This window comes from Dermochelys coriacea, chromosome 4 (assembly GCF_009764565.3).
Source record: "Dermochelys coriacea isolate rDerCor1 chromosome 4, rDerCor1.pri.v4, whole genome shotgun sequence".
Lineage (NCBI taxonomy): Eukaryota > Metazoa > Chordata > Testudines > Dermochelyidae > Dermochelys > Dermochelys coriacea.
In genome coordinates, this window is record NC_050071.1 from 71,951,173 (window position 1) to 72,068,431 (window position 117,259).

The window sequence follows — 117,259 nt, forward strand, 5'->3', positions numbered from 1 at the left end:
ATACCTGAAGAAACCCTTCTTGTTACTCTTGACATCTCTTGCTAGCTGCAGCTCCAGGTGCGATTTGGCCCTCCTGATATCTTTCCTACATGCCCGAGCAATATTTTTATACTCTTCCCTGGTCATATGTCCAACCTTCCACTTCTTGTAAGCTTCTTTTTTATGTTTAAGATCCGCTAGGATTTCACCATTAAGCCAAGCTGGTCGCCTGCCATATTTACTATTCTTTCGACTCATCGGGATGGTTTGTCCCTGTAACCTCAACAGGGATTCCTTGAAATACAGCCAGCTCTCCTGGACTCCCTTCCCTTTCATGTTAGTCCCCCAGGGGATCCTGGCCATCTGTTCCCTGAGGGAGTCAAAGTCTGCTTTCCTGAAGTCCAGGGTCCGTATCCTGCTGCTTACCTTTCTTCCCTGCGTCAGGATCCTGAACTCAACCAACTCATGGTCACTGCCTCCCAGATTCCCATCCACTTTTGCTTCCCCCACTAATTCTACCTGGTTTGTGAGCAGCAGGTCAAGAAAAGCGCTCCCCCTAGTTGGCTCCCCTAGCACTTGCACCAGGAAATTGTCCCCTACGCTTTCCAAAAACTTCCTGGATTGTCTATGCACCGCTGTATTGCTCTCCCAGCAGATATCAGGAAAATTAAAGTCACCCATGAGAATCAGGGCATGCGATCTAGTAGCTTCCGTGAGTTGCCGGAAGAAAGCCTCATCCACCTCATCCCCCTGGTCCGGTGGTCTATAGCAGACTCCCACCATGACATCACTCTTGTTGCACACACTTCTAAACTTAATCCAGAGACACTCAGGTTTTTCCACAGTTTCGTACCGGAGCTCTGAGCAGTCATACTGCTCCCTTACATACAGTGCTACTCCCCCACCTTTTCTGCCCTGCCTGTCCTTCCTGAACAGTTTATAACCATCCATGACTGTACTCCAGTCATGTGAGTTATCCCACCAAGTCTCTGTTATTCCAATCACGTCATAATTCCTTGACATCACCAGGACCTCCAGTTCTCCCTGCTTGTTTCCAAGGCTTTGTGCATTTGTATATAAGCACTTGAGATAACCTGTTGATCGCCCCTCATTCCCAGTATGAGGCAGGAGCCCTCCCCTCACAGACCTTCCTGCCTGTGCTTCCTCCCGGTATCCCGCTTTCCCACTTACCTCAGGGCTTTGGTCTCCTTCCCCCGGTGAACCTAGTTTAAAGCCCTCCTCACTAGGTTAGCCAGCCTGCTGGCAAAGATGTTCTTCCCTCTCTTCGTAAGATGGAGCCCGTCTCTGCCCAGCACTCCTCCTTCATGGAACACCATCCCATGGTCAAAGAATCCAAAGCCTTCTCTCCGACACCACCTGCGTAGCCATTCGTTGACCTCCACGATTCGACGGTCCCTACCCAGGCCTTTTCCTTCCACGGGGAGGATGGACGAGAACACCACTTGCGCCTCCAACTCCTTTATCCTTCTTCCCAGAGCCACGTAGTCCGCAGTGATCCGCTCAAGGTCATTCTTGGCAGTATCATTGGTGCCCACGTGGAGAAGCAGGAAGGGGTAGCGATCCGAGGGCTTGATGAGTCTCGGCAGTCTCTCCGTCACATCACGAATCTTAGCCCCTGGCAAGCAGCAGACTTCTCGGTTTTCCCGGTCAGGGCGGCAGATAGATGACTGAGTCCCCCGGAGGAGAGAGTCCCCGACCACCACCACCCGCCTTCTCCTCTTGGGAGTGGTGGTCGTGGAACCCCCAACCTCAGGACATCGCATCTCATGCCTCCCAACCAGCGGAGTCTCCTTCCGCTTTCTCCCCCCAGACATTCATCTGGTCCACTCTCCGCATTGGTACCTGTGGAGAGAACATGAAAGCGGTTAGTTACCTGTGTCTGTGTTACTGGAACCCGGACATTCCGCTTACCTCTTCTGGAGGTCACATGTTGCCAAGCTTCTTCACTGGCCTCTTGGCTCCTCTGTGCAGCCTGCTCTATATCTTTAGAGCTTTGTGCCCCTAGAAGGCTATCCTTTGGTCCAGAAAATCCTCAGTCTCTCGTATACAACGCAGGGTCGTTACCTGTTGCTCCAGACCTTCAATCTTCTCTTCCAATATGGAGACCAGCTTGCACTTTGTACAGACAAAGTCGCTTCTGTCCTGTGGAAGAAAGACAAACATGGCACATCCAGTGCAGGTCACAACAGCTGAATCCCCCCCTTCCATATCACCTACCTACTATGGAGTTTCCTCAGAGACGTTGGCAAGATGTAAGCCTCACTGGGCTCACTCCAGGCGAACTCCCAGGCAAACTCCTGCTGTGAGCTGCTCTGCTGTCCCCGCTGCTCTGCTGGTTCGCGAGGCTCTGGCTATTTTTAAACAGCCAGGCTTCCCTGACGCAAACACACAGACACCCTAATGCCCGCCCCCTGCAGGCTAGCAGCCAATCAGACACTCACTCAGGCTCCCTCCCAGCAAACACACGCTCGGATACTTCCTCAGCAAGCAAACACACACACTTGGATACTTACCAGTCCCAGGCAAACTCCTGCTGTGAGCTGCTCTGCTGTCCCCGCTGCTCCGCTGGTTCGCTGCCGCTCAATCAGTGACAGAACTCACATTCATCTTACAGGGATTGTGTGCTAAAATCAAGGACATTGTAAGATTGGAGAGTTTCTTTTAGTGCAGAGACATAAACCCTAAGTATCATGATGGTCCTTATGGCTTATAGACTATGAGTCTATGGGACTATCTACACGTACAGCGCAGTAGTGGCACAGCTGCACTATAGTGCTTAATGAAGACACTACCTATGCTGATGGGAGAGCTTCTCCCATCAGTGTAGGTACTCCACCTCCCCGAGAGGTGGTAGCTATGTTGACAAGAGAGTCCGTCCTGTTGACATAACTATCTACACTGGGAGTTAGGTAAGTATAACTGCACCACACATAGCCCTGAATGATGTAGTTATACTGACATAAGTTTGTAGCGTAGACAACGGCTGTGGCTGGAGGGGTGTTAACGGGCCACTTCACTTTGACTGGTCCCTTGAAATATATGTTAACTTCTTATGCTAAACAATCTGTTCCACCTTGTATTTAGCTGTGATATGCTGAATAAGTTTCCCAGACCTGAAGAAGAGTTGTATGTAAGCTTCAAAGCTTGTCTCTCTCTCCAACAGAAGTTGGTCCAATAAAAGATATTCTTCTTTGAGTGCTTGCTCATGTCTGATCAACTTAGGTGTGTGTGCTTGCCACATGCACCGGTGCCAGAAGTTTTTTCCCTCAGCAGTATACGTAGGGGACCGGCTCTGGCAGGGGACATCCTGCTAGTGCTGGCCCTCCCGGACCTTGGGCAGAGGCAGAGAGGTTCGAGCTGCAACTTGCCAGTGACTGGGCGCAGACCTCTGGAGGCACATGCCCCCTGGCAGAAGTACCGGTCTCAGCACCTGGTATCTATGAGACCCCAGTACTGCTCCAGAAACCGGTCGAGGGATCGATGCTACCATTCCTTGGACCGTCACCGATCCCCTAGAAAGGCATCACCACGTGTGGGCGCACCTTCCTGGCACTGGGCCCGCTCTGATTCCTGGGCCCGCTCCACATCCTGGTACTGTTCGTCAAGCACGAGACACAGATTGCTGGCTCCAGGCCGTTGTGAATCTGCCGAGTGCCACCAGTCCCCACGGCCCCATTCCAGATCAGACCCCAGGCGGAGTGACCGGCACCGGTCAGGACAGAGCCACTGCTCTGCCCTGTCTTGGTCACCTGGGAGCGACCACTCAGGCTCCAGCTCTGGTTTGGAGCAAGGTTATCTGACAGCAGGGCAAGCTTTGGTACCAGCAGTGCCAGCTATTGTCAGCTATGTCGTCAGCATTGAAACCAGCCCCGTGGCCTCAAACTCATGGCTGGTGCCATGGTACCCATGGAACCCCTGGGGGTTCACCCAGCCCTCCCAGGTCATCCGCTTGGTGTCTGGAGCCTCAGAGAGATCCGCTGCCTCTCTCTCTCCCACCCTCCTCTGATGTGTGAAGTCTTGGGGGCAAGGACCCTGCAGGTCCAGGAGGGAGTAGGGGAGCAAGGCACTGGGACACCAATGGTTGTGGAGGACCCTACAGCACTAGCATCTTCCTCTTCATCACCAGATGAGGCTATAAGGGGGCACCCTCTCCTGTTCCTCAAGATGACGCTAAGGTGCACGAGGAATTACTGAAGATGGTCACTGCCAACCTGGGCCTTCAGGCGGAGGAGTTAGAGGAGCCCTCAAACTCACTATTCAATGTTCTCTGCTCCACAGCACCTACCAGGCTGGCTCTGCCCCTTCATGAAGGGGTCTTAAACATCACCAGTGCCCTGTGGCAAACTCCTTCCTCCTTGCCCACGATCTCCAAGAGGACTGAGCGCAAGTACTTTGTGCCATCCAAGGGCAACGAGTACCAGTACACCCACTCTGCCTCCAATTCCCTGTTGGTAGAAGCGGTTAACCACAGGGAATAACAGGGTCAACCCGGAGTTACCCCTAAGAATAAAGATTCCAAGAGACTAGACTTGTTTGGGCATAAAGTTTATTTGTCCTCTAGTCTCCAGTTGAGGGTGGCCAACCATCAGGCCCTCCTGGGATGCTATGACTTCAACATGTGGCAAGCAATGGCCACGTTTGAGGGCTCCCTTCCTGAGGCTTCTAGGAAGGAGTTCCAGGAGATCATAGAGGAGGGCAAGACTGCGGCCAGGGCGACCTCCCAGGCGGTGTCGGTTGCGGCGGATGCTGCCGCCTGAACCATGGCCTCGGCTGTCGCTATCTGCCAGGCATCCTGACTGCTTCTCTCTGGTTTGTCCATGGAGGCTCAGCAGTCAATGCAAGATCTCCCCTTTGACTGGCAAGCCCTGATCATAGAACAGACAGACAATAAGCTCCATGGCCTCAAAGACTTCTGCACGACCCTGAAAACGTTGGACTTGTATGTTCCCGGCCCTGCCCACGAGCAGTTCAAACCACAGCAGCCTCAGGACCAAGGGAGCCACCGTTGCCAGGAGCCTCCCCATAAGAAATCCAGAGGCTACAAGTGGCATCCTAGCTACCAGCCTCATCAGGCTTCTCAGTCTAGCTCAACCCATAATAAGCAGGCGGGCAAGAGCTCATTTTGAGGATACGTCCGAGGGCGACCTACCAGACTCTTCCCAAGATCCTTCCTCCCCTATTTTTGCCAGCCACCTTTCTCCCTTCCTCCCAGGAACACTGGCCTGTATAGAAATATGGTGGCACGGGGTTACACCCTTCAGTTGCTTTCTACCCCTCCTTTCTACTCCCCTTCCCCATCTCTCTTCAGGGACCCTTCTTAAGAAAGTATCCTCATGCAGGAAGTAAAGGAGTTACTGCAGCTAGGTGTAGTGGAGGTCATTCCTCTAGAGTACAGAAACAAGAGTTTCTATTCCCATTACTTTTTAATCCCAAAGGTCAAGGGTGGTCTGCAACCTATCCTGGACCTGAAAGACTTGAACCGCTTCCTAGCAAAGCTGAAGTTCCGTATGGTCTCCCTGGCCTACATCATCCCTTCCCTGGATCTGGGAGACTGGTACACCACCCTCAATCTGAAAGATGCGTACTTTCACATCACCATCTTCGAGGGACACAGACGCTTCCTCCGGTTTACGATAGGTCCCAACCACTATCAGTTTGCGGTCCTCCCATTTAGTGTAGCAACAGCACCGCAGGTATATACCAAGTACTTGTCAGTAGTGGCTGCTTACCTCAGATGTCGGGGTGTCCAGATCTATCCGTACCTCGATGACTGGCTAGTCAAAGGCATCTCTAGGTCTTGGGTCCAAAGGGATGTCGTGATGCTTTTAGCCACATGCCGTTGCCTCAGCCTATTGGTAAATGACAAAAAATCCACGTTAATTCTGGTACAGAGGATAGAGTTAATCGGAGTGGTGCTGGACTCGACCTGCACTAGGGCATTCCTGCCGCTGGAGAGATTCAGGGCATTGGCGGACCTCATTGCGGAAGTCTCCACGTTTCCCGTGACCACGGCCAGGGTTTGCCTGCACGTCCTAGGTCACATGGCAGCGTGTACATGAGTGGTGCACAGTGCCAGGCTCTGGATACGACCCCTGCAGCAATGGGTGGTGATGGTCTACTCCCAATCCAGGGACCACCTGGAAAAGGTCATTACCATCCCCATGATGATATTTACCTCACTGTGATGGTGGACCGACCCCTGGAAGGAGTCCCCTTCGACAGCACTCCTTCACTCAGTCAAGTTGGTTTTGGACGCCTCGAACCTCGGCTGGGGGTCGCACCTCAGCAATATTCAGAAAAATTTCTGGCAAGAAGGAACTGAGTGTGGGGGGAGCCGGAAGCGCCCTATATACTATGGCATATGCGCACCACTCCAGGGTGTACCAGAGCCAGTCCCCCATGGATACTGCTGAGGGAAAAAATGTCCGGCACCAGTGCATGTGGTGAGCACGCACACCTAAGTTGAATGGACATGAGCAACACATCTCGAAGAACACCAGTTATGGAAAAAGTTATCCTTTTACCTCATCCACCTTGTCTTTATACGAGTGTATAAGTCACATGAAATGGAGAGTTTTGCATGTGAGTTCAAATAACTCAGAGGTAAAGTGGTTAAAGAGTGGATTTTTTTTTCCAGCATGGAACACAGGGATTTAACCATATGACTCCTATTAATGTTAATAGGAGCTAAGCAGCAAAGTCTTTGTGGTATTAACCCCTGAGTATGAACTGAGTATTAACCCCTTATATTCTAATCTTGTCTTCTGGAGAAGCAGAACAGTCAAGGCTGTTAGTGCACTATCTGGCAATGTTTTGGATTAAATAAGTTGGTCTAGAAAAGTTTGGTAAATAAATATCTAACAGTGATTCCTCCATCAGTCAATTACCCTGAGATTAATTGGTTTCCTCCACAGAAGTGCTTTATTCTTTGGTAATACTATTGGCAATTTTTAGCTTCTTGTTAACGCCATGTATTTCTTAGAAATTATTCTCTGAAATCACTTTTGATGCCGTATGGATCAATAACAGAGCCTAGCACACTGACAAATGTTATCTCATTGTTTCCTTGTAGCCCCCATCTGTCTGTCTCTATCCATCTGTTGTTTCTTGCCTTTAAATAGATTGTTTGGGGGGAAGTGATCATCTTTCTGTTCTCTGTACAGTGCCTAGCATAAAGGGGTCCTGATCCATGACTAGGGCTCCTGGCACAATGGCAATATTACTAACAATAATGGGTTTCCAGTGGGATGTAGTGTAGCTGATTGTGTGTGTGGCAAAGTGGTACTTTTTATAGAGATAGTCAATTAATGCAATTTTATTTCTGCAAATAAAATTTATTTTTTGCTTCCATTTATTAGTCCATAGCTTTTTGAACACAGAATTGCCTTTCATTTTGTTGCTCTACACGTGAAAGGAAAATTAGTTAGAATTTGTTAACGTCTTAACTCACTGGGGGCTACCACCTGTGGCAAAGAAGTTTGGGTCCCTCTTCAGTGGAATCAACAGTCAGAGTAGTTAGGAAATGTAGAATGTGTACTGAAAGATACAGAAATCTAGTTTTGAAATTGGGCTGTAATGTATCCCATCACTTTAAATGGCCTGCTCTACTTGGGGTCTATCCTGAGCAAAGAAAGTTTATAAAATATAAACTTTTATATGAATGTTGATGATCTTTGCTAACTGGACATTAGGGGGGTCTGATTCTCCACAGCTTCACACCTTGTGTAGTTCTTCACGCCTGTGCAAAGTGAATCACTAACTATGTAGAATTCTCCACTCATTTACACTGCTGTTATGTTTTACACCCACATTGCACAGACATAAATGACTACACAAGGTGCAAAATACTGGTGAATCAGACACTAGATTGGATCACTAGGGTTGGTAAATGGAAATTTACCCTATCTCCTGGTGAGCTTCAAAATTGCTGGCTGTTGCTTTGGAAGATGCTATATGAACTCTCCCTGTCGAGCAAAGAGGAAGTGGAATGGCAAAAATTCCTGGAGCTTTAAAGGGGGAGGGGCACATGCCCGTGTAACTGGCTGCAGAGCAGTGGCATTGAAACTGCTGACCAGAGTGGTCATGATGGGCATTGTGGGACAACTTCTGGAGGCCACTTAGGGTAACGTAAGCAAACACAGTGTCTACATTGACACTGTGTTGCTCTAACTTTGTCGCAAAAAAGCTCTATGCTGCTTATTGAGGTGGTTTTATTATGCTGGCATAGCAGGAGAGTTAAATCGGTGTGAGGAGCATTGCAGTGTGTACACCTCCATTGTTTGGCGATGAAAGCTGACTTTTGTTGACAAAAGTGTGTAGTGTAGACAAGACCACAGTCTAGTGCTCTAACCTCTGGGCAGGGCAGAGCAAGGAGCAGTCTTTAGTCCAAAGCCTGCTGGCTATGGCAGATAGCAAATATAATTTGGTGCTCTGGCCCTCCGGTTGGGGCAGAACAAGGAGCAGCTTTTAGCCCAAACCTTTTGGCTCAGGCAGACTGCTCACAATATAGTCTAGGGCCCACAGCCCTCTGGCTGGGGCAAGCCGCAGGTAAGGAGCAGGTCTTCCTGTCTATGGTGAGTAGGCTGCCATCCCAGGGATGGAGTCCATGGCAGGGGGACCCGGGCCCACCCTATTCCACCAGGTCCCAGCCCAGGGCCCTGACAGTGGTGGGTAGTCCCGCCACTGGGTCAGCAGGGATCCTACCGAAACATGGTGACTCATCTCTCAGCAATATAAATGGACTAATGTCTGGTTCCCCTGGGCTACTTCCTACCACCCCTCCTTAGCATGGCTCTATAGTCTGTGGGTCCTCAGTCTCATTGGGGTAAACAGCAGATGGCAGTCCGAGCAACTCTTCACTGCAGTCAGTCTCCGTTGGGGGCAAGGTGCTGCACAGCTTGGTCCCTGGTCCAGAGTTCCTCAGTGAGGCAGAGATATCTGACTTCTGGTGTGGGGGGTGAGCAGGCTTGACTCTACCCACTTAGGGCCATAAGGTGGTTCCTTCCAATTAGGCTTGGAGGGAGGCCGCTCTGCTTCACTATAACTATCCATTAGACCACATGGTCCTCTGAGGACTTTATTACACCTGCTCTCCCCAGCAGCCTTCTGCTCCTCCCTGGCCTGGCCTATCTTGTCCTGTAAACACAAATAGCCTTTAAGAACTAATGAGACAGCAACATTACTGTTCCGGAGGCTAATATTTTTTGAAATGAGACTTGAATTGATGCAAGTTTTATCCTGGGTACTAGACTCAGCTAGGTTTGTCCACTAAGTACATGTGCTTTCTCTCTCTCTCCTTTCCATTTGTATGCTACAAAGTGGTAAAAAAGCTAGATATTTTGTGACTTTGGTGAATGCCTCTATTTTTATGATGCACAATTCATTAATTCCTTCAATTTGATTTATTTCAAATTACAGGGCTGGAAAAATTCTCCCTCAACTCTAGACCTCACCTACCAATTTCAAGGCCAATGGAACTTTATTGTGCATTTTAGGGAGGTGTTGGGAAGTAGTGGAAGGAAAGGGTGCAGAATAATTGAGTTTATAATGGAATCTGAATTGCAATCATATGGTATAAAGCTACTATCACCAAGCCATAATTCTGTATACCTCAACACAACTTCCTAAAAAAGCTCTCCAATTTCCATTAATTTATTATTTAAGCAACTTCTGTGTGTAACCATTCTGCCAGGCAAAGCCAGCCGCAACCAGGGGCAGGTTCAATATCTAGGGGTTCCTTTCCATTGATACAACACAGAACCAGCTTGAGCCCCCAACCAGTAACCTGGGAAAATTATACACAACCCCTGGGCGCCTCTGAGAGGCAATGCTTTGTGCTTGCGAGTGGGGAAGTGAGTAAAAGGAGTGAAGTAACTCAGTGTTAATTTGGGAAAAACACTGCAAACAGGATTCATAAACACAAACCATGAGCAAAAGACCCACCTCCCAGGTAAGTTGGGCAGTGTCCTCCTCCGCAGCCCCTCTCTGCCAGCTGCCCCGCCGACTGCTCAATCCGTCTCTCTGCCAGTTGCTCGCTCGCTATGCCACCTGTCCGCCTCGCCAGCCGCTCCTCCTGCTCGCCACCTCACCAGCTGCTCATTTGCCAACAGACTGTCAATCACCTTCTGCAGCCATCTGCCTCTCTGCTGTGACCTCTGCACATCAGTCTCTTAATGATTTTCAGCTCTTTGCAGACTGGACACAAACACTGCCCCATCTCAAGTGATTTCAGCTCTCAGTGATTGTCTGCTCTGAGCAGAACACATTCCCACACAGAACTGATTTTTAGCTCTGATTACCTGACTATCTGATTATCTGATGAATCATCCGATGAAGTGAGCTGTAGCTCATGAAAGCTTATGCTCAAATAAATTTGTTAGTCTCTAAGGTGCCACAAGTACTCCTTTTCTTTTTTGCAAATACAGACTAACACGGCTGCTACTCTGAAACCTGTTAGCTCTGACTGAGCATTTAAAATAACGAAGAAGTTCCTAATGAAGCCCATTTAGCTCTTTCTTTAAATAGTGGAGAGGAACTGGTTAAACCAGTCCAGGGAGGACCCTTGGTGAGGGTGTACAGCCTCCTACACCTGTCCCCATCCCTCTTACTTTCACAGGGCCCTGGCTTAATGAGGTCCTTTCAGCTGAAGATGAGCCCCCTCCTTTGGGACAGGTTAAGCACAGTCAAATTACAACATTTTGGTAACAGTATTTCACTACCCCTGCATTCACTACTAAAGTGATTTGTACCCAACACCAGCCAAAATTGATTACTTTGATGCTCTCTATGTACGGAATATCTAAGCAGCGTGGGAGAAAACTGCATTTACATAAACATACCCAAAGTCTCTCCCCCTCCTAGTTAGCAGCCAGGGAAGCCTTCATTCAGACCCTATTTACATCCTTCCCCAAGCCGAGAATTTGTTGACCCAGCAAATCACACTCCAGATTATACCAACTACATGAGTTCTCCTCAAAGGGTCTGAGGAAACCCACTCTGGCTGCCACAAGCCTGTGAGCTAAGTGTATCACTTCCTCATTAACCACTCCAGGTGCATCATCGGTTAGCCTGTTTACTGGCCTTATAACCCTGTCACACCTATTGAGAGTGGGCAGTGGGGACTTCTTCTGAGGCTGGGGGTGATGACAGTTCCCTTGAGAGTACCCCCTCTATTGGCACAGGCCCCTGCATCTCTTGCTCTAGTACTGGGATGTCCAGGGCGCCAGGGACACCTTCCATTTGTATGTCCCCTCTGTCCAACAACCTAGATATGTCAGCACAGGCCTGTTTTTCTTCCAGGAGTTTTGGGAATGTTGGTGGGACAAGTTCATTATCACAGGCTGATCTCATTGTTGACTGGGGCTTGCCAGTAACAGGCCTAAATGCTTCAGCCATGGGGTTTAGAGCTGAAGAAGTGGAGCTCTCCCCAAGCTCAGCTGATGGAGTCTGGAATCTGCTCTCCATTCTAGGATACTCCATGGTAGTGTCCTCCTCTTCAGACTCACTCTCAGATGTGCTAAATAAGGGTGGATTAGCCCCACTGGGCCCACTGCACGTGCTGGGTTGTGGATTTGGTCCAGCACCAGCCAAAATTGATTACTTTGACACTGATCTATATGCTCAGTATCTAAGCAGAGCAGGAGCAAACTGTATTTACATAAACACACCCAAAGTCTCTCCCCCTCCCAACTAACTGTCAGGGAAGCCTTCATCCAGACCCTACTTACACGGGCATGAACCTAGAATACGTACATGGTTTCAACACCTGAAATAAATGTCTTCATATCCAGGAACAAGAACCCATATAGCTCTGTGGACAGAGATGACCAACCGACTCACTTTTTGGACACATACCTCACTCTCTTAAATAGTCTGGGTCCTATGTATGAACTATATCCTGACACTAGAAAGATTCTTTTGTACTTGAACAATGGACATAGTATTAATTTCCAGAGAAAGAGAATGCAAGTCAGTTTTCCATTTATCCTGAATGGAAAATATGAGTTATTCAGTTCACATTTTTAAGGTAATTGATTTTTGAAACAGCTTTATTATTAGCAATGCCATGGAAAGAATTTCACAGCATTATCTAAAGAGCTGATCAACTCAAGCAACCATAAAACTCTGCCTTCAGTATGGCAGTTAATGAACTAATCTCTATCCTATTGCTTTCCTTTATCTTTCTTAATCTCCTCTTCTCAAAAATCTTCACCACCCCTCTCTCTCTCCCTCCTATTTTTCTGCTATTCTTCACTCATTTTCCATCTTTCTCCTCTGGTTGTTCATCTACTTCTGTGCTTCCTTCTTTTTATTATACTTCAGAATCTCCTTCCCATCTGCTAAGTATTCTTATTTCCCTAAATTTCTAAGAAAGTGGGAGAGAAATTCTTTTGCTGAATTTATATGAGCAATGCTGTAATCTAGTCATCCTGCTGTACTGTTGCTGTTGGGAAGATATTTTTGGACTTGGTTTCACTTGAAATTGGATTAATATTAGTAAATGCAACAGTAAGTCAGTCTTTCAGCAGAAGGCTATAAACCAAGGGTGGGCAAACTTTTTGGCCCGAGGGCCACGTTGGGGTTGCAAAACTGTATGGGGGGGCTGGGTAGGGAAGGCTGTGCCTCCTCAAACAGCCTGTCCCCCCGCCCCCTAGCCACCCCCTCCCATCTCCTATCCAAACCCCCCTGCTTCCCATCCCCTGACTGTCCCCCGGAGTCCCCTGCCCCTTATCCAATCCCCCACCCCCTGCTCACCATGCCACTCAGAGCGGCAGGAGCTTGCAGCCACGCCGCTGTGTGCTGCCCGGCAGGAGCAGAGGTCCAGGCAACTGGCGCTGCGGCGAGCTGAGGCTGCTGGGAGGGGTCGGGGGGAAGGACAGCAGGGGAGTGGCCGGGGGCTAGCCTCTCTGGCTGGGAGCTCAGGGGCTGGACAGTACCGTACCATGGGCCGTAGTTTGCCCACCTCTTCTATAAACAGTACTGCAGAGGATTCAGATCAGAAACACTACTTTCATTTGTTCAGCCAGAAACAATAAACTTCCCTCCTCTAATACCATGCTGAAGTTTAATGCAGCTACCTGGTATGTGATTTGTTTAAAGAAACTATATTCTTAGATTGAAAATACATGGTGCACTATGTTATGTTAAAATATCTTGGTTTCTCCACTCCCAGTTCCAGATCCCAGACACCAGGTTGTTATCTCCCACTGCCTGACTCAAGATATGAGCCCACACTGCTCTGAGTCATCAGAGCCTTTGTTCTGGCTGGGTCTTAAATTTCTAATCAGATTGTATTTTTCTTTTTCTTGTGGTGCACCAAAGAGAATGCATGAGCATCCCTCCAGCAGGAACATTGCTAGTCCTCTCATACATAGCTGCACACCACAGCAATATCTTGCAGCTGGCAAGGTTGCATAAGGCATTCCAGGAATCATACCAGTGCTCCTTATTCTCTTTGGAAGCTCTGTTTGGTGGTGATGCAAGCTTCATCTTCATAGGCGGCAGGTATAATAGGCCAGGGGCTAAGCCTTCCCTGGCGCAGCGACCGCCGACCCACCACCAGACACCTGAGACGCGGTGGCCCTGCCCCTTCTCCAAAGCCCCCACTGTCTGCTGTTGTCTGCCTGCTGCATTTAGTTGCATCCCTCCTCCTCAGGGGCGGAGGAGTGAGAAGGGAAATGTGGTGAACCAGCAGTAGGCGGGAGGATCTGGTGTGGGAGTGAGACCTGGTGACTTGCTCGGCCGTGTGTTGGGGCTGGCCAGGCGTGGGGGGAGGCTGGCTTGGCACACCTGACCGGTAGCTCAGCCCAGCTCAGTGTGGCTTGGCCCAGCGCTCAAGGGGAGGGACGAGGTGGGTGGCGGGTTGGCCTGGCCTTATTGAAAATGTCTGGGAGGTGGCTCAGCTTGGTGTGGCCAGCAACTTGGCTCAGCTCGGTGTGGCCAGGGGGCGGCTCGGCCAGGCGCTCAACCTGTCTGGGGGCAGACAGGGCTGGCCTTACCATGAGGTGGTGAACTGAGGTAGCCGCCTTAGATGCCAGACTGCACGGGGACGCCCCTAGGACCCAGAGTACAGAAAATTGTGTCTGCTGCTAGTCCATATGGATTCTCTCTGCTCTAGGTGCACAGAGATGGTGGAGTGCTGTGCTGGAGGAAGGAGGGCACAAGAGATATAACAGGCAGGCAGGAGAAAAGGTGAGAGGGAATAACAGAAAGCAGCAGGAGAGAGAGGAGGAGGAAGAGGAGGAACCTCTTATGTACCTCTCTAGCACACCCAGGAGCCTGGACAGATTACCACCAGCTTCTCAGGGAGCTTCCTGTTTCCTGCGGCTTCCCTGAACCCACTTGAGGAGAACAGGCAATCAACTGAAGTAGTAGGAGCCAGTTAGGCCCTTAAGATGCTGATATCTTCCCTCACTCAGGCCCTGCTACCAGCCTGCTTATTTGTCCCCTTCAATTGAAAGTATTGAGAGCCACTATAACTGGCACAGAACAGCAGTCATAAGTGAGAGAAGAAAACATCCCTCTGGGGCAGCATTGAGAAAAAGAAAGAAAGCAAAGGAAACTTTTCTATGTAAGCAGGAAGGAGCTCTCCGAGATACATAAACACAAATGTTCACGGTGAGCCTTCCAGCCCCAGTGAGGATGTGAGTGGTGAGGAGATGCCTGATCTTCCAGTCAGAATGCAGGTGACCTGGCAGCTACTGCAGCATCCATATCTCCATCTCAAATGGATGTAATTATGCACATTCCTGAAGAAAAGTGTAGATCAGTGAAGAGTGTGGTGGAGGTGCAAGAAACAGCTGCTGCTGAGTTTAGTTCCTTAAGTCTAGATGATCCAGGACTGTGGACCCACTTGAGCAGTAGCCTGAGGGATTTCTTTGTACTGCATAGGCCACAGCAAGTGAAAAACTTCATGTTCCCCAAAGACAATGAAAATAGAAGTTTCCATCCAACACATTACTGGCATGAAATCCCCAATGGTGACAAAGTGGAGAGGCCATGGCATATGTACTCAAAAACCCAGAATGCTGCATACTGTTTTTGGTGCAAACTCTTCCAGTCTAATGTTCCAGCCACATTGGGTTCTACAGGATCAAAGGACTGGAAAAATCTGGCTAGAAATCTGGCATGCCATGAGAAGGCAGCAAATCACCAGAGAGCAATCCATAGGTGAAAAGAGCTTGAGATGGACTAAGGTTAAAGGCCACCATAGATGATCAGCATCAAGAGAAGATTGCAACTGAGTCTTTTTACTGGCAAAATGTTCTGAAAAGGCTCATGGCCATTGTGAGAATGCTTGCTACCCAAAACCTAGCACTGTGTGGCACTTCAGATCAGTTGTATGTGCCAAACAATGGAAACTTCCTTAAAATTGTGGAGCTGATGGCCAAGTTCGATGCTAGGTTTCAGAGTAGCAGCCGTGTTAGTCTGTATTCACAAAAAGAAAAGGAGTACCCGTGGCACCTTAGAGACTAACAAATTTATTAGTTCGATGCTGTTCTCCAGGAGCATTTAAGAAGAGTCACCACCCAAGAAATGTACACAACCCACTACCATTTTAAAACCATTCAAAATGAGATCATACAGTTACTGGCAACAAAAGTCAAACAGAAGATTGTGGCAGATCTGAAGTCAGCAAGATATTACTCTGTTATTCTGGACGGCACACCTGACATCAACCATACTGCACAAATGACTTTAATGGTGCGTTTTGTACCATTACCAACAACAGAACCTAGTGAAAATGTCCCTGCAATGGTGACTGTCAGAGAACATTTTCTAGAATGTATTGACATTGATGATACTACAGGAGCTGGTATGACAAATGTGCTTCTTAAAAAGCTGGAAGATACGGGAATTGCGATAGCTGATATGAGAGGTCAGGGCTATGATAATGGTGCCAACATGAACGGAAAGAACAGAGGAGTGCAGACACGGATCCAAGACTTAAACCCTCGAGCTTTTTTTGTCCCATGCAGTTCTCATTCATTGAACTTGGTGGTCAGTGATGCAGCATCAGCTTCTAATAAGGCTGCTGAATTTTTTAATGTATTTTTCTCTTCATCAACTCACTGATGGCAAATTTTGAAGCAACATCTGGGAACATCCTCTCTGACACAAAACCACTGAGTGCCATACGATGGGAAAGTCGAGTGGAGGAGATAAAGCCTATCAAACACCAAATTGGGAAGATAGATGCTGCCATAGTTGCCATTATGGAGGATAATGCTATGACAGGAACTGTTTGTGGGAGAACAGTGGCAGAGGGAAATGGAATCACCAGAAACATACATAACTTCAAGTTTCTGTGTGGCTTAGTGTTGTGGCATGACTTATTGTTTGAAATAAATGTTGTAAGTAAGGGACTCCAAGGTGTTGACCTCGATATATCTGGAGCAATGGAACAACTAGGCAAAGCAAAGTCATACCTACAGTCTTACCCGTCAGATGAGGGATTTCAAAATGTTCTGAAGAGTGCACAGAAGTTGACAGAGTAACTTCACATTGAAGCTGTTTTCCCACTCATTCAGGAATACAAGAGTCACTGAAGAAGACAACATTTTGATTACGAGGCACGGGATAATCCCATAAGAGACCCCAAAACAACAATTCAAAATTGAATTATTTAACCAGGTGCTAGACTGTGCAATACAGTCAGTTGAAGAATGTTTCATGCAGCTCAAGGAACACAGCAGTATATTTGGGATGTTTTACGATATTCCCAAACTCCTTCACTATACCTGAAGAAGACCTACACCAACAAGGGCACTAGAGACAGTGTTGACACATGATGACATGCGTGATATAGATGTGAGAGATTTAGGTGAGGAACTGAAAGTCCTTTCAAGATACATTTCAGCAGGATGAACTCCAAAGGCTGTTTTGGAATATATGTGCACAAATAAGATGACCACCCTCTTTCCAAATGCTTTTGTTGCTCTGCGCATACTTCTAACACTTCCTGTAACAGTTGCCAGTGGAGAACGCAGTTTCTCCAAACTGAAGTTAATAAAAACTCATCTATGCTCCACAATGACACAGGAGAGGGTGGTGGGCCTTGCAACCATCTCAATAGAGCATGAGCTGGCCCAGACTGTGGACCTTCAGGAAGCAGTTCAAATCTTTGCAGCCAAGAAGGCACGGAAAGTACCACTTTGATTATTCAAACAGATAAAAATGCCAGTGTTTACTATGCAGACAAGAAAAGTTACATTTGCTGTTCAGGCATTTGAAAGTTACGTGCTACTTAAAATTTTTGAACAAGGCATTTTAAGTTGTTAGTTCTCTTTTATTGGGGTAGGTAGCAGAGCAGTACCATGAGAGGAGTAGAAGAGGAAGAAGGCAGAATTGAGACCTTTCAAGTTTTGGCAGCGAGGGGGCATGGGAGCGTCATTTGAGCTCCCCGTCTCAGGTGCCAAAATGTTGTGGGCCAGCTCTGGGGGCAGGTTGGCCTGGCATGACTGGCTTGAGGGGGGGCAGCTTGGCCCTGCATGGCTGGTACTCTGGAAGGGGGCGCCCTTAGGGCTCCTCCTGTTACGGGGGGGGGCAGGGTTGGGGCTCTGGCATGCAGGGGTGGGCAGTGGCTCAGGCAGAATGGTTGCAGCCAGTGGACTAGCCTCCCCAAAGCAGGGGTTCACCCATTTCCCATGTTCATCTTCCCTTTGTATCTGAGGCATAAGCTGTACTTGAAAGTTTTCCTGCTATAGCTATACTGGAAAAGCCTACCTGTGTAAATGCAAACTGCTTTTGCCAGGATAGTTTATTCTGGTTCCCCAAGGGAAATAAACTCTGTTGGCAAAAGAACTTTTATGCTGGTATAACCATCTACACTAGGGCATTTGCCAGCAACAAAATGTTACAAAAAAAGCAAGAAGTCACACCCCTAATAGATACTGACAAAAGTTTCCAGGGTAGTTTTCACTTGAGAAAATCATTGCCATACTGATCTGCAGTTCCTATTAGAGCAGAAAGCCAAGCTTGCAAAAAGCATCACAAACTGCAAATATTATTAAAGTTTATCCAAAGGCTGTGTCAGCCTGTGTTAAATCCCTTCTGCACACCCCACTGCATCAGACTATGGCCTTGTCTACGCTAGGAAGGGTTTGCTGGTGTAGCTATACTGGCAATCCCTCCTAATGGAGACAGCATATGCTGACAGAAGGAGTTCTTCTGGCAACATAGCTAATAACTTTTGGGGAGGTGGTGTGTTACTAAGATGACAGAAGCACTTTTCAGTCAGCATAGTTGTGGCTACGTAGGGGAAGAGGGGGGTTGGGAGACAGCTATGTCAGTTAAAAGGGTTGATTTTTTTTCCACACTTCTCATAGCTATACCAACAAAACTTTGTAGTGTAGACTAAACCTAAATCTTTCCCTGTTGCTGTCCAGTTGCCCAGTGTATGGTTTCATGAGCCAATGAAGCAGAGGCTAGATGAGGTCTCTGAGAATCATCCCCACCTATGTGACTGTGCAGGTCTGGGGAAAAATTTCCCTGCTTGCATCTTTTCAAAGAGTCTAGTATTCCTAAAGTTGCCAGTGTCATGCACCTTCTCTTACCACCCTACATTAACATCCCCAGTGATTCACAAGTGCCTGAATAACTAGTGCTCCGAGGAGCCCCACCTGGGTCCTTCCTCACCAGGATTTTTGATATCCAGGGAGATCATGGACAACTTGGACCAAAGAAGTGGAGCAGCTTGGCTTGGTCCCTGGTTGATAATTATTCGACTCACTGTGGTCTCAAAAAGGGGAAGCCCTGGGGTCAGGAACAAGGAGGACCCATGGAGAAGGGTCTATCCAGAGGTTGAGGGGAGGTTCTGATGCCAACAACCAGGTGCAAGATGTTTTCTTTTTATGTACCCATTTGTGAAATGCAGTTATGGGCAAGTCTGGACTGCCGATGCTCGAGCATGATGGCCTGGAGCAATTAAACTAACCACTCTAGTCAAAGTAAATGGGATAGAAGTAATGGGCCTTGTGGACTCAAGGTGTAGCCAAACCCATGTAAGAGACTCCATGGTGCCAATTCCAGGACCACCCTGGGGCACCATCTACTTAAAGTTTGGGCAAAAGGATGTAAAGCCATATTCTCCACACCCAAATTCAGCTCACTGTGGGGGAACATACAAGACCCCTTATGGTCAGCCTGGCTGCATCTCTTGCCTACAGAGTCATCATTGACTGAAACTAGGAATATTTTGGGGACCTTCTGAGAGAGTTCTTGTGATTTTCCTAGAACATGAAGCCCCACCACCTGGGTTCTCTTAGCTGACTGCTTGGGAAGTTTCAAGTGTAGGAGACATCACCAAGCTGGAAGAATGGAGTTCTAAGCAGCTAGATGCATCTTTAGAATCCCAGTCCCAACCATTGTTCAGGATCATCCCCACGCCCTAATAGAAAATCTTGGCTAGGTTCTCCAATTGAAGAGAAAAAGAAAGATGAGACTTTGAGCTGGGCCTGTGCACTGTTGTTAATGGGGAGAGAATGGACAGCCATCAAGCTGACGTACTCCCCTATTTTGAAATTCAGGGCAAGTGGTGGTACTATTTAGAGAAAGACTGCCAAACAGGGGAGGTCCAAACCCAACTCCTGGTTCCCTGACCTTACCATAGAGAAATATTGTGTTTGGCCCATACCATACCATTTGCTGGGCACCTGCGCAAGGAACAAAACCCTCGCTTGGATTCTGACCATTTTTTCTGGATGTGATTGAAGGAGGTTTTGAACTTCTGTGCCTCTTGGCTGGAACATCAACTAACAGCACCCTGAAGAGTGCTGAAGGCATCACTGGTTCATCTCCCATGGGGTGACATACCACTTGAGGGTTGGAATGGATGTGGTCAGGCCACTCAAGAAGCGTATGGCCAGGTATTGATATATCTTGGTAATCGTGGATTACACTACCAGATATCCCGAGGCTGTATCATTATGTTCCATAAAAGTCAAAGCTACTGCAACTGAGCTATGAGAACTGTGTTGACTACTCAAGATTAAGTCCCTCTGAATCTCTGTCTACCATCCCCAAGCTGAACAGGTTGGTAGAACATTTCGATCGGACTCTAAAAGTCTTGTTAAAAACAATAGTTGTCACACATACCTGTCACTGGGACCAACTACTTCCCATCTTCGGTGCAGGAGGTGCTGAAGTTATCTACAAGCTTCTCCCTGAAGTGCTGTATTGGAGACAACAATGGGGGATTCTGGACTTAATACAAAAAACATGGAGGAACTGACAGTGTGGTGCAGTACATCCTCACCCTTCAGGAGAGAAGAGGCTTTAGGCACCTTTGACAGGTAGAATCTCCTAAATGCACAGAACACCTAAGAAATTATGTATAATAAAGGGGCCCGCCTTAAGTGTTTCAAGTCTGGAATTAAGTATTCTTGTTGCTTCTTAGCTCATAGTCAAAATCGTTGGGCCACTGGCAGAGTCCTTATGAGATTATCTGCCAGGTGGCGCCAGTGAATCATGAAATCAGGCAGCCAAACAAAAGGAAAGACAAACAAGTTTACCATGTCAATTTTTTAAAGCTGTGGTAGGGCCTGGAGGGTCTATTTATTGCTCTCTGGCCTTTGGAACTGGAGTTAGGGCTACAGATGTCCAACGTCTTGGTCTCCAGGAGACTCTGTGTTGGGGACAATTTCAAGCCAGAGCAGAGGTTTCAAGCCCAACAGCTGATTGTTGCCTTCTAAACACTATTTTCTACCCAGCTTGGGTAGTCATCTTACTTCCCACAATATCCAAACTGAGCCTGGACTCTGGGAAAACCAGTGGCTACTCCCCTGAAGATGACGAAGGTTATGAAGCAAGAATTACAATCTATGCTGGACACTGGGGTAATTGAGGAATCCTATAGTGACTGGTGAAGTCCAATTGTGTTGGTCCCTAAACTGGATAAGACCACCTGATTTTGCATCTGCTTCAGAAAAGTCAATGCCTTATCAAAATTTGACGTGCATCCAGGCTGCACATTGACGAGCTACTGATCAGCTGGGCATGGCCAAATATATTACCACCATAGATTTTAACAAAGGGTACAGGCAAATTCCACTCATGCCAGAGTCAGAGAAAAAATGGCCTTTGCCACCTGTTTCATCCTCTATCAGTTCCATGCCATTTGGATTACACAGGGCTCCAGCAACATTTCAAGCTCTAATGGACCAATAGTAGTTATGCCTCCACTTATAGCATGTCATGTCAAGATCTATAACTGGAACTGAGAGGACCAGCTGAAGCAAGGAGCTGCTATACTTTGGTTGCTTGAAGAGGCGAAACTAACAACAAACCTCACCAAATGCTGCATAAGCAAAGATGAGATGACCTACCTGGGGTATACCTTGGGGAAGAGCCAGGTGCAACCTCTAGTGGACAAAGTCCAGGCTTGAAGGACCTGCCCCACTGCCACTTCACAGAAGCAGATTTGGAGGTTTCTGGGACTGGTAGGATACTATATTTGTTTGTACTGGGATACTCATCTATTGCAGTCCCTCTCATTGATCTGATCAAAGATAGTAGCCCAAAATGATTCACTGGACAGAAGCCTGTGAGAAAACCTTTCAGATCCCGAAGGCTCTTATTTGCAGAGAGCCTGATTTCTCCAAGAAATGTTTCCTGCAGACTGATGCCTCTGATATGAGAGTAGGGACCAGCTTGTCCCAGATGATCAATGGCCAGGAACATGCTGTTCTCTACCTCAGCCAAAAATTGTTCCCAAGTGAAAAGGACTGTTCTGTGATTGAAAAAAAAAAAAAAAAAAAAAAAAGAAGAAGGACTTAGCCAGTATAATGGGCCATGTAGGAATTCAGATGTTACTTCCTTGGTAATAAATTAACCCTGGTTACAGATCATGCCCCACAATGATAGTGCTATGCTATGAAGGATGCCAAGCCCCAAATCATGAGGTGGTACCTGACTCTCCTGTCCTTCTCATTCTGTGTCCAGCATAGGGCTGGAAGGATTCCCCAAACTGCAGATTATTTTTTCTCAGGGTGGAGGGGAAGTGAGCCCCCATACTGGCAACAAGAGGGTGAAGGAAAGCCTGTCTACTCCAGTGACTTCCCTCCCTGCTACACCTGCAGCCAATGTCAGGTGTGGGGAGGAGGGCTAAAAGGAGAAGAACTAGCTCAGTTTGAGGTTGACCAGGAAGAAAGGCTGCTTCTCTTGATAGCAGAGAGGCCTGGTTGCAGCCTGGAGATGGAACTAGGTTGGCTGCTGGATCTGCCCTCCCAAAAGGGATGACCAGACCTTGGGAGGGGAGTCAGCAAAAGCTCAGACTCTTTGGAGACAAGCCCTTAATAGAAGGGTGGGGCTCCACTGCAAGTCCAGTTTTTTTGTTTTTGGTGATCCTTTCACAGTTTTAGCATCAGAGTAATTGGTAGAACATAATGATCTTCTGCACCAGTAGCTCTATAGTTTGCAATGGAAGTAGATTTTTCTTATTTTAGAATATGAAATACCAAGTGAATGATGTATCCAAATATGATAGTTGCACCTTCAGAACTGTCTGGCTAGGGTATGTTTACACTGCAATTAGACACCCCTGGCTGGCCCATGCCTGCTGGCTCAGGCTCAGTCATGGGGCTTGGGATAAAGGGCTGTTTAATTGCAGTGTAGACATTCAGGCTGGGGCTGCAGCCTGAGCTCACAGGCTCCTAGAGCCAGGGTTCCAGCCAGAGCTTGAATGTCTCCACTGCAATTAAATAGCCCCTTAGCATGAGCGTCTACTTGCTGTGTAGACATACCTTTTGGAGCTGCAGCTGTGCTGGCCAAGGTAGGAAAGCTGCCCGTGCATAGGAGAGGAGTGGTGTGCTGGTTGGCAGGTGTGAGGGAGAAGGAAAGGAATGCTGGTGGGAGGAGCTGCAGAACCAGACTGGGGAGCTGCTTCAGTGGAAAGAATGAGTTACAGAAATAGTTTGATCATAGCGGCCTTTGATCTTAAGGAACATGTTGGGAGTAAAGTACAAGTCAATACATTTGTAATTGAAATCAACAGGATTTAAGCATGGGTTTAAGTTAAGCAGTTTGCCAAATCAGGCCTATATTCCAAAGGGTGTAAAATAATTGAAATAAACCACTTTTTAGATCTGGACTTCTCTGTTGGTATTTTAAATTCAACATGTGTGACTTTAGGGCAGCAAGAGACCTAATCTGCATTGTTTCAGGTAGTGCTATAATCCAGTGTGAGGAGTTTACACAGAAACACCAAGATTTAGACAAAGAGGCTTTATTCTGCCCAGCAGAAGGATTTTTGGCCTTAACTCCTCTTTCAGGTATTGGCACATCCACTTTAGTTTATCCCTTGAGGCTGTGCTCCACACAGGGAATACCACCAGGATTCTGGTGATTAAGCAAATCCTTAACATGCTCATACATACCCCTGAAAGTTAACAGCGTCAAACAGAAGGGAGACATGCAAACCTCCACCTGTACAGAGCACCAAGCTCAAACCAGAGAATGGAGAGAGATTTTTAAGATGCTCTAAAGAGATCAACTAATTAGCCCAATCAAATCACACACAGTAACCTGTTGTATAGGCATGCCAAACACAAGCACTTTCTCCTTATTTATTATTGTGGTAACCTCTAGAGGTCCTAGTTGGGAATGAAGGCCACATTGTGCTAGGCACTGTACACACAATGAAAGGACACTCCCTACCACAAAGAGGTTAGACACAGGTTATGTCTACATTGCAAATGAAGGCGACACTGTAGTATGGTTAGGTATATCTGTGCTAGTGTAATCTAGCTGGCACAGATAACAGTGGTAGTGGGGACATAGCAGCATGGCTTAGCTGCCCCAGTGCAAGCCCACAGGTGACTCTGGATACAGACTTGGGGTCTGTTGCTGCGCCTTCACTGCCATAGTTACCCATGCTATGCCTACCTGTACTTCAATCATACTATCATTTGTAGTGTAGATGTACCCATAGAAACAGCATTTTCACTGGACACAGACATAAAACCATGTATTAACTCAGCATTGTACCAGGGCCTGCCTTAGGGCCTATGGGAAGCCAAGCAAGGGCAGGACTCCAACCTGTTGCTGGGTGTGAGAATGGAATTGGGTCATGTGTTTCCTCTCCTCTGAATCTCTAATGCTAGGGCAGTGGGTGGGGATAGCAAGAAATCTGGTGGTGAACTTTGTTGGCAGGGAAGTTGTGCAGGTTAAAAACAACCAACTTGGCAGGACAAACATCCTGACATCCTCTTCTGTTAATTAGCGATGGTTATGGGAACAATTCAAAGGAGCAGGGCAGACTCGTTTACTCTTTCAGGCAGGAGGCTAAAAAGATGCTTTGAAAATGCATTGTAGAGTGTAGTGTTCTGCCCGTTGCATGGTTAAATTGAAAGATGCATATTCATAGCAATCCTTCAAACTCCCCACATTTACAACCCTGTCCATCCTGCTCCTTTGAAAACATCAGCAGCACCATAGCACAACTGATTCCTGCCATTCTCTCTATTTTCCTGATTTAATATAATATATTAATATTTAATATAGTAATTCCTGTATAACTTTAAAAGAGTTATATATATTCCCATTTTAGGCCAGGTGAATCAACTGTAGCTGATGCTCCTGGCTATTCAGATGTTTCCTTCTGTCCAGTAAGATGTTCTCACTCTGGCACAATGCTTTTTTCTATGTACTTCTCTCTGTCTCTATCTCTCCCTACTCTTCTTTTTAAAACCCCTCTCCCTTCTGCCTCCATTCTGTTTTCTTCAGTTTTCTCCCCACTCTACTCCCCCTGCTTCCCCAGTCTCTCTCTTTTCCCCACTTCACGTGGGCCCTGTTGTTACTGTCAGTTCTCTTACTACAATGCATCTTTTACTTTTCCCTGCCCTCCCTCTTCCCTCTGTGTTTCTATTCCCATCACATTTTCTGTCCCTCTGATCCCTGTTGACTTTCCTAGTCAGTCACTTTTTTCTCCTCTTGTCCTCCATAATCTCCCAGCAAACACTTTTACTGTCTCTTTCTGTGTCCCTCCTGCTCTCCATACTTCCCTTGCCTTCCCCACCACAGTAGGTTTACCCATTTTTCCTCTCTCCTATGCTGTTTTTCCTTACTTTAACATCTGTTCTGTTCTCCTTTCTTCACCATTCTCATCCCCTGCTCCTCATTCTCAATCTTTTCCATTAGCTATGCTGTGGCTATCCTTTGGTATAGTGATAGCAGTAAGTATGTTACATGAGTGTTTCCCTATTTCCCTCTCCCCATTCTGATTGTTTTATACTCACATGCTATATCTCTTCTTAGACTGTAAGCTCTTCAGGGACTGTCTCCAACTTGTGTTTGTACATCACTTAGCACAATGGGGACCTAATCCTGTGCAGGTCCTCAAAGGCTCTTTCTTAATATAAATAATGTACAGCATTATTACTTTGAGCAGTCACCAGCTAGCACCATAAATATGAAGCTAATGCAATGCAGGGATATAGACCATCTTTTTGTTTTGTGTCTAGCACTGTAAAATAGGGTCCTGGTCTATGACTAGGGCTCCTAGGGACTACACCAACACAAATATAATTATTTACACACTCTGGTTTACCGCTGTATTATGAGGGTAGGACTGCTTTGTCCCAGACTCTGCACGTACTAGGAAGGGATTCTCAGAACAAGTAATTAAATGGGAAAAAAGCTGTATATAAAACTTTTGTAATGGAACATGTTGGTATGTCTGGGCTGAGTTTCAATTTACCCTGTGTCATGCTTTGGATAAGTTTCAGGTGCTGGTGAGAGATTTATAGATTTGAAGTTTTTCATGATTTTGATGAGTTTGGTGGAGGCCTTTGGAATGGAAAATACTCTGTTTTGCACAACTGAGTTTGTGGTCTTTTAAGAACACAACTGAAAGAAGTTTTAATGTTTAATAGATTATAGGTCTGTTTGTACTAGCTAAAAATATCACACCCTTTTAGACTCTCTCTCTTGATTCCTGCAAGTGTCATGCACCTTCTCTTACCACCCTACATTAACATCCCCACAAGTGCCTGAATAACCATTGAAAAGTAGTTATTGGAAAATTGGTTCACTCTGACTAAAGATCACCAAGCCCTTGCATATCAAGGGACCAACCCAAAGAAGTGGGTTTTAAAATATCAGCTCTTTGGGGCAGGAGCTGTCTCATGTGTCTTGCATAGTGCTCAGCACATTGGTGGCACTTAAATTATAAATAGTAATGCTTAAGGACAATTAGCATTCAGTGTTGTTTTTACAAAAAAACCCACAAAATTACTACCATCCATATTAATTGATTTATCACTAGCCTGAGACTCCATAACACCATGTAAGCCTTAGACTCAAATTTTCAGAGTGAACTACATGCCTAAAATAAGCACGTGGGTGACCAGCCTCACCATTTAGGGATAATTTAATGATACCGGATGTGCAGCTTGTGGTAGTTTGCTCACTTGGGCTAATAGAAAGTTTATTTTTTAAAAAGCATTCAAGATCATTCTGTATGATAAAAATATGGCAGTGAGCTGAGCCATAATACACTGACTCAGTAGCCTGGCAGGGTGCCAGGGTAGCTGTGATATTATGGCAGGCTATATGCTGTTGTCACAGAAGAGCAGAAAGTGGCTGGCAGAACTTCAGTGGAGCTGGAATGAAAACAGTAAAAACTAGCTTAAAATTAGTTATGTAATTAATCTTTTTGTTGTTTGGGCATTCAGCACATTTGTTTAACTCATCTAAACGAGAACAGAAAAGGAGTACTTGTGGCACCTTAGAGACTAACAAATTTATTTGAGCATAAGCTTTTGTGAGCTACAGCTCACTTCATCGGATGCATTCGGTGGAATGTATTTGACATTCTATTTTTAAAATGGCCAAACTGATAATTTAAAAGCAAATTGAAAATAATCCCCATGGCTGGAGCTTGCACACCAATTTGCTTCTAAAAGCAGATTTTATAGTGGAAGTCACAAACTCCCTGAAGATAGGAGTTGCTGACTATACACTAACAGCACAAACTGGTAGTTGAATCAATTGCTATTAACGAAGTGTTATTAGCTACGTTTTTGAATTAAAAGAATTGATTTTCTACTCATACTGGTGTAAATCAAGAGTAACTCTGCTGAAATAAATGTTGCTGGAGAATGGAGAATCAGATCCATCATCTTTGAAAGGAGCTTTTTTGAGGGGGTGAGAGAGGGAGGGCTTAAAAGCCTGCTGATTTTCTAAAGCCATTTATGCTTGATTCACTCAAAGAGAAATTAAATGGTTCGGATTTGCAAGCATAATTGCACAAACAGCAATGAGAGAAGGTAGGCATTAACAGACTAATGAAACAGAACGCTGGGCAAATCTGATTTGATAGCTGAATATTTGTGTAACTAATCTTCTCCTTTTGCTTAGTTTTCTGGTGGGAAATTGACCGAGATCCTCAAAGGTACTTAGGCTCCTAACTTCCATGGAAATAAATGGAATTTCAGGGCCTAAATACCTTTGAGGATCTGGGCCATTGTTTCTAGTCTCATGATCCAGTTCTTATAAATAATCACCAACACCAAGTGTAAATAATGTTACATGGATATACAAAACCCACCAAATCTAGTACAATGGGAACAACAAAAGAGAACCTACAGATGTGGAAAAAGAATGTAGAGCTGATTTCTTAGCTGATTCACAGTTTTAGTCTCTTGTTTTGGTCCTTGGTGACAAGGGCTGGTCCTCCAGATCTAAATATCATCAACTTCTTACATCACCATTTATTTACATAAACAGTGCAAAGGGATTCAGAGATTGGTGGCCTCATCTATTCCTATGAATTTGGAAGAGAAAGATTTTTAAGACCAGATGGGACCATTAGGTCATCTAGTCTGATCTTCTGACTATGACAGGCCATTAAATTTCAACTAGGTACCTTTTTAATTAGCCCAATTTGTCTGACAAAAGTATATCTTCCAGAAAGGCATCCAGTCTTGATTTAGAGACATCAGATATGCAAAAAAAAAAAAAAATATCCACTCATTCCCATGGTAGTTTGTTCCAGTGGTTAATCATTTTCACTGTAAAAAAATGTGTGCCTTATTTCTAGTTTGAATTTGTCTGGTTTCAGCTTCCAGGCATTGGGTTTTGTTAGGCCTGTCTCCACTAGCTAAGATCCTGTTTGTATCCAGTATTTTCTGCGCATGAAGTTACTTATAGTGCACGTTTCTTTTACACGTTAAAGGCAAAGCAGTGGGAAAAGAAACAGTTCTGGACCTAAGTTGTTTCTGAGTTGCTTCACAAGCTATAACAGAAATAGCTCAATAGTAGTCTTGAAGGGTCTGTAAATAAGAGAGTTTCCCCTCTTACAAAGAGCTGCTTATTTTTTTAAGAGGAGACTATCCTCAGGCTTGTCTTATCTCTTTAGTTAAAGTGATTGCTGGGTTCAATTTAGGACAGCAGATAACTAGTGCTTATTTTGTTCCAATGCTTGTGAGGGCTGAGCCCCAGAACCTCTAGGCTTGATAGTTCATAGCCCTGGCACCTCTGGGCATGGCACGTCAGTTATGAAATTTAAAAAATTGCTTAAACCCCAGCATCTCTTTCATTACAAATTAAGCTCTGCAGATAACCTCTATGATCAACAATTCATGGTCAGACAGGAGACAGTTCTTCATTATTCGTCTCAGCAATCAGTAAAGTATATTTGTCATCAGTATCTACCGCTCAAAACAGTCAGTTATGGGTTTTATACAAGGGGCACTGTCAACTTGAAATCTTGTCAGTTTAGAAAAGAAAAGTAGTTTCAGATAGTGCACCTAGCCCTCTATCTTCCTCCCAGTTTTTTGTTTTATAATCACATTTGTCTGTTTTTAAAAAAAAATTGTTAACTCCACCGTTGGTTTGAAACATCACTTTCTCATGAAATACTCCTCTGATCTAAGACTACATTATTTTCTTTGATGAAGTCAATGGAGTCACACTGATTTACAATGGCTATTCAATCTGACCCTGTTCTTTTTTATATTGTGGTAGTACCCAAAAGCACCAATCAGAATCAGGGCCCCATGGCACTAGGTGCTGTACGTAGAAAGATACATTCCCTGCCCCAAGTAGCTTTAACAGATGGTATAGTTTCTTTTGGGTACTCCTCAGTGGGATTGGAGGATAGTGGCCTGTAGAATGTGGTGTTGGAGAGTTGCCTGGCAGCCTCCTGTTCATTATCTGACCTGTTCATCATGACCATCTGCTCAAGAAACAACCTGCTATATCACAGGAACAAATCTACACAGACACACCTTTAGAGCCTCGACCAGGGGTATTCTATCTGCTACACAAGATCCATAAAACTGGAAATCCTGGACGCCCCATCATCTCAGGCATTGGCACTCTTACAGCAGGATTATCTGGCTATTTGGACTCTCTCCTCAGACCCTATGCTACCAGCCCTCTGAGCTATCTTTGAGACACCACCAACTTTCTGAGGAAACTACAATGCATTCGTGATCTTCCTGGAAACACCATCCTGGCCATCATGGATGTAGAAGCTCTTTACACCAATATTCCACATGAGGAGACTTCAAGCTGTCCGGAACAGTATCCCTGATGAGGCCACGGCACACCGGGTGGCTGAGCTTTGTGACTTTGTCCTCACGCACAACCATTTCAGATTTGAGGATGACTTATACTTTCAAGTCAGCAACACTGCTATGGGTCACCCACATGGCCCCACAGTATGCCAACATTTTTATGGCTGACTTAGAACGATGCTTCCTCAGCTCTGATCCCCTAGCGCCCCTCCTCTACTTACGCTACATTGATGACATCTTCAATATGAACCCACGGGAAGGAGGCCCTTGAGGAATTCCACCATGATTTCAACAATTTCCACCCCATCAACCTCAGCCTGAACCAGTCCACACAAGAGATCCACTTTCTGAACACTACAGTGCAAATAAGTGATGGTCATATAAACACCACTCTATACCAGAAACCTACTGACCGCTATACTTATCTACATGCCTCCAGCTTCCATCCAGGACACATCACATGATCCATTGTCTTCTGCCAAGGCCTAAAATACAACCAAATTTACTCCAATCCCTCAGACAAACACCTACAAGATCTTTATCAAGCATTCCTAAAACTACAAAACCCACCTGGGGAAATGAGGAAACAGAATGACAGAATGAGACAGGTACCCAGAAGTCACCTACTACAGGACAGGCCCAACAAGGCAAACAACAACAGAACACCACTGGCCATCATGTACAGCCCCCAGCTAAAACCTCTCCAGCACATCAACGATCTACAGCCTATCTTGGAAAACGATCCCTCACTCTCACAGATCTTGGGAGGCAGGCCAGTCCTTGCTTAAAGACAGCGCCCCCCAACCTGAAGAAAACACTCACCAGCAACTACATACCACATCACAGAAACACTAACCCTGGAGTCCATCCCTGTAACAAACCCTGTTGCTTACTCTGTCCCCATATCTACTCTAGTGACACCAGAGGACCCAACCACATGAGCCACACCATCAGGGGCTCATTCACCTGCACACATACTAATGTTATATATGCCATAATGTGCCAACAATGTCCCTCTGCCAGGTACATTGGCCAAACCGGACAGTCTCTACATTGAAGAATAAATGGACACAAATCAGACATTAGGAATGGTAACATACAAAAGCCAGTAGAACACTTCAATCTCCCTGGACATTGAACAACAGGTTTAAAAGTAGCCATCCTTCAACAAAAAAAAACAAAAACAAAAACAAAAAAACTTCAAAAACAGACTTCAAAGACAAACTGCAGAGCTAGAATTCATTTGCAAATGTAACACCATTAATTTGGGCTTGAATAGGGACTGGGAATGGCTGGCTCACCACAAAAGCAATTTTCCCTGTCTTGGTATTGACACCTCCTCCTCAATTATTGGGAGTGGACCACATCCACCTGACTGAATTGGTCTTGTTAACACTGGTTCTCCACCTGTAGGTAACTCACTTCTCTTCCTGTGTCAGTATATTTATGCCTGCATCTCTAATTTTCACTCTATGCATCTGAAGAATTGGGACTTTTTACCCACGAAAGCTTATGCCCAAATCTGTTAGTCTTTAAGGTGCCACCAGATTTCTTTTTGTTTTTGTGGCTACAGACTAACATGGTTACCCCTCTGATATAAATGTTCAATTGCTCTTTGAATCTTGGTAACTTTTTGGCCTCAATGATATCTTGTGGTAATGAGTGCCCCAGTCTAATTACACATCATGTGAAAGTAATTCCTTACATCATTTTTGACTTCGTTATCTTTTAACTTCATTGTATATACGCTTTTATATTATGAGATAGGGAACTTCTGTGTTCCTTATATAGCTTCTCTAGACCATCCATTTATTTTCTTTTTTATAGATATAAAAATTATGATGTCTCCTCTTCTTCTTCTACTGATGAAAAGTGCTATGTAGGAATTAGACATTATTATTACTTGGAGGTAAACAATTCCAATCTTTTCAACTTCTCTTCACATGGGTTTTGTAGGCCCTTGATCATCATTGCCCTTTTCCAAACCACCTTTAATTCTGCAATATCCTTTTTAAGATGGGGTCACTTGTACTGTACATAATATTTCAGATGAGGCTGCACTATTGATTTATAAAGGCATAACATTCTCTGTATTATTCTCCAGACCATTCCTTATGTAACTTAACATCGTTTTCTGGTTTTGATTGCAATGTATTGACCTGCCTACAATATCATGGTTAATTTAGAACCCTGTGAAGCGTATGATTGGTTTACCCAGCAATGGTTCCCAAACTTGTTCTGCCGCTTGTGCAGGGAAAGCCCCATGCGGGCCGGGCTGGTTTGTTTACCTGCCGTGTCTGCCGGTTCGGTTGATTGGGCTCCCAGTGGCCGCGGTTCACTGCTTCAGGCCAATGGGAGCTGTTGGAAGAGGCGGCCAGTACGTCCCTCAGCATGTGCCACTTCCAGCAGCTCCCATTGGCCTGGAGCAGTGAACCGTGGCCACTGGGAGCTGCGATTGGCCGAACCTGCAGATGCGGCCGGTAAACAAACAGGCCCAGCTCACCAGGGGCTTTTCCTGCACAAGCGGCAGAACAAGTTTGGGAACCACTGGTTTACAGTTTTCCCTCCAGTGTGCATTACTTTGCATTTATCAATATTGAACTTCATTTGGCATTTTTTGCCTATTTACCTAGCTAGTTTAGGTCTTTTCTGAAGCTCCCCACAGTGCACTCTGATCCTGACTAACCTAAATAATTGTGTGATCTGCAAATTTTGGCATTTCACTCACATGCCTTTCCACATAATTAACATGTTAAACATGTTTCAGAGTAGCAGCCGTCTTAGTCTGTATTCGCAAAAAGAAAAGGAGTACTTGTGGCACCTTAGAGACTAACAAATTTATTAGAGCATAAGCTTTCGTGAGCTACAGCTCACTTCATCGGATGCATTCGGTGGAAAATACAGTGGGGAGATTTATATACACACACAGAGAACATGAAACAATGGGTTTTATCATACATACTGTAAGGAGAGTGATCACTTAAGATGAGCTATTACCAGCAGGAAGGAGGGAGGGGGGAGAAGGAAAACCTTTTGTGGTGATAATCAAGGTGGGCCATTTCCAGCAGTTAACAAGAATGTCTGAGGAACAGTGGGGGGTGGGAGAAATAACATGGGGAAATAGTTTTACTTTATGCAATGACTCATCCACTCCAAGTCCCTATTCAAGCCTAAGTTAATTGTATCCAATTTGCAAATTAATTCCAGTTCAGCAGTCTCGTTGGAGTCTGTTTTTGAAGTTTTTTTTGTTGAAGGATAGCCACTCAGGTCTGTAATCGTGTGACCGGAGAGATTGAAGTGTTCTCTGACTGGTTTTTGAATGTTATAATTCTTGACGTCTGATTTGTGTCCATTTATTCTTTTACGTAGAGACTGTCCAGTTTGGCCAATGTACATGGCAGAGGGGCATTGCTGGCATGATGGCATACATCACATTGGTAGAGATTGAACACTTCAATCTTTCCGGTCACACGATTACAGACCTGAGAGTGGCTATACTTCAACAAAAAAGCTTCAAAAACAGACTCCAAGGAGAGACTGCTGAATTGGAATTAATTTGCAAACTGGATACAATTAACTTAGGCTTGAATAGAGACTGGAAGTGGATGAGTCATTACATAAAGTAAAACTATTTCCCCATGTTATTTCTCCCCCCACCCCACCCCCCACTCCTCCTCAGACTTTCTTGTTAACTGCTGGAAATGGCCCACCTGGATTATCACCACAAGAGATTTTCCTCCTTCCCCCTCTCCTTTCTGCTGGTAATAGCTCATCTTAAGTGATCACTCTCCTTACAGTATGTATGATAAAACCCATTGTTTCATGTTCTCTGTGTGTGTATATAAATCTCCCCACTGTATTTTCCACCGAATGCATCCGATGAAGTGAGCTGTAGCTCACGAAAGCTTATGCTCTAATAAATTTGTTAGTCTCTAAGGTGCCACAAGTACTCCTTTTCTTTTTTTATGTTAAACATGAGAAGTAGTACAGAATCTTGATGCACCCTGCTGTTAATATTTTGCCATTTTGAAAACTGACCACTTAATTCTTTGTTTTCTGTCTAGTCAGTTTTCGATTGGTGACACTACTTTCTCTCTTCACCCCCTGACTACTTAACTTCTTCAGTAGCCTCTTGTGTGGGAACTTGTCAAAGGCCTTTTGGAAGACCTAATAAGTTAGGTCAGCCAGTTTTCCTTTAGCCACTATTTTACTGAATTAAATACATGGTCCACCATGTTTAAAGAATTCTAAGAGATCAGTGACACCCAGATTTCTTTTGCAGAAACTGAAAAGCTTTCGTATTATGATCTTCTTGGTGTTTTGTTTATTTTGTTCTTAATTATTCTTTCAACCACTTTGCCAGGTGTGAATGTAAGGCTACAGTCTTTGTTCAATATAGATACAGCACTTGCTACCCTCCCATCATCTGGAACAGTGGCTGTTTTTAATGAGAGATTGTATATTTTTGTTAGAAGCCAGCTTCTTCTTACTTAAGCTCTTTCAGAACTTTTGAATGTACCATCTGGGCCTGTTTACTTATGGTTTTTTAAATGATTAATTTGTTTTGGCACCTCTTCTGACACCTCAGTCTCAGAATATCTCATCTATGTTTCCAGAAAAATCACTGAATCTGTACAAAGGTATTTGGCACCTGCGTGATTCTTATAATTAAGATACATTGGAGTAAATCAGGGGACCCAGGACTCACACTTAAACCCATGTAGTATATTGGTGTTATGTTAGCTCACTAGGCTGACATACAACATGAAGGAATACCATTTGCATCAGGCACTGCTGCTGGATTTTCTGATAATATCTATGCCTCTAATTATATAGGTGTGCCCTTTGCTTTTGAACATATAAAATAAAGCATATTTAAATAGAAGTAGTCAAACAGGTTTTTCAAGGCAATTTTTGATTTGAGGGAGCCTCTCAAACTCAATTTAGCAAAATTGCCAACAGGAAAGAAATGATTCCACAAAGGCGATGAGCAGGACTAGATAAAATGGTGGTAAACTGTGCCCCCCACCCTAAACAATGGATAGTCTATATTAATGCACCCACCATTTCTATCTCCAGAAGTCATGCAACAAGGAGAGATTTCCTGAAAGTCACAGGTGTAAACAAGGCCGTAAAGATCACCCACTCCTAAGACATTCATCTGATCACCACATTGCTTCTCACTGTCAAATGGAGAAAAATCTTGAATGCGATTCTAAAAGCCCTTAAGACTGGAAATTATGTTTTGAAATGGATTTTTTTTTTTTAAAGTTTGGGGTATGTGTTTAGCTTGAGCCTCTGTTATGGTGTTTTTAAAAGCATTTCCATGCAGCTTGCAGGTTTTTCATGTTGTGACTATTCCTTTTAATTTCCATTTAACTAGCTTCCTCATTTTTGAGTAGTTTCCCTTTTTGAAGTTAAACAATACAGTGGTGGGTCTCTTTGGTATTTCACCGCTTCCCACAATCCGGCTGCTAAATTTAATTACATTATGGTCACTATTATGAAGTGCTTAGCTATATTAAACTCTTGGACCAGATCCTGTGCTTCACTTAGGACTAAATCAACAATTGCCTCTTCCCTTGTGGGTTCTAGGACTAGCTACTCCAAGAAGTAGTCATTAATGGGAGTCCAGAAATTTTATCTCTGCGTCCCATCTTGAGGTAATATGTTCCCAGTCAATATGGGAATATTTGAAATCACCATTATTGAGTTCGGTTTTTGTAGCCTCTGTACTCTCACAGAGCATTTCACAGTCACCATCAACATTCTGGTCATGTGGTCCATAGCATGTTCCTATTGTTATACGCTTATTGTTCAAGCATGGAATTTCTATTCATAGAGATTTGTGATACAGTTTGATTCATTTAAGATTTTTACTATATTTGACTATGCTTTCTTTTACTTGTAGCACCACTGCCACACCAGCACAACCCACAGTTACTCCTAAATATTTTGTACCCTGGTATTATCATATGTCATTGATTATTATTGTTCCACCAAGTTTCTGTCATATTTATTATATCAATATCCTCATTTAGTACGAGGCATCCAAGTTCACCCATCTTAGTATTTAAGCTAACAACATTTGTGTATAAACACTTGTGCATTTTGTCAATATGTGGTTGTGTGCTTTCATGTGATGTAATTGAATAGGACTCTTTCATTAGATTGTTTCTCTTCAGTTCCTACCTGTACTTTATCAACTTCTGTCCTCTTCACTTCACTAGGATATTGAGACTCCCCTTTAATAAATCTTCCCATAAGGGATGTTTCTGTCTGAACGGTATGCTCCTCTGCACTGGTCAGCTTTCCCCTAGTCCTTAGTTTAAAGGCTCCTCTATCACCTTTTTCATTTTACATGCCAGCCATCTGGTTCCATTTTGGTTTAGATGGAGCCATCCTGCATGGGCTGCTCCTTTCCCAAAAGGTTCCCCAGTTCCTAAAAAACCTCAGCCCCTCCTACAAACATCATTGTCTCATTCATGAATTGAGCCCCAGGAGTTCTGCCAGTCTAACGGGCTCTGCTCATAGAAATGGAAGTCTTTCAGAGACCACTACCAAAATAGCATACACTTACACCAGCATTGCTCAGCTTCTCATCATGAAGAATGCACTATATTCACAAATATTACAGTATAGTATACTGTAAGACACTATATTCCTATGATTCTCCTTAAACCTGTAAAGGATTGGGACCTACCTTATAGCACCCTCTTAGGGTTGCCAATTTTCTACTCGCACAAAAAGAACACCCATGCCCCGCCCTTCCTCCGAGGCCCCGCCGCCTGCTCACTCCACCCCCTTCCCTCTGTCGCGCAGTCTCTCTACCCTCGCTCACTCATTTTCACTGGGCTGGCTTAGGGGGTTGGGGTGCAGGAGGGGGTGAGGGCTCCAGCTGGGGGTTCAGGCTCCAGGGTGGGGCTGGGGATGAGGGGATTGGGATGCAGGAGGGGACTCTGGGCTGGGGGGGGTGGAGCCAAGGGGTTCAGGGTGCAGGAGGGGGCTCTGGGCTGGTGCAGGGTATTGAGGGGTGTGAGGGCTCTGGCTGTAGGTGCAGGCTCTGGGGTGGGGCTGGGGATGAGGGGTTTGGAGGGTGGAATGGGATCAGGACTCAGGCAGGGGGTTGGGACACAGGAGGGGGTCAGGGGTGCAGGCTCTGGGCAGTGCTTACCTCAGGCAGCTCCTGGAAGCAGTGGTATGTTCCCACTCCAGCTCCTACGTGGAGGCACAGCCAGGCAGTTCTGCAGTTCTGCTCCCCTGTCTGCAGGTGCTGCCCCTGCAGCTCCCATTGGCTGTAGTTCCCAGGCAATGGGAGCTGCAGAGCTGACACTTGTGGTGAGGGCAGCGCGTAGAGCCCCCTGCTGCCCCTATGCGTATGAGCCGGACAGGGGACATGCTGCTGCTTCTGGGAGCTGCGTGGAGCCACAGTAGGCAGGGAGCCTGCCTTAGCCCTGCTGCGCTGCCAACAGGACTTTAAAATGGCCTGGTCAGCAGTGCTGACCAAAGCTGCCAGGGTTCCTTTCAACCTGGCATTTTGGTCAAAACTGGACACCTGGCAACTCTACACCCTCTTCCAGCTAGGCCTGGGCTTCTGACCGTTGAGCCCACTCCCTCCCTGGGGAAATTCTGCCTGGAGTCCTCTCACAGAATCCAGGGTAGTTTCTAGCCATACTAATTGCTGGAGATTTTATTTCAAACCTTCTGAATGAAATCGGGACCAAAGCTTCACAGCTTCTCCCCTCAAAGTTTGTCCAGGTTACATTCTTTTCCCTTAGTCTGTCCCTTACCCCACAAGTTCATCAACCCAAAAGTTCCTGCCTTACTTCCTAGCCTTTGTGATAACACGACTTTCCCCCCAATCTCCCTTCTGGCTATCTGTTTTTTGAAGTCACTCCTCCCATCAGTTGCTCAAGCCACTGGCAGGTATTGCCATCTCCTTCTATTTCCTGCTTCTCCTTTTATGAGGATAAGCCAATTAAGTTTGCAGGTCTTTTCCCAGAAGCAGCAGGTGGGGCTAAATAGCCAGCCAGCTGCAGGCCTCTGACCCCAGAGGAATGGAACCCCTTATGCCTTCACAAAAGCCCATGTGGTTATTGGCAAATGTGATGCTAAGGCATAAAGACACAGCTGAATTTTGTGAGATGGAAAGATGGGTATGGCAAGTGTTTGTTCACTCATAAACAAGTTAGGGATAATTCTCAAAGAGGTGCATGGATGATAATACCCACAAATCATGTTATTATTAATGTGGTGTTCTGAATGCAACTCTTCTTGTACCACTTTTGAAATATACTCTGTAAGGTGTATCTAACAATGAACCAAGCAATGGCTGGTTTACTGTATCCAATGGCTCTGATAGGATCTCTACTCACAGCATGCAGATCAGGTGATGAGAGAGATTCCTTTTCATGAGGGAGTTGCGGCACTTCAGATAATATAAGAAAAAAAGTAGAAAATAATGAAAAAACAGAATCTTTGCTATTTAAAAAGCTGGGCATCTTTTCTTCCTCCTCTGAATAACATCTTTCATTTTTTCTTCTAGACTCGATGAGAATGTCTACACTGCAATGTAAGGCTGGGCTCAGAGTCAAGCTTGAGTCCAACTCCCCCTTCTGTCTACACATAAATCTCTTAGGCTCAGACTTAGGGTGCTAGGACCCTGCAGGTGTGGAGGGTTCAAACCTGATTCAAGCTGGGACCCAGGGTTGGAGCCCTATAGCTTTGCAGTATAGTTGCGGCCTCCCTGGCTCAGGTACAGGGGGTCTGCCAAAAGTATCCCATGGGCCAACTTCCTGTGTCCTCTCTTTCCCAAGAATTGCAACCAACATCAGGGAAATGGAAGCAACACCCTTTGGTGTAGTGCAGCGCTCAGTGAGTCACTGTGACCCCTTCCATTGCCTTCTGACTGCCAAGCTGCAAACGTACCACCACAGAGCCTTCTGTGTTTACAATGGAGGCTGACCAGAAGAAGTCTTTTGCAAAGCATGTCGGTTCATGGTTGCAGGAGCACAGCCTGATTATGGTAAATTTCTGGTACGAAGCCAGCAAACAGTAGATTTTAGTAAGAGCACCAGGAATGATCACGCATACCAGTAAATAGTGACTTAGTGAATAGTGACTAAGTTGAAACTGGTGACCAGTGCAGGGAGCAGTTTAAGCAGCTTCAGGGATCAGAACCGCACCTCAGGCAACGTGCTGATATCATATCTGTTTTAGAAGGAGTTTAACCTGGTGCTGGGTACTATGCTGAGCATGGAGCCAACAGTGGTGCAGGGTGACCTGGTCAGCTGGGGTAGCAACCTGCAGTCTATGTAGGGGGAATCCATAGCTGTAGCAAGTGTCATAAACAGAGTCAGCCATGTCTGTGTCCTCCTGCTCCTCTTCCTCCACTGCCTCCTCCTCCTCCTCTAGCATAAGCTCAGCGTGCCCCTTCAATTGGTCAAAAAATGCCACTGAAATGTCCACCAGCGTCACACAGAAGCTCTGCCCATTTACTGACACAGGAGTGAAAGTGAAAACAAGAGAAGTTCTTCAAAAGGTGCCTCTTCCATGTTGCTGGCTCCAATAGCTGGGAGCATGCAGACCAAAATGACAGCTTGGCTGGCTATGTTGGTGAGCTGTTCAAACTTCTTGTAACATGCAGGGTGGACAGTCAGATTTTCCCACTGTGTAGCATGGTCAAAGAACTAGAGCAGCTGCATTCAGGAAGGTGCTAGGGAGCTTGAGATATGGTTGGCTTGACTCAAGAAAGTTTTAGAAAGTTTTAACAGTCAGTGCAGGTGCTCAAGTCCTGAGTTCTCTAACCCAGGGTCAGCTGACTTGAGTCCCACTAACCATGTGTAGTGGGAGATATATAGAATTGTATATGTACACTGTATAAGTCCTAGATATAAATACAGTCTGTTTTATTATGATCTATTTTTGTGCATTAAAGTCCTGCTTCTGTTGGTCCACCTCAAATCCCAGAAAGCTCCTGACAAGAAAACTTAGCTACTGTAAGAGAAAATATGCATCTGGAGGACTATTCACTGTTATACAAAAGCTCTTGGAAGCGCTAAACTTTATTTTCTTTTTGCATTGTGTTGCTGTTATACCTGTACTAATTTGCATATGAAATACCAGAGGCTGGGCCTGCTATCAAAAGTACAAAGCCAGTAGAATTAATGATTATCTAGGAGTACAGAAAATGTTGGAGGAGGTGTGGCGGCAATCATTAGAAAATAGGAAAGGCATTGCAGGCCAGAGCAGTGCATCACAAACACTTAACCGGTATGGCTTGTTGAAACCTCAGTCATTTTACACCGTTTTCTGTTGTCCTTTTGCAAACATCCCTCAGGCTTTATATGTAATAAAAAATTGGTTTTTAAAATGCTTTGCCATTTTAAAATATGTGTTACTTGCTTGCAGTTACTCTCAAAAGCAGTGCAGTATGTACACATTCTTCTGCTAGGGATGGGCCTGAATGAAAACCCTGGATCTGCAATTCTGCTGAATTCTGGGGAGTTCAGGTCTGGGATTGGATCAAGATCTGAACTTTGCTGAGAGCCATCTCTACTTCTGCCTTGAAGTGAGTGAGCACCTGAAAGGCACCAGCCTGCGGAAACTAAATACTGAAGCTTTGTAAAAATAGCAGTTTGCCCACTCTCCCTTGTGCCTTCTTGTGCTTAAATTATGCCCCTTTGGAGAAATCCAAAGCTGTGTGAAGGATTCTGTAGGATTTTATAGAGAGCAGAGTTAAAATTAACTTGTACACACAATAGAAACACAGGGAAACAATCATAGCTACATTTTGAGAGGCTTTTAAAAAAATGTGAATGCAGAAATTCCATTCCCATTTGGGATTATGTAGGTTATTCATTGTTATTGTTCCCCCTCCCCATATCTTTCTGTGATTTTAGTGATACGCATAGGTAAGATTTTCCTAGATGCGATAGCTGATGGATTCCTTCATCAAGTAGTTGCTGAACCGACTAGAGGGGATGCCATTTTAGATTTAATTTTGGTGAGTAGCGAGGACCTCATAGAAGAAATGGTTGTAGGGGACAATCTTGGCTCAAGTGATCATGAGCTAATTCAGTTCAAACTAAATGGAAGGATTAACAAAAATAAATCTGCAACTAGGGTTTTTGATTTCAAAAGGGCTGACTTTCAAAAATTAAGGAAATTAGTTAGGGAAGTGGATTGGACTGAAGAACTTGTGGATCTAAAGGTAGAGGAGGCTTGGGATTACTTTAAATCAAAGCTGCAGAAGCTATCGGAAGCCTGTATCCCAAGAAAGGGGAAAAAATTCATAGGAAGGAGTTGTAGACCAAGCTGGATGAGCAAGCATCTTAGAGAGGTGACTAAGAAGAAGCAGAAAGCATACAGGGAGTGGAAGATGGGAGGGATCAGCAAGGAAAGCTACCGAATTGAGGTCAGAACATGTAGGGATAAAGTGAGACAGGCTAAAAGTCGAGTAGAGTTGGAGCTTGCAAAGGGAATTAAAACCAATAGTAAAAGGTTCTATAGCCATATAAATAAGAAGAAAACTAAGAAAGAAGAAGTGGGGCCACTAAACACTGAGGATGGAGTGGAGGTTAAAGATAATCTAGGCATGGCCCAATATCTAAACAAATACTTTGCCTCAGTCTTTAATAAGGCTAAAGAGGATCTTAGGGATAATGGTAGCATGACAAATGGGAATGAGGATATGGAGGTAGATATTACCATATCTGAGGTAGAAGCGAAACTGAAACAGCTTAATGGGACTAAATCGGGGGGCCCAGATAATCTTCATCCAAGAATATTAAAGGAATTGGCACCTGAAATTGCAAGCCCATTAGCAAGAATTTTTAATGAATCTGTAAACTCAGGAGTAGTACCGAATGATTGGAGAATTGCTAATATAGTTCCTATTTTTAAGAAAGGAAAAAAATGTGATCCGGGTAACTACAGGCCAGTTAGTTTGACATCTGTGGTATGCAAGGTCCTGGAAAAAATTTTGAAGGAGAAATTAGTTAAGGACATTGAAGTCAATGGTAAATGGGACAAAATACAACATGGTTTTACAAAACCATGCCAAACCAACCTAATCTCCTTTTTTGAAAAAGTAACAGATTTTTTAGAAAAAGGAAATGCAGTGGATCTAATTTACCTAGATTTCAGTAAGGCATTTGATACCGTGCCACATGGGGAATTATTAGTTAAATTGGAGAAGATGGGGATCAATATGAACATCAAAAGGTGGATATGGAATTGGTTAAAGGGGAGACTGCAACGGGTCCTACTGAAAGGCGAACTGTCAGGTTGGAGGGAGGTTACCAGTGGAGTTCCTCAGGGATCGGTTTTGGGACCAATCTTATTTAATCTTTTTATTACTGACCTTGGCACAAAAAGTGGGAGTGTGCTAATAAAGTTTGCAGATGATACAAAGCTGGGAGGTATTGCCAATTCGGAGAAGGATCGGGATATTATACAGGAGGATCTGGATGACCTTGTAAACTGGAGTAATAGTAATAGGATGAAATTTAATAGTGAGAAGTGTAAGGTTATGCATTTAGGGATTAATAACAAGAATTTTAGTTATAAGTTGGGGACGCATCAATTAGAAGTAACAGAAGAGGAGAAGGACCTTGGAGTATTGGTTGATCATAGGATGACTATGAGCTGCCAATGTGATATGGCTGTGAAAAAAGCTAATGCGGTTTTGGGATGCATCAGGAGAGGCATTTCCAGTAGGGATAAGGAGGTTTTAGTACCATTATACAAGGCATTGGTGAGACCTCACCTAGAATACTGTGTGCAGTTCTGGTCTCCCATGTTTAAAAAGGATGAATTCAAGCTGGAGCAGGTACAGAGAAGGGCTACTAGGATGATCCGAGGAATGGAAAACTTGTCTTATGAAAGGAGACTTAAGGAGCTTGGCTTGTTTAGCCTAACTAAAAGAAGGTTGAGGGGAGATATGATTGCTCTCTATAAATATATCAGAGGGATAAATACAGGAAAGGGAGAGGAATTATTTAAGCTCAGCACCAATGTGGACACAAGAACAAATGGGTATAAACTGGCCACCAAGAAGTTTAGATTTGAAATCAGATGAAGGTTTTTAACCATCAGAGGAGTGAAGTTTTGGAATACCCTACCAAGGGAAGCAGTGGGGGCAAAAGATCTATCTGGTTTTAAGATTCTACTTGATAAGTTTATGGAGGAGATGGTATGATGGGATAATGGGATTTTGGTAAGTAATTGATCTTTAAATATTCAGGGTAAATAGGACTAATCCCCTGAGATGGGATATTAGATGGATGGGATCTGAGTTACCCAGGAAAGAATTTTCTGTAGTATCTGGCTGGTGAATCTTGCCCATATGCTCAGGGTTTAGCCGATTGCCATATTTGGGGTCGGGAAGGAATTTTCCTCCAGGGCAGATTGGAGAGGCCCTGGAGGTTTTTCGCCTTCCTCTGTAGCATGGGGCATGGTTGACTTGAGAGAGGCTTCTCTGCTCCTTGAAGTCTTTAAACTATGATTTAAGGACTTCAATAGCTCAGACATAGGTGAGGTTTTTCATAGGAGTGGGTGGGTGAGATTCTGTGGCCTGCGCTGTGCAGGAGGTCGAACTAGATGATCAGAATGGTCCCTTCTGACCTTAGTATCTATGAATCTATGAATCTAAGTGACTGTTTAATGAAATGGCAAAGGTGCTGACTGGTTACCAAAAATATCTAGACAATAAATTGTAACCTGCCCTCAGCAATGCGGAGCAGTAAAGGAGAAAAGAAGGACAGAACATAAACAGGGAACAATGTACAGCATTTACAAAAGCCTACATAGGAAGAATGGTCCATGCAGACTCATTTAAGAGAAAGATTACTAGCTTTATTTAGTTGAGGGAGTTGGAGGCTGCTTGGGCCCTAAGAGAAAGCCCTGTCTGAGATGTGTTGACAAGAACTGATTATTGCCACAGCTGATTAAAATTACCACGTTTGAACGTGAAGGGAAAAGGATATACAAAGGCAAGGAGGAATCCTGAATGTTCTGAAAGCTTTGGATCCCTAATCACATCTATGGAGAGGAACTCCGGGGGGAAAACGGTGAAAAACCAATGTAATCCAGAAACAGTTGTAACTGTAACAGACCAGGCAATACAGGAAAGGATTCTTCATTTGGGGGTGCAGTCCTATGTACCTCTATGGTATGCTGTATTGCAGAGGTTCTCAAACTTCATTGCACTGCAACCTCCTTCTGGCAACAAAGTTACTACATGACCGAGGAGGGGACAGAGCCCCAGCTGCCCCAGATGGGGGGAGAAGGGGCCAGAGCCCGAACCCCACCACCCAGGGTAGGAGGAGAGGGTGCAAGACCCTGAGCTCCACTACCCTGGGTGGGGGTGGAGCTTGGGCTTCAGCTTCAGCCCCAGGTCCCAGCAAGTCTAATGCTGGCCATGGTGACCCCATTAAAATTGGGTCACAACCCACTTTGGGGTCCTGACGCACAGTTTGAGATCCACTGCTGTATTGTATATCAGAAAGATGAAGGTATAGAATACCCTATAATCCTAGTCACCACATAGCAGCATCTCCCATGACCAAATGGCTATATCCACTCAACTGTCCAGCAATCCACTGGCAGACCCAAGAGCCACTCTCTAAAAGCTATTCTCCTGTTAGTGAACTCTGAGCATGCTCACTTGAGTCCATCTTTTGTTACTAGGTGTGAACACCTTCTGTATCTCGTCATGGAGTAGTGTGGTCTCATGCTTTGTAGTATTTTGGGGAATTGTTGGTAAGGTTCTGACACTAAGCACAGTGGGAAGAGTCTGAAAAATGTGCAGTCCAACAGCCCTGACTGCTTTTTATAGTTGATGTGTCTTGGCTGTTTCCGGGCCAACAGATACCTAATTGAACTGTTCTGACTCCATTCAGTAGAGGGTAGTGGTGCATGCATACACACTGGTCAATTCATTTTGTGTGTCATGGGCCACGTGAACCAGTAGTCCCTAGTCAGGTAAATATTCATGTGGGCAAGAATTGGATTAATTGTGACTCTCAACCTGTTTTACAAAAATAGTATCACTTTGCGCCAGTGCTGGGCTTTCTAAAACGAAGAAAAGAAGCAGCAAGTAAGAGCACAACTGTCATGTATGTGAATGGAGGCTTCAGGCAGATTTTCAATAAATAATGAGAACATGAGAGGCAGCAGTATGAAGCCCTGAGGAAGGGCCAGTTTTTGGAGATAAAGAAACATACCAGATAAAACACCAGTAATGATAACAAAGCTAGAGTAGACTTTGGCTTGGTCACACAGCAGTCTGACAGTGCCAAGTAAATTTGTTCATACTAGCCTGCCCATCATGGCATTACTATATGATTAAAAATAATACAAGTAATATTGAATGCTATTCCTTAAGTACATGTGTGGATGCTAAAGCTCTCTACCACCACTAATATCTAGGGGCTTTCACTTTCATCAAGTGTCCCATTCTCCTTTAGAAAGAATCAAAGCCAGAGAAAGAAGGAAATGTCATGAGAACTCCATCTCTGCCATTATTTGCTTTTGATGCTCACCAACTTGGCAAGAATAAGGCTTGTTTAAGGGCCTGATCCAGCTTCCATGGAAAACTTCCATTCTTTCAGTGAGAGTTGGGCTTGGCCTTTAACGTTTCTCTGATTGTTTTATGCTAGGCTGCCCAATGTTCAGGCTCAGTGTAATTTGTTCAATAGCACAGCTGATGTGTTACTAGTAAATGCTACAGAAAGTAAACATACTGTTCCTTCTCTAATATATATCAGCTGCTCTTTCTCTACCAAGCAGATTTAAAGTGTTATAGCTTTTGTACTGGTCATTTTTGGGGCTTTAACATCAACTGAGGTCCTGAATGATTCTCATAATTAAAGATCCCATGCTACTGTTTGCCACATATCTGTGCATATTTTGCATGGGTGTACATCTAGCATAGAGCCTGATTCTGATCTCATTTACAGTGGTTTAAATAAGGAGAAACACCATTTAAATTAATGGATGTAGACAGGTGTAAAACTAGTGAGAACATAATCGGACCTACATACGTCCAGATACACAGGTGGAGTAAGATTATTGGACTACATTTGCTGTGTAACATCTTTGTGTGATCCTTCAACCACTTTTCCTCTCTTGGCAATCACAAAACGAGATACCTGCATGCCAGATACATGTGGGGTGCTGTCATTGATCCAGACTAGGAGCCAACTGCAGTACGTGGCAGCAGCTTCACATAAGGGAAGTTGAGGAAGGTAATCAATAATATTACAAAGACTGGTCACAAACAAAGAAACATTTCTCTCCTTCCTTTAATCTCCTCTTCTCATGTTTCTTTTTTTCCCCAAGTGGTAGTGGTGCTGAATACTAATAAGGTAGTACTTGGTGCAACTCCAGCTGCCATTTGGAGTTCATTCAGGTTCTGAATAGCCTAAGTGAATTTGTGCCAATAAAGTGGAAGTTTTTCTAACCCACTACAACTGGTTAATTTCTTGATACCATCAGGACAAGGAGTTGAAGCAGGAATGTAGGATATTCTAAATAAGCACAGAACATGTGGTAAGAAATGAGCATTTTTTGGTCAGGATAATCTGTTTGCAATGTAGTGCAATTTATCTTCACACACTAAAAGGAAAAGAAGCCAATCACAGAACATTAACACTATAAATTAGGAAACAAGAAACTGTGGTTTGGTGACAGAGCAAGTTGGGTTGCTATTGCAAATGTCATTGTCAAGCATTGAAATAGTGTCTCAAAGATTAGTGTGGAGCAGAGGGAGGGACATTTTAATTGGCACTGCTACAGGAGTATTGCAGAATCTGGATCAAATTAGGCTCTTGTTTATCTCTAGGCAATGCCCATGGAGTCAATAGACTGAATTTTTGAAAGGACAGAATTTCCCCATCTTACAATACCTGTGTGACCTGCTCGATCAGCCTCATTCACTACCAAAATAAAATGCTACATAGTACCAGCTTTAATGCTGCCCCATGCCATTATACAGAAAGTGCTTAGGGATCAGAGATTTATATTAACAAATGAGAAATAAAAAGTTACCTATAGGCAGCAAAATGAGAATGACTTTGTTTGTTTTTTCAGTTCAATATTATAAATCAACTAACATGGCAAGAGCAATGGAAAGGTCATTTCATTTTGACTTCTGACACTGAAAATCTCTGTGGGAGGCTGCAAAATGAAAATTACATCTACATCATGGGCCAATTCCTTTCTTCCTTTCTCAAGGAAATTCCCACTGAAACGAATGGGAGTTTTGCTTGAGTATGGCATGGAGGATTGGGCCCTAACTGATCCATTCTAAAGATCTAGTAACAGCCAGTGTTTCTTGCTTTACAGCTTTATTAATGAAGTGGAGTCAATTGACCAACTTCTACTCTGTTATATCGCTGTATATCTGGAAAAAGAAAAGGAGTACTTGTGGCACCTTAGAGACTAACAAATTTATTAGAGCATAAGCTTTCGTGAGCTACAGCTCACTTCATCGGATGCATCCGATGAAGTGAGCTGTAGCTCACGAAAGCTTATGCTCTAATAAATTTGTTAGTCTCTAAGGTGCCACAAGTACTCCTTTTCTTTTTGCAAATACAGACTAACACGGCTGCTACTCTGAAACCTGTGTATATCTGGAGTCACTCTGCAGGGTGATGGGAAATATAATTTACACCTTGCTTTTTACCGCAGACATCCAGCACAACCCCTGCTTCATGATTGCAAACTACAAAAAAAATACATTCAGTGTTGCCTATTCATAATCTTTTATCATGAGTTTCATAATATTTGGTGTTAAAGTCTTAGCTACTGGAATCAGGTTATTACCTCAGATCCCAGCTTTTTAAAAAAACCTCATTTCTAGCTCTCATGGCTGTGGAGAGCAGCTTGAAAACATGAACCCTAAATAAGCCAGCACTAGAAGGCAAATGAAAAGAACTCCAAATTTAAAAATGTCATTTTTTTTTAGTCTGACTCATAAGTTTTGAACACTAGGGGCTGGCAATACTGTTTGTTTACTTTAATTTTGATTAGAAACAGGTTTTTACTTTTATTTAAGGGTATCATTACATCTCTATCAAAGGTTGTGCCTGCCATAAGGGGAAGCAATTCAGGCATCATGTGAGGCCATCTGGTCAGGAAATACCTGGACTAAGACACACTGGATAAGTCTTTCAGACCCAAGACCTCCCTTTTTGACTCCATGCCACAGAGAGCCTGTGGCATGTTAACTCCATGGCCAAATGAATCCCTCCTGTAATTCCATTAACTTCACCGGAGCTACACTACTGATGAAAATGCCTCCTAGTTATTTGGGGGGGGAGTCCCAAATATGGCATAAATGTTTTCCTTTGTATGAGCTGCCTCTTATCCTGCATACATGGAAGAAGTGTCCTGAATTTGGCCCTAAAACCTTTTGTTGATCTACAAGCCATGTTTCCCACTAGTTTCAAGTGATAGTCTTGATCATTATGGGTTTATGCTGATCCAAACATAATTGCATTACAACAGCTGGTGGAAACATTGCATGTAGTCTGGACACACAGCTCCAGGGACTACCCTTATTCCATTTTGGGGGCTGCTTAAAATGGTCAGTTTACTGCCACCTTTGCTTGAAGCAGTTGCCCTCTTGAAAGCTACTACAGGTTTTATCCGACAGAGTGCTCAGCTGAACATTAAAAGTTCTCCCGCACTGTTGTCTCATGTCAGTTCAATAGTGTAGCTATTCTCCTACTAATCTAGCTACTAGATTAAAAAGACAATTTATATGCTGTGCTACCGTTTAGGGAGCAGTTCTATTATTCTGAAATTATCTATACCCAGTGTTTCCAAATTCATCACTTCCTTCATAATAAGGACATCTTGATACAGAGAAAACTATGAACTCTTTTTTCCATTGTTATAGGATTGTAAAATTTTGTTGTAATGTTCAAAGGTTGTTTATATATAAATCCACACCCTATTTTTCCTATTTGTGACTGTAAAATATAATGTTGCATATATATAAGCCCAGATATTAAAAAAAAAAATTAGTGAAACTGAGTGGTTATAAAAGTGAAAGAGTCATAGTGATTAACACACAGTTCAGCTGATGCACCTCATTCATCTTTAGTGCTTATGCTTACAGGGGGCTAAGTTCTGCAGCGATGAGGTGCAAGTTAAGCATACACTATATGTTACTCAGAAAATGCATGTGAGCACCAGCGTTAAAGCAGGAAACTTGCACTGATTTGCTGTTTATTAAAGGTGCAAGATGGTTAACTTACATACTCAAGTCAAGGGATGTACAAAACTGAGCAAAAAGGTACATTTTAAAAAGAGGGCCTACTCTGCACACCCACCCAATGCCAAATCATTGGCAATTACACAACTTATATCTATGTTATGGCCACTGCTGAATTTGGCCCATGTGATGACTGGTGTGTGAGCTTGTTGCCTTCCTGTTTATTGCTTCCTGTTCCTGTTTGTCTCCTGCTCCATGAACTCAGTGTTCCAGTTCCTGGTGGTGTGTGTGCACGTTTTGTGTTTTTGAGATTATTGTTCTGGGGTGCACCTGAGTGTAACACCCACAAACGTCCATGGGAGTTTTCTTGTTTATCTCTCTTGATTTGGCCCAGAATGTAATTATATTTAAATTGTAAGCTTTTTGCAGGCAGGGACTGTCTTTTTGTTCTCTCTTTGTACAGCACCAAGCACAATTGAGTCCTGGTCCATGATTGAGGCTCCCAGGCACTTCCACAATATAAATAATAATAGCAGAGTCCCTCAAACATCTGAGACTATCACTTAAGGCTTTACTAGCAACTCCCCTGATTGCAGAAGCATTTAAACCCATTTCTAGAAAAAACATTGCTTCTGCCAAATTGCATTGTGGTTTTGTTGTTTATAAAACATCCATTAGGAGATTTGGGTTGAGTCCACTTGAGTAATTTAGTGTGGAGCAAAATCCAAACTTCATTGCACTATACCTCTTCCATTTGTCTGTGTTTTGAGTTGAAGTAAAAAAAAAATGCTCAGTTTGTGAAAATCAATGTACGTTCCAGGTAAATTAGTACATTTTTTTAGGTTTTGTGATTAATTCATAGCCTCTACTCAAATGTTTGCTGCAACCTATTACTCACTTCTAAATGTGATTTAAAAGCATCTTGAGTAAATGACTAAGCTCTAAATGAGGGCAGAGATGCTGAGTGAATTTGTCAACTGTTGAAGACTATTCTTCATTTCTGAGCGCTGCTGTCCTGAGGCACAGTCTAGTTCAACCACTGCTTTGAGAGAATTATTGAAATTCAGTGAATCTCCACCATTAATTTCACTCAGGGGAGTCAGTTCTTGCAGAGATTCTTAGTATTCTCCCCCCCTTTTTTTTTAATTAGTAAGTATGCCTTAAAACCAATGGAAATTCAGAAAGCATGGCTAATACTGATAATGTAATAAACTCTCTACTAGCCCTGCAAGCAAAGATTCCCCACACGGTACAACGGATTCATGACTTCTTCAGCAGGAAAAATAAATTTTTGGTTGAAAGAAGCTCAGCCTTGGGCTTCAAGCTGAGCATCAGTTTGAAACTGCCCCCGTGTTTCTAATGGTGGCAGGGATAACACCACAGTCAATTTGGATTCCATGCAAGAGATGGTTTCTGGGTCCTGTGGGAGCTGCTTGCTAAAACTGTGCCATCAAATTGAATTGAGGGTTGATTGCTTTACCTCTACAGGAGTTAAATCAATCTCTGCTTATTGTCAAATAAACCTGCCAGGGACTGATTTATCTATGCAGTAAGATCCCTGAAACACAAGTTTTTTTGCTTTTGGAATGAAAAATAGCATCAACAGGCAAGTGTTGCCAAAAATGTATAAAGTGAGGATAGTGCCCCCACTACTTTTTCAAATCACAGAAGCCAAACACTGTGTTTATACTATAAATGGGCCAGATAGCCCCTTCCCATGGGAAAACACAAAGGGTAGAAATCTGAGAGATTGCCTTGGCAGAAATTCTCCCACTCATGTCTTTGAGAGAGGGGATGGCTGCCCCTCTGCAGAAAGAGCAAGTCATGGTTTTCCCAAGGGATCAATGAAAGTTCAGAGGCCTTGTATTACCACAGCAGTTCTGGACCCAGCCATCCACACCCAAGCTGAATGACTAATGAAGCCCTGCTAACAAGGATTTCCCTTTCTCTTAGGTAACCCCCTTAAAGAGCTCCTCACACCTGAGGGGGTTATATGGAAAAATAATGCTGTCCCAGATGTAATTCAACGCATTTGGGAGGAGTCCCCAGCTAGAGGGGAGATAGAAGAACAAGAGCACAAACTGAGGTGAGCATTCCTTTATCTGAACACCCATTCATTTCCTTGTATCTGGCTGTTGTGAGGCTCCAATGACACCTCGCTGACACAGGAAAGCCCCAGTCTAAGTTAATTTGCATCTTCTTCCCCTCGGCCGTAAGTCCCTGAGGTTCTGAGAGGTGGGATGTGTCATTTTTAACAAACACAGTGTTGAAACTTACCTCAGAATAAGGTTGCCTGCTTTTCCCACTGACATCTATAGAGAGTGAGTTTTGACTCTGTGATGCAGCATCTGCCCCACACAGGATTGAAAGGGGTTAAGGTAGCCAGGCAGGCCAATTAATTCCACTGGGTGCACCTAGAGGAGCAGCCAGGGAGCATGCCACTAATTAGGAGTAGGTTCAGCTGGGCAGGAACAGGCGGGACCAATATAAAGCCCAGGAGCGGTAGTAACTGAAAAGCAGGCTTCAATAATTCTGAGTAGAGACGCTGGTAATGGGGGAGGGAGGGAAATTAGATGAGACAGAAGAAGCCCAGGGAACAGCAGTAAAGGAGTTGGACTATGTAGAGACTTTGGCTGCTTGTTATAGAGTCCCTAGGTTGGATCCCAGTGTGGTGTATGGGCCTGGGTTCCCCTATTAGCTACTGGGAAATGGCAAGGGTGTTAGAAATACCAGCTAGACAGCAGCTCTAGAAGGATTTTGAGCTCCCCTGAAAGGGGAGGATCTTAGTGACCTGGTTAGAGGGTTGAGTCATGAAGAGAAGACTTAAGATCTGAGAGTGAGCGTGGCTGCAGAGTGAGACCGGATGGGGGAAAATACCCCTGGAGCAGAGCACAAGCCTGGTGGAGCGAATTTCCAGGATAGCCATCAGGAGGCACTGCTAGTAGTGAGCGTAGCCTGTGACAGACCCATCCTAGCCTAGTTGCTTTTACTTACTGGCAATGATAGCCTCCACAGGGTTAGGTTAGAACCATCCACAATTGAACAAATGCTGAAATTGCCACATACATTCCTTCAATAGTACTGATTATATTTCTAACTATATTGCATATCTAAGGATGGATTTTTGTTGATTTGAAATGCTAACTCTAAAACTGATAGAACATTAAAGTTTTCTGGCAGTAGCTAACAGAAGCTTAGTTTAATGCTGTTGACTGTAATTAATATTGTATGTGTTGGACTGGATTCTTGTCCGAATCAAGCCTTTCCTAACTATATATATTTAGGATGGTGCATAAGTGTGGGATTAACATTCACTTCCATTATCCAAACATAATGTATATTAACACCTGGGATGTCTTGCACATAATGGCATGGCACACGTATCTGTTTGCTGATTCTATCCACCATTGTTGAACAAGACTATCTAGCAGGAAGCTAGCCCTAAATGTATACAAAATTGCTTCAGGCCATAAAGTTATGTAGCTATTATATTTTGGTCTGAAGTTTTACTAGCAGCACTGTAGTAAAGTTGAGGAGGCACTATTGATGTTCTACACCCTCATTTTTTGGTATTCAATATTTCAGAAATTTGCCCTTTGGGCAGAATTTTCTCATTCAGAACTGAAAGATGACTTTTTGGGGAGCTGGCCATGTTGCTGTTTGACATCTTGGGCTATGTGAGCATGGAATAAAAGTAAATCCTTAGAGCCCATTAACACAACACTAGCTCAACTAAATCTTTAGATTTCAGACTTTTCATGATGGAGGTGTGACACTTTCTCATGGCTTCCAGGACTGTGAGTGACCTTGTTTCTCTTTCGCAGAGGCAGGAGGGGAACTTTCTGGTGGTAATAGACAGGGAGCTGACACCCAAGTCTATTAGCCACCCAAACAATCTCCTCGGAAGCTCTGCTAGCCTTTACTCTGCTTTGTGGGTAACACTTGGTGTACCTCAGTTCCCAAGCACCTCAGAAGCACCTTCCTGTAGTGTCCAGCTCCTGTCACTGGACACTCACAGTGATTATCAAGTCAGCTATTTCTAAAGACCTTGTGTACACACTTGCTTGATTCAACTGAGGATGCACACTTATTTAATATAAAGGCACTGAGATAAATTCATAATAAATTGTAAATTTATTAATAAAGAACAGAGATTCAAAGATGTAGTGACCAAGGATAATGAGAAGCAAAAGATAACATGTTTCTACAAAACTAGGTCTTAACGCTAGCAAGTTACTCGTATCTAAAGTAGTTTCTCATTTAAAACCTTTTATGTGGTGCTTGCAGGTTTTCACTCATACCATGATCCAGATTTTTTCATGATTCCCCTACACCCTGCAAGAGGATTTCTCAGAAATGGATAACAAAGGGTTTATTTCCCCCTTCTTATAGGCCAGTAAACCTTTGAAATTTATTCTTTTGAAGTGTACTCCTGGATAAGACCCTTTCCCCCCCATACTGCCTTCATGTTTTCCCCTCCCCTGGTTAATTTGTTCTTCCTGTTTACTTCACTTGCAGATGTAACTCCTATTCTATTTGGCTCACAATACTTAATTTACATTAGAGAAAGGGATAACTGAATAGAGGTGATTTTGTCTGCCATAAGACCTGTTTGTCCACTCTGCCTTGTTATAGACTTGAAAGCATAATATCAATAGGTATACATAATTCCTCATATAGTATTAATACTTATATTTCATAGTGATATAATGACCAGTCTGTCACTCGCTTTCATTGATATATCTTCACAGATAAATACTATGACAGCAATGTGTTAGGTGTAGTGAGTTTGTCAGTCCTGATGAGTTGTTGGTGCAGAGTAGTGAACTGCCATTACCCTCTGTGTCACAGGAAGGCATGTGCCTTTGATATATTGGGGGAAATTTAACTTAGAAATAATATCAGTACTGTACTGCAAAGAGTTCAGGCAATAATTTAGAGCCTTTGATCCCTAATGCCCAACCCATCAGACCCAGAGGGACCTGCTTAGGGCACCAATCTCAATTACTTCCTCTCCCATATGGGGAGCAGCAACAGCTGGAAGGGACTTTCATAGTTTGCTGACATCATCCCCCACTCAATTTAAGATTTAGTCTGGATTCTCCTTACCTTTAGTTTCTGTATTGCCATCGGTTATTAGTCTCCCTTCACCCCACCCCTTTTCAACCATTGCAAACCCTCAGCTTCTTTCTTCCTTATCATTATTTTGCTTGCCTCCTTCCCCTATCCATTTCTCTTTGCCCAGTGCCTTCTCTTACTCCTGCAATCCCTTGGTGGTTCCACCCAAGTGCCTTCTAAAACCAAGTTTTCTGTAATATGAATAAAACAGATATATCAGTCACCCCAAAGCAAGCCAAACAATAGAGCCAGCATGTCATGTGCTTGCCATCACCCACATCAGTTTTCCTGAAAGCTGTATCTGTTCCCACTACCCTTCATCTATTTTGTCTTTTTAAAGTCATTGGTGCAGGGATTACATTTTCCTATGTGTTTGTATAAGTGCCTACGATAATGGGGCCCTGAGCCTCATTGGGACCTTTGGGCTCTACCACAATAAATATAAAGGATTATTATGCCTTTGATGAGACACACACCCAAAACCTGAAGAAATCATTATGTGGAATATTATGTTTGTGAAGTTACACACACTTACATGTACAGAACTCCAGCCAAAGTTTCACACCCCAAAGGTAACTTGGTAAAATGTCACCTGCAAACTGAGCATTTGGATCCAAACTTTGTGGTTTAGGATTATCTTTAGCTATTACTAGTATTTCAAAGCACTAATATTAATAATACCTAGCTCTTATGTAGTGTTTCTCATCAGTACATCACCAAGGGCTTTACAAAGGATGGATAAATATATTTATCCCCATTGTACAGATAGAGGAAAGTGAGTCACAGAGAGGTGAGGTCATCCCACAGGGCAGTGGCAGAGTCATAAATAGGGTCCAGGTCTCCTGAGTCATAGCCCAGTGCTGTAGCCGTGATACCTCCTCTCTGACAAGGATGAGATTTTATTTCAGTGTTTACATGTGTTCAACAAACACTAGAAATCCCTGGGTCAGGAATTAAGATTTATTGAGGAATCTCATGGTGGATGGAAATCTGTAGCCTTCCTCCCGAGTAAGTTAGTATATATCAAATGTAAAACTGAAATTGTAATTTCAGGTAAGCTAACTAATAGAGAGGATATTTATAAAACACTACATTTCTGTAGAAATAAATACTAAAGCCTCAGAGCATTGAACATACAGGCAAGGCTGGCAAAACCTTGTCTGCAGGATATGACTCAAGTAAACAGCTTGCTTTCACAGATGGTGCATTGCTAGCAGCTCTAGCCCCAGACATGCCAAAACTACTTGATAGTCCTTGTAGAGAAGAATCTTCAAATAGCACAATTCCATTGTTTGCAGTGGAGCTATGCATGCACCTAAAATTTGCAGTAAGGAGACAATTCCTTTCATTTTAAGCACAATACAACGTAGTATAGGATCACCTCTGTAAAATTGGGATAATAATACTTCCTTTCCCCGATCCATTTACAATTTAGATTGTAAACTCTTTGGAGCAGGGACCACTTCTTATTATTTGTGACGTTTGTACTGTACATTGCTGGCCCTGATCTAGGTTGGACTCTCTACATGCTAATATGATATAAATAATTCTTTTGACTAATTGCTAAAGATTAAGTACAAAAGCTAAAAGAGATACAGGCACACTTGAAAATTGTTTAGTGGCTTAGAACAGCAGTGACTAACACACTTGCTGTATTCAAAGTAGCAGCTGTGTTAGTCTGTATTCGCAAAAAGAAAAGGAGTACTTATGGCACCTTAGAGACTAACAAATTTATTAGAGCATAAGCTTTCATTCGCTACAGCTCACTTCATCGGATACACTTGCTGTAGCTGCTCTTGGAACTGGGAGAGATTTTTTTATGAGACAACACAATTTTTTTCTGGGAGCTGGTAATTAGTGTTAGTTTTTTGCTTCAAGATAAATATAGGATTCTGGTCTTGTATGAATATTTTGACTTAGATTAAGCTTTAGTTTGCAGAACCAATTAGGCTAATCCTGCTCAATTCCCTGCTTTGAGACTACACTCAGTAAAGGCAAGTCATGTTCATGTTTGTGTGATTTCTCTCATAAAAGTTTAACAGTGTATAATTAGAGGAGATTGAGTGCTTCCTTTCTTGCAACAAGGTCTTCCCACCCACAGATTCTGACAGGCCTAACACGTTGCCAACAAAATCAATCTATACCCAATTAAACATGAACACAGAGATTTAAACCATCTCTCCTCTGAACCCCTTTTCTCTTCTTCCCTTCCCTCAAAACATACACACAGAAAGGGAGGCAGAGAAAACAAGGAATTTCAGAAGGGTCACGTAGCTGTTGTCCCTTCAGGGTTTGGGGGGAGAAGGAGCAGCCAGGGAGAACAATAAATGCTGTGGATCCTGGATCTATGGTTAACAGAATCCCCTGATGTGCAGAAGCAGGAAGGTGGCCCCCTAGAGTGGCTGCATCTCTGTGCTTCTGCTGCAAAGCCTTCTTCTTCTAATAGCATAGCTTCCACAGGAGCCACGGGGCTAGTGGGTGACTCCCCTATGGCTGAACAATGGAAGCAGTGGAGAGGACTCTACAACACTTAATGCTGCTTGAAGTATCATTAATTCCCAAAGAGAGATCAGCAGGACCAGAGGGGGACAATGCTGTGGAGACCAGCAGGCCCCTACCGATCTGCCCTGAATTCCCATGAAGCCCAATCCCTACTGTGCACCTGTAATTGGCAAGAGGGATGCTGAAGGTAATATGTATAACTCTATGAAACTCCCCTTTTTTCTACACCTCAGTTTACCTTTCTGCTGAAGCACAGGCCAGAGTTCTGTCTTTTCAGGACTTTTCAGAAAAGTATTAGTATTAGTTAAGCTATGGAATAGGTTTCCAAAGGAGGTTGTGGAATCACTGTCACTGGAGGATTTTAAAAACAGGTTGGACAAACACCTGTCAGGGATGGTCTAGGTTTACTTGGTCCTGTCTCAGCACAGAGAGCTGCACTTGATGACCTCTCAAAGTCCCTTCTAGCCATACAATTCTATGATTCTGCACAGAGGTAAACCTTCAAGCTATGGTATAGAAAACTCTGAATGCAGGTGTTAATTAACAGCTGCCAGTCAGCCTCAAAGAGAGAGTATCATATAATTGCCTAGTGAACAAAGTTTTAATAAATGCACAAACATTTGCAAACAGTATTGGGAATATCTTCTTAAACAACACTAGTAGGCAGTAAATCTGTTGATATTCCTTTTACAGACATCCCCACTTGTGGCTATTACATATATTTCAGTGCAAGGTTTCAGCAGAATATATGCATTTTATACTTTAATACGCACACACATCCCCTCTGAATTTCCCACAGATACGATTTCTCAGTCTCTATAGTGTGGCCTCATAATTTACGTGTATTTGTCATGGCATGCCCCTTCCTGGTCACACACCTTCTTCAACACTGCTCTGGGTTACTAGTATAGCCTTTTTAACATCGAATCTTCCTCTTAGGACACTTGCCTTTAAATATTGTGGGACCCTGGCTGCTTTTCTTAACTCTATTTTGAGGTCCTTGAAGATCTCTTCAAAATCCACTGATTGACTATGCCTCTGACATGAGATTTTTCAGTTGCCCTCTAAACACTTCAGAATCTCCTCAGCAAAACAACAATCCAAAGATTCTTGTATTGAGCCACAATTCCAGTGCCTAAACTAATAGAAGACTGTCTCCTTGGTTTCTAGCAAGATACGGATTCTGTAGCTATATCCAAAGTGGTACAGGCATTGGGATGCAGCATTCACAAGAGATGCATCTCTTGGTCCTGCATTTTTCAGTCTGTGTGCCTGTTTCCAACCCCTGTATTTATAACCTTTTTGTCTTAGGTTCTGATTGACTCAGCTCTTAGGGGTTGAATGTGTGGAACCTGCAACACTGCATGCCCTTAATGGAAACTTTCTGTACAGCTACAGAAACAGCAACTTATCATGTCTTCTAGTAACTACCACAGCACTCCTTCAGATGGCTCTTGGATCTTCCAATTAAGCTGCCCTGCCCTGCCCTGCTGTCTGCATGTGTGCAGAAGCACACAGGGTCCGACTAAAATCCATATATCCTCCCCACTGCTTCTCTCCTTTGATTTGGATATAAAAACATCAAACACTGCAGTTATAAGCATGGGGGTCACACACTTATACAGATCTTCTGCAAGGTCACAGAAGTGAGGGGACAATGGTGCAGAGCCAACACTGTCCTGGAAGGAATAGTTATTAGATGGAGTTAGTTCCTAAAACTAGCAAAAGATAAAACAGAAGCAACTGTCCTTCAGGCTAAAATTATTTTGATTGTATCTATCTATTCAATCTATATAATTAGTATGACCTGAACCCTCAAAGGGACTTTGGGGTTGCCAAACCTGAGTGTCATGGTGCCTAACTTTTAGTCATCCACAAAATCACCAGAACAACACTGCGATACACAAAGACTGAATTAGGTTCCTAGGCTCCCTATACAGTGAACGTAGAAAAAGGCACCTTAGAATGCAATCCACAAAAGCCAGCATGCTATGCAGGGAATTGCTTAAACTTGCGATTGGAGCCAGGGGACTGTACCTGGGTCTCCCATGTGAGTGCCCTAGCCACGAGGCTACAGAGTCATTCCTGCTCTTTTGCTTTGCCTCAGTAACTGCTCCACTGTGGATAAAGACACCCGGATACCTAGAGTGAGTCACATGCTCAGAGGCAGAAACTTAGGGGTTGGGGTAATGTGCTGTACAGGGTGTGATTTCTAAAGCACGGTAATGTGTGCACATTAATCGGTCCATGTAGACCCTGCGGGTGCACACTAACAGTTCTCTAGTGTGTTTTAATGTAATAATGTTTCATACAGCACCGTGTTAAAGCACACCAGCAGATCTTTGCTACATGAGCTAACGGATTAATTACAATATCTGGCAGCAGGAGTAGGCTATTATTTTGTGTGGACTTCCAATAGAGCATATACAATAGAGGATATACAACAGGACTTGACCTGTTTTACAGACAGCATAACCAATTACACAGATTTGGGAGGTTCTTTTTGAGAGACAGTGTGGCTAAATGGATGAGCCTTGGGTCTACCATAGTAGAGATCGGGATTCTGATATCAGCTGGTGTAACTTGTCAGTAGGCCTTACTTAGCTGATGTTAATAACCCATATTATTAATAAAAGTGTAACCTACAACTCATGGACCTTGTCCCTTGCAAAACTGAAATACGTGCAGAAACATTATATAAGTGCTGCACTAAGTTGCAATATGCTATCCAGATTCTATGTTGGCAGCACCACACAAAAGGCCCTAAAAATGCCATATCCAGTCACAGAAGGATCTCCTCAGCATACAGGGATTCTTCAGTGCAGGAGAGCCACACTGGCAGCCATCCAACACTATCTCTCTGCTGCCAATGTAGGAAGTGTGGCTAGGGCTTTTTTATGACCTAGTGCTCCCCAGCTTCTATTTTGTTCGCAGGGAGCAGCAGGAGTGAATTAAAGCAGGGTCTAGTTGCTCTGTTATGCCATGGACTAGCCCAGCACGCAGCTGGCCAGAATTACAAGTGTGCAAAGGACATGTCTGAATAAGCACTCCAGAGCTGTAGTAGGTTCTCCTTGGCCATAGCTGAGAATAAGGGCCAGTATTCCTAAATACCATGGTGCTGAATGTAGAATATAAACGCTGCAGGGGCCTGATGACCATACTGTGACCAGTAAAGGTATGTTCAGCTTTCATCTCTGATTGCTAAAGGGTTTGTATTATTTAATCAGTATGGCATGTGTTCTGGTTCTCACTTCCTGTAGTGGGTCCACATGCTAGAGCATAATGGTATGCTGCAGAACAAAGAGATCCTGAGGTTGGGCCTTTGCACAGTGAATTTTGTGACCAGGGCCACTGGGCTTTGACACACTGGGTTAGTATAAAACTATATTTTATTTTAAATGTTATTTGGTTGGTTTTTTAATTTGTGAACTTTGGGGAGTGAAGGGCTAAGAGAACAAAACTCTCAAAGTTGATCATAACATTGTCTCCACGCAGCAATTAAAAAGAAAATATGTACTTGTCTCTTATTTGCTGTTTGCAAAAAAACTAACACCTTTGAAAATCCAATGTTTTCTCCATTACAGTAAAGCTTGTCTCCAGAGAATGGTGTAAATTGTTTTGATCCCTGTCAATTAGCATTGTTGATAAGTGCCATTAATCCGCTAAATAGCTTTGTTTGAATGACAAATATATCCACTTTGTGGAAGATACCTGTTATCTTGATATTGATGTACCCTACTGTAGTAAATTGCAAATAGTTATTTTTGGGGGTGCAGAATAACCTTACTTAATGCCAGTTTCATGAAAGACTATCACAGAAGAAAAATGTGCAGGATTAAAAGTTTGCTGTACAATGTAATACATAGTAAAGTATTTTTCTAGATTTGGTGATTTACTTTTAGCTTCAGAGCCACACAAGAATCGTAGACTGATGTGCAGTGACAATTAATTCTGAGTTAGTGATATAAGTAAATAAAATTTCCAATCCACTATGGTTTGGACCTGCTCCTATATGCATATGGATGCTCACATACACATACTGAAATTCCATCCCCTGTGTTGTACGGGAAGTCAGACTAGCTGATCCTTTCTGACTGTAGAGACTGAGTCTATGAAGAAAAGGGTACAAAAATACATATGATCACCTTTGAAATGTTTTGAACCTTTCATATATTTATAATTGAAATGATAGAACAGAGAAGGAGAAACACAAGATGGGGTAAATTATAAAGTTTTTATCAGCTTGGGTTTCGAATAGTTGTATCTCTGTTTCATTACAGATAGATCATATATCATTATAGTGGTTTCTGATATATTGTCAGGACCTTAGCCATGCATGTGACCAGAATAGTCTAGCAGAACTTCTATACACATAGTGAATATTAAACAAAGCACCGGCCGTTCATCTTCTCTGTGTACAGCAACTCCTCTAAATTACTTAAGGTCCTCAGCCTTGATCTTGCATTGAGAATTGGGTAAATGCAGGAAGTCAATGAGCTCCTTATGGGCACAGGGGTCTTCCTCTACCCAGGTGGTTCTCATTTCAGGATTGGGACAAACTTCTTTTTTGCTTGGGTGGGTTTTTCTTTTTTCTGAGTCCAAAAAGAAGAAATTATTTTGTAGGAAGGAACCTTAAAAACCATGCCCTGTAAGCTATTAAATAAATAAGATGTATGATTCATTCTAGCTACAATATTAAGTATTTTCTGTTCAAATGGAGGAAAAGAAAACAAGATTTTTTTTATTTCGTTTCTTTGAAAAAGTATTATTGCTTCACTGGAATACTGCAGCCATAGCAACAGAGACAGATGCCAACAACATCTTTGCTCACTTCAGCCTGGATCATCACTGCTGCATTGGATTGTTGAGCATTCCGAGAGTCATGAGACAGTAAAGTACATATTCTCAAGAGACTGAAAGGAAAATGCTCCACAAATGCCAAGCTGGATCTTGGCACTGTGGTTGCTCTTCAAATGAATGGTACTGTATGTAATAAACAAGCAAAGCGAGGGAGCTTAAAAATCTAAATACTCTCTTGAGAGGAGATAGCTTTTGTTCACTGTTCCCAGGAACTGTTATCAGAAAACTAAGATCATTGATTTTTATCATGAATGACTTACAATTATGGATGTGTAGTTAGAATAGGAATGTAGGTTCTGCAGTTCAAAGCACTGCATTCTCTAATGCTTCTTGTGAGGTTTTATTTACACTCATTTAAAGAAGCACCCTGGTATATTAGACAGTGTCACATTTATTAAACTAGTTGGTATTGATCTCTTTTAAAACATATTAATCCAATAGTCTTTCTATTTCATCATATCCTTAGATAACTCTCATGTAGCAGTGACTGATATATGCCATTTCTGCTTCTATGTGTTTGAAAGAGGAAAATTCATACATAAAAAAAGCTATGGATTTTCTACTTGAAATGGATCAAAAGAGATTTTCTTCCTCTTTCTGGCCCCTGGTTGTTATATGAGAGAACATTAAAAATAAATAAATGCAGTGTTCAGTCTACCAACTGGCATCCTGACAATAGAACAAACTAAACAAGGTAGCAGGGTCTCCCATCCTGTGGATGAACTTTGCTGTGTTCTACTTCCTGCATATTATCATAAGTCAGAGACACCATCACAGCCAATAAGCTTCAGCTTTCTACTGCTGGGTAGTCAGGTTGTTTGGATATCTGTAACCAGGCCTTGTGGTCTTGATGTCTTTTGATAGTCCCTGTGTACAAAGTGACCAGCCAGCTTCCTAGCAGCACCATTTTGGGAGGGGATCCCTGTCCCACTTCCTCCTGACCCAAGCATTCACAATATTACTTCACTCCAGAGTTAGGACTCATTTCCTCTGAGATCAGAGTTTAGTTTATTTTTCTATCTCAGCAGTGGCCAAAAAGAAGCTAACCTAGCTTTAGTCATCACATCCAATTCCATTTTTTTAAAGTAAAAGGAAAGGTTATTAGCAGAAGACAGAAAATAAGGTTCAAATCACCAAATAAACAACTTTTAATCCTTACATTGTTAGTACTAACCATAAGCAATGCAAGGTGGGCAAAAACTCTAACTTACAACACATGACATGGAAATATTACCTAAAGCCTACTTGAACAGTGTCTCTTCCAGCCTGAATGCTCTGGGTTCCTTACCAACTCTAGTGCTAATAACTTTGTGATACTGGGGGCCTGAAAAATCCCCTGCCCCCAAAGAACTCTGAGAAAAAGTTTTGTCTTTTTTCCCTTTTCTTACATTTACTTTCCAGTTGAGAGAGATCAGGCTGGATGGATAGGCCCTGATAACAAAGCAGTTAAACTCAGCATTTAAGTTTAAATGTGTGAGTAGTGCCATTTTGCTATACTGCATATGCCTTCCCAGTGTTTACCATTGTTCTTATTTCCTCTGTTTCTTTGTTCCCCCATTACCTTTCTCCATTCTTTATGTAAGGGGACTGTTGCCCCCTTACTAACAGTCAGTGGGACTGTTTTGGTTGGCTAACTCCCAGTACTAAAAGGAGAAGGGTCTATGGGAAATCAGGACCCTGAGACTGACAGCCCCCAGGAACAATGGGGAGAGGCCAATGCTCCAGGTCAGCCTGAATGACAGGGCGGGCAGGCTAATCAGGGAGTCAGGAGGCCAGGGAGTCCCGTCCTGAGTGAGCTGGATTTGCCTGGGTCAGACAGAGTCGGGCAGAGCTAAGGAGAAAGCAGGGGCCCAAGCTGAGCTGGGAAGCAGAGCTGGGCCAGATCCAGAGGGACCAGAAAAGCAGCCCAGAGAGAGCAGACCCTGTCCTGGGAGCAGAGCTGCAGCCCCAAAGCCAGAGGCACGGCCCAGAGAGAAGACTTGCCCTGGGAGCAGAGCTGCAGCAACCAGAGCCAGAGGGGCCAGAAAAGCAGCCCAGGAAGCAGGTCAGTGCTGGGAGCAGAGTCACAGAAGCAGCCTGCAGAGCAGACCTGTCCTGGGAGCAGAGCTGCAGCAACCAGAGCCAGAGGGGCCAAAGAAGCAGCCCAGGGAGCTGGAGGCAGAGCAGCAGCAGCAGTGCAGAGACAGAGTGGTGGAGCTGGGGCTGGAGCAGTCCGGAGCTGGGTGCGGTGAGCAGCTAGGGGGACCCAGTGCAGGGAGACGCCTCAGCCAAGAGGCTCTGCAGGCCAGGCTTGGATCATAACCCCAACAGGGCGGGGGCGACCCTGGAAGAAGGGTCCTACCACTTAGAGCCTGAGAGCGTGTGGCCACCACCAGAGCAAGTGTCCAACCCACAGCATCCCTGCAGCACAGCCAGGGCCCGAGAAGAAGGCCTGGGACTTACAAGGAACAGACTGTGAACTGCCCTGACATTCCAGAGACACTGTTTGTGATGTTCCCTGCCACAGAGCGGGGTGATGTTTCCTTTAACCTTTCCCATTTTTCCTTTATTCTTTTTAAAATTAATTGTTGATTAAATAACTTGCATTTGCTTTAACTTGTATGTAATGGTCAGTGGGTCAGAGAAGTGCCCAGTGCAGAGAGAGTACCCCGGAGTGGGGATGCCCTAGCTCCTGTCCTAGGTGACCACAGCAGAATTGGGGGTTGAGCCCCCCAGGAATCCCGGGCCCAGCCTTGTTGGGGTTATGAGGACTCTGCCAGACAGGAGAGTGGAAGGGGAGTCCTCAAGGGCAGGGAGGCCACTGGATAAAGGAAGTGGGAGCAAGGACTCAGATCCTTTCACTAGCCCACTTCACTGGGGTAGTGCAGAAGCCAGGAAGGTTCCCCACAATAGCAGGACTATTCCCCTGCTTACATTTAGTTTTAAAAAATATAACAACTTCTGCCTTCACTGTCTTCCAAAAACTGTGGCATGTGAATTCAAAATGTGGGACAGGCTATTTATACAATGATCCCTTGCCATCAGAGAATTAAGATTATTAGAGGCCTGGTACAAAATACGCTACCCTGTAAAGAATTACATGCACCTAAATTCTCTGGACTGCTTTGACTCCCAACCAAATAACATATCAAAATATATACATCAGGCACCTGTAACAGAGTGCTGAGCAGTAGCACTTGAGCCATAACTCTGTTCATTTTTAGTACTAATTAGGTTTCCCAGAGAAGGCCTCATTGGACCTGTGGTACCTGATTACCAGGCCAGCTTGGGGCTAGTGAGTCAATGAGTCAAATTAGCTCATTAACAGGGAAGCTGTATAAAAGGGCACAGGAAGGGGGACTGGCTAGAGAGTGTGACAAAGGGAGGCCTCTGAGTAGACACAATTTATCTCCCCCCCCCTTTTTTTTTTGAAGAAGGGGTTAGAAAGTTGAGATACAGTGTAAAGGTGTGGAGACACTGATATATGTTGGTGGAGGAACTGTAAATAAGTCAGGGTGGCGTTTACAAGCAAGAAATGGTCTCTGAGTTGTCTGTGGTCATGGAAGAAGTGGGGATGTGACATGCTGCCCCCATCACAGTACCCTTCTATCAGTAAGCTTGCAGACTTGGATTCTTAAAAATACCATGTTAGCTCATACTGGGTCAGACCTCTGGTTCATCTAGCCCAGTATTCTGTCATCTGAGAATGGCCAATATCAGCTGCTTCAGAGGGAATGAACAGAACAAGGCAATTTTGAATGCTCCATTCCCTGTCGTCCAGTTCCAGCTTCTGGCAGCATAGGTTTAGGGACACTATTTTACTTGTCACCCAGGTGAGAAAAGCACCCCTAGGTAGAGCTTGTTTCTTCTTTTTAAAAAAAAAGTTTTGTGAAAATCAGGTTTTTTTCCTGTTTTGAAATTTCAAAATGTTCAACAATTTTTTAAAAAAAATTAATAAATTTCAACCAAAAATGGACATTTTAGTCAATTCAAAGATGAGCTCTCTGGAGATTCCATGATGGTGGTCTTGGTCGACTGAAATGGGAATCGATTATCTACCAAAGCATTTAAAAGAATTTAGAAAATCCCTTTAGAAGAGAATCCTTTGTTAAAACAACACAAATCAACACTCCATAAGATGCTCTGGGTGTTATTCTGTGAGGTGCTGACTGTTTTCTACTTCCAGTGAAGAGAATGAAAGTTGAAGATGTTCAGCATCTCTCAGAAGGCACTGAGCCCCATAATGGATCAGACTTTAGTTTGGTGTCAGCTTTGCTCATTATTAGTATTCTGTAATTGTTTAGTTTAAGTGTTTTCTTGCTGTTGCCTGGAAACATTTAGTAGGATGTCAGCACTGCAGTCTGGTCTGGTTTAAGATTGGTTTAATTTTGTGCATATTCAGAATTTTAAAAAATTGGATTGATTTATTTGAGATTTCTTACTTTGTTTTCAGCAACTCATAACTAATTTTACCAGGACATCAACATTTAATAAGCTTTTTTAGTAGGATCAACCTTTTGTCCTTGCTCCTGTATGCCTTGCTTCGGCAAAATTTCCTACTGAAATCAATGGCCTGAGTAAACAATGCAGAATTAACTCTGTTGCTTGCCGTACATGGTATTAGTTAGCTAAAGATTTGCTCAGTAGCTGTCTAGGCTCTTGCATTGCTTTAGTCTTACTGGTATATTCATGGAAAGCTATATTTTGCCAACAGATCTATTAAATGCATCCCTGAGAAAATAATACTTGACACACATCTTGACATGGCATATCTCCATTTATGCATTCCAAGGGTCTGATTCTAGAACAGTTTTCAACCTTTTTTCATTTGCAGACCCCTAAAAATTTTCAAATGATGGTGTGGACTCTTTTTTAAATTGTAGACATAAACTGAGGACTTCCAGGGGTCTGCGGTCCACAGGTTGAAAACCACTGTTCTAGAAGATATTGAACACGTCTTCAACTAGAAGGTGCATTGTATCTCTCCATTAAAGTCTAAGGATATTAATGGTGTGCCGTACTTCCCAAAGGGGTGTCAGTGCTGTGTAGTAATTGGGCCCTAAGATCCACCAGCCTTCTGGTCATTCCTGAGCGCTACGGGTTATTCACATCACATGTGAAGATGCACATTTTTTAAAAAGGGGCATGACTAAGTGAAAAAATGGGCACATTATTCCCTTAAAGAAAAGAATCTCAGCTGTATTTCAGACACACAAATGGATTAATACTATCTTATTTATGCACATGTGTGCTTCTAAATGTGTAGAGATTTGTGTGGCTCCATAGCTGGGAATATCAATCAAAGATTCATAAGCCTAAAATAGTACTACAGTACTAAAAATCATTTGACTATATCAAATTCTCTGCTGGATTTCTGCTCCTGGGTATCTGCCAATTATTATTTTACATCTTGGACAGATATAAACATGCCCGCGTCTCTCATCCAAATACTGTACAACGTCATTCATGGATGAAGGAATGACAGAAACCTGTGCAATGGAGAAGGTTCAGCCAGCAATAGGTTACATACCACTCAACAGAGTAACAGCATCATATTCCAACATCACACAAGACAAATATTTTCTACCAAATGTGAGAGTTTCTGTGCTATACTGTGACATATGGCTGATCTGCCAGTGAAGTGATAGGTCTTTCTCAAGCAAGCTAATCCTCAAATTGTGTTAACACATTGAACAACAGTTCAGACTGTCATAGAACTTGTAAACTCCACTGTCTTCACCAGATGCACTGCAGTGGCACAGTTGTATTGGTACAGCTGCACCGTAAGTGTTGGGAGCTTTATGTTGACCTGCTCTCTCTCAAGTCTTTACAAGAAATAAGGGCTGGAATGACAAAAAGAACAAGAAAAGTCATTATCAGTTTCTTAAATTATGAGTGAAATAGACAAGGTTGTGGTTGATTATTTTTAGTAATATTTCTTTGCCTGTAGTGTTTGTAGTCCTTTTAGGAAAGAGTTCTGTGCAGACCAAACTTAATAGCTTAAAGACTTCTATTTCCAAGGTGGAGAAATGTTACAGAATGGCATGTTGATTTGACAAACATGCTTAATCTTGAAAGGCTAAATTTCTATTAGAATGATAAGCAAGTGTTTAAACAGATACCGTCCAATTTATAATGAGATGACTGAGTTTGAGTATTTTCCTTTTCTGTGGTCAGAAAAAGTAATTTTTTCTATTTATTCAGTTTGCATGTACTAAATTTGATATTACATTTTATTGTCATACATTTTGTTTTGGTAAATGGTAAATTAACTTCATTTTTTTTGTTTTAAAGATTGATTAAAGTCTAATGACAATCTACTGACTCCTGCATTATCCAGTGGATTCATGGGTCAGCTTCTAGCATAGCAGTCTGGCTTGGTCTGAATCCTGGAGCCATACAGTTAAATACAGCATACAGGCACTCAAGCCTTGTATTTATGAAAGACAGTTCACTTTGTGAGCTTGTGAAAGGCAGACTTAGGACTGGAGTATTTTGAACATAAGGTTCGCTATAGTCATTAAAGCTCATTTCTTCCCAGGGCTCATCATCCAAGAGGTAAGAGGTAAATGCCTAAAGAAAGTGGAGAGATCTGGTGGAAGATAGAAGAAGAAGAAAAAGACAAGAGTGCAGAAGAAATGAAACCAAAGAGGAATCAGTATTTTTAGCTGACTTAAATATAGAGCAGATTATTATAGACATTAGAGGAGGTAGAGATATAAGAATATCCTCTAGTGTGATAGGAAAACAAAATATGGTTCTTGTCTACAGAGAGAGTGTAAAAATGGCATTAGGGTTTTCCATATTCCACATTCGTAGTCAATCTGGGACTTCCATGTGCATTTTTCTCACTATACAGATCAAATGTGGGTTTTTATCTGCTGGCACTCCAAACCCAACTGAGACTGAAAGTTAACTTAAAAAAAAAGAATGAAAAATTTTCTGATTGAGCACCCTATAAATAAAGTTTAATATTTAAAATATTCTATTTCAAAATACTTCAAAATGTTTTTTCTGCTTCCCTGCTGATGTATGAGGACATACTTGGTCAGACCAATGGTATATTTAGCCTAGTATCCTGTCTCTGATAGTGGCCAGTACCAGAGCTTCAAGGGGAGTATACAGAATTCGGTAGTTCGAGTGACCCATCCCTGGTCTTCCCCTCCTGGGTTCTGAAGTGAGCTGTAGCTCACAAAAGCTTATGCTCTAATAAATTTGTTAGTCTCTAAGGTGCCACTTTTCTTTTTGGGTTCTGATAGTCAGCGATTTATAGTCATCCTGTGCATGGAATTGCATCCCTGACCATTCTGGCTAATAGCCATTGATGACCTATCCTTCATGAACTTATCAGTTCTTTTTTCAACCCCATTGTACTTTTGGCCTTCACAACAACTCATGGCAAAGAGTTCCACAGGTTAATTATGCATTATGTGAAAAAGTATTTCCTCTTGTTTTGTATTAAACCTATTAATATTAATATTAATTTGCCTATTAATGTCATTGGGTGACCCCTTAGTTCTTGTTATGTGAAGGGGTAAATAACATTTACCTATTCACTTTCTCCACACCAGTCCTCTACCATATCTCTCATATAGACCTCTACCATATCTCCCATTAGTCATCTCCTTTCTAAGATGAACAGCCCTAATCTTTTAGGTTCTCATCATATGGAAGCTGTTCTATGCCCTTGGTCAACTTTGCTGCACGTTTCTGAACCTTTTCTCATTCCACCATATCCTTTTTAAAATGAGGTGACCAGATCTGGACTCAGTATTCAAGGTTTGGGTTGACCATGGATTTATATAGTGGCATTAGGATCTTTTCTGTCTTATTTTCTATCTCTCTTTCCTGATAGTTCCTAACATTCAGTTAGCCTTTTTGACCACTACTGTACGTTGAGCTGAAGTTTTCAGAGAACTATCCATGGGGACTCCAAGATCTTTTTTTTGAGTAGTAACAGCTAATTTAAAGCACATATGTGTAGTTGGGATTATTTTTTCTAATGCATTTTACTTTGCACTTATCAATGTTGAATTTCATCTGTCATTTTGTTACCCAGTCACCCAGTTTTGTGAGATTCCTTTGTAACTCTTCAGTCAGTTTTTGGACTTTACTATCTTGAACAATTTTGTATCATCTGCAAACTTTGAAACTTCATTTTTCACTCCCTTTCCCAGATAATTTATGAATATATGGTACAGCACAGGTCCCAGTATTATCCTTGGGGGACTTTGTTGTTTACCTCTCTCCATTGTGAAAACCGACCATTTATTCCTACCCTTAGTTTTAAGCAGTTACTGATCCATATGCTTGGTGAGGGATGACTTCTCTTTATAAAATCTGTGCTGATTCTTCCCCAGCAAATTGTGTTCATCTATGTATCTGATATTTCTGTTTTTTACTATAGTTTCTACCAATTTTCCCAGTACTGAAGTTAGGCTTACTGGCCTCTAATTGCCAGGATCACCTGTAGAACACTCTTAAAAATCGGCGTTACATCCAGTCATCTGGCAGAGAGGTTTGTTTCAGCAGTAGGTTACATACTACAGTTCTTCATTTTCATATTTGTATTCCTTCAGAACTCTTGTGTGAAACCATCTAGTCTGGGTAACATATTACTGTTTAATTTATCCATTTGCTCTAGATCCTCTTCTAGGATCTATTGGCGTGGGACAGTAGTTCAGTTTTGCCACCCCGGAAAGATAGCTCTGATGTGGGTATGTCCTTCACATCATCTGCAGAGAAGACTGATTCAAAGAATTCACTTAGCTTCTCTTCGATGGCCTTATTTTCCTTGAGCGCTTCTTTAACACTTTGGTCATCTAGTGGCTCTACTGCCTGTTTGGCAGGCTTCCTGCGTCTAATGTCCTTAACAAAATTCTTACTGTTAGTTTTTGTATCTTTAGCTGTTTGTTTTGCATCGTTATCAATGAGGGAGAATGGGGAAGCTCAAGAGCAGCACCACCTTATATGTTTGGTTCTGCCACTTCCCCCCGGGAACACTGTCTCTTCAATAGCAGCATTAGGGTTAGGTCTATCTTCTAAACTCCTTTCTGAGTCCTGCAGAGGAATGTTATGGAGTGAAGCATTCCTTTCTTATTTCCTAGCCTAGGCATGCATCTGAAGAATGAAGAAAAAGGGTATTACTGTCTGTCCTCCAGCTTCTGTTTCTCCCTAGCTCTCTACAGGGGTCTTAGGGAAAGGAAGCCTCCATGGAAACAGCATCAGCTCTCTTGCAGGACCTTGGGGATAGCATGCACAGGAGAGCTCCATGGTAAACAAAAGCTGAGACAGGGAGTGAATCTGATTGTACACAAAGTGCTGTCAAATGCTCAGTGAAGAAACGAAATAAAACCCCCTAGAATGCTTAACTTTAGAATCAGACTATTGTTTGTCAAAGTTTTGAATATCTACAACACATTCTGTTGCCCAGGAATTAACATATCACAAAATTCTTGTACATTTTGCCTGTTTCAACCAGATCTGCTTACTTGCTTTTCATCAAAGTTATACCCCAAACTTTATAAATTCAGTGGAAAGGGCAAGGCAATTATGTTTAAAGGTATGGATATTGGGAATAGCGTCTCAGCCTATTTACTGTAATTCAATTAGTATGTACTACAATGCAACTGGGAATTTAAAACAGGATTTTCACATTTTGATTTGTTATGTAGTTAGTTATTTATGGGTATATCCATAATCAAGGAGCCCCAGCTTCAAGAGCACGACTCATGAAGAGAGGTCAGCTTGGAAGAATCAGGCCCATAAGCAACAGCGCAAATATCAAGTAAAGATAAATGTTCAGAAAGCTAGCTACACTGATGTATGCTTCTACTTCACATGCAGACAATGGAAGGCCTTATCTAGAGAATGTACCACTCCCTTCCATTTGGAGAATCAGCCTGTGATGCTGGCAAAGCAGGTGCCAGCTCTTGCCAAGAATGCAGGCATTAGCTAAGAACTAACAAACTCATAGTTGGAGACCAGAACAGTTCACCTGTATGTTAGTTTTGCTCAAAATAGGTATTAGGCATATAAGAACGTATTTAGTGTTTATACTCTATGAAATGCTTGTAAGTGGTTACTTGCATTAATCTCACTTGTAATATCTATATTCCGTGCTAAAAGAAAATATGTACGTTTGGCTTATAACTTGTGAACCTAGGCATGGGAATCCCCCCTTCCTCCCTCCCCGCTCATCCAGAAGAACTATCAAAATTAGATGGGCTGAGATGAAACTTTGCAATACAAAGGATTGTTGAATTGCCCTATTGCACCTTAGAAGTGCTACATGCAAGGAAGCTAGTCCTATGGACCTGAAAGCTGAATGAAGGAAATAAAACAAAGTCACAGGAAAATCTTCCATCTCTTCGTTGTTGGAACTCTGCCTAGGCTAAAGCCAGAGGTTCCAAGGGACTGCCTCAAGGGTCTGCTCTGAAAACACTTTGAATTGACTGATCACTACAACTCAATCACTCTTAGGATTTAGACGTGTGTATGTTTGCTTGCTTAAACCTGTAATCACAGGTTTCAGAGTAGCAGCCGTGTTAGTCTGTATTCGCAAAAAGAAAAGGAGTACCGGTGGCACCTTAGAGACTAACAAATTTATTAGAGCATAAGCTTTCGTGAGCTACAGCATCCGATGAAGTGAGCTGTAGCTCACGAAAGCTTATGCTCTAATAAATTTGTTAGTCTCTAAGGTGCCACCGGTACTCCTTTTCTTTAAACCTGTAAATAACTCTCGTTTCTTTTCCCAAGTCAATAAGCCTTTAGATAGTTTATTATAGGGTTGGCTATAGTCATTGCTTCTGGTTTAAGATCTATGGTATCAATTGATCTGGGGTAAGTAACTGGTTCCTTGGGTCTGGAAACAATCTGAATGTGGTATGATTTTTGGTATAAGCGACCATTTATCACTAAGTCCAGTTTGTCCATGTGATACACTGGAGAGTCTAAGGGGACTTTCTGTCACTCCATGGTAAGACTGTTATAGTGATTCAGGAGTTCACATTTATTACTGGTGAAACCTAATTATAGAATACACTGCCAGTTGGTGGTGTCAGCCCTGCTTTAGAGTCTTGTCTGAGGTAGGCACTCATGGTCATGTGCCACAACAGACAGAGTGACACTGCCTAATAAGGTAATTTACAAATTATTTTGCAAAATTTGCTCATAGCTATTTTGTGTCATGCAGGCCTGTTTTAAAAAAAAAATGATGTGCTTCCTCTTTGGTTAATATAAGCCTTACAAATATTTCAATGGCACAGATCTCATAAAGGCACTACTTGAAGGCAGTTTTTAAAAAACGCTCAGGTCTGCTTATGCTGATGTCAGTTAGAGTTTAACTGTTGACTTCAGTAAGAGATGCAGTTAGGCCAGTACTGGGAGCTTTTGCAAATTGCACCCTGAAGTTTTATTAAGGAAAAATCAACTTTTTCTTCCCTTCAGATGAACAGCTGGTCTACAATACCTACTATCCCAGTTTATGGGTTTCAGATGTTAGCAGGTGTACGGTTAAAGATGTAGGTCTGTAATGTATCAGAAGGGTAGTTGTGTTAGTCTGGATCTGTAAAAGCGGCAAAGAGTCTTGTGGCACCTTATAGACTAACAGACGTATTGGAGCATAAGCTTTTGTGGGTGAATACCCGCTTTGTCAGATGCATGTAGTGGAAATTTCCAGAGGCAGGTACAAATATGCAAGCAAGAATCAGGCGCGGGATAATGAGGTTAGTTCAATCAGGGAGGATGAGATTCTCTTCTAGCAGTTGAGGTGTGAACACCAAGGGAGAAGAAACTGCTTTTGTAGTTGGCTAGCCATTCACAGTCTTTGTTTAATCCTGAGCTGATGGTGTCAAATTTGCAAATGAACTGAAGCTCAGCAGTTTCTCTTTGAAGTCTGGACCTGAAGTTTTTTTTGCTGCAGGATGGCTACCTTTAAACCCTGCTACTGTGTGTCCAGGGAGATTGAAGCATTCTCCTATAAGTTTTTGTATATTGCCATTCCTAATATCTGATTTGTGTCCATTTATCCTTTTACGTAGGGACTGTTCAGTTTGGCCGATGTACACAGCAGAGGGGCGTTGCTGGCATGTGATGGCGTAGATTACATTGGTGGACATGCAGGTGAATGAACTGGTGATGGTGTGGCTGATCTGGTTAGGTCCTGTTATGGTGTCGCTGGTTTAGATATGTGGGCAGAGTTGGCAGCGAGGTTTGTTGCACGGATTGATTCCTGAGTTAGAGTTACTATGGTGTGGTGTGTAGTTGCTAGTGAGAATATGCTTCAGGTTGGTGGGTTGTCTGTGAGTGAGGACTGGCCTGCCTCCCAAGGCCTGTGAAAGTGGGGGAACGTTGTCCAGGATGGGTTGTAGATCACTGATGATGCATTGGAGAGGTTTTAGCTGAGGACTCTGTGATGGCCAGGGGAGTTCTATTGGTTTCTTTCTTGGGCTTGTCTTGCAGCAGGAAGCTTCTGGTACACATCTGGCTCTGTTGATCTTTTCCTTATTTCCTCGTGTGGGTATTGTAGTTTTGAGAAGGCTTGGAGAAGATCTTGTAGGTGTTGGCCTCTGTCTGAGGACCCATGGGAAGGAAACCCTGGAAAAATTCCACCACGATTTCAATAGCTTCCAACCCACCATCAGCCTCAGCCTGGACCAATCTACACGGGAGGTCCACTTCCTAGACACCACAGTGCAAATAAGTGACAGTCACGTTAATACCACCCTAAACTGAAAACCCACCAACCGCTATGCCTACCTTCATGCTTCCAGCTTCAATCCCAGACAGACCACAAGATCCATTGTCTACACCCAAGTGCTGAGGTTCAACCACATTTGCTCCAACCCCTCAGACAGAGACCAACACCTACAAGATCTTTACCAAGCCTTCTCAAAACTACAATAGTAGGGTTTAAAGGTAGCCATCCTGCAGCAAAAAAACTTCAGGTCCAGACTTCAAAGAGAAACTGCTGAACTTCAGTTCATTTGCAAATTTGATGCCATCAGTTCAGGATTAAACAAAGATTGTGAACCAATTACAAAAGCAGTTTCTCCTCCCTTGGTGTTTACACCTCAACGGCTAGAAGAGGGCCTCATCCTCCCTGATTGAACTAACCTCGTTATCCCTAGCCTGATTCTTGCTTGCATATTTATACTTGCCTCTGGAAATTTCCACTACATGCATCCGACGAAGTGGGTATTCACCCATGAAAGCTTATGCTCCAATAGGGTCTGTTTGTCTATAAGGTGCCACAGGACTCTTTGCCGCTTTTACAGGTCTGTAATGGCAAGTTTGCACCTCAAGATTGCCCCTTGTGGTAGGGTGCAATGTTGCAGGGGTTTTCATCTCGAGCTGGCCTCTACGCACCACTCAGCTCTCCATCTGAGAAGCAACTAGCACCAAACTCCTTCCAGGATAACAAAATGTCCAAGTACTGTATAGTCCAAAGTCCCAAAGAATCAGCCTATCTTCTGAGTCCCGGGCTCAACCCTTTCTTGGGGTTCCACTGATGTGCCCAGCTCTGATTATCAAACACTTTCCAACCCAACCTAAGACTTTCTGAAGTTTCTAGACTCCAACAGCTTCTGAAGCTATGGACCTGCACAGGAGTCAAGTAGAGTTTAGTCTGGTTCAGCACTTCTCCCCCAGACTGAACTCTTTTGGCCTATTTATAAGGTCCAGGTTTCTGTTATCACCTGATCCTTCTTTAGTCTTTCCTCTTTGGCTGAGAAGAAATTATCAAATTGTGGCTCAGGCCAGGTGGAGTGAATGTGCTTAATAAGCCTTGAACTCTTTCTTGCCTATGATGGGGGTTCACCCCATCACAGCGTCACTTCAAACTTCAGATACTGCTGTTTTGTAACAGTCCCATAATTTTTCTGAGTAATCACTGCAGCTTTCACATCAGCAAACACAAACTCAATATACTCTGTGAAAATTCTTTATTGAAACAATGATCAATTTACAAGCTAGATCACATTTTTTTGCCACTTTAGCATGAACTTGTTTCTCTTTGTGATTTACGGCTGTGAAAATCTTAGAATTGACAGTTCTTAAAAGCAAAATACAGTAACTATGCTTCTGATCAGCAGAACACATTCATAGGTCTTTTACATTTTGTAACATTAAATAAAAACTTCCAGAATTACTGAAATATAACTTGTAATTTAGAGCAAGCATTTTCTTTGCATCTAAGAAAGTTTCAGCAGTCCCATAAAGTATGATCGATACCAAGGAGACCAACGCCTTAAATAGTGAGTTAGTAACAACTTCCAACTCTCTGAATTCACCACTGGGTATTACTGCTTTTTTAAAAACGAGTTATTTTTAATCAGTATGTAGGTAACTTGCTTTCGCAAAGCTGGTCACGAAACCCTGATTATATGTTACAATACTTTCAGTTCTTGACATATAGGGATGACCATGAAGGGTGTAGCTGCATTAAGAACACAAGATCCCCTTATTTCATTCTAAAATTGGATTAGTCTGCATGATATGTTTAGAACATAATTTTGTCTGAACAGGGACTTGCCGCATTTTGAGTGTTGTACGGTACTAAACACACTGATGCTTAACAAATAATAATAGTGTAAAAAGGTGTGCCTAGGCCAAATTATAGGTAATGTATCGCTCCTATTCCCCTTAAATGCCTAAGGTGTGTGATGAAACCTATCCTGGATATAAATTAAAGTTATGTAAATACTAGAAATATAATTATGATTCCATCGAAACATTTATACTAGCTATTTCCAAATGTTATTCTTTCATCATATTATGAAACAGTTTATTTGAGATAGATTATGATTAAATAGGCTAGGAGGAAGAGGTAGAATGAGATCTTCAGACTTTGTTTGCCACATCACTACTGCAAAATGAGTGCTTAAAAGCATTTACTAAACATTATGCTTATAGGTGTAACGCAATAGATCCAAAAAGATAGTGAAGATTACTCCACCTATATGAAAATAGAGAGAAAATATTTAAAGCAGAACTATTACAAACCTACATTTTTTCCCACATAAAACTATTTTTTCATTCAACCAAGTAACACATTAACTATGACCAAACTATTAGATGCCCCAAAAAGTTTATATTTACCTTTTAAACATTTTTATGCATAGGGAAAGAGAGCCTTCAGATTACATTGATTGAACCAGCATCATCTCTGAACTTTAAGGTTTAATTAGGTGACATCCTAGCTCCAATGTCAAAACTCCTATTGATGTAAATGGGGCCAGAAATTCATTTATTATGCCTGTCTTAGCATCAGATCCAAGCAATTTTAGATAAAAATTGGTTCACTGTGCACTTTAAAGGCTGCACTTCATTATTCACTTTGAATGGTCCAGCCCTTTGAAAAATATATAAATTTCCTTGAAGTATAGATTTTATTTTGAAATTTTGCTGGAAACCATGGGGTTATTTGGCCTCATACTATTATAATTTAGTAATAATTATTATTGAACAGATTGCAGGAGGGAATAGGGGCCTTAATCAGGATCAGAGCTCCACTGTGCTAGACACTGTGGCCTGGATCCTCAAGGGACTTAAGCATCACAATGCCTAACATTAAGGTGCCTAAAAAATCACTGGAATCCACAAAGCGTGAGTCAGGGTCTTGGCTCCCTATATAATGCATGGGGGATATAGGTGCTTGTGAATGGGATCCACAAAAGCCAGCATGCTAGGTGTGAGCTGCCTAAGCTAGCCAATGGGAGATACACCCTTCTAATGGGTGTCTTAGATGTTGAACTTCATGAGTTGGGCATAGGCGCCTCTCTCCAGTCCAAGTTTAAGCTATCTCAGCTCACAAGCCACAACTGGGAACCTCTCAGAGGAAGGTGGCTTAGGTGCCTAAACTGTTTCTTTCAAGAATGTCTGCTGCCTAGCTCCAAACAAAACAACTGGGGGGAGAGGAGGAGGTGGCCTCCATCATAACCGTTAGGCCAGCAGTGGTTAGGGTAAGATGTGGGAGACCAGGGTCAATTCCCACTGCTTTCCAAGAAGGAAAAGGGATTTGAATAGGGGTCTCCTCCCTCTGTCATGAATGCCCTGATAACTGGGCTATAGAGTAATTTCCTCCCCCGGTGGCCTAATTAATATTTAATACAAAGTGGAACAGCATCAACAAGAGATTGAGACTCGCATTGGAATATCCCATAGCCCACTGAGATGGGAAACCCCTGTTCAAACCCCCTCTCCTCATCAGACACAGGGGGGAATTGAAATAGAATAGGCATTGCTCTGCCCATCGCCATCTAGTTTGAGGATTACACTGGGGCTTAGGAGTGAGATGGGTGTCTGGATGCCTGCAGTGCACATGCCCAGAGGCAGAAATTTAGGCCTGGTCTACACTGCTGCTGAAGTCAATGCAAGTTACATTGCGCTTCTCAGGGAGGGTAGAGTATTAAGTCAACAGGAGAGCGCTCTGCCAGCGACTCATCGCATCTTCACCAGACCCACTAAATTGATGCTGCTGCTTTGATCACAGCAGTGCCGATTTAGCATGCAGTATACACAAGCCCTCAGGATCTTAAGGAACTTTTACATTAGGACTTTGGGCGTCTACAGGCAAGGTGGATTGATTTGAATCAAAGTGATTTATATCGCCAATTTTAATCATGGTTTAAATCACCAAGCAGAAAACCTTGATTTAAATAATTAATGTAAATCGTGTTTTGCATTTGTACTTTTTAATTATTTTCCTAAAGAAAGGGTGATTCTCATTATTTAGTACTATTAAAATACGTTATTTGTAATTAAATATAATCTTTTGTGCTTCTTTTTACTAATCAGTAGGATGTATATAGCTATACATATTTATTTAAACAAGTATATAGTTTAGTTTACATATATTCAGATTCTTAATTTTTAAATATTTTATCATGTTAGAAAATGGTGAAAGATTCATCTCTTATTTACCAGATTTTTTTTTTTCAACTTGTGATGTGTATTAAGCTTTCTTTGGATGGAAATGCATTTTTAATTAAATTTGAACTAAAACAGCATTTTAACTTTTTTATTAAATAAAACTACCTTATGATTGCTGAATACACAAGAAATTTTTTTTATCAAAACATGTTTTGCATTTAAAACTGATTTATTAAAGAAAGGATATCTTTAACTACTATCTTATAGTTAATGAACTGAACTGATTGTTTCTAGTCACCATGGCCTTTGAAATTTTAGAACTAGTAGATCTCATTCTCTCACACCTAATTTTTATTCTTCGAGTAGGAGAGGGTAAACAAGCGTTCCAGCTTTTTCAACTCCCAATTGGTTTCTTAACTTTGAATGAACTAGTCATTGAATTTAACTAGCTGAATAAACTGAAATGAGGAAAATATTCTCTCTGCAACTGCAGAAGAGGCTACTGCTGTCAGAAGCTGGTTTAGTATTTTAACAAACTCTGGTTTCAGGGGCTTACCCACGAACTGGTGGAAGTTACTGGCTATGCTTTTCTTGAAAATTTGGCAGCAAACATGTAATACTTAATATTTTTATATTTAAATGGTTTTAATAGCTTATAATAATTTTAGCCCTCAACATAGGTTGTCACTTTCAAATTTATTTTTAAATAGGTTTAGTTTAAAAAAATAAATCTGAATTTAATTTAAATAAAAAATATCTAATTTAAATAAGTTTGATTTTTTTGGTTTCAAAATATTGATTTTTTTTTAATCTCTTTGCCTCCAGGGTTCGGTGGCAGCTGAGAGGGGATTTTGTAGATGGCAGTGGTGCTTAAAACTGGGGGCTTAAGAACCTAAGCCGCTTTTTGGGGCCCGAAAGAACTCAAGAGATGACATACTCGCAGTCCAGAGTTGCTCACAAACTCGAGGAGTAATCTCTTCCTAAATGTATAGCATTCTGCTTTGAAGAACAGTGTGGCTCTTCATGAGAAAATTACTTTCACTGAGCAACAGGTAAGTCACTTTATAGTATGAAACCAATTTTTCTAAACATTAAACAATTAGGAATATCAATATGTCTCTTTAGTATAAATAATTAAGACAAATTAAAAGAACTCAGTGCACACTTCCAGCCTTGCTTTATGTAAAATATCCTTTTTGTTAACCAAGAGCAAATAAGTGATTTAAAGCAAAAGGGATAAGAACATAAAACAAAAATGTACTTCAGACTGAACAGCTTACAGTGTGTTTCAGTTGGTGAGCACTTTCACTCTCACAGGTCACAATAAACATCTTTCTAACACGCTCCTGTCTCCTCTTCTGCACAGTGTGGTCTAGATTTGTTTCACGTAACTGCAACTAATTATACATTTGGGGCCAAATTTTAAAGAGGCCTTGCCCCGGCATATTTCTGTTTGTGAAAGTGCACATTTAGATGTCAAATTTCCTGACTACTGGGTGCAATCAAGTAGCTAGGCATCTAAATGGCTATAACTTGCACATACTGTTGATTGCACCCTAAAAAAAAATTAGTGCAATTGGGCCTCTTTTTTTTGCTTCATACTCATTGGCCGTAGAAATGAAAGGGACATTTTCCATATTTTACAGATGGGGGAGGGTGCACATCTTAGCTAGCTCAGTGTATCTCAGTCGATTTTGTAACTGAACTGGGTCCTGAGGAGACTCCACACTCCATTCAGGGCCACCACCACCATTGTTAGCCATTTCTGATGGCTGCAGTTTCAGTGACCTTGTTTGCCCCCAACTATTTATGCAATGAACATATCTGATTTTCTCCAAGCCAAACATCAGCACTGCTCAAAGTTGTACTAGCTGTTGAGAAATGTCTGGGTGGCTTGTGCTCACCAGTTTCTCAGCAGTCTAAATGAATTCTCTCTCCACAACACTCTGGATTAAGACACTCTTGATCTAATGCATGGAGCCCTTCTCCAAAGTTTAAAGACCACAGTCTGCTCAGCAGTTCCAAGTGAAATGTGTATCAGATGATTAAATAACCTACGGTTCATCATGCACAAACTCCCTCTTGTAAGTGATCTCTTTCCATGCTCATCCAGTAGTGCATAATATTACAGTACTTCTGAAATAGATACTACCCCCTTCCCTCCCCCACCCCTGCAGTTCATTAATATCCTATCATAACTCCATGATCCTAATATTATAGAATCGTAGGACTGGAAGAGACTTCAAGAGGTCTACTAGTCCAGTCCTCCGCACTAAGGAAGGACTAAGTCTTATCTAGACCATCCTGGACAGGTGTTGGGCTAACCTGCTCTAAAAATCTCCAATGACAGACATATGCCCCACTTGCCATGATTATGAAAGCTATATAAAGATGGAGTCATATTTGCTTACATCAGTTAACCCCCTGGCTCCAGGAGATCTCAATTTGATGAGGATTTTTAAAATAGGAAATCAACTGTACTATCGTAATATAATTTGTGATCACTGTCCATTTTTATGCACTGAGGCAACCATTATGACCTAATAGCAAGTATTCGACTAATTTTTTGACTCATAGCCAGATTAAAAAGATTATGATTATGGATGCACTTGTGTGTGTTCATCAGGAAACTACATTGCTAAAAAGGAAATCCTGATAAACAAGGATCTTTTACTACTTTAGCCTCACCTCCAAAAAAAATACTGGAGTGTACAATACTTTTACTGAATCTATACTCCTGACAGGTTATATAAAATCACCTAGTTCCATTTACTTCTACCATATAAGAAAAACAAGACAATACATTTCGGACACCCACAGTCCTTCTCAATATAAACTTCTGGTAAAATCAACAGATGTTTAAATATATGAAAAAAACTCAGTATTTGTAGTATAGCCTTCTGGCAGAAATAAAGTGCTTTATCTTCTGTAGAAACAAATACACTGTATATCATCTGTGTGAATGAACGCTTATTGGCTTCTTCAGTCTAAGGGGTAGGGAAACCTATTTCCTCACTGTCTAAACATAAATAAAATGGTCTCAAATGAAAGACACATTTAACCTTCTTTAATTCACAATGCAGCTTGGCAAAGATGCTTGGTAAATGGGATCTAACTAGGATTTTATTTGGCTACTGAAATCCTGCCTCCTGGGCAATGTTTCAAATTCTTGGGAACAGTTTCACAAAAATGCAGCAGATGGAAGGGAGGAAACAGAAGGAGAAAAATGAAGAACAGCTTTATGTTTAGTAAGTCTAAGTGTCTTTAGCACTACAAATGACTTCCAGGAGGTCACTGAAGATGATGACAACCTAGAAATTGCTGAGGTAAATGTTTCTGAAAAAAAATCCTAAACCAAAAAGAGCAATTAGTATTAATATAATAGTAATTACTCTGTCATACATCATAGTAAAATTAACTCACTCAGAAGAAAATATCAAATAATCCACATGCATGCTTTTTCTATGATAGTCTCCAGGTAAGGCTTAGCGGCAAGTACAATATCTATTTTTAAAGGAGCTCCACCTGATTTTTCTTGCTATGCATAGATTAACAGAATAATTATCATACATGGCTTTCATAAATAAAACATGTATTTTTGTCAGTTGCCAATGCTATATCATTGGAGTTTAGTTCAGTAGAAGGCTCAGGAATTGGGTCAGTAGGACATGCTGGTGTTTGAGGAATCTCTTCTTCCTTAATTTCTAACTGCACACAGTCTTGTGACTGGTCATCTATACAGTCCTTTTTTGACAGCTGATGAACTGACACTTTTATCGCAATCTGCTGTGGTTGTTCATGCAGTGATGATGCTTCTGAGTCAGCTGTGAGAGAGTCGCTGCGCTTTAGTGCATTAGGGATCATAAACATATCCTCTCCATCAGTAGGCTCCTGGCCTTCTGCTGCTTGCTGTACAAAGTTCTGTCCCTGTTCTTCCAAGCCAACCACCTCCATGATTTCTTCCATTATAGTCCTGCAGTTCATGATGAGAGGTGGCAGAGGAACACTTCGGGCAAGTTCCTCAATGTAGCGAGCAAATTCCATGGTCTTGAACTGGGTTACTTTGGCAAGCTCAAGAGTTTTGGCTGAGGTGATGATTGGGATACGCTTAGCAATCTCAAAGGCTTTTTGTAGTTTCTCTGCTCCTTCTGTTCTGAAAAACTCATTGATTGCTTTCTCAGTTTTCTTCAGATGGCTGCTCATCATACACAGCCTGGTAATGTTCAAGATCATAACAATGGTAAAAGCTACGAGGCAGACAATCATGTAATAGATCCCCATATCTCCGGAGGTAAAGACGACCCTCAGAGTCACAGTATTATTCACAGTGCCATAGATGTTAGAAGCAACACATGTGTATTTACCTCTGTCGTCAAAAGACACGCTGGTAATGTTCAGTAGCCCATTGTCAAGAAACCACCATTTTCCTGCAGGAAAGATATAGAAGAATTCAGTCCAAAACATTTGTTTACATGGTCAGTATAACGTTTTAATCATCAGTTTTGTCATATTGGCTCCAGAATTTAGAAAAATGGCAATAACATAGACTACACTAGAGTGAATCATTTGTCGTCACAAAAACATGCCTGCTTTTAGGATCCCACCAGAATACAATTTCAGGTACTGTGAAGATCACTGATTATACTCAGGTCGCATTTTAAAAATGTCTCACTATCCACAATAAACTGTATTGTATATCTATCATAGTCAAATAAGTTAAAAACCTAATTACCTACTGCGGACAGCATCCCAAACACATGCTATACTTCATAAAATGCTGAATTTGAATGAATAATAGAAGTTTGAGATAGATAGATAGAATCTGATGAGTTTCAACAAGGACAAGTGCAGAGACCTGCACTTAGGACGGAAGAATCCCATGCACCGCTACAGACTAGGGATTGAATGGCTGGACAGCAGTTCTGCAGAAAAGGACCTAGGGATCCTTACAGTGGATGAGAAGCTGGATATGAGACATCAGTGTGCCCTTATTGCCAAGAAGGCCAGTGGCATTTTGGGATGTATAAGGAGGGGCATTGCCAGCAGATCGAGGGACGTGATTGTTCCCCTCTATTTGACATTGATGAGGCCTCATCTGGAGTACTGTGTCCAATTTTGGGCACCACACTACCAGAAGGATGTGGAAAAATTTAGAAAACGTCCAGCAGAGGGCAACAAAAATGATTAGGGGACTGGAACACATGATTTATGAGGAGAGGCTGAAGGAACTGGGATTGTTTAGTCTGCAGAAGAGAAGAATGAGGGGGGATTTGATAGCTGCTTTCAACTACCTGAAAGGGGGTTCCAAAGAGGATGGATCTAGACTGTTCTCGGTGATAGCAGATGATAGAACGAGGAGTAATGGTCTCAAGTTGGGGGAGGTTTAGGTTGGATATTAGGAAAAACTTTTTCACTAGGAGGGTGGTGAAGCACTGGAATGCGTTACCTAGGGAGGTGGTGGAATCTCCTTCCTTAGAAGTTTTTAAGGTCAGGCTTGACAAAGCCCTGGCTGGGATGGTTTAGTTGGTGTTGATCCTGCTTTGAGCAGGGGGTTGGACTAGATGACCTCCTGAGGTCCCTTCCAACCCTGATATTCTATGAGACTCAAAGAGCTTGGCTTGTTTAGCCTAACCAAAAGAAGGCTGAGAGGACATATGATTGCTCTCTATAAATATATCAGAGGGATAAATACCATGGAGGGAGAAGAATTATTTAAGCTCAGTACCAATGTGGACACAAGAACAAATGGATATAAACTGACCATCAGGAAGTTTAGACTTGAAATTAGGCGAAGGTTTCTAACCACCAGAGGAGTGAAGTTCTAGAACAGCCTTCCAAGGGAAGCAGTGGGGGCAAAAGGCACATCTGGCTTCAAGACTCAGCCTGATAAGTTTATGGAGGAGATGATACAATGGGATAGCCTAATTATGGCAATTAATTGATCTTCGACTATTAGCAGTAGATATAACCAATGGCCTGTGATGGGATGTTAGATGGGGTGGAATCTGAGTTACTACAGAGAATTCTTTCCTGGATGGCTGGCTGGTGAGTCTTGCCCACATGCTCAGGATTTAGCTGATTGCCATCGAATTTTCTTCCAGGGCAGATTGGCAGAGGCCCTGGGGTTTTTTTCCCCTTTCTCTGCAGCGTGTGGCACGGGTCACTTGCTGGAGGATTCTCTGCACCTTGAAGTCTTTAAACCATGATTTGAGGACTTCAGTAGCTCAGACATAAGTTAGGGGTTTGTTACAGGAGTGGGTGGGTGAGATTCTGTGGCCTGAGTTGTGCAGGAGGTCAGACTAGACTTCTGACCTTAAAGTCTATGATTCTATGAAGACCTGATAAGTCACCAAGTCCATTGCTGTTCCAATGAAGATTGTAAATTTTTTGGCGTTTTGTTATAGCACCTTCTATCATCTTGTTACTGTTAATTTTACAACACACCCATAAGCATGCTAGGGATCTTACAGTGCAGAAAAAATATGCAAGGAACTTGCAATCTAATTTTAAATATGACTTGACAAAGGGGAGTGACAAGGTAATGGGTATGACGACAGAGGAAAGAGAAGGGCCACACCAGTAAGATCAGGCTGTTGCTCAGTAAAATCTTGTGCACATGTTGGATAGAAAACGTGGATGGTGGATATTTCTTTTTATCTGAAGAGGCTTATTGGGAGCAATCTTTACTGATTTATGTAATGTTATTGATACATTTGATCATTACATTCTACTGCAAGAGTTAGAAGTGCAAATTTTTCATGCATTGACCCTAGCATGGCTGACTGATTATCAATCAAATTGAGCTCAAATAACTTATTTTAAAAATCTGAATCTGCTCCCATTTCTGCCCATCCTTATATTATAAGGATATTGACAGCTCCTCTTTTCCCCGCCACCCCCCAATTAAATAGCTAGGTTTCATCTTTAAGTGACAAACACCACTATTTAGATACTAAGGAGATTTATGCCCTATTCAGTTGGTTTGTATTGTGGGTTTGATAAACTGCAAGACTGGCTTAAAAGATGATGTTCACCATGGGTCTGGAGGGCTGGTTTAAGGTCCTGCATCACTTAAATTCTGCAGTAAATTCCAGATGGACAGAGAGTAGAGCAGACATGGACAGTGTAGCTTTACAAATACTGGGTGTTTCTGTGTCTCTCTGAATACCACGCAGTGGATCTCCATGCTGATCCTCTGTACAACAGCACGAGGGTGGTTAAAGACAGGGGCACAGGATCTGCAAGTACAGAGATAGAGTGGCACAGACACAACAGCAGTGGCAATGCCTACACTGGCAACCTCACCTCCTGATGTGGGGTGCGTGTGTCTGTATGTGTATTTAATTCTCTCCCCCTCCGATTTCATTTTCTCTCTCCATGGAGATTGGTTAGTTTGTTTAAAAGCTTCTTTTAGTTCTTGGATTCTTAGTCTTATGCTTCGGAAGCATATTATGTGCCATTTGAAATTAATCAGACAAGCCAGCTTCAATTTGGAATAATTAGTGGTTTTCCTCTTTTCAAAAACTATTCTAACTCAAAATATGGCTCATTCTAAAGGTTTCATAATTAGTTTGCACATTTATCCTCAGTGAAAATCTATGCATAAGCCTACTTAACCTTTTTGGAGTTCCTAATTATTTTTTCACCAACATTATTAGTTCTGCACTCTTATTCTTATGGAGTTTTCAATGTCTGAAAACTCCCAATACTAATCAAAGTGTCTAATGATGAGCAGGTGAGTATGTCTTTTTGCATTATCAGGACCTCACCCTCCAAATGTAAGCTAGTCAGAATTTTCCATGTCTGCAGATGTTACTTTGAACATAACATTATGGAATGAAGAAGTTCTGTAGTGACTGTTCTAGACATGCCCGTGTACTAAGCCACCGTATAAATAATAAAATACACTATGGCAGATTAACATTTTTGTTTTGTTCCCTATTTTAAAGTACAGTTATGTTCATAGAGAATGTGTATATATATATTCTCTAGTACATTAGATAGTGAGTTATCAGTAGTAAGTGTGGAACTTTGTAAATGTACTTTTTAGATTAATTTAGTATTCTAACAATTATAATGTATATTTCCTTAAATAATCTTAACTATGGTCTGATTCTGCCATCTTTATTTACATTGAGTACCTTACTATGTAAATAGCCCACTTGATTACAAGGAGACAACTTACAGAGTAAGGTACTACTCAACGTGAGTAAGGGTGTCAGAACTGAGCCCTACAGTTTTCTTGTCTAACCATATAGAATATTTTAGGCTGGGGTGTGGAATTCTCCATACTATTATATCCAAAAACACTATATTAAAAGAATGCTAAGATTGTGAAGTCAAGCAAGAATAGATGGTATTATCCCATTCTGAAGTTTGGAAACTGAGATCCTGTTGAAAAAAAGTGGCATGTGGCCATGTAATTAAAGACTGTATCATAATGCATACACATTAAGTTTGCACAGGCAATTTTAATTTTGGCATTTCCTAACTTTTGAATGTCTGGCTTTGCAACCTTAATATTCTTTGAAATCAGCTTTTTTTGGAATAGGTCTCATTTCTAAAACAGAAATTCCATCATGTGGCATTATACTGACCTCCACATATAATGACCCATTATACTGCTCGGTCATCATCAGGGTTGAAACCTGTAAATTCGCCGCACAGACCTCTGCCTCTTGAACTAACGGAGCAACTGATAGCAGTTGTAGGTTTTCAGTCTCTATATGCGCTAGCACGAAAGGGAGATGGGACACAAACTCTGCCAGTGGATTTTTGCTGAGAGCAAAGGAAAGATCAGATGCAGGAATTGCGAGATGGTGAGGAATGGTGACTTGTTCTGGAGGGCAGTGTGTACTAGTGGTCACAGACCCATTGACCCATTCCCCCTAAGCTTGACTCCTTCTGTCCTGTCTCTAACCTGTCTATGTCTCAGTCCTGTCTCTTCCCTACCCTGGGATCCTTATCCCAGTCTCATCTTCTTACCCTACCAGTCCCAGTCTCTGCTCTTCAGGCTTCTAATCCCAAATCTGTCTCCTTACCCAGCCACTTCCAGTTCTCCCCCCACATCCTGGCTCCTCAACACACCTGTTTCCCTTCCCCCCTAGCCCAACTCCCCCTGCTCATTCCCAGTCACAGTCTACTTGCCCAGCTGGTCCCCATCTACCTTCTATTCCTGATGTGATCTCAGTTTCACCCTCCCTGGCTCCCAAGCTTCTTGGCTCCAATCTCTGTGGCACCCAATCTCCTTGCCTATCCCAACTCCCATTTTCTTTTTTCTTCAACCCCCTCCTCTCTTACCAGCTTCTAAGCACTTTCCCCAAACACTCTCCAAGCTCCTTGTCACGATCTATTTCCACCACCACCCACCCCTGGTGTTTACATGTTGTAATTATTAGAACGGGGAGCACTGGCTGTTGGGAGTCTGAAAGGACAGGAAGCGGGGGGGGGGGGGGAGCTGAGGAGGCTGAGTGAGAGCTACCGAGGGTGCAGCAGCAGCTTGATAAAGAGGTTTCCACTTTAAAAATAAAGTCCTGTTGAAGTTTGTTAGTACCTTGCCTGGGTGTTACAACACTTTGGCTATGAGGAGGGATCTTCTGCCTCTGAACCCACCTGCACTCTTTCTGCAAAGCCCAGGTGAGCCTCCAATTGCTTTTACTGCCTGGATCCATATGTTTGAGACTTATCTGCTTGCAATCAGTGCTACAGAGATTTCTGAAGTCAGAAAGCGTGCTCTGCTAATCCACTGCCTTGGAGCAGAAGGGCAGCATATATTTTACACTTTTTCCCCCTTCCAGATGATAAATGAGACAGCATTAAAGAACTTTTTTGTGCCAAAAGTGAATGTAGTAGCTAATCGCTACAGATTTCACCAGCGTGAGCAGAAAACAGGGGAGACTATAATGCAGTATATTGCTTACCTGAGGAGTCTGATTGTAACTTGTGACTTTGGGAATATGGCAGATGAGATGATTAGAGACCAGCTCATTGAGAAAACAACCATGCTTTGTGTAAAAGAACTTCTAGAACCACAACTTACACTAGAAAAAGCAATAACCATTGCTACTCAGATTGAGTCAGCTACAGCTGAAGCGAAAATAATGAGCATGGATACAGGAGGCACAATCCAGGCTGTGACTCCTTTGCAGAAAAGTTCATTATTGCTGCAGACAAATGATTCCAAGAGGAAAGCTAATGGAAAACCACTGAATCAGCAAATTCAAAATGTAGTAAAAGCACTCTTTCACTGTTAATCCCCACAACACCTTGCAAGCTGCACAGGATGTCCGGCAAAAGTAGCTTAGTGCAATCATTGCAAAAAGACTGGGAATTTTGCTAAAATGTGTCACAGCAGTCAGTTCAATCAACAGGTGCATGCAGTTACAATACCAGATGCTACTGTGCTGAGCATGGACAAAATCACTACTGCACATATTCCAGAACAAATAAAGTGCATGGTAAAGGTTTCCGCCATACCCTCAGGCAAATCACACACTATTCAGCTAATGTTGGACACTGGCTCAGCAGTATCTATACTACCTGATTCCATCTATTTGCATTACTTTAAAGATGCCTCTTACTGAACCCAAGCTTCACTTGGTGTGCTATTTGAAAAACCATATTCCAGTACATGGCTGCTTGCTTAGTTACTTTTGGTGATTGCTGTGTAACTGCAGAGTTCTACATTGTCCACAAAGGCACTCCTATCTTTGGCAGAGATTTATTAGCTGCTTTAAATCTCAGGGTAGTTAATGGATGAATTGATCTTCCTCAGCAAATCACTCTTGCGGTGTACACACCGGTTTCAGCTGGGACCCAACACCAGGTTGAGGAGAAACTTGGCTGTGCTTATGGGTTTCCGCATAAAGTTAAAATGCGGAATAATGTGATGCCTGTACAACAGAAGTTACGGCGCCTACCATTTTCAGTAAGGGAAGCTGTTTTAGAGGAACTTAGAAAACTTGTTCAAAAGGACATTACTGAAGAGATCAACCCCTCGGAATGGGTTTCACCTATAGTAGTGGTGCAAAAGAAAGGTGGAGGCATTCGCCTTTGTGTGGACTTAAAGGAGCCAAATAAAACTATTGTGATTGACAGCCATCCTCTTCCTCACATAGAAGAAGTATTTGCACAACTCCATGGAGCAAAGATGTTTTCTACTCTTGATCTGCAGAGTGCATACTACCAGGTTATGTTGCATGAAGATAGCAGAGACCTCACAACATTTATAACACATGAGGGACTATTTCGTTTTAAATGTGTTCCGTATGGTCTTGTATCTGCCCCAAGTGCCTTCCAAAAAATGATGTGATTGATTCTGAAGAATCAACATGGAGTTCAGTGCTATCTGGATGATATTATCATGTTTGGAAATACTTCTGAGGAGCATGACAATAACCTGCAGTCTGTACTAAACTGCATCAGCAGGCCTCAAGCTCAATAGGTCCAAATGCAAACTTAGACAAACTGAACTCTCCTTTCTGGGGCATACAATTTCACAGGCTGGACTAAAACCTGATCCAGATCATATCCTGGCAATTTCAAATGCTCTTCCTCCAACAGATTTGCAAACCTTATGTTCCTTCTTGGGTCTTGCCTCCTGATATGCAAAACTCATTCCCAATTATTCTTATGTCATTGAACTGTTATGAGAATTACTATGGAGAAGTTCAACCTTAGTGTGGACAACGGATGCACAAGCTACTTTCAAAACGGTGAAAGACTTGACTGTACATAGCCCAGTACTTGCACTGTTCAGTCCTGCATTGCCCACAATTGTAACTACTGATGCTTCTGATTATGGACTTGGGGCTGTTCTCACACAACTTCATGAGGACAACACAGAGAGGACTGTTGCATTTGCTTCAAGGACACTAAGTAATGCTGAGAGGAAATATTCTATAGTCGAAAAAGAAGCACTTGCTTGTGTCTGGGCTACTGAAAAATGGAGAACGTACCTGTGGGGCCGCATGTTCAAGTTGCACACAGACTACAGCCCTTTGATAACATTGCTCACCATGAAAGGACTGGGAAGAGCAGGATATCATATTCCTAGATGGTCCGCAAGTCTACTTTTTCAATTATTAACTGGAATATAAACCTAGAAACCAAAATGTGGTAACTGATTGCTTTTCTTGCCGCCTTTGCCTTCACCAGATGGTCCACCAGAGAGTGAGGATGTAGTAGTTGCGCTTATTACAAGCACTCTTACTGCAGTTACAAGAGAATAATTTCAAGCTGCTTGTTCAGCATGTCCAATTCAACAAAAACTATGGGAATTTCTGACAAAGAGATGGCCCAGTAACCCTAAAAACCTTGACCCAGTTTTGCTGCCTTAATTTAGCATTCGGGATGAACTTTCTTTGCTTGATGGCTGTGTGCTACGAGGTAAACACCGGCTATTTTGTGCCAGAAGAATTACAGTCAAAACTCAAACACCTGGCACATGATACTCATCAAGGAATTGTCCGAACCAAACAATGACTATGGGATCTGTATTGGTGGCTAGGGATGGACTCTCAAACTGAAGCACTCATAAAATCCTAAGGAGTACTTGTGGCACCTTAGAGACTAACCAATTTATTTGAGCATAAGCTTTCATGAGCTACAGCTCACTTAATCAGATGCTCATGAAAGCTTTATGCTCAAATAAATTGGTTAGTCTCTAAGGTGCCAAAAGTACTCCTTTTTCTTTTTGCGGATACAGACTAACATGGCTGCTATTCTGACACCTGTCATAAAATCCTGTGTCACTTGCCAAATGCATGATAAGACAGCAGTGACATGTACCCCTGCATTACAGCCTGTTCCTCTTCCAATCCTCTTATCCAACTCTTGTCCCCTGTACATTTGAATCAGGCAACTTCCTTTTCCTGGATATCACGAGGATCACTGAGAGCCTAGGAGAGACAGTCTCACTTGCAGTTCTGATGCCTGGTCCTGGTCCTACCCATAGCAACCCAGAGCTGCAATTGTAGGGAAAGTCTGGCTCAACTGTGAGCTAGAGCATGCCCAATGAGAAGACAATCTTTGGGGGAATTTTAGCTAGCAAGTCTCTACCTAGCATATGTGAACTGCAATTTTTTTTCAATAGCTTAGAATGAGGCCAAATTTAACATGGACAAAACAACACATCTTTCTTTAACATCATCCTTGGAAACAGCTAAACTGGTTTTGCTGATTTTTTTTTTTTTTTTTTTTTTTAAAGAAAATTTCAGTCTGAGGTAGACACCCAGCTTGGAAAATTTCAGCCCAAATGGTAATAGTTTGACAAAGTTATAAGCAACTAAAAATAGGGTCTTATAAAAGGAAATGTCAGGCAACCTTTATAATAGGTGGCATGACCAACCCCACTTATAATATAGTGTAATATATAAAACATTTGTATTGCTAAATCTCTTCTTATTCGGTAGGATCTTTATTCATTGTAAAATCACAAAATGACTTGCTGATGTATTCCTGCTGCAGCTGTTACAAATGACATAATGGCATTTAGACTGTGACTCAATGTATGGTTTTGTGCCAAAAGATTCTGGCAGAAAGCACAAGCCTGCTGAGAAACAAAGACTATTCTGGGTGTAGAGATGGTACTAGTGTTGGCTCACAGGTTTTTGCTGCCATCGACAAACTGGAAATTTACGCAATCTTCAAAGTTTTCAGTTGGGCACACAGACTGACAGTGCAGAGAGCCTACACTTGGCCCTATGTACTACTTAAGTCTCATATTTAAAGGCTTAAATGGGTCTTAAGTGGTTCACAGGGTCCTGCATGAATGCTCTGCATTGGCTGAGTTATACCCACAGTGAACATTCATTTTGCTCCCTTCAGCAACCACTTGTTTTAACCTTGGGAAGTACTAATGGCAGTTAAGCCAAATCATGTGGATTCCAAGCACAAATTGTCCATAATACAATATTTTTCAGTTGTTTATTATTTTCACCCCTTTCATTCCCACACTGTTGTATAGATCTTTTCCTGTTGCATGAGAACAATTCAGCACTACATTTTAAATATAGTAATACACACACTAGGGAAAAAGCTTGTGCTAGGAAATATCCACTATAGGAGGAGATGGTAAGTTTCCTCCTGGACAAACAACTTGTAATGCTGGAAATCTAAGCTGAAGTGAGATAATGCCTTAATATTACCCCTGTAATTTACAGTGTTTTGTTCAATACTATTGCTGAGAGAGCTCCAGTAAAAGCTCTCCAAAGCACTAATTACAATACGCTGCCTTATCTCCTACACGCTATGCTTGAAGCTCAGTCAGTTCCTTTCTGTACCTGTATGGATAAATATGTTAGTACAAGACACAGTACAGAAAGCTGTTACAGAAACATTATGCTGTGGTGCACACAGCTGGGTCAATCATTGCATCATATCAGGGTTTTCTCTCAGGTCAGCTATTAATAAGACAAGACATTCTGCATTTAATGTGAAAAACTCAAAGCCTAATTTCATTATGCTGTGTTTAAAGTGGTCAGCATGAAACTATTACATGGACAATATGGCTGCTTCATAAAACTACAATAACCTTACTTGTAGCTTAAAGGAATAATGTACACGTACATTTTCCCCCAGATTTAAATTTTATAAAAATAAGTTTATATAATACTAAGGTCCCAGGCTGGCAAAGGACTTAAGCATGTACTGATCATTAAGGTTATGTTTTAGTCATGGATATTTTAGTAAAGGTCATGGACAGGTAATGGGTAGTAAACAAAAATTCATGGCCCATGACCTGTCCATGACTTTTACTATATATCCCTGACTAAAACTTAGGGGAGGTGGAGGCGGCTCGGGGGGGTAACCTGGGGGGGGGGCGCTGTGGATGCTTGGGGTGGGGTGTGTGGCCCAGGGGGGACATGCTTGCGAGGGAGGGGTGCAGCCCAAGGGGACGCCACGGGTGTTGGCAGGGCTGGGGCAGACTCCCTACCTGACTCCTGGGAAGTGGCGTCCTCCGGCACTTAGATCCATGTGCTGCTTCCGCTCCACCCTAAGCCCCATTTCTGCGCTCCCATTGGCTGGGAACCACAGCCAATGGGAGCTGCGGGGTGGTGCCTGCGGGCGGAGGCAGCACATGGGAGATAGGAGCTGAGGGAGGGGAGTTCCTGTCGCCCTTCTGGGGAGCCCCCCCAAGTAAGCATCATCCCACACCCCAGCCCGAGGCCCCCCCCACACCGAAACTCCCCTGCTGCTGGGGAGGCCCCGAAACTGCCCCAGCATGGCTTGTGTAACTGGCCCAGGAGCTGCCCGAGCTGCTCAGGAGGCTCCTGGGCCATCTGCACAGGCTGCTGCAGAAGTCATGGAGATCATGGAATCCGTGACCTCCATGACAAACACAGAGCCTTACTTATCATTAAGCATATGAGAAGTCCTATTGCAACTTGCACTGATTGGAAAGACCCACCCCTCCCTATGTCCCCCAGGGCTTTTTTGTTGTCCCAGGATCACTGGAATGCTGTGTGCTCTGGCCATACCTTCTCCTGTCCCCTGATACTCCCACTGTGGCAGGAGTGGGGTCAGGCAAAGGTGGCAGAGAGGTGGCTATGTTTCTGTACTTTCATGCCACCCTGGGATTCCCATATGGAAAGGGAATTACTACGTAGCTCTTAAGCCAATTTTGTATCCTCTCTTTGCCACCAGAGCAGAGCAAAGGGAACAGGGTGGTGACTGGGGTCCAAACCCAAATTTGCTGATGAAAAGAAGCCTTTCCTTTTTGTTTCTATATTATCTCTTCAGCATTTTTGATCTGTCCTGCTGTGTGTGGCCACAAAAAATATTAAAATATGTAATTGTTTTCTCACAGAGTGTATACAAATGAATTTACAGCTGCCATGACCCCAGGAGACAGCCATTTTTCCATACCTCCTCACAGGTAAGCATAACACAATAAGATTGTTATGTTTACACACACACACACACACACACACACACACACAAAAATAATAAAGTCCATTATAAACAAGTGTGGATGCCAAGATCCTTGTTAGGTGGTAAGAAATTAATCAGAGCATAAAAACCTTACCACTGTTATCTTCTTCCTTCAGCAAACAACCATTGGAATTGTACCATTTGTAACGTGGAGCAGGATTTCCTTGGACATTGCAGTCAATCAGGGCACTCTTCCCTTCCTTGACTGTAATATGATCAATTATGGAGATAATCACAGGTACAGATCCCAAGTTCATGTCAGTGTGATTTAAAATGCTACTAGTCACATCCTCAGCAGCTGTCAAAGCTGCTAACAAGATGAAAAGGTAGGCAAAAAGTGTGGTAGGCAAGAAGTTCAAAAAGTAGTGATTATTCAGCATGTTCATCTTTCTTCAGTAGGCTGCTCAGAAGATAGCTGGGATAGGGAATTGTCTGTTGAATGCAGCCTTCTAAGCTCAGCAAATCACAGGAAAGTTTTACCTTGATCCATGAAGATTTACATTTAAGAAAAAAATCCTATAAAATAAATATTTTTTAAAAATGAGACATAAATATTCCATTACAAAAGTTTTTTTAAAATAATGAGATACCCAGGAATGCATGTGACACACATCATTTTAGTGTCTTGCCTAAATGCTAATGTTATCACCATCCCCATTCTTACTGAAAAAAATATGCATACATGTTAAAAATGGCAAGTGTAGGAGGAGGATTTATCACCTGGACATGTAGCAGCAATTTAGTTGTAGCAGCAGTTGCACTTTTAGTCTGAAGATTCTACATACAAACTAATCCTAAGCAATCATCTAAACCGGAAAAGCAAAAGGCATGTCACATTAATGTTGCCATTATTGGTTCTATCATAAAAACACAAGAACAACCATACTGGGTCAGACCAATGATCTATCTAGTCCAGTATCCTATCTTCCGACACAACCGAATGCCAGATGCTTCAGAGGAAATGAACACAACAGGACAATTATCAAGTGATCCATCCCGTTGTCCAGTCCCAGCTTCTGGAAGTCAGAGGTTTAGGGACACCTGGAGCATGGGGTTGTGTCCCTGACCATCTTGGCTAATAGCCAATAGTTCCATAGGTGCTGGAACTAAGGGTGCAGGGGGTGCTGCTGCACCCCCTGGCTTGAAGTGGTTTCCATTCTACATAGGGTTTACAGGTTGGTTAAATGGCTCTCAGAATCCCCAGTATAAAAATGGTTCCAGCACCCCCCGTATCCTTACCTAATTCTTTTTTGAACCGTGTTATACTTTTGGCCTCCACAACATACCCTGGCAACAAGTTCCACAAGCTGATTGTGTGTTGTGTGAAAAAGCATTGCCTTATGTTTGTTTTAAATCTGCTGCTTATTTTCATTGGGTGACCCCAAGTTCTTGTGTTGTTTGAAGGGGTAAATAACACTTTCTTATTTGCTTTATTCACAACGTTCATGATTTTATAGACCTCTATTATAACTCTTCTTAGTTGTCTGTTTTCTGACCTGAACAGTCCTAGTCTTCTTAATCTCTCCTCACATGGAAGCTGTTCCATACCCCTCATCATTTTTGTTGTCCTTCTCTGTATCTTTTCCAATTCTAATATATCTTTTTTGAGATGGAGTGATCAGGTCTGCATACAGTATTCAAGACATGAGTGTACCACGGATTTATATAGTGGCATGAAGATATTTTCTGTCTTATTATCTATCCCTTTTCTAATGGCTCCTAACATTATGTTTGCTTTTTTGACTGTCACTGCACAATCAGCAGATGTTTTCAGAGAACTATCCACGATGACTCCAAGAAAGTGGCCCCATCATTTTGTATGTATAGTAAGGGATTATGTTTTCCAATGTGCATTACTTTGCATTTATCAACACTGAATTTCATCTACCATTTTGTTGCCCAGTTACCCAGTCTCGTGAGATCCCGTAGTAACTCTTTGCAGACAGCTTCTCAGTTTAGCTTTGGGCTAAACTATCTGGAGTAATTTTGTATCATCTGCAAATGTTGGCACCTCACTGTTCACCCAGTTTTCCAGATCATTTATGAATATGCTGAACAGCAGTGGTCCCAGTCCACATCCTTGGGAGACCCCACGGTTTCTCTCTCTTCATTGTGAAAACTGACCATTTATTCCTACCCTTTGTTTCCTATCTTCTAACCAGTTATTGATCCATGAGAGAACCTTCCCTTATATCACGACTGCTTAGTTTGCTTAAGAGCCTTTGGTGAGGGATCTTGTCAAAACCTTTCTGAAAGTCCAAGTATCCTATATTAACTGGATCACCCTTGTTATCATGTTTGTTGATAACCTTAAAGAATTCTAATAGATGGAGGCATGACTTCCATTTATAAAAGCCATGTTCACTCTTTCCCAACATATTGTATTTATCTCTGTGTGTGATAATTTTGTTCTTTACTATAGTTTCAATCAATTTGCTTGTTACTGAAGTTAGCCTTACTGGCCTGTAATTGCCAGCATTGCCTCTGCAGCCTTTTAAAAAACATGGTGTTACATTAGCTATCCTCCATTCACCTGGTACAGAGGCTGATTTAACCAATAGGTTACATACAACAGTTACTAGTTCTGCAATTTTTTATCAGAGTTCCTTCAGAACTCTTGGGTGAATACCACCTGGTCCTGGTGACTTATTACTGTTTAATTTATCAGCTTGTTCCAAAATTCTCTCTATTGCACCTCCATCTGGGACAGTTCCTCACATATGTCACCTAAAAAAAATGGTTCAGGTATGGAGATCTTTCCCCTATCCTTTGCAGTGAAAACCAATGTAAAGAACTCATTTCGATTCTCTGCACCTGTCTTGTTCTCCTTCAGTGCTCGTTTAGTACCTTAATTGTCCAGTAGCCTCCCTGATTGTTTAGCAGATTTCCTGCTTCTGATATACTTAAAAATATTTTTCCTGCTAGTTTGTGTCCTTAGCTCTCCAAATTCTTTCTTGGCCTGCCTTATTATATACTTTGGCTTCCCAGAGTTTATGCTCCTTTCTATTTTGCTCACTAGGATCTGACTTTCAATTTTTAAAGGATGCCTTTTTGCCTCTAACTGCCTGTTTTACTCTGCTGTTTAGCCATGGTGGCGTTTTTTTGGTCCTGTATTTTTTTAATTTGGGGTATACATTCAGTTTGAGCCTCTATTATGGTGTTTGTATGTTTACTATGGTGTTTCCATGCAGTTTGCAGGCATGTTGCTCTTGTGACTGTTCCATTTAATATCCGTTTAATTATCTTCCTCATTTTTGTGTAGTTCCCCTTGTAGTTAAGTGTTACTGTAGTGGGTTTCTTTGGCATTTTCCCCCCTACAAGGATGTTAAATTTAATTACATTATGATTGCTATTACCAAGCAGTTTTGCTATATTCACCTCTTGAACCAGATTCTGTGCTCCACTTAGGACTAAATCAAAATTGTGTTTCCCTTTGTGGGTTCCAGGACAAGCTGTGCTCCAAAAAGCAGTCATTTATGGTGTCTAGATATTCTCTCTCTGCATCCCTTCCTGAGGTGGTGATATACCAAGTCAATATGAGCATAGCTGAAATCCCCTGTTATGATTGTGTTTTCTGCCTTTTGCAGCCTTTCTAATCTCCCTGAGCATTTCACAATCACCATCACGGTCAGGTGGTTGGTAGTGTACTCCTACTGCTATGCTCGTATTGTTCAAGCATGGAATTTCTATCCATAGAGATTCTATAGTACAGTTTGATTCAGTTAAGATTTTTACTTTATTTGACACTGTGCTTTCACTTCCTATATAGTGCCACTCCCTCACCAGTGCAACCTACTCTGTCATTCCTGCGTATTTTGTACCCTCGAGTTACCATGTCCCATTGATTATGCTCATTCCACCAAATTTCCATCATACCTATTATATCAACGGTCTCATTTAAGTCCAGGCACTCCAATTCACCCATCTTAGTATTTAGACTTCTAGCATTTGTATACAAGCACTTGTACATTTCATCAATATTCACTTGCTTGCCTTTGTGTTTATATTTAAATGGGACTCTTTCAAGTTTGATTGTTCCTCACTAGCTCATACCTGTACTTTACCAACTTCTTTCCTATCCTCTTTACTAGGATATAAACTTTCTTCTTTAATAAATGCATCCTTGAGGGATGTTTCTGTCTGAACCGTATGCTCCCCCGTACCTGTCTGTTTTTCCCCAGCTTTTAGTTTAAAAATCCTCTACAACTTTTTAATTTTACATGCCAGCAGTCTGGTTCCATTTTGGTAGAACCATCCTTCCTATTTTGGCACCTCTTTTCCCAAAAGATTCCCCAGTTCCTAACAAACCTAAACCCCTCCTCCCTACACCATTGTCTCATCCATACATATAGATCTTGCAGTTCTGCATGTCTTTCTGGTCTGTGGAATTGGAAGCATTTCAGAGAATGCTACCATTGAGGTATTGGACTTTAATCTCTTACCTGGGAGGCTAAATTTGGCCTCCAGCGCCTCTCTCCAACCTTTCCCTATGTTACTGGTACCTACGTTTACCAGGACCACTGACTCCTCTCCAGCAAATAGATAAGTCTGTCTAGATGTCTCCTGAGATCCACAGCCTTTGCAGATCCACAGCACAAATTGCATGTGTGAGGCAATTTACCATGTGGCTCGCCCAGTCATCACAAACTTAACTATCCAATCCTGCTCTACTATCATCTGGTTCTTCCTAGTACCCTCTCCAGGAGGGGTATCTTCAGTGAGAGAGGATACCTTCAGCTGCACTTGCATAAACAGTCTTTTTTAAGTCAACAGCTTAAGTAAGGACTACTTACATAAGGGTTGTAGGATCTGGTTTTTATTTCTTTAACACATGCACTTGTGCCTACATACCACAGCACACATGGTAAAGCATCTTGGATTATTCAGTTTGCTGAGGCTACTGCCATACCTTAAGTTCTGTATGAATGGTGGAGTTTATCCAAGCTGGAGGAACATACTTAAAATATAATATTTCAGAAACATATTTAACTTAGTTTTTATTAAATTAAATTTAAAAAGGAAAAATATCCACTGGAGATGTAATTCTGGCTATGGCTTCTTTGGGCTAGAAATGGACCTGGGGCACTTGTTTTGGTCATGTACCATTAAGTGTTTGGAATAGAAAGTTTTTGCTGACATTCTCATTACACTACCATCCCTTGACCAGCCCTCAAGTACTGTCCTATAAAGTGCCTGCAGTTTGTGCAGATACGGTGGCGTTTTCAAAAGGACTCAGTATTGGCCTAACTATGCTCCCAGTGAAGTGAGTGGGAGTTTTACCGTGGACTGATAGGTTTCAAAAGATTAGCCATTCAAATTCAGAAAAACTTAAGTTTGTTAGCAGAAATAAACTATTCTAACTGAGATCTAAATATAGAGCATGGCAAACATCTAATTAATTTCTAAGTCACCATTTTCCCTTGCAAAGCAGTTTGATTTTATTTAAGGATTTTGGTTAACAATGGAAATCACTGTGACAACTAAGCAAGGAAAAAGATGACTGCTGGCAACACTAGGTCAGTTCCATATATTAAGGGAGCAATAAAAGTAAAAGGCCTCTTTTTCTCTATTCTAAACTGAATGAATACATATTATTGTCTTCCCTGGCAATACTCATCTGAGCTTTTTTCCTGTCTCTACAACACAGAACAATTAACTTGGTTACACACAAATTGGCATTATTGTTGTTAGAGTAGAGAAACATTTCCCTCTATTTACCAGGATGGATCATCACACAAGATTCCAAACTACACTTTTCTGATAGGCTGCATGTACGGTGTAAATACATTGTCAGAACTCAAACTCAGTCAATGAGCGTTTTCCATGTTTTTGTCCATAGTCAAATGTGAAGAATATCTACTTTGAAAATACATCGTCAAGGTATGGTGCATAACTTCTTAAAATGATGATATAATTTTACCTCTAGTGGTGAGAGCAAGGTCTAGGCGTCAGCAGAACTGAATTTTATTTTTCATTTTGCAACTGACTTGCTGTGTGACCTTGCATAAGTCATTTAGACCCTCGGTCGCTCATGGAATTTCTGGATTGTACAATGTTAAAACAGTTGAAAGTACCCTTATAGATGCATTTCAGTTTGAAGTAGATAGAATTAATCCAACCATCTATCAAAAGCTTATCAGGTGATATTCTCAAACCAGACTGGATGGAGACAACAGCAATCTCTGTCTGCTTTTGTCTGCAGAGTGCGGAAGGTTTCCTGAGGAGTGCTAAATACTTTCCAGCGTGCAAGGGTCAGGCATTTCTGAAAAATCCTAAACAGTGTTTTGGACTTGGGGCTTGGCAACAAATGTTTTCAGACACACAAAAGACAACAAGGTAACTAAACATTGTAGGAAATCCTCTTCTGTCTGCGCCAAAGTGCTATTAGAGAGGAACAAAGAATGGAAATGCAAAATAGGTTCTGATTAAGACCTCCACAGCTGCAGATTGAATCTGATCCTCCAGTCCTCACTCAGTTCCAAGTTTCCATTGAGTTCATTAGGCCCAAACCCAGCATCCTGAAATGTTTTCTGACCTCTCCTCAAATCCCAACAGCTGAAGCAGTACACTTTAAGTACACAAATTAATCCCATCCTTTTTATGAGACCCAATAACTGTGATGTGAGCATTTTTGTCACTGAATGGGGAAAAATTACAAATGATTAATCTTTGTCACTGTAAATAATGTATTTATTTCTGTCTTTGGCATATGAACCGACACATTTGTATAAGCCAATTATTAAATTAATCATACTTCAAGTCTAAACAAGTTTTTAAAAAAGTCTACTTGTATGGCCAAATTATCTCCTTCCTGTGGAAAGGGGAAAGAACTTCTTTAGCTGTGCTGTGTTACTCCTGGGGAGTATTAGTCGGGACAGAGAGAAGATATGATCACTTACTAGGATGAAATCTGAAGATCCATAAGGAATCTTAGCATTCACTCCAGGGCTCTTGGCACACACATGTGCAGCATCTGCCCCTCCACATGCTGTTCTGGGCAACCTTTCTCACAGCAACACATCTGCCATTGGTCTCCATCCTGAACTTGTATTCCCCCGCCCAAAAGCAGATAGAAACTGAACAGCTAAAATTAATACTGCAAGAATCAGCATTAACTTCCTTAGAAAATTCCACTGGAAATTGTGTCATCTGAGAAGAGCATGGCATACACCTCTTCCAGGTGACATGACCACAAACTCTGTTTGACTGTGAACTGTATACTGTTTATGTGGGGGAGTTTCCCAGAGCATGCTGCACTGCCAATGTTCCCCAGTCATATATGGCCAATATTTATATGCATTTCCTCTTATCTGCACAATACAGCAGAGAGGAACTATAAGGCTTGTAAATTTTCCTGCCCAGGAATAAACATTGGTCAAGCTGAGAAGTCTCTCTTGTTATTTCAGAGATCGCTGGGGATATCAATTGCATGCAGCTATGTTCTGACATCATACCCAACGTGCACAGCTAGTATTTTACCCCTGAAAAAACAAATAAACTGATAGGGGATGAATAGACTGCACTCAGAAGTACTGAATTTGTGCTCCATCAACTGGTCATTCTGAACAGAGGCACATAAAAGAGGGACATTGATGCATACCTTGTTCTGGTTTACTATGACTATATTAATTTGTTCTTCTTCTAATAATATGTATCCCTATTATCTAGTGCTATGAGATTATTCAATTCAACAGCAAACCAAAAGAAATCAACTCATTGTATAATGGGTAAATGGTGTCTCTATAGTTTAAGGAACACTAACAGTCCAGAGTTAGTTTGCTTGGTCTGTAAATATGAAGAAAAAGGAAAGAACTTTGGTTTCATCCTTGTTTCCATTTGTCCACAGCACAAAAAACACCACCTGACTGGCAGTAATGAGAATAATATTACAAACTCAAGGTTAAAGTTAACTCCTGATATTTAAATACTACTTACTGGTTTTTCTCTTCACACCTATCCCTTTTTCTGGTCTTAGAGGCAATATGTTTATACAGGTTTCAGAGTAGCAGCCATGTTAGTCTGTATTCGCAAAAAGAAAAGGAGGACTTGTGGCACCTTAGAGACTAACAAATTTATTTGAGCATAAGCTTTCGTGAGCTACAGCTCACTTCATCGATGAAGTGAGCTGTAGCTCACGAAAGCTTATGCTCAAATAAATTTGTTAGTCTCTAAGGTGCCACAAGTACTCCTTTTCTTTTTATGTTTATACAGTGGACAACTGTCAAAAGCTACTAGGTTTTACTGGAGCAGAAATGCAGACACTCGGACTTATTTATATCGTTCAGAAAGGTCAAAAGATCACAGGGAGTTCAGAGGCTCATGACTGCTAACTACCCAATAAAAGATTAAGCTGTTAGGGCCTAGGCAGGAAGATGAATAGTAACACAGTTCATTCACAACTGGTAGCAAGTTGTCTGTCTTTTGTCACCCACTTGTTAATAAAGCTATAATCCTAAAAGCAGTGGCCCTAAAAGAGACATGACAGAATCTTCTCAGTCTCTCTGGGATATTTCTTTGCTTGTACCCTCATGACTTTTCTCCTGTTTCCTTCTTTACCTCTCTAGCTAGTAAGTGTCAGGATGGCAATTGTTGTATGACTAAACTGTTTCCTTAGAGCTTTGGGCACCTTATTTCTTGACTGGTTAAATGGCTTCCAGCTTGATGCATGTTTCTCTGTCTCTAGAGCTGATTTCAGTTGCCTTTAGAATATTTCAGAACCTTCTCCTCGGGTCTCTGTGAGAACACACATCCTACCATTCTGCCTCTTATATCGTCTCAGCAGAAGTGTTGTAAATACTAGGGATGTTCATAGGCAGTTTAGGGCCTTAGGTGCGCTGACAGAGCTGCATGGCTAGCCAAGTGTCTTTAGCCTTGTCATACTCAACCTCTGAGAGGCATAAATAATGAGAATTGCCTTAGGGACACCAAAAACAGAGTAGCAAGGGACATGTGAAGCTGTCATAAATATAAAGGGAAGGGTAAACACCTTTAAATCCCTCCTGGCCAGAGGAAAAACCCTTGCACCTGTAAAGGGTTAAGAAGCTAAGATAACCTCGCTGGCACTTGACCAAAATTACCAATGAGGAGACAAGATACTTTCAAAGCTGGAGGGGGGGGGGGGACAAAGGGGTCTCTCTGTCTGTGTGATGCTTTTGCTGGGACCAGAGCAGAAATGCAGGTCAGAACTCCTGTAAAAAGTCAGTAAGCAATCTAGTTAGATATGCGTTAGATTCTGTTTTGTTTAAATGGCTGATAAAATAAGTTGTGCTGAATGGAATGTATATTCCTGTTTTTGTATCATTTTGTAACTTAAGGTTTTGCCTAGAGGGATTCTCTATGTTTTGAATCTAATTACCCTGTAAGGTATTTACCATCCTGATTTTACAGAGGCGATTCTTTTACTTTTTCTTCTATTAAAATTCTTCTTTTAAGAACCTGATTGCTTTTCATTGTTCTTAAGATTCAAGGGTTTGGGTCTGTGTTCACCTATGCAAATTGGTGAGAATTTTTATCAAGCCTTCCCCAGGAAAGGGGGATATTTGGCGGGGGAGGGGAGACGTTTCCAAGTGGGCACTTCCTCTGTTCTTTGTGTAACACTTTGGTGGTGGCAGCGTTTAAGAATAAGCTGGTAAGAATAAGCTTAGAGGTTCTTTCATGCAGGTCCGTTTTGTTCAATATCTTCATAAATGATCTGGAGGATGGTGTGGATTGCACTCTCAGCAAATTTGCGGATGATACTAAACTGGGAGGAGTGGTAGATACGCTGGAGGGGAGGGATAGGATACAGAAGGACCTAGACAAATTGGAGGATTGGGCCAAAAGAAATCTAATGAGGTTCAATAAGGATAAATGCAGGGTCCTGCACTTAGGATGGAAGAATCCAATGCACCGCTACAGACTAGGGACCGAATGGCTCGGCAGCAGTTCTGCGGAAAAGGACCTAGGGGTGACAGTGGACGAGAAGCTGGATATGAGTCAGCAGTGTGCCCTTGTTGCCAAGAAGGCCAATGGCATTTTGGGTTGTATAAGTAGGGGCATAGCGAGCAGATCGAGGGACGTGATCGTTCCCCTCTATTCGACACTGGTGAGGCCTCATCTGGAGTACTGTGTCCAGTTTTGGGCCCCACACTACAGGAAGGATGTGGATAAATTGGAAAGAGTACAACGAAGGGCAACGAAAATGATTAGGGGTCTAGAGCACATGACTTATGAGGAGAGGCTGAGGGAGCTGGGATTGTTTAGTCTGCAGAAGAGAAGAATGAGGGGGGATTTGATAGCTGCTTTCAACTACCTGAAAGGGGGTTTCAAAGAGGATGGCTCTAGACTGTTCTCAATGGTAGCAGATGACAGAACGAGGAGTAATGGTCTCAAGTTGCAATGGGGGAGGTTTAGATTGGATATTAGGAAAAACTTTTTCACTAAGAGGGTGGTGAAACACTGGAATGCGTTACCTAGGGAGGTGGTAGAATCTCCTTCCTTAGAGGTTTTTAAGGTCAGGCTTGACAAAGCCCTAGCTGGGATGATTTAACTGGGACTTGGTCCTGCTTTGAGCAGGGGGTTGGACTAGATGACCTTCTGGGGTCCCTTCCAACCCTGATATTCTATGATTCTAGGTCCCCACATCTGTACCCTAGAGTTCAGAGTGGGGAAGGAACCTTGACAGAAGTAATGAGGGTTTTGTGTCTAAGCCTTAAGAGCTTCTAGAAATGATACTTGGAGTCAGCATGGCAACTCCTCCCTAGCATTCCTTTTTTAATTTTAGGTAGTGGTATTCTAGAATGAGGAGACCGAATAATGAGAAGGATAAACTGTAAGAGTTTAGTTAGATTGGCTATGGCCTCATCATGTAAGTCTAAAGAAGGAGAAAGGAGTGAAAGCACCGTTGAGAAGACCTGTTTGAAAACTGGGTAACTGTGGGAAGGGCCAGATCTCTAAGTACACAAGGAGTATGTCTACACTAGCAGAGTTTTTGCACGTACATTTCACCAGTGATAGAGAACCGGTGAGAGTAAAGTGCTGGTTTGTAAGGTTTTTGCGCTGTAAGTATCACTGGGGAACTGGTGAAAGTAAAGCGCTTAATTCCTGAGGCGTCAGAGAGTGTTTACATTAGCAGCACTTCCATTGCAGTTGAAAGCAGTGCTCTAGGACAGCTATCCAACAGTGCAGCTCTCTCCAGTTTGACAATGGGCCTTGTGGGAAGGGTGTGTGTGTGTGTGTGTGTGTGTGAGAGAGAGAGAGAGAGAGAGTGTGTGTGTGATCGTGGGGCATCCTGGGTCCCTGCACAGCCGCCTCTCCCCAAACACTGATCAGCTCCAGTAGCTCAGCATTGCTCCAAGCAGGGGATCGTTTGCTCTGTGGAGCAGGCATTGTCATCTGGCCAGATAAATGAGCACTTGCCAAGAAAACACAAAGGGGAGTTTCAAAGTTCCCGGGGCTTTATAGGGGGAGGGGTGGATGTCTATTTACCTGGCAGCAGAGCTGCTGGCCAGAGTGGTCACCTAGGCATTGCGGGATACCCTCCAGAGGCTAAAAGCTGTGTAAACAGGAAGAATGTGTCTTCATTTGCACATCACTGCAAAAGCATCACCGATAAGAGCTATATGCCTCTCGTGGAGGTGGTTTTCTTTTTGCAGTGAAACTTCTGAGTTTCACGTTAGCAATGTAGATGCTTCCATGGTTTTTGCACACAAAAGGGACTTTCTGCTTTAAATGGCAAGTGTAGACATGCCCAAGAAGCTATGTGTAAGTGCTGGAAAAATAAAAAGAATTTCTCTTTTGTGTGTGGTTAGTAGGAATCTAAAGTTGTGCTTTTATCTCGTATTGTTTTGGTTTCTCATGTTCAGAAACTCTTCAATTCAATTTAATCTCAAAAAGGATAAAGCAGAACTAGTTTAAGAACAAGATTAGAAGACTATATAGTGCAGAGAGGAGATGAGTAAGAGGGGATGTGATTAAAGTATAAAAAATGTTGAACGGTATAGAGAAAATAGATCAGGCACTCCTATTTACCTTTTTGCATAATGCCAGAACAAGGAAGGGTACATTCATGAAATTGAAGGCAGCAAATTTAAAACTGATAAAAGGAAATAATGTTTTACATAACACACAATTAGCATGTGAAACTCATTGCCACAAGATAACATTAAAGCCAGGAGCGAAACAAGAATAAAAAACAGACTGGGCATTTATACAGAAAATGACAGTATCTAGTTAAAGCTAGTTGTAATAAGGATTAAAAAAAGAAAGCTAGTCAAAAAAGTATGGAAGGGATACAAAACTTCATACTTCAATGTACATAATTCTCTACTATGGTGATTTTTTGCCCCTTCCTCTGAAGCATGTGGTATTGACCACTGACAGAGATGGATTACTAGGTGGGATGGCCTTCAGTATTTGCAAACTAATCTGTTTTTGTTAACTAGGAATTCTGTTTACAAGTAAAGGTATAAAGAGTCTATAGCTTAAAGACACTACTAAGCTACTTCATGCAGGAACATGTCCTTTTGTTTGTAAAGTGACAAACAACAATAAATAATGAAAGCAGGCAAAATGGAGAATCAGAGACGTACACTGTCTCTGAGGAGATAACAAAACTATGTTACAGAGAAGAGTCATATTAATAAAGAAACCTTCCAAGCTACTACTTACAGAGAGCACTAACACTACAGGAGGTTTTGAGACAAGTTTCTTTTCTTTACCCTTCGTAAAGCTTTCTGTAATCTTTATTTAAAAATTGAAATTCACACTAATAAATTACAGTTATAAAATGTCAAGCAATAAGATATACAATGTGATGGACATAAATGTCATTCTAAAATGAGTGACATACTTTATGATGAAGTCCTTTGGTTTAAGGAGCACTAGCTGCACATTATATTTTAATATTGAATCAACTAGGAGGAAATTCACAGCCAATAAAGAAAATTCTGCTTTACAGTTAAGCTTATTATATACCTACACAGTTGCAAAGCTGATCAGCAGAATCCCCCTCAACAATTGTTCTTCCTATTTGAGGTCCTAATTCTGAAAAGCAATTAAGAATGTGAATAGTCCCATGGACTTCAAGACCCAAGCCAATGGGACCTCTTGTACTTAAAGGAACACAGGTGTTTAAGTGCTTTACTGGATCGGGACCTAAATTCCACTCCACTCCAAACCATCCTCCAGGCCCATAATCCATTCAACCTAAAATGACTAGATGAAGCTTGCTACTCTGTAATTATCTGGAAGGATTATTAAGTCCCTCAAGAGTCTCCCCTAGTCCTTGATGACCTACGGAATTGAGTGTGGATCTCTTGTGTGGCAGTGTAGAGGACCTCTGCCAAACATCTGAGCAAAACCCTTGATACACTTTAGTGTAAGTGAAATTGTATCACCAGCATCTATTCCATGTATAATGGACACCTAGCCAGAAACATTTAGAGAACAAGTTAACTAGAAGGCTTCCTGTCTGCAATTTGTAAGAATATATTTTTTTCACATGAACAGAGCAGCTTAATAAATTCCTGGGTTACCAATTAAGGACTCAATAAAAACAAACTTCTTTTTTTTCAGTAGAGAAGCTTACTTCTGTTGAGGGAAAATGACAGCATTTTGATGGACATGTTCCATTAGTGAGTTGTGGGTTATACAGACACAGAAAGATCTGCTGTAGAATCAGTAGTGAAGAGGTCTCTTAAGCCCAGAATTTTATGTCTAGTCAATTTGTTAGATGATTAGGTATATATACTCTTTTTCAAGGTTTCTGCTAAAGAGCTCTGATGAATAAATCATCAGGATGTATTTAGCAGTTGTATTTGTTTAGGAGATCAGGCAGTCTGTGCTTCATCATTTGGTACACAAAGCTATTACTCCAGAAACAGCTGTGTCACTTTGAGATATTTGCTTAACTCTTTGCAAGCATACCCTAGGCTATGGCTTTTAGCACTGCTGCTACTTCATCATTCAAACTAAACGCAGATGGATCAGGGACTTAAATCCCTTTGGTTGAAAGGAGTAGGAATAGAAGAGAGGGATGTGGAATCTCCCCGCGACGATTCCAAATACCACCTCTCTGGGCATTTCTTCATCCCACTGGCTTCTGCGTAGTTCTCATATTCTTCACACACCTTTCATCTCTTATTTACACCAAGGTGGTGTAAAATCCTACCATGGGTGTAAACAGCTAGAGAAATCTGATTTGTTAGTGTTTTACACCCACTTGGTACAAGAGTAAGTAACTATGCAAGGGACAAGGCAATGGATAATTGGGCCCAATATATTTATCTTTCTCTTTCCTCACTCCATAAACTGTATTTGTAAAAGTCCACTTTGCTAAAATATAATTGGTTTTCCTACCTGATGGGAAGGAAATTACTCCTTCATTTAAGTAAATACACATTCTAAAAAACCCCAAAGCCTGCATTTCACATTAAATGTAGAATGCTCAGACAGATATTTAATGGGATCAAGATTAAAATATAGGTTTTGTTTAAATAAAATAGTAAAGGCTTTTCAAGACTAATGGTACTTCATATAAACATCTTTAAAGTTTTATTACGTCTTCTGAACAACTGAATAGTTTCAGTCTTTCCTATTTTCAGTGCAGTGTATGTAGTTTTCATTAAGAAACAGTATTTTAACTTAAGGCTCCTCTTTCAGTAACAGGAGAATAATGAATTTGTATATAACAACTCCCACCAGCCTTCAGAGGGCCACAGTGATTATATAAAAATACGTAATCTGTGACATGCATGTAATACCACATTTTAATGACTTGCTTTTTACTTACTGACCTCCAGGATAAAGTACAAAGAGGTTAGCACTAACATTATGATTATGACCACTTCAGAACTGTCAGGGTTGGCTTGCAAGGAATAATTAACTGTAGTTTAGGTGTGTTAATGATTCTGATTTAAAAAGATAATGTCAAGTTAAAAATTATTGGATTTCTTTACCGATTAATTAACAGCATCTTAGTCCCAGATCCCAGAGTGGGACCCATGAGGACAGAATTAATGCTTGTGTGGAGCTAAACTGAAGTCAATGGGGTGTGGTATGGGCACAAGGCTCCAATTGCATGGCTCTGTGTGCAGGACCTAAGATTACTTAAATTTGAAAGACTTAAATATCTGATTTACTTTTCACTCATTATGCTCTTTTGTACTCTATATATTGCATTCAACTCAGCTTGGATAATGAGAACAGAATGATCTGGGCACTCTTGTGTATAATCAGTTTCACTTTCTTCTTCCGAAGCGCCAGCCATAAGGCTGTCAGCTTTGGGTTGCAAATGTTTAAATCCAAAGTAAAAATATTTTTATTTTTTTAAATAAAGACTTTTCATGAAAAGAAAAACAAAGTTTGTTAGATCTTGTCTAAACACACAGTTTTTATATCACTTCAACTATATTGGGTTGAAATGGGCATAATTAAAGCAGTACAATCCCCAGTCCCCCATTGGTAAAGTTTATCCCAATAAATTTAAGGAAATAAGATATACTGGGAAAAGGTACCATTTATAGCAATATAGCAGTGTCCTCACTAATTGCTGAAACGATTTAATAAATTAATTTCTTTTTAAATTACATCCCTAACCAAAATAGTTAAACTGTACAAAAACTGTGTTTGGACTACAATCCCTTAATTACTTTAGCTACTCTTATTCTGAATTTATACACACGACATTTTACCGAAAAAACTAAAATTGTTTTAATTCACACCTTTTGTTATTTCAATGCAAGTCTGTGTATAGACCAGCTCTAAGAGAAAATGACTGACTCCTTTTTGCAGGCTTGCAGTAGGGAAAGAAGTTTCATTTGTATCCTCCCTGTTCAGCCTTTCCATTTGATACGCATTGTGATGCTCTGCACTTGGCCATGAGTGATTTAATTAAATTATGGTAATTGGTGGGAAGTAATAGTATCCCTATTGTTTGGCAGTGGCATTTCTAGGACATGCCTGTACATGGATAGGAAATTACACTGTACAAACCAAATGCAGGAATTTTCAGTTTAAAGCACTAAATAATGCAATTAGGATTGCACTCAATGACAAGACGTATACATAGTCACACACTGGCCCTAAGATGCAACCTGTTTTGCCCTGGCAAAAAAGGATCCAAGGGGGGTGTTTACGGCCAGGTCTACGTTATAAACTTTTGCTCGTATAGCTATGTCAGTTAAGGGTGTGATAAGGTGTGATCTCTGACAGACACCACCAATGTACACAGAGTTAAATCAGCAAAACTGGTATAGTTTATTTTGCTTGGGTGCTGGAATAAGCTATACTGCGAAAAGTGAAGTTTTGCTGGCATTAGCTGTGTCCACACTAGGAGTACTTTGCAGGCATACTATACTGGTCTGGCTATGGTGGCAAAGCACTCCTACTATAGCACTGGCCTGAGTCTTCACATTCTGAACTGTATGGCCTAGGTAGTTACAGAAATGGAGAAGAGCTTTGGACTCATCTACATTGTAATGATGAGAGAGTTTGGAAAGAAGGTATAACATGGTACTCCTTGAAAGCAGATAAAAATCATTTTTGTCTTGAAGTGTAAATAGCACCAGCTATGGTTTGAGTTTCTTTTCCTGAACTGTGCTACAGTGTTGGCTGTTAGCAAGACTGCATGCAGCACAACTGGGGAACATGGTAAAAACAATTTGGTTCCGTCTGCTAACTAAGACTGAATCATATTTCAGTTTTGTGGGACAACTAACACGTTTTAACTCTGTCCCCAAATTCTGCAGTTGTTATAGTATAGAATGGCCTTTTACAGATTGTTAAAGTGGGAAATTGTGCAATATGAGGTTTTTGCAGGGTTTCACAGGCATGCAATGAATACCTACTGCCTTTTCTCACTGTTATTTTATTTCATTGAATTGTGTTTTAATTCTATTCAACTCAAACTGCAAGCTCTTCAGTGATTCCATGCACATCTATAAGTATACAACTAAAAGCAGAAGAAAGATTAAGCACCTGTCCCCATTTCCCCTCGGTGGATGGTTTGCTATTTGGAAGAGCTTTATTTATATTTGTTTTATTGTGAGCTGTTTAAACTTATGAATATTTTACAGCATTGTGGTGGTTATAAAATGGTGGAAGAAAAGCTGTAGCTTTTCTGTCCAATAAATCAGTGTTGATATATAGTAGTTTAAGCTAAAACGCTTATATATATTATCTCTTGCACAAACACAAACAAACATGCTTTTGCTTTCTGAACACAACAAACCAAACAAAAGATGCAAACCCTGCAAACATGATTTCCATTTAAATGAGTCAAAATACAGCAGACCTCTAGTCTACCCTGTTGCAATGAGCAGGATTACTGTTCTAAAATGTATAGTTTTACAAAACTAAAAACATATACTAGATTTTTTTTTATTAAAAAACATTTCAGTTCAAAAACACTTTCCCACTGTGAACTAACATTTCAGTTTTTCAACAAAATGTATCATAAAAGAGGTGTCCCTTGGTCTAGAAGGACCATTTGGAAATGAAAACAATGTCACGTAAGTTGCTTATCAGAGAGACCTATTTGAAAAGCTGCAACTTACTGACTGAAAGAGGCATCAATGTTGTCAGATTGTTAGAAACTTTTACTCCTTTGTACAAAAGTCTGATCTGTGCAAATGAACTAAAAATATGACTGCTCAGTGGTTCTTTGTTATTTACAATTGATTGTCCTATTACACTGCTTATATTGGACTGCTAAAGTAACATCCTATGATGGCATTTTCAGACTGCTCAAAAGTTGAAGACTGTAAGAATGTTGTCCCTTTACGGCACTCATGGAATTCAGACAGGTATCACATGAGACTATAGTACTGATCAAAACTTTTAATTAATGCAAAATACAATCACACTGCCTTTACTTTAGATTAAAATAGCCCAATAAAAAAAAACTTCCTTAAAAGGTCTATTTTATTTAAAGGTGCTACTTGCTGAATTAATACCCCTCTTCCTCCTCTCCACAGGGGTATAATAATGTGTCACAAATCTACTGTCCAACCTCATACTCTCCAAAATAAAAAATTCCAAGTTAAACAGGGAACACTGGAGTTCAAGGTTCCAGAGAGAAAAGGAGTACAGGTTCTTGGAAGCACTAGAAGTAGATACTATGGTGATGAGTGCATTAAGAATGCCTAATATTTGATTGATCTCTTGAGTTTCCCTGCTGCATAAAGCAGTGCTTTAAGAACTGGCATTCATTATTGTTAGGATTATTTAGTAATCTTTCCAACTGGATTACTGCATCTTCCTCTGAAGCATCTGGCATTGACTACCCTTAGAGAGAGGATCCTGGATTTGATTGACTGCAGGTCTGATATGACAATTCGTATGTTACTATGAGTGACAATGAGATCTGGGTTAAAGCAATCCAATTCTTAGACACACTCCCACACAGTGCCCTGGCAGCCCCCATCCTTTTGGGACTCATGATTTTTGAATAATTGGGATTGGCAATACTGCAAATCAAAAACAGCAACAGGCACGACTGCTGCAGATCCCAGTCAGAGTAATGAACTCAGGGAACAGAGCAGCACAGTGAAATGTTCAATACTAAGGCTGAATCTCACCAAATACAGAATCAGTGACCACAAACTGGAGATGGAAATTGGGAGGAACAAAGCACAGTCTAAACCCAGAAAAAGGCACTGCTCAAAAGGCAATTGTGCAGTTTTTTCCACCGAATGCATCCGGTGAAGTGAGCTGTAGCTCACGAAAGCTTATGCTCAAATAAATGTGTTAGTCGCTAAGGTGCCACAAGTCCTCCTTTTCTTTTTGCGAATACAGACGAACACGGCTGCTACTCTGAAACCTGTGCAGTCAATGTTGCAGAGTAGAGCTTGAGACAGAGAGATTTTCTGTTCCAGGGGCCCAAATACAAGGAAGTGAGACAAATATGTCCTCCAATAATCAGAAATCATAACAGACATCTCATCCAAAAGTGATTGAGGAAAAGGTGCCTGATCCTGGCAGAGATGGCATTGTACTATGTATCCATTTACCATAGGATCAGCAATGGTTAGCAATGGCAAATGGACAAAGGCAATCAACGCCCAAACACAGTGTATGACCCCCTCTTGGGTAGGCTGTACCTGAGGAATCCTTTACCTAGACTCTGGCAGCACTTGTATAGCTTGTCATGCAGATAAACCCTGCAGACAAAAGAATTGTAAGATTCTTCCCCTGGCAAGGAGGGCTTTTGGGGGTGGAATCCCCTCCCCCCTCAAACCCTCTACAGCTGTGGTCGCTCAGGGACCACAACTATTTCTGATCTTCAAGCTGGTGGGGCTCCGCCTTCCAGCACAGAGGGGCCCCCCCTTGCCCCAGCCTGCCCAGAGTATCAGCAGCAGCAGGTGGGAGCCCCCTCCCCAACCTCTGAGGAAAATCAACAGCAGGGCTTCCCTGACTGGCAGTCTGTTCCACCGCGGCTCCCTGCAGCTGGGGGCCGGCGGCTAATCCGACCCTGAGGCCAAAACAGCCCACCAATGCGCGGCAGGAAGCGACGAGTTAGAAGCATAAATCCAACCTCCAGCCCCGGTGCCTGTCTCTCAGGTGAGCCAACCCTCCTCGTCGCCACTTAGCCTTTCAGTGCGACGGCCCGGGCCGGAGATCTCTGCTCCCCACGATGCTCTCCTACTTCAGTGCCGCGCCTCCGGCGGCCACGCAGCCTTTTGCCCTCAGCGCGCTGGGACGCGGAGAAGAAACCGAGCCGAAGCCCGCTAGAAGCGCGCACCGAGGTGGCCCCGCCGCGGCGGCTGCAACCCGCGCTCCCCTTACGGAGCGTGTCGCCAGCACCCCGCGCTGCGCTCGACCGAGCGACACGACGTTCGCTTGCGGAACGCTGGGGTGCCGCGACATTCCAAGCGCGACCCCACAAGACAGCCGCACCGGCGGCTCCTGCTGCCTCTGCGGAGCGGCAGCCCGCGCTCTCCACACTTCGGCCCGCAAAAGTAGGTCAGCGCTGCACTGAGCATGCTCGAGCTCGAGCCAGGCTGCTGTGGACATTCATCGAGCTGCCCAAGGTTGATGCGGCTTCTTTTCCTTCCCCGCTGCACGCTGAAGGTCACCAAGCGGGGCGGAATGGAGCCTCCAGACATTCAGGGACCCCCACCTCCCTGGGAGCTGGGGAAATGCCGTTTGACAGCTTCTCCCTCTGGCGACAGGCGATGACCGCGGATTCTGCAAATCATTCGTTGATGGAGGAGAATCGAAATAACATACCGTTCTTCTTCATACTAATGACTTTACGAATGACCGAAGATTTTTTAGTTATACTGAAATCTTTGCACCTTCATTCGCCGGCCCCGTACATCCTACATATTTTGCTAACGTCTAAAACGTTGATTAAAATAATTTTTATTCTGACTGTCCCTGAGCCAAAAAGTGGAATGTGAAGCACTAGAGAAGATTTAGCATTATAGGACTTCTTGTGTCTACCTTTAACATTCATCTTGAGCAAATAAATGCTTTTCTTAATCAAGATCAAAAAGAAAAGGAGGACTTGTGGCACCTTAGAGACTAACAAATTTATTAGAGCATAAGCTTTCGTGAGCTACAGCTCACTTCATCTGAAGTGAAGCTTATGCTCTAATAAATTTGTTAGTCTCTAAGGTGCCACAAGTACTCCTTTTCTTTTTGCGAATACAGACTAACACGGCTGCTACTCTGAAACCTGTTAATCAAGATCATTTGTTATCTGGAATAAATTCTTCTATTCTTTTAACTCTGCTACAGAACAATTTACAGATTGATATAAATTGCATTTATGGCACTACATCTCTTTTCAATTATCTTGTCAGACTAAAAGAGCTGAAGTAAAGATAATTTCATTTAATAGTGTAGGGCAAAATGGTGTGGTTTAGAAATGGAAAAGTTCAAAATGTTGCTTTTAGTTGCATATCAGTTCTCTACTAGCTGTATATATTACTCAGTAGCAATTCCTTCCCTAGCATTGATTATATTGTCTGCTGCAAACTAAGACTAGCATTTTATATTAGTCTAGCATTTTATATTTACTGTAGTGAGTATACTTTACTTCTCCAGTAGGGCTTAGTTAATCACAAGAAGCCTTTTACATTAGTGTAAGCAGAGAACTTTGGTATTACCATTAGTTATATTGAGGCAGTGTAATCACGGCAAGCCCTAGACCAAATGGTGCCACAGATGTGGAGTGTCTTTGGTACTCCCAGCCTCCATTTGTTAAACGTTTGAATACCTTACAGCACTCTGAGCCCAGTGCCCCCCCAAGCCTGGCACCCCAGGCAGTTGCATGGGTTGTCTGCCTCTAAATCCGGCCCTGATCATGGCAGTTTTGTAATCACCTTTTTAGAAAATAAAGATAAAATTGTATTTTTCACTTAATTATAGTCTCTGCAATCACTGGGTGGAGTGGACCACAGGTGCAGCAAAGTATTACTGTACTTACAAACATTACACTATAGTTGTGGTTTTCAACCTGTGGTCCACGGGTCCCTGGGGGTACGCAGACTTTAACAGTCTGCAAAAGGTTGTCATTAGAACAGTGGTTTTCAACCTGTTATCTGTGAACCCCTGGTGGTCCACTGACTATGTCTAAGATTTCCAAAGGGATCTTGGAAAATAAAAAAAGGTTGAAAATCACTGCACTATAGGCTGACAACAAAGATCAGGAAGAAAACAATAGATTTTTTTCAAACACTATTTAGTACAATAGCCATGTTTGAAAGTTTAGTGATCAAAACAAATTCATAGGACAATAGATTGATACATTTAAAGTAAAATGACAGGAAGTGTTTGATCATGAAAAATACCTTTTTAGAGAGAGATTATACTGTTAGTCTCTAAGGTGCCACAAGTACTCCTTTTGTTTTTACTGTACTTAAGTATCTTAACTTTTTTTAAAGATTCTCTATGCCCATCGAAAAACATTTAAAGATATATACTATTGCACATGAGTGACAAAGAGAAAACAATTGACTTCCTTTCTTATAATATGTGCATTAAGCTTCATTAGACTATATATGGGCCCAATCCTGTTTCTATTGATGTCAATAGGAGTTTTACCATTGTCTTAAATGGATTGGGCCCTACGTGTATAAACAAAGTTATTTTTTTATTATCTGAAACCTAAAACAAATACTATATAATTCAGTTATTCTGTCATCATGTGGGAATATTGTGACTGCCATATCAAATCAGGTGATTGGTCCATGTATCTTTGAACCTGTGCATGAATATCAGCTCTGGACAATTTAATATGGAATGGAAATGTTCTTTCCAATGTCTGACTTGTTCTTCACACATTTTCAACATCTAGAAGAAGGACCAACAACACCCGACAAAATTAAGGCAGGTTTCAAAAGCCTCAAACAGGGGAAAGCTCCTAATGGTGACAGAATTCAATGAGAAGTGCTAAAAATGGGAAGCAAAATTCTGACTGAGCAGCTAACAAAACTCTCTAATGAAATATGGGTGAAAGAACAAGTGCCACAAGACTGGAAAGATGTTATCATTGTGGCATTGCCAAAAAAAAATGATCTTATTCAGTACAGTGGTATTGTATTGCTATCAATCCTGGGCAAAGTATTGGCTACTGTTATGCTGAATAGAATGAAGAAGGCAGTGGATGCAATATTACAAGAACTGGCTGGGTTCATGTTATGAACAGATGTTCACTCATTTGAAAGATCATTGAAAAAGCTACGGCATGGCTAAAACCAATCTTAATTAACTTTATCGACTTTAAGAAAGAGTTCAATAGTGTCCACAGAGAGACCCTGTAGAATATTGCTATTAGTATGGATACCAGACAAAGTGATCCATGTAATAAGGAATTTATATGCTGGAAGTAGATGTGCAATATGGTTGGATACAGGCCTGGGTAAGTGGTACAATATTATGACTGAAATTAGACAAGGGTGTGTATTATCACTAATCCTCTGTGCATTAGCAAGAGACTGGGTGATGAAACAGGCAACCAAAGGCATTGTGGATGGTGTAAAATGTGTTAGCCGAGATGAGTTGCACAATCTTGACTTTGCTGACGACTTTGCTCTCCTAAGGATGACATGGCATTCCATGATTGCCCTTACCTCAGAAGTAGAACAGGAAGCAGCAAAAAATTGGATTGAAAGTAAATGCGAAGAAAACCAAGATTATGAAGATAGGAAGCTGGAGAACAGATGAAAAGGTGTACGTGGATGGGAAAAAATTAAACAGGTAGAAGTGTTCTGCTATCTGGGGAGTACGATGACATTTGAAGGTGGGTGTGATAAAAATATTCATATGA

At 42.2% G+C, this 117,259-nt stretch overlaps 1 protein-coding gene and 2 long non-coding RNA genes across 3 annotated transcripts; 1 reads left to right on the forward strand and 2 right to left on the reverse strand.

The window, feature by feature from the left end:
- Window positions 1-4,542: 4,542 nt before the first annotated feature.
- LOC119854905 lies at window positions 4,543-51,149 on the reverse strand. The gene is made up of 5 exons (XR_005292678.2): window positions 51,019-51,149; window positions 20,095-20,170; window positions 9,943-10,091; window positions 5,730-5,849; window positions 4,543-4,865 (listed from the first exon to the last, which is right to left on the reverse strand). It is a non-coding gene; the product is annotated as an uncharacterized LOC119854905 (long non-coding RNA).
- Window positions 51,150-59,619: 8,470 nt separating this feature from the next.
- On the forward strand, window positions 59,620-101,030 carry LOC119855231. The gene is made up of 6 exons (XR_005292794.2): window positions 59,620-59,731; window positions 78,898-79,124; window positions 93,881-93,949; window positions 94,122-94,243; window positions 99,845-99,885; window positions 100,208-101,030. It is a non-coding gene; the product is annotated as an uncharacterized LOC119855231 (long non-coding RNA).
- MFAP3L (microfibril associated protein 3 like) lies at window positions 75,127-113,648 on the reverse strand. The gene is made up of 3 exons (XM_038400900.2): window positions 113,519-113,648; window positions 94,100-94,521; window positions 75,127-82,499 (listed from the first exon to the last, which is right to left on the reverse strand). The coding sequence occupies exons 2-3, from the start codon at window positions 94,389-94,391 to the stop codon at window positions 81,637-81,639; spliced, it is 1,155 nt and encodes a 384-aa protein (XP_038256828.1). The 5' UTR covers window positions 94,392-94,521; window positions 113,519-113,648; the 3' UTR covers window positions 75,127-81,636.
- Window positions 113,649-117,259: the final 3,611 nt, after the last annotated feature.

Bases quoted from the DNA above. Each gene is read 5' to 3' on its own strand.
- MFAP3L (XM_038400900.2), bottom strand. From the start codon at position 94,391: ATGAACATGCTGAATAATCACTACTTTTTGAACTTCTTGCCTACCACA. The intron at 82,500-94,099 runs GTAAGGTTTTTA...TCTTTCCTGCAG, and splicing joins GAAGGAAGAAGATAACAGTG to GAAAATGGTGGTTTCTTGAC.